This window comes from Harpia harpyja, chromosome 11 (genome assembly GCF_026419915.1).
Source record: "Harpia harpyja isolate bHarHar1 chromosome 11, bHarHar1 primary haplotype, whole genome shotgun sequence".
NCBI classification, from domain to species: Eukaryota; Metazoa; Chordata; class Aves; order Accipitriformes; family Accipitridae; genus Harpia; species Harpia harpyja.
In genome coordinates this window covers 6,554,387-6,676,282 of record NC_068950.1, presented here as the reverse complement: position 1 = coordinate 6,676,282, position 121,896 = coordinate 6,554,387, and the positions used below count along the sequence as shown (strand labels likewise).

Genomic DNA, 121,896 nt, shown 5'->3' with positions numbered 1-121,896 from the left:
CATTTTCATAGTTGCCCAGTCAGCCGAGGTCAGGGACAGGCACATGGCGGATTTCCAGGGCGAACCCTGAGCGAGATGCCCTGGCTGGGGTGGAGCAGGAGGTGGAGGCAGAGCGGAGCCGCACACAGTCCGTGCGTGCCTGTGCTGGAGCAGGTGTAATTGTACAGGCACCGGTGTGGGGTGGCAAAGGTCTGCGTGGGTGTGAGCAAGTCCTGCTACGCAAACTGCAAAAGAGTTGGCGCTGAGGCCCCCACAGCCGCCCCGCCTGTGTTTGCGGGCTTCCCCCTTGTGCCAGCTCTAGTCCAGCTGTGCAGACCCCCACGACGAGCCGTGCCCCAGGTGATCCGGCTGAGGATGGACTGTCACATCCTGGGTGGAAGGCAGGAGGGAAATGTCCGGGGTGGCTGTGGGTACCCTCTCCACTCCAAGGAGTGTTAGGAGTGACTCCGCTGCGGCTGCTGGCTGCAGCACGTCCTCCCCTGAGCGGCCATGGGGAGCCATTAAGTCGGGGCTTTGGCTATGGGACCCCTCAGAGCCAGGCTGGTCCCTGTGTTTGCCATGATTTGCCTCTCAGCAGGCAGCCTCACTTGCTGGGGTTGCACCTACACCGTGCTTGGGTGCCTGGCTGAGGCCGGGAGAAACTTGTGCCGCAGGTGTTACGACCATAGGGAGGCACTGGCTCCGTGATTGCGAGTTAGTGGAGCAATCAAAGAGACCTTACCAGAGCAAACAGAAACACCATGACGCTGTGCAACACCCAAGCTTTAGGTGAACAAGGGGCTGTGTCCCGGTGGGGCAGCGATGGGGCAGAGCCATGCAGGGGGAGGTGGGGACCAGTCCCTGCTCAGGCCCCACATCATGGGCAGCTGCGGGCTCTGGTGTGTGTCTTACTGCTCTGAAGGGGGGTGGAAAAAGTGTCCAAATTTTCCACATAACAAAATTCTGGGTGGGAATTCTATTTGGCCTCATCAAAGCGTCACTGTCACATAAAACCAGAACATTTGCTGTGATTAAAAGATGTTTGGGTTTTTTTAAGCTTACATTAAAGTGAATTCGTTAAGGAACAAAGGCCACTCTTATCCACCAGCCGATAACCACTGTTGAAACTCTGGATATTTTGTCATTAGCCACAGCCTTTAAATCAACAGCAAGACTTCTTGTAAGCACTTTTATTTTTATGAAAGTGACATTTTTCATTGGAAAAAACCTTGCTTGAATGAAGCATTTCTACCTGGCTCTTCTAAATACTGACCTGAAGCCTGATATGTCATTAAGAAGAAACCCTATGGGCTTCCTGAAGCCCCCCCAAACAGCAGCTTGGCCCTTCCAATTTGATTACCTGATCTCACCCCAGAAAAACCACATTTTTCCCCCTCTGTGAGCTTAGAGCGGAGAAAACAAAATCCAGAAGCCGCCGGGGCCGGGGCCAGCTGCGGCGGGACGGACGGCATTGGTTACAGGGCTGGCGGGGGTCCAGCTCCCGGTGCTATATAGGAGGGAGAGGGGGGAGCTGGGCTGCAGACGGAGCCACCGCTGCTTGCGTTAGCCATCGCTCATATTCTTCTTGCGGCCGAGGAGAACGACAGCCTGCCAAGATGTGCAAAGGATTAGCAGCACTACCCCACACGTGCCTGGAGAGGTGAGAGCAGCCAGCCTGGGCATGCCGGGGGGGGACCGGGGGGCAGAGAGGCTCATCCTGAAGCACATCCCCACGATGGACATCTCTTACAGGGACTGGGATCGTCCAGCTCTGGACTGGGAGGGAAGGGAGGCTTGCTGGTGGCGGCTCAGCGGGACGCTGCGAGTGGCTGGGACCCTTGGGGGGGGGGGGGCAAGCTCTGATCCAGTCCCAAACTCTCCCCTCCGGCTTGGGAACCTCTCTGCCCCAAACCCACTCCTCAACCTGAGCTGCTCCCCTCTGCGGGTCTGGAGCAGGAGCGCATTGCCTTCAGATCTTAATACTTGCAAAATGCGGGGACGAAAAAAGCAGGAAAGCTGTTGCCTTTCTGGGGCGAAAACAGCCCTGGCTCCGAAAAGCCTCAAAATCCTCTTTAAATGCCTGTGTCTCCCTCGCACGTGGATTAGCTGGCCCTGGTCCCTCTCACGAGGCTCAGCCCTGTGCAGAGCACCCGCTCTGTCCCGCTCGTGGCACCCATCCTCATCTTCATCCCCCTCTGCCCCAGCGCTTGCCTCAAAACCTGCCCCGGGTAGTGGTGGTGGTGCTTCCCAAGCTTCTCTCACCCTTTGGGAACCCAGGCAGGCTCCCAGCCATTTCCCTGCTGATCGAAACCTGCTTTCCCCTCGGAGCTGGAGGGGCTTTGGAGGGGGTCCGGTGAGAAGCAGAGATGGAAGGGAGGCCACTGCACGAGGCTGGGGTCTCCTTGCAGCAGCAGGGCGCTCGATCCTTCACCTAAGGAGGAAACTTGGTAGAAGACTTTACACGTGAATTACCCAGTGAGGATTTCCTCACAGCTGCAAATGCCTTAGTCCTGGTTTTTAGATGAGGGTGGCATTCACTGACCCAGGAGGAGATCGAGAGAAGCAACCCCTTTGCCAGCTGAAGCTGTGCCACCGGAGGCTGACGCTGCTTGCCTGAAAGCAAGGCAGATTCCCATCACAGGCACAAACAGGAGCGCGGACTTGTGACAATGCCTTGGTCTGAAATGTGCCTTTCGGCCATCCTCGTGCCCCCTCGCCTGGTCTCCTGCAGCCTCCTCCTCACGGGTGGCCGAGCAGCACTCTTCCAGATGTGGGTGATCCACAAGTTTCTGCTCTGCTGTCATATATGTTGTCACTCTTCTGCTACTTTCTAATACTAAATTAGTCTTTTTTTCCACTGCTGCTATGCTTATGCTTTCACTGACCTCCGTTATGCACTCAAATCCTCACTCTTGAAGGCAACTTCGTTTACACTTCTATACACAGAGCTAGGACTGAGTTTGTCCTATGTGCATCATTTCATATTGCTCTACAAGGCATTTCAACAGCTACTTCCCTGCCAGTCTCACGAGACCTTCCTGCAGTTCCTCACAACTGGTCCCAAAGTGCTGTACCCGGGTAGCGCAGTTATCTGCTGCTCGGCCACTGACCCCCTTCTCCCCACGCACGTGATATGTTTAACAGCATGGTCCCAGCCCAGCTTCCCCTAGGACTGTCCCCACCGAGGAAACCACACCATGTCCCCTACGCGTTGTGTACTACCTTTCCCACGCCGTTCCCCATGGTGTCAGCCATGAAATGACCTTCCCCCTTGCAGCTGCCTGGGGTCTGGAGAGCCCATCCAAGATCCCCTGCAGAGCCAAGGGGCTCGTACTCCTGACTCTCCCCAAGGCATGTGCTTGCTGGCCTCTTCAGAGAGGGCCGATAGTTTTGAAGGAATCTCCTCCTACTGCCAGAGCTGCCTCGACTCCTCTCCAATAGACCATATTTGTCCATGTGTCCACCACGGCTCTCGGATACAGCTGCTGCTGACATGCCCGTACAGCATCACACTTGCAGCTTTATGGCTCCTCAAATGCCCCCTGGAGCCTTTTTCCCCTCAAGGGGCATTCCCTCCGGCACCTCCCTGCCCTCGGGCACAGCAGCAGCTTTAGCTTTCAGCTATAGCTTTAACTTCTCTTTGAGCTTCTTTTTTTTGTTTTGTTTTTAAAGCTGGAGTCTCTCCTGGCCCTCCCCAGCAGCCTTCTTGCTCTTGATGTGTTTGACAGAACCCATATTTTCTTTTAATGCTTCTTGGAAGCTGTTTCTCAGACTTTTTCTTGGCTTGCTCCCATATGTTCTCACACTTAACCTTCCACAGTTTACGGTCCTCTTGCTTTTTATCACTCGGACATAGCTGGGGGGTTTTTGAAGGATGCCTCTTCATTTATAACTGCCTTTTTTACCCTGCTGTTTAGCCTTTGCTGAAGCCTTGCTTGAAAGCTTGTAATACATCTGCTGGAGGATGCCAGGATGATGTCTTTAAATAGTGCTTCCCTCCCGCCAGCCTGCAAGCGCTCAGCCCTCTGGCTGTCCTTTCTCGCTGCCTTTCAACAAGCTTCCTTATCTCCGCCGTCTCCCCATATTTCACAAAGGTCCCACAGCCGAGGACTTGCTCGGGGTGTGGGGGGAGGTTCTTGCTGCTGTCCCCACTCCAGGACCTGCGGAGCTCAGCAGGGTGGGCAGCCGCTGATGGTTCATCAACAACGCCATGGGATGGAAAGGAGATGGAGCCATCCAGGGAGCCCCATCGGGAGCAGCAGGCAGCGGGGCTGCGACATAGGTCCAACACCAGTCCAGGAGACCAGGCTGGGGAGAAGCTCACCTACAGCACAGCCCAAAAGAAGGCAGCCCCAGGGCTGAGCTTGAATGGAGTCCGGGGCCGTGGGCAGGGTGTGGGGCTCAGCTGGGGCTGCTCAGGGCCATTACGGCCCATTAGTGCCCGTTGAGCCTGACAGATGTTGGCCGTAAGTCACTGTCAGAGGGTGGGAATTGGAGAGCAAGATTTTGAACCACGTCTAAGCATTATCCAGGAAAGCGCTTGCTGCTGCGTGAAGCCGCCGTCAATTGCGTCCAAACCTTGCGTGTGTGTTGGCCTTGTCCGCAGCAGGGTAGGGGGGTCCCCAGGTGTTGCTCAGACAGCGATACCCACAGTGTCTTCCCACCTCGTGTTAGATTTGGCACTCTCCCAGCACAGCCCATGTTTTCCCCCCTGCCTACTCGGGACCCCCGGCATCCACCGTCCTCGCTTCAGAGGTGGGTGACCCCCTTGCCCCTTGCTCTTCACCCCTGCTCCTGCCAGATGAAACCCCTGCGATCGGGCACACGGTCCGATCGCCTGGGGGGGACCATACCTGGTGCACGGCACCCGGCACCGGCAGCAGGTCGGCCGTGGCAGTGTCCCCAGCTCTGCCCTCCTGAGCTTTGGGTGGTGGCAGGGAGAGGGACCAGGGGGCAGCTGGCATTTCTGCTTAGCCCCTCTTGAAAGATGCTGCCTGAGCCCACGTGTCCCCTTCCCTGCGGAGCGCCATGGCCACAAGCACAGACGTCTGGAAAAGCAGAGCCGAGGGAGAGGCTGTCCTGCCCCGTCAGCTTTCCTGGGGCACCCTCTGCACCCACCCATTGCTTTGGTGCTAAGGGGGCTGCAGCTCCTGCCCCCTTCACCTGCTCTTCCTTGCTGCAGCTGTGCCATCCATGTGGGTCGGGGCCGTGCCACGGGGGTCCCGGCATGGCAGTGCCAGCCTGTGGGGTGCCAAGGGGCACCTGAGGCTCGCAGGAGAGCCAGCCCCAGGCTCTGGGCATCAAGAGCCAGCGCCGGCTCGGAGCATTTATCTGCATTTTATTTATTTATTAGAGGGAGCAAGATGAACGGTGCATGGCAGCATCCCTGTCCCAGAGACACCGCAGTGTGGGAGCGTGGGGACCTCATCACCCTTCACCTAAGGTCCTGGTCCTTCCAGGCAAGATTCAAGTTTTCTCAGAAGCGCAAGCAGTGGAAGCTGTCCCTGTAGCTGCTGACATTTTCCATGAAAACAGTTGGGTTTCTGGGTCTGCTCTGCTCCGTGCTGTACCCCTGCTGCGGGCGGTCCGTGCAGAGCCGGGCTGGGTTGCTCACTCTGGCTGGCCCTGCTAACTGCTCCGACCAGCACCAGCCTTGCCAGCCCCTGCCTGTCCCCTGCAAGGGTGGCTGTCAGAGGCAGGTTGCTGCAGCAGAAGCGGGGGGCAGCCGGCCGGGGAGCAGAGCCCATGCCAGGTCTCAAAAAGTCACCCACGGAGGCTGGCAGGTGGAAAACCAAAACACAGGGGGAGTTTTACGGGGCGGGGAAAAAAAATTGAAGGAATGGAAATGAAATAGGAGACATAGCAAGGGTGCGATCATCCACAGAGGGCTCGTGAAAAATAAACAGCAGAGAGGAGAAGCGCAGTGAGCCCTGAAGCCAGGGAGCTGCTGGTACCGGTTTTGACGGCCACGCCATGGCAAAGGCACGGAGCCCAGCCGGCTCGTGGGGAAGCCGTGTGTCCCCTTGCTCTCATTCACCTTCTGGGCCAGCAAGATGACCTGGAAGCCACCAAATGTTGCTGTGCCAGGGAAAAGTCCTGCCCTGCAAAGATGGGGTTTGAGGGGGTCCATTTTCAGCCCTTTATTTCTTCAGTCTTATGCAGCACACCTGAGTGTTCTCTGCAAAAGCTCGGCTTGCTCTTGCTACCACCACCGAGGTGTGGCAGAGAGGAGCCTCCTCGGTGGCTTTAGATGCTCAGGACCACGTTGCAAATTGTATTGCACAACAGGGAACGTTTTGGGAGACAGCTGGACCTGCTGTCAAGCCCCAGGACCCCTCTTGTCTCTGCATCCTCCAAATGGAGGTCTGGAGTGTGGCCTCGTGGCAGCGGTGCCTGGCACTCAGCCTTTGGCAGTGGGAGTACTTCAACTCCTGAAACCCTTCTTCCCCCTCTGCCCAGGGAAAGCAGCACCCAGCAGGTACCTGTTTGCAGGACCCTTCCCATTGCAGACATAAGGCTTATATATTACTTATACACTACATATATATATATATTAGGGCACCCTGCTCCAAATGCTGTTGGCAGTGGGGGGCTGGCGGGCGCAACGTGGGACGGGGCTCGGAGTGGGGCAGGCACCGCTGTGCAGCCCAGCATGGCACCCCGCACAGCCTCCTCTCCGAAGGCAGCTCCTTCATCTCACCAGCATTTCATCCAGGCTCATCACTATAGAAACTGAGTGCTGCACACACAGCCCCTAATTCATCCTCAGAGCAGCCCGCCAGCTCTGCTGATAAAATTATCCCGGCCACAGATGGGGACAAAGCAAAGAGATCAAGATCGAGCTGCCGCTAATTCTGAGTGCCTGGTTTGAAATGCCTCAGCCAGGCGCCTTTACAGCATTAGGGTCCATTTGTTCACGTGTAATTAATTACACAGCTTTGTACCTCACCAGTGGCTGTGGAGGGGGCCGTGCGGGCACAGGGCAGGGACCATCCCCACTGCCCCGTCCCTCTGCCTGACCTGCCTTTGCTCGTCCCCTCCTGCAGGGCCAAGGAGATCAAGACCAAGCTGGGCACACTGCTCCAGAAGCCCGACTCGGCCATTGACTTCATCATTCCCTACCCGGAGAAGCCGGAGAAGCCGCCCAAGGCCCAGAAGTGAGTACCATGCTGGGGCGGGCTGTGCTGGCACCTGTGCCCGGCCGGAGGGCTGGATGCGAGCCCCTTTTGGGATGTGGAGGAGCTGAAGCCCCTGCTGCGGGTGGGCACAGCTGGCTTTACGTGGCAGGCAGCTCGTGGCACGCTCCTCGTGACCAGCCGGCTAGGTGTGGGCTCCGAGAGTTACGTCAGGGCAGCATGAGACGTGTCAGACAATACAGCTTTATGGAAAACAGATTTCTCGCAGAAACTCGATTTACTTTTGATGAGATTTCACGTTATTCGATAAAGGCTTTGCCAGAGGCATTCGGCACGTGGGCTTCTCTGAGTCACCCGCCTCAGCCCAGAGGTGCCAGCCTTGCACAGCCTGCTGGCTTTGGGGCGGCAGCGTGTCCCCGAGCTGGGTGCACGGCCCCACGGCGCGGTGCCTGCCTCTGGGCAGCTCCGCGACGATGGCACCTTCTCACCTTATTGCCTTCGTCCTGAGCCTCTGCTCTCCAGCACCGAGCTGGTTTAATGACAAAGCAAAGCAGAGGAGAAGCTGGAGGGGCTGATGGGCTGTGCTGCAGCATTAACAGTTCAAAGGAGGCAAAATGAACCTTGAAAAGAAATTTTAGCTTAAATCTAGAAGCAGGATGGCTTCCTGGACGTAGGGTGATGGCCTCACCTGGGGTACCTCCAGCCCAGCCTTGCCAGCTGAGCCAGGTGCCTGAGCTGCTGCCCTGGCCCCTCTGCAGCCACCCCTCAGCCCTGCCACCATCGGATGCGTGCGAGTGTCCCGGAGACACGTGCCCCTGCCCCCGGGAGTTGCTCCCTGCCCTGGAGCTGTGCCCAGACACACACAGTGCTGGAGGACCCAGGTCTGACAGCACCCAGACTATCATCTAACTTGCTGGAGGTAGGAGAGGCTGACTGGCCCAGCCAGCCTTGCTCAGGGCACCAGGAATGAGGGCTCATCTTGAAGGGCTTAAGTGGCCACGTAAAGACAAAAACCAGGAGAGGCACATGCCCACTCTTCACAAGGCCACGTTTCTATTTCCACTTTAAAATCACAACTTTTTCTTTTACATCGGTCCCCCTCCCCACGTTCCCCTTCGGCCCAGGCAATGTTACTCTAAACTGGTAACCCTCCCCCAAGGGATTGCTAAAAACCCCAAACAAACCAAAACAACCCCCAAACCCAACCCCAACATGCAGACAAACATCCTGCTCACCCCGACGAGAGCCTGCAGAGAGCTGCAGGCACTTTGATGGCTGCAGCAGGACAGGCAGAGCGCGACGGACGGTGCGTTTCGCACTCAGTCGCTGCTGTGCCCTGGATGCCTCTGCGAAGGAGACACATTTGTCCCCATTAGCTGTCCCTGCAGAAAGCCTGAGGACATCTTCGCTCCCCACTGGCTGGAGTTGTTTTCTCCCGCACTGCATCGTTGCGCAGCCTCGGCATCACTCACCCGTCAGCATCTCACTCGCAGTTAATATCATCCCTGGGACATTCAGATAATGGAAAAGTGAATTTGGTAGTTTCCAGGAAATCTGGATTATGTTGGCTCGCTGCAGCGATGCTCTCCCTCACCGGGGTGGGGAGACACCTGGCAGAAACACGGGGTCAGGGGGAGCTTTTGATCCTTGACAGCAAGTCCAAATGCAATTCGAGGTCCAGAAAGTGAACGATCGGAGCCCCCATCATGGTCTTTACTGCTGGGTGCCGGTGGTTTGATGACAAGTGAGGGCTGGATACCCAACCTGAGCAAGACTCGCATTTCTGCCGTTCTCCTCTCCCCGCTGGAGCCACCTGGGCCGGACGGCTGGGTAGGAGCACCTGCACTTTCCCCAGACCCACAGCTGAGCACCAAGCCCCCCGGGACCGGCAGGTTGTCCTGCCTGCTGCTCCCTCCCCGGCCCCAGGGATGCTCTGCTCAGCGATGGTCTGCAGCTCAGCGGCGTCTGCTGAGCCCAGCGCTCAGCGGCGTCGAGGGGGCTTCCCTCCCCCTCCAGCACCGGGCATCAGCCCCGGTGGGCAACATGGCAGGAGCCCTGTGTCCCAGGGCAGCTTGGTCAAACTCCTTGGAGCTTAAAAAAAACCTCAAAACAACAAAGCCACAAACAAAAACACCCACAAAGCTCTTTAGTCACAGTACAAGTGCCGCATTTAAAAAAAAAAAAGAAAAAAAAAAAGAGGGAAAAATACGCACATGAAAAACACTGAAGGTTTTCACTGGGGAGGGAGGGAGCCGAGGCCTGTGTCCTGCCCTGCCGCGGGGCGTGGGAATGGGACGGGCGGGCTGTGGGAGTGGAGGGGCACTGACCCCAGCCCCAGCAGCGCAGGGCTGGAATGATCCAGCCCCCCGCAGCAGGGAGCATCCTTCCCCACCCCAGCGGGAAAACAGGGATGCTTCCCAGCTGCCTGCAGAGCCCCTGCTCTGCCTTCCCATGCACAGGCGCTGGGGCAAGGAGGGGACCCAGGGCTGCAGAGGGGACTCGCTTTGCAGTTCAGCCACATCTCTGCTCCAACATGGGGGAATTCGCCCACCCAGCCCCATCCTCACCTTCTCTGGCACTTGGCTCTCCCCAGGAGGAGGGTACTCGTGCTGCGATGCAGCGGCATCCCCATTGCTTGACCATCTCCCCCACTCTGCAAGTCTCCACAGATCGTTACTCCATTCCTCCCCACTTTTAAAGGAATTATTTAAAAACCCGCATGCCAGACCAGGGCTGTGGGGCAAGCACGGACCACCTGGGCTTTCTTTACTCCCTTCAGGCCATCACCGGAGGAGGCTCTGCAGTGGCGCGATTCCCTGGAGAAGCTCCTGCAAAACCCCTGTAAGTTCACATCCCCCTGCGGTCACATCCCCTCATCCCACGTCCCCCCTGGTGCTCAGCAAGGGCTCAGCCCCCCTGGGACCACTGGTGCTCAGCGAGGGCTCGCCCCCCCCCCCCCCCCCAGACGGGCTCGCCAGCTTCCGCAGCTTCCTGCGCTCTGAGTTCAGCGAGGAGAACGCCGAGTTTTGGGTGGCCTGTGAGGACTACAAGAAAACCAAGTCCCCCGTGAAGATGGCAGAGAAGGCCAAGAAGATCTATGAGGAGTTCATCCAGACCGAGGCACCCAAAGAGGTCAGTGGCCACGGGGCAGGAGACAGTACCGGGAGGTCCCAAAGGAGGGTGATGGCTGCAGGGCACCTTGGACCACGGCTGAGGGGCTCAGAGGGCCGTACCCTCGGCAAGGGGCAGCCCCATCCCCACCGTGCTGCACGCCCACCCGTCACAGCCCTGGTGCCCCTGTTTGCGTGCTCAGCCTCTGCTGGGCTGCCTCCTGCCACAGGCACCTCCAGCACATGCCTGGCCCCCGCTCCCCACAGAGGGCTTACGTTAATCATAAGGAATGACAATTTAGAGTAATCCTCCTCCCCGTGTTAGCTTTGCTGCAGGGTAGACCTCATCCTTACAGATTTGCCACCAATAATTCCCCCAGATAAGTGAACCTGCTGCAGTCCCTCCCCGTAACATTTGCGTGGTTGTTGGTGGGACAGAGCAGGCGAGGGGAGATGCCATCACCCACCCCTCACAAAGGCAGGGCCCCCATTCCTCTTACACTCCCACCACAGGTGAACATCGACCACTTCACCAAGGCGGTGACCATGAAGAACCTGGTGGAACCATCACCAACCAGCTTTGACATGGCCCAGAAGAGGATCTTTGCCCTGATGGAGAAAGACTCCCTGCCCAGATTCGTGCGGTCGGAGTTTTATCAGGAGTTAATCAAGTAGCAATGCGGCAGGGCTGTGCGAGGCATTCCCCGCGGGCGGTCCCACTGCTTCTGTCTAAACACCTGCCCCTTCTCCTGCAGCCGCTTTGCTTTCTTGATACCACCCTAGAAGAGCACCCAGGGGTGTTGCTAAACATCTCGCCCCGTGCTTTGGACTGTCAGATGTCCTGATGTTTCCTCTCTTACAGTCTCTTTCCTCTCCCACAAAAGACCAGTTAGCAGAAACCCTTGGTGATCCTCCCTGGGTTTGGGACCCAGAAGGGCGGCGGAGCAGCCCCAGCCCTGCAGTGACCGGCAGCCACTCGGGCAGCCGGCGCGTCCCTGGCACTGTGGGGCTTGGCTTTAGTGGGAGGCTCTGAAGCACCAGCTCGGACTTCTTAGGACATGACAATTTTTCTCCCAGTTTTGCCCATATCGCTGGTTTGGCTCAGGCTCGCTCCCTCTTCCCAGCTTCCCAGGGTGCTGCTGAGGCTGCGCAGGGCACCCTTATGGGTGCTCCCCTCCCCGGCTAAATCCAGCGCACCTGCCGCCCTGGGGTGCAGGGTGGGACATGTCCACTGCACGATCGCCATCACCCTGACTTTGGAAAGCAGCTGATCAGCAAGCACAGCGATGGCTGTATGGCAGTGATGGCTGTATGGCAGGGACGGTGGTGCGGCTGGGACGGTGGCACGGCAGGGATGGCAGCGACGGCTGTACGGCAGAGCCGGGAGCCGCACGGCCAGGCACCGCGGGGTGGACCTGGCTGGCACGAGGGGTGGGCAGAGCGAGCCTGCAGCACCGCTTCCCCAGTGACTCCACTTGGAGTCAGCTGTCAGACAGCCTGTTTGCTTCACACTAAAGACAGTAAAGAGGATAAAAACGAGATCTGTTTGTTCAAAACACTGGGACTGTTTAGCAACCCAGACTTCCCGTTCGCTCCAACCACTTGCATGACGTACTGAGCTCGCAGTCTGCAGCCTGTGCCCGTGTCCCCAGTGCCTACGCACAGCCTTCAGCAGTGCTGGTGGCTGGTGGTGTGCTTGGATTGCAGCTTCGGACGTTGCTGCAGTGGCTTCTTGTTCCAGTTGCTTCTCTCTGCAGTAGGCACGCCAAAGCGATACTTCTGCACAAACCCAGCTGAGGGGCATCGATTAGAGGAGGAAGGAAAATCATGTCGGGGGAAAACAGCTGCAATTGCAACTGTTCAGATCAATGAAAAAAAAAGCAAACCAACCCCCAAAAGCCAAACCCAAACCCAAAACCATCATTGGAAATATGAAAAATAAACCCCTAGCTTCTTGAACAGGTGGCAAACTCTGCTGAGTTTGTGTAGCCTGCATCTCTCTCTCCTGTCTCCTCCTGTCTGCCCAGGACATGTTTCCATAAGGCTGTCTCTTAAAAAGACCAGCTCTTTTCAAATGATTCAAAGCCAGGCCACTGTTCACTACCAGAAGAAATCACATCTGAGGATGTGGCAAGGGCATACGCGAAAGGCGGCTGGGGTCTCATTTCAGCCTTGAGGTGAATGCGATGAACTCCCGCTCCGTGGGGCCTGGACGTCCCTGCGATGGTTTCCTGGTGCAGCATCTGCACGGCCGTGGCTTGCAATGAGCTGCTTCAGCCGGCAACCCAACAGATGCAGGCAAAATAACAAGCGACTGTGCTCCCAGCAGGCATCCCGGACCAGCCACCCCCCCCTCAGGCTGCTCAACCTCAACTGCAAGTCATGAGACTCCATCCAAAATGCAATAACATAAACAACGGGTTTGCCAGCCTCTTCAAGACTTTAAAAATCTGATCAAAACCCCACCAGCCCCAAATATTTGCATGTTGTCACTATGGTGACGAAGAAAAATACATTCCGAGCTGCAGGAAGTGGGCTGCTTTTCCAGGCAGGGATGGGGAGGCAGGGGAAGGATGGAGGCCATCGCAAATGTGACTGGTTTTTTCCTCTGGAGCAAATGGCCTGGGAACGTCGGTGCTGGAGCGGCAAGGGTTGATGCTCACAGGGCATTCCCCTGGGGTGAGCGCGGGGGGCGGTTGGGCAGCCCCAAAGAGCCCAAGGGAGCCCACGAGCGGCAGGAGGGTCCCGTCGAAAGGGCGCAGGATCCCCTGGCAGTGCCCGCCACCCAGAGCTGGTGGGCAGCAAGGGGGAGGCAGGAGCAGGGCTGGGCGCAGGAGCGGGGGCTTGGCCAGCCCTTCTGCCGCACAGTGCTCCCACCGCCTCTGCCCAGGCGCGCTCCCTGCACCCCCCTAACATCTCCACGAACTGGTGTCAAGACAAGCGGGTTCAGCATGTTCAAGCTCCCTATTCACGGTGTGACTCACAGAAATGCGAAAGCAAACAGGCTTCCCTGCAGAAAGACCCAGATCTTTCAGTTTTACTTAATCCTTTGGCAGCTATTTGCAGATACCCTCGCACATTTCACCGTTAAATGCCAACGCTGGGATGCTGCTGGAGGCTGGCTTGCTGCACGCCATCAAAACCTGAGATGTCACTAGCTGCAACAGCAATGTGTGGGGCAGGGAGAAGGTGTCTGGGTATGTACGTGCCGAAAAGAAAGGTGGAGGCTGTATTCAGGAGATGTGAAACAGCTCTATTGGAAATCCCTCCCCAGCTTGATTTCTGCTAAAATATTGGAAGCCTACTTTTGGGGGTGATTGAACAGGTGCCAGTGAGCTACTTGGTGGCCATAAAATGTGTCCCCTGAAGTGTTTTGGAGCTCTTGGGAAGTTGTGTTTGTGTAGAAGGGTCGTTTGGCTAATTACTCGGGCAGGCTTGCCCCAGAAAGGCAGCAATGCCTGTACCCACCCCAAGGCTGAGCTTTCCACAGGCCCAAAGTTATTTACTGTTGGGCTGATACCAACCATTATATTTCTGGTAGGAAATACTTCATGTATTTTATCACTCTTGCTCTCATGAAATTTGGTATATGTATGAGCACTGTACACACGACATTGTACATCTATATCCCTATAGACATATACAAGTATACACACACACATATATACATACTCCTAACGTGGGCATCTAGAACCCAGTGAGTCTGAGAGCCAAAAAGCAGAGTGTCTGGATATCGTGCTTGGGGTCTGTCGCAGAGATGAGCATGCACGGGTTTAGCGCAGTCCCAGACCCCGTTGAGTGAAACCTTGGCCATCCACCCGACAGAAAGTGAAGCTGCATCTTCCAAAACGTCCTCTGAGATCACCCTGTGCCCGTGGCCGCCGAGTGCCCGCAGCCCCAGTGCATCCTGGCGCCCAAGCCGGTGCAGGAGGCAGGTCTCGTGCTCTCCAAGGGACCCCAACCCTTGCCGTGGGGCAAGGCAACCCCACGCTGCAGCCCACGTCCCCAGGCATCAGGCGCTGCCTCCCTGCCTCCCCAGCGCCCACTCCTCACCACGGGGACATGCGGAGGAGGGCTCCCTGCAGCCGCATCCCTCGGATTGACGCTGGGGGATTGTTTCCTCTGTGTTTTCTGGTTAATTCAGTGACCCGGACCCTCGCACCTCACTGGCCATGGTGTGATTCACCCAGCTCTCCCTCTGCCCGCTGAGGCAGGGCTCTGCCGGTGCTGCCCGGTCCTGGCCCTGGGGGCTGCCGAAGGCTGCGAGGCAGCAGCGGGAGCTGCCCGCTGCCCACGGGTGTCCCAGGGCTCGCCCTGTCCTTGGTCACTCCCTGGAGGGTGCCGAGTGCTGCGGCCAAGGGCTGGAGCGAGGTCAGGAGGGAGGATCGGCTCCTCGCAGCCACGAGCAGCAGGTTTTCACTCTGATGTTCTCCAGGTGATTTCCATTAGAGATCTTCACGGGGTAAAGACATGGGGCACTGGTGCGCACCAAGGAACTGGTTGTGTTAACCCATATTCTTGTACCACTCAGTAATCCACACATAAACATGTATTTCTGCTACTATCTCGATGGACTATTCATTTTGTCTCTTTGCACTGAAGGTGCAGCGTTTCCTTACCCTCTACAGGGCAGTCCCAAAACTTGTGCCCAAAAGCCCTGGCAAGACCAAAGGTCTCCGAGAGCTTCTGTTCCAACCGATGCGGTGGTTTCTCAGGAAACTGAAAAGGGAATAAAAGTGTCACCCCAGGAGGCTGATCCAGAGGAAAAACCCCAGCGCCAGCACTGCACGGGCACCCCCAGCCCCGCTGCTCAGGTGCTGCCCAGGGCTTCAGCTCGCAAAGTCGGCTCACGCTCCAGTAGCAGCCACAGTGTCTGCAGGGGCAGGGGCTGGGCAAGAGCCAGCCCTGCTCACCCCCAGCCATGCCACCTTCGGGCGGCAGCTCTGCACTCACAGGGTTTGGGCCCAGGGACAGGTTGAGCTCTGAGCTAAAACGTGTTCCCCTCTGGAGCTCTGGGTGGAAAACATTTGCAGTGAGGACGTGCTCCTTTACATTCCCCCCCTCCAAGGGGGCCTCATGCTTACCCCAGCCCCTCGGCAAGGATGGGTGGTCCCTGTGCTGAGCTCACTGTCAGGCACAGCATGGACCCAAAAAGCCTGGCATCCCCCAGGCTCACGGTGCCGAGGGTATCTGAAGGATATAATGGCTGTTTCATCTTTCTGTAATTTAAAACAACCTCTGAGTGAAGCCATTTGTAAAATGACTTTTTAGAGTAACCTTGGCCAATGAATTGGATCTCCGTGCATTTTCTTTGGTTCACACAATGGCATTTTAGAAGGGACTAATGCAAACATTTTTATTTAGAATGTATTCATCATTATTTAAATATCAATACAGTTTTTGCAATAGTTATCAAGAGTTCCCAGCACCAGGGGAAAACAAAACATAGCTACATGCTTGGCTATGTTTAGAGCTTTAGCAAGCCTCTCCGTCTCTTAGCTGAACATGCAGGGTGATATATGTCAGTACAATCAAATAAATACAAAATAAAGCAAATGTTAAAAGAGATGTTTCTCTGTGGGCCTGGAAGTGCCTACCGGAGAACCACAGCCTCCTCCTGCCACGTCAAAAGCCCGGTATGAGAACTGTTGTCTGGACTGGGATGCAGAGTGAGGAATACATGGTTGTCAGAGCAGCAATATCCAACTAAGGAGAGACCAAGGGCTGGGAGAGAGTGTGATACCTGGTACTGCAGCCCAAGACAGAAAGGCCTGCACCTATTTCTTGTGCCTCCAGCTGCAGGTCAGTGCCAGTCCCGAAGCCCCCAGTGAAGGCCATATCTAACCACAGTGATTAAAAAGTAAGCTGCCTTCCAGCAAAGCCCAGAAGCAGTAATGAGACTGACACACTCCTCCTACCATCTCCAGGAAAAAAGTGAGTCATGCTACTACTGAAATACAAACTCACACAAATAACATCTTAAAAAAAAAAAAAAAGACAGACTTTCTCAAGTACTCCTAAGCAGGTCCTTTCCTCCCCAGCTGTTGTGGTCCTATTCCCTCACAAACTGCTCCATACAAGCCAGGGCAGACAAACCTGAATCCAAATGGCACTCCCAGCGTCAGTAATATACACCCATCAAGTCTGGGAGAGAAGAACACGTTTGTGTTCTGCTCAGCTACAGTATTTAACCTGGGAGCATGAAGGACATAATTAATAATATATGAAATAATTAACCTCCCCCCAAAATAATAGCTCCATACGGCCCTAGGAAAGATCCTTGGCCACTGTAAACTAGACGCCACAGAGGGAGAAGCAGCTGGAGGGGAGAGCTTCCCTGCAATTGTGGCTGTGGTGATTGAGGGAGGCTGTTTGTCTGAAAAGTTTTGGTCTCCCTTCAAGAAAGAGTAGGAGCTCTCCCTATGTCTGATCACTGTAATGCAGCACAGCCCAAGTTCTGAGCAAATACTACTGAAAGCCTAGACATTTGGGAGCTATGTGAACAGCTAAGGACCACAGAAAGTCCTTTCCGTTTAAGCTTTTGCCAATTAGAAAGGGGAGACCACAGTCCCCAACGCTTCCCTTGGCTTCCTCTTTCCCGTGCTCCTTGCTAGGTGTCACACCGCAACGCTGCAAGTCTGGTCCCTCGGTGGGTAGTGCTGGGTCTGAGCCTGTGCTCCCCCACCACCCTCCTGGGCTTGCAGGGCTCGCCAGAAACACAGCGGACATGCAATGATTGCACCCAGCTTTCATGTCAGACACAGACTCCAGGGCTCCTACACCGATGGAGTCAGAGGAGGGTTTGCTACACAAACTGAGCCTGGTTTGGGTTACAAATGCTGGCTGTTGCATGACATGGGATACAACTGGGACATTAGACAGCTATTGGAGACAGCTCTGTTGCTTCATGCCAATGAATGCTTTTGCTGCCGTATATTCTTGCAAGAGCCCAGCCTGCTCCTGCCTTGCTGCAGGTTCAGGCGCACTGAGAGATGATGTTAGAGTTGCAGTCTAAGGTGTGAGTGTGGCTTCTTTTGCAGTTTTCAGGCCCACAGCCAGCACCAGGTGGGCTGACCAAGTCCAGGTAGTAGGGGGACTTGAGGAAACGGCGGTAAGAATCCTTTTCCATGAGGGTGAATATTTTTCTCTGAGCCTCATCAAAGCAGGACAGTGTAGGCTCCAACACATTGTGGCTCGTCTTCTCCCGTGTGCATGAATCCAGGTTCACCTGTGGGCCAAAGGGACAGTGTAAGTAGGATCTGTCCCAGAAGTGGCTAGCATAGGTAAGGGAAAATCCAAGCATCTCTCCACCAAGTGTGCTTCAGCTGTCCTTGGTGGGCAGTTGTCCAAAATGGCTGTTTGACACCCTTGGCATAATCTGTGCAGCTGGATACCAATGCATCTCTGCTGCCAGATGAACCGTCAGGGGAGACTGACACATATCTCTCTGGGATGCAGCCAGCCACGAAACTCAAACAACTGCATGGGAGCAGCTGGAACACCAGGAATCACAGTCTTCTTGGGCTTCTCCCATTTGAGTGTGCACGTGGGATGGCCACATGGTTGTCACTAAACCCAGTTTCTCTCTATCCAAGTTTAATACGAAAGCAATAAAAATGACACCGTTTCCTTGCTGACTAGCAGAGAAGCAGCATCCTGCAACTCTTGTGAAACTACTGATCTCTACTTCCCTGTGCTGCTGGCCTGGTTCAGAATTTAGGGTAATACCTTTGCCCAAGAAATGTTCTGTGCACATACCTCTTTTGTCGCCTGCACCGAGATGAACTCATCATAGATCTTTCTGGCCTTGGGGCTGAGCTTGGCTGGTGACTTGGTTTTCTTGTAGTCCTCACAACTGACCCAGAACTCGATGTTTTCCTCACTGTACTCAGATTTGAGAAAAGCACGGAAAGCAGCCAGTCCTCCTACAGATTGTTTAGAGGAAAACCAAGTCAGGTAAGAGAGTTGGTTCCTGGACAGTCATCCCCATGAACCCCAGCAAACAGCAATTCTGTGTTCTACTTCCCAGAGCTGAATGAGCACCTCCCCTGGAGCTAGCAGTGAGGATGGCTGCCTGCCTCCACGGCAGTCACTCATGCATGCCGAGGGAGGCTGGAACTCAAGACAGGCCCCATGGGGATGTCACATATGGGTCCTCAGCTGCCTGCCCCCCCACTGTGACCTTCGCTGTCTCAGCCAGGAGAACACAAGCAACTCACGCGTTCCCAGGAGGCCCTGAGGAGGCAGCCAACACACGCTGCAGAGTCTCAGGCCATGGGAACAGTGCAAAGGAAACCTCAAGGACATCAATGTAGCCTGGAACCGATGGGAAGACAAAGTCTCCCATGGGCTCAGCTGCAAACAGTTTCTCCACTTTTTGGTTCTTGTTTAACCCACTGTTAACTGTGTGCCGCAGTCTTGCTCTCTCTTTGCACAGGGGCTAAACCAGTTGCCTTCATGAGAGGGACAGCTCAGCAGTAGGTCAAAGCCTCAACCATGATACATTGGCATTGTCCCTTGGATCTGACCAAGAGGACCCTTCACCACCCCTCCCAGAGGCCTATGTGGCCAAAGCAGCTACTGTGTGCTGCTAAGAGACTTGAGATAACGTCCCATACCCCCTCCAGGGACTGCTCGCAGCACACACACTCTGCAGGCAGCAAAAGGGCCCTCTTTACTTACTGTCATGATGGATCAAGTTTTCCAAAGAGTCTGCCCATTTTCTGACTTCCTCTTGGCTAACCCTAAAAGGAGACAAAGGGAGAAACATAGGGAAGATTTAAGGGGAGTACAGAAAGGACAAATCTGGGTTTTTTGCTCAGCACCATTAGAAAATCTCTTTCTCTGATTGTTGTAAGAACATACATGAGACACCAAGAAGGAAGTGTCTGCTTGCTTTACAGAGACCCCTGGGATCCCAGATCTAATCTACAGAAATTCCAGTTTGCAATCTCTGTCACCAGCCATGGGCTGGAAAGGAATTTTCCTGGAAAAATTGTTGGGGATTTTGTGTTTATTTTGTGACTGGCTGCATCTCTTTCTGGGGCACAGACCTGGAGTCACTCTTATGGGTCATATCAGTGAACTCCAAAGGGCTGATTTCTTTAACCTGTCAGGGGAACAGTAGCTATATGGAAGAGAGAGTAACACGGGAACTAGAAAACACATGGGGAACGTGGTAACACATCCTGCACTCATTCCCCCCACTGTACCAGAACATCCTAGGGCTAATCTAGTCCACGAGCATACCTTGGCCTTTGGAGTCCTCCTTGGAAAGGACACCATCTACTTGCACCTCAGTGAGAGCAGTGATACCCTGACAGGCTGCTCTCTCTGTTTTCTGTGCCAATACCTCTGTGCAGCTGTGTGGACCATCGCACAAATCCAACTCAAAGAGACAGCGATGCTGATTCTGCAATGTGTCAAGTCACACTGGGTCTTGTGATGGTGTTATTCCCCTGCGCAGGAGACTGCACAAGTCTTTCCATGTGCCCATGCATATTGAATCACAGAAGTGTTGGCAGAAAGGGACCTCTAGTTCAACCTTCTTCATGGAAAGGGACTATCAATACCTGAGGACTTATATTGCCACACTAGATTTAAACACACAGGTGTTCAGGAGGTACTGGGAAGCAGCAGCAGAAATGCTAATGAAGTTCAGCTCAGCGAAGGAGTAAACAACATGTTGCAGCCAGCCAGAGTTTACGTACATCACAGCATCTGCTCTTACCTCTGGCTTGAAGATACTTTCTCCTTCTTGCCCTGGGAAGAGCTGTAGTCACAGGAGTCTGACTTCTGTAGTAAGAAGCCCAGACGATACTTCATGTCTTTGGCACTGAAAGAAACAATTCAAGAGCAAGATGAATATCGTGTGTTACAACTCCTCCTGCAGCCTTCTCACCTGCAATAAGCTCCTTCAGCATTACTCAGTGACACAAATGCAGGTCACTGCTAGTGACTCCAGTGCTGACTTTCCACTCCTCACATAAGGCACATTTCTGTTACTAGACAAATACAACGAAGTCGAAGAAGTCATTTTTCACGTTCAACAGCACCATTTGCTTGCTGAGAAGGTCATCAGCCTGGAGGCAGGGCTGGCAAAGGGGGAAAAGCTGCTGTTTTCCTACTGTTTGCTTACAGTTAAAATATTGTGATAGAAAGGCATCACCGTGCTGTAAATGTGTCACTTCTCCTCAAGCAGATTTGCCCAGCGACCAGTGTCTGGTTCTTACACCCTTACTAATCCTTTCCTGCAGCCCTTACCATCTCCTCACCTCCTCACCCAGCTACGGGAACAGCATGGCCGTGCCAGGCCACCCCACCAAGCAGCTGCCTGTGACATAGAGGGAAAGAGAAGAAGCAAAGGACTCGGAGCAGGACCATGGGGTGACATCAGGGGATGAATCAGGAGATTCACCACAACCAGCCCACACTGACTACAAGCTACTCCCCTGCTCCACAGCAAGCTCCTACAAGGATGCATGCTTAATTTTGTTCTGCTTTCCAGCATGCTCAGGACAATCATTGCCTGACAGCAACATCATCTAGGTATGCAGCTGCTGCTGGCCTCAGCATCTCTCTGGATTTCCTTCCAGTTTAAGAATGAGGGCGTGGGTAAATCAGTCCTGCTTGCTCAGGGGTGCAAGCCCTGGCCTGCCGCAGGGTGCAACAATAGTGTAAGCAGGAAGTTCTTCTCCTGCTCCTGAGATCAGAGACTGGAAAAAAGCAAGAGGTTGTGCTGCAGGGCTGAGCTCCAGTAGCTGCTCAGGCTCCCAGCACTGCTCTTTGCTCTAGCCATAGCACCCTGTCAGTGGTCCTGGCCATATTGTATCTCACTGCTTGCATGTGCTCATAAATGTTTCCTTAACAACTCCAGCACTATGGTGCGAGTGAAGGAAGCCCACAGCTTCTTTAGAGCTGGGTGCCTGTGACCAGGGCCAACATCCAGGCCCTGCCCAGGCAGACATCAGGTACTCGGCGCTGCCAGACTCGGTCTGCCTCGCTCTCTCATGCTACTTGCCCCCAGAAGGAGACTGCTCAGGTCTGCAGGAAGGCGGCAGCAGGAGGAAACAAGACACTGCTGCTTGCAACTTTCTGGGAGAGACCAACTTTCTTGGGAATCCTGGACAGAGGTGGTTAAAAGATGTGAACATTTTTTTCTTTGCATTTTGTCAAATGTGGGGTTTTTTTTATTTCCCCCATCAAATGTTCTTGCAAATGGGGAGAGGTGTGTGTGTCAATATTTTTTCCTCACATTTTCAGCACTTGTTTTCAAATCCACCATGACCCGGGAGCTTTTTCTCTCAGGTGGGAGCAGGCTGAGTCTCAGTTTGTATTTTCCCAGCCCTCTCCCACTGCACAGCCACCGGGAAGTAGCCTCAGGAGCGCTCCTGAAGGCATGAGCGGCCAGAAAGATAGCGCTGCGCCACCAGACCCCTGCAAGTTTGCATGGGCTGGATGAGCAGCGAGTTTTGTGGGGCCAGTGCCATTCTGGGGAGCTGGGCCACCCTGCTGGGGGTCTCCAGGCCCCACAGCACCTGAAAGGGAGTAACACCCCTCCAGGAGGGCTCGTGGCCCCCTTGCAGGCATAGAGACCCCCCTCACGCTGGGCTGTGGGGCAGGCCGTGACGCCGAGGGCATGTTTGGGGGTGCACAGGCTCCGCTCTGCCAGCATGAGGGGTGCCTGGCTGGTACTGCACACCAGGGCACAGCCAGATCCTGCACCCATGGCAGGGGTACAGCTCAGCCCATCCTGAACGGCACCGCACAACAGGGGTATGGCCAGCCCCACAGCAGCCCCACGGAGCTGTGGACCGGGGGTAGAGCCTGACCCAGCCCCTCACCATCAGTACACACCCAGGGGATACAGGCTGACCCCACACTGGCTGATGCCGCATCCAGATCTGCGGTGCCCTGGGCTGGCCCGCATCCCTGCCCTGCCAGCTGGCAGCCAGGTCTCTGGTCCTGCCAGGCTGGGTTTCTGCATCTGGGATGCATTTTGGGGAACGACCCTCAATCTTTTTGATATCCCGTCTGCCTTGCTTCCCCCTCAAAAAAAATCAAGAAAAGAAAATTCAGCAGCGAAAGTATTGAAAGGAGAAAAGGGGTGCAAAGCTTGCGGCAGAAGCAGATGACAGGAATATCAAAACACAGCAATGCTAAGAGCTGCTTGTTTTGCTGATAGGAAGGATGGGTTTAGAGTTCCCACAGTTCAGTACAAAACCTTTATGCATTCTGCTTCTGACTAACAGAAGAAAAAAAAAGCCTGTAAGCAATCATTTGTACGTAATCTTACACAAGAATCACAGCCGAATCTGCCACTTCTGGTTCACACAAAGTGCAATACATCTCCAGACTAACAAGACCATTAACAGATGCTCAGAAATAAACAGTACCTTTTTAAGCAAGTGGCTGGCAGTGCAGCGAGTCCCTTGCACATCTTGCTCCCGAGGTCGGTTCTGTATTCCAGGAAAAACAACGCAGGAGCCGGCAGAGGCTGCGTGGTCCTTCACTGTCTGCAGAATTCAGTCTCGTCTCTGAGCCAGCTGAGCTGCCTTGGCTCTGTTTTATAGCCTAGCCCAGACAGCCCAGCAGCACTGGGTGACCCAGTGAGGAGTCAGCACAGCAGCAGCACCCGTCCCCTTTTTGCCCACCCAAGAGGAAGAGGGTGACGTATAAGCCAAGACAAAGGAGTGAGTGGGATTCAAAACCTTACCAGAAATTAAGCTTGGTGTCTGGCTGCAGAGGTGGATTCTTTTAAGAGGGCGGAAAAAGCTTCAGGGGCTTTCCTCTATTGCAAAAGGTGGAACGGTTCAGATAAAAGCTGGATGAGATTTTCAAAGGGGCACAGACAGTAAAAAGGGTCAGAGAATCAATTCTGAGAAGTGAGATGAGCTTTGCTCGTTCCTCCAGCAAATCTCTGTTTAATCTCCTCTGTTCATTTTCCCCTTCTATTTAAAGCAACCTGGGGCAAACAAGGGACAATAATTTTGAACACAAAAGGTTACAGTAATCCCAACAAATGGAGAAACCGGAGCTCTAAGGAAAGAATGGAAATTCACCAGGGAACTACCCAGGCAGATGAGACTGTCCTGTTTTATTCTAGAGGCATGTGGATATATGCCTTTGGTGAGGCTGAAAAAAAACCTCTGAGGGGCATATCACTATTGGAATATAAAATGTGTGCGCCCCGGCACACACATATTTGGGGACAGCTCACGTATATGTGTAGGAAAAAGAAAGACAGGAGGCTGACAACACAGCTGCCTTAGGTATATGGGTATCACTGTAATACCTTACTTCTCCATTTGCATTTACCCCTAATTAAAAGCCAGACCCTGGGACTCAGGAGTCCCCAAGTCTCCAAGGGAAGATGATTAATTAAAACAATAGGTATAACTGCCTGCCCAGAGAGGACTTTGTGGCAGTGTTGAGGCTACTCTGTGCTAAAGGATGAACCCATGAAACACCTGGCTGTGGGAATGTTTGGTGGTGACTGCACTGCCTGGCTCTGCTGTAGTCCCAAGGGAGAGCAGAATGACTCCAGCTACACCACTTGTCCTCAGCCCTTGGAGGGTGCAGAAGGCAACTGCCACTCTGGATAGAGAGAATTGGCTGATATTTATTGAGCCGTGGCTCAGCACAGCCTGTACCATCATCAGAAAAGAGGGGAAAGCTTTGGGCAGACAGACATGCATATGGTCTGCTGCACTTCAAGTTTTGCTCCTGCTGGGAAATAAAGAAGCTTCGGTTCAGCAGCAAGCTGTCTGCCCACGCTACCCACTGCTGCACTCCTTCTCCCCAGAAACCTTTAAATGCTTTGCCCACAACCTGCAGAAGTTGCAGGGTGAGCTTTTCCTTCCTGTGTGTCTAGAGTCTACAGCCAGCAGCACAGACAACCCAGATCCCAGACTAGTTTATCTGCCTTGGCATACTGCATCTTCTCAGATCATTAACTGTGCTGAAAGGCAACGCTCTAATTAACTTTAAAATGCTTTTGTACGAATGTGACTGTCCTGTTGCCAAACCTGAGGCAACATGCATGCAAGTCCTGTGCTGCTTGGACTAAAAATCAGCTCCAGCTCAGGGCAGTGTAAAACTTTAACTGAGTGAATCCCCTTGTGTCTTTAGAGTTGGTGAGTTACCAGGACTTGGGTGAATCTGTAGGAAGCAACTGAGCACTGGCAGAGTTGGTGCCAAAGCTCTCTGATGTCTTCTGTTTGGGGAGGAGAGAAGCCAAAGGGCTGAATATAGCCAACGGGAAAAAACTTAACTAATTAATTAATTGCTAAATATTTAATTTAATTAATTTAATTTTAATCTCAAACTTGTGTAATGTTACTGCTGTTTGTGTGCAACTGCAGCACATTCATTCAAGCAATTCAAGAGCTCAGCTGGCTAAACTGACAGCTCTAACCTTGACCCTAACCCTAACCCTGGCAGCCAGAGCCTGACCTCCTGGCTCAGGAAGGTCCCAAGGGTTGCTTGCTAGGGCAGAGAACCTCTGTGCAGAACACAGAAATTTTGCAGTTTCTCTGCAAATTGGCATGTAACCAGATTTAGGAATGTCACACTTCTCTGTGGATTGTAAGCACGTTCACTGTGTGGCTCTAATGACACTCGAATGCTGGTGTTGTCAACATCAAGTTACCTCTGCATTCCCCAACTTCTGTGTGAGGGCGCTGTAATAAGAAGTTTCTAACATGGCCTTCACAACAACCAGGCCAAAGGGCTTTGCAACTAAGACCATCCTCCCTGGACTAGGTATGCAGACTCCTAGAACTGCTGCTATTGAAATTTCCCTTTTTCCAGTTCATTAACACAGACTGGTTCAGTCTGGCCCCCAAGCGAGGAGTTTGGGTTTGCATACTGTTCCTCCTGTAAGCTGTGTTTCCCCGCTGTTGCAGTTTAATATCCTCTTAGCTGCTCCAGCTGGTCCGCAATCCAAAGTACCCCCTTCCATCTCTTACCCTTCGTAGTCAGGCCTCTTCTCACATGGTGCAGTCTGTGCTGTGCTCAACACCAAAATCTCCTCCTCCCTGCCAGTTAGAGAAGTGGCAGCTCACACCACTGGTTATGCCTGTCACGTCACCTCTGGCTCACTTCACCTGTGGCATGAAGAAATCAGCAGTGAGGATGGGCTGGGGTGGGGGCTCCCTGGCCAATACATCTCTTGGCCATGCGGTGCTTTGGAGGCACCCAGGGGCTCATAGGAGACAGCACGATATTAAACATCTGAGGTTCCCACTGTGGCATCCCTCTTCCCCCACCCACTCATCCCTGCTGCATCCCCCGCTCTGCCTCCCCAAGCAGCCGGAGACAAGGCTATGAAACAGAGCTTTCCCTCCCACCATCACTGCAAGGGAAAAACGTCACACACATGTGCTCTCCCCCGTACACAAGTGCGTGTGGGATGTGTCCCTCGGCTCAGCTGCGGCCAAGCAGCAGGCTGCAGGAGGAGGCAGGGAGCACGGGGAACGCTGCTTCGGTGGTCATTGCCCAGAGCCGAGCTACTACAGGCTGTTGCCCTCCTGACAGCGCGGGGCTCTCCTGCCTCAGTCCCTTCCCATCCATCTCAGAGCAGTGTGCCGTGGGATGCATGAGCACACAAGGAAGACGGCTGCTTTACGTCACTGGAAACGGAAAAGGGCATGACATGGGAGCTGTGAGGATGTGCTGCTGGGCCAGAGCCTCTCCTGTCACTGCTGCCTTCCCCAGTCTGCTTTGCAGAGGCTAACAGTAGCCTACTCTTCCTCCTCTTCACGTCTCACAAAACCAGTCAGGCACCTTGGGATCGGGCTGGCAAATCCCCTGGGTGCACAGGGGGACACTGCACAGAGTATTGCCCATCTTTCTCATGGGCATCGCCATCCCAATACATGTCTGGCTCCCGATCTGCTCTGCAGACAGCATTGGTGAGGAACTGGAGCAGCTCCCACACCCCTGAGAAGCACCAGCCAGGGTGGCATTAGTCCCCAAGGCCCCAGGCTGCAGAAGCCCTGCATGGGTAGCTGCCCTGGTGACACTTCTGCCCACGTGAGCAGCCCCAGTGCCAAGCCCTGCCGTGGGGAGGGGGCCTGGAGCTGTGCTGAGCTCCCCAATTTCCTTCTCCCATACCCCAGCCCCAAGCACTCTTTGCACAAAATCTCTTCCAGTACAACAACCCACCATTGGTTTCTTCTCCAGTACACCTGTTAGTGGGTAAGATTTCCTTCCAGTAACAAGGGCTGCATCATCTCCACACACACATGTGCTTTGATGGAATTACAGCTAATGAGCTGGGAGCAGAGCGCCCTGGAAGGACCATTTGGGTCTGAGTTTGGATGAATCAGCTCAGCACGTGCCTGTGCCTGACACTGCATGCAGCCATGTTTCCTGTCCCAGGGCACTGACTATGGCCTGACCTCTCCAAAAGACACATGGAGAGACCACGCTTGTCCCCATAGGGTCCCCCAGACAGCACTGGGATTCCCAGAAACGTTGTCCCACAGCATAGTCTGAGGAAATCGTTCTTTCCCATGTCTCTGCAATTCACTGCCTGACTTCACGTGTGACCACAGCCATGGCCCTCCCAACCAGCCCCCAGAGGCAGCCTTTGAGGAGAGAGCATCTCTTCCTAAATTAACCCTGACAAGAGGGACGACTCACCATTCTGCCACATGGCTAATTTGCTGCTCACACAGAAACCTTCTCAAGTGGATATACCTCCAGGCTGACCCAGTCACCTTTCTGCTTCTCTTGGACGAGGCGAAGATGAACTTTTAAAGGCAAAGCAGCTTTGGTTTGTTGTCGTAGTTTCTTGCTGAGCCTGCTCCTCTCTGAAGCGATGCTCTGTAAACGTTAGCACATTCATTCAGCACGTTCCTTAGCCCCAACTTCATACAACCAAACATACAACTTGTACAATTTTCCCATGCTCTCAGGTGTTTTCTACTTATACATGCACCTACAACATCAGTGGATTTTTGTAATTTCTAAGTGCTTGGAAGTTCCTAATAATTTGGGGTGGTTTGGTTGGGTTTTTCTTTGCTTCAACCCTCAGTTTTTGGGCTGCCTACTTCTGTTACTACCCAGAAAAAATATTTCATCTTGTATCAAAGGAATAATTTTGTTCAGCCCAAATGGACTTTTTTTTTTCTCCTGGTTTGGGTTTCCTGATGAAATAAGTAGGGGTTTTTTTTGTCTGGCTATTGTTCTTGTTTGTGGGCATCAGACAACAGAAAAAGCTGTAATTTGAGTAATTTGCTTTCCAATTTCCCAAATCTCTGCCTCATCATCCATCTTAACAGCCCCTTAAATATTTCCTCTTAATCACTAAGAAAGTTTTGAATAACACTGGACCACAAACCAAGCCAACATATGCCTGTTCACTGATGCTTTCCCAACACTAAAAACACTTTCAAATGTCTCATTTAGCCACTTTTAGTCCATCTAATATGGATTTTATGACATTTTAAGCCAAATATTGATAGCAAGTCATATTCATTTATAAATCTATTTTGCCACCACAACTCCCTCATAAAAGCACTATTAAGCTCATTAGAAAAGGTCTATTTTTCCATTAAATCACATCAGCTGGTATCAATTATATCACCACCTTTTCAAATGAGTCTGCTACCGCCCATACTAATGGTGCTTCTGCACTGATCAAAGGTTAATAGCTCTGTGACTATATAGCTCACCCCCTCTTAGAGCATGGCTTTCTTTCAGTCTCCTTTTATTCTAAAATGTATGAAAAAGCACCACTCTTTGTCCTGAGAACTCTTTAGCCTATTCCTCCAAGAATCTTAGAGCAAGCCAGTTGCACTTGGTTGATGTAAAACTGTGTAGATCATCCCCAGGGCTGCATAGCTCCTAGGCAGGGACACACTCGCTGGTCTTTTGCAAGGGACACTGAGCAGATTTCACTGTGTCCCAGCTCTGCCTGCAGCTTACTGAATGTACTTACTATTTGAAGCTTACAGGGAAATCCCCTGTTGAGACAGGAGCTGTGATGGGCGATGGTGGCACAGCTCAGATTGACCTGTGGGCCCATCACCGCATTAGCTTACAGTCAGTGGTTTGCACACACCTTGCCTGGGAACCTCTCACTCGTGGGCCAGTTGCTTCACCCGAATGTGCCCTAAGGTACAGGGGAGAGGGAGGCATAAAGGGAGGCAGGAGGAGGGTGGATGCGTCAGAAATTAAGATGCCTTTATGTACAGTGTACAGCAAAACCACTCATCATGCATTCTGCACCTTAGCAACCCAGCTGTGCAGTGACTTCTTTTCTACAGCTTTAGAAAGCCCAGCTTTTTAATGTGATTGAGCTATCTTCTGCCTAGACAGTTACTAGAGGATGTGAAGTTAAAGGCTGCAAGGCTAAATCTTTTGTCACTGCAGATCCAGTGAGATCTACTGTCTTAACCTTAGATGGACCTTCCTTCCTTCCTTCCCTCTTATTTTTCCAGTGGCAGCTGAGCAGGATTAGAGCTGCCATACCACAAGGGCCCATGCCAGGGAACAAAGGCCAGAGCTTTATTCAGGAGTGCAAAGCCCAGGGGATGTTTTGTCAAAGGGGTCATGGCTCAGCATCCAAAGCACGTTGCTTACAGCTCTGGTCACAGTTTAGTTGTTTAATTCTCTGAGTCTGCTTACAAAAGGCAGCTTGGAAGCAGCAAGCATCTGTCAATGCCAGTCTCAAGGGTATGCCAGTTATTTAAAAGGTCATGTTTGACAAGTCTGCGGATGGGGTTGCAGAGCATCATGATTGCAGGCTAAAGAAACACAAAACCAAGGACAAGCACCTGCAGCGGAGAAACAGCATTCATTCAAAAGCACTGAGTGATACCAGCCTGCTGCACACAATGGCTGAGTTGACTTGGGGTAGAAGTAAACGCTTTTGATGTGGCCCCAGCCTGAAGGGCAAGTCTAAAAGGTGCCAGGTATTCAACAGATCAGTCAGCCCTGATGTGCAGCTAGCTTAGAAATCACAAAAAGGAAGCAGCAAATGAAACTGCACTGAAAACAGTTGATCCTAGCCTGAAGTTCCTTGATCTGTGTCTTGGAGGCAAATTGGACAGAATGAAACTACAAGTGACAACATCCAATGTAGGAAAAATGTGGAATTGCTACACTGGGAAAACATCACTTGCTGCAGAGGCTGATTGCATAGGAATGCATACAGTATATAATAGACATGCAAAGACTACTGGAAAACAGTCACTGCTCAGTGAGCACTGTTTTGCCAAGACCTCTTGCTATTTAAAATTTATGTTGCAGCCATGCTGAAAAATCCAAGCAGACCTGAGCTTCACTGTGCCACAGAGAAAAAAAAAAAAAGCAGAGAAAGAGCTGTGAGCAAAATCTATGGCACACGGTACATGGCTGTGCCCTGCAGCTGATGCTCACAGCATCATGCTGAGAGTGACAACATTTAATGCTTCATCATTTAGAAATTTCTGCTTTTTCCAAAAAAGAAATAAATGCTCCATGTTGTTACATTTCATCCTTCTGAACTTCTCAGCTGGATGCACGTGGCTGAGATCTCATTGCCTCTTCTGAAACCGTGTTTGCCTGTCTTTCTGGATGCAGGCTGGATGCTAAAGACTGCAATTACTGGCTCAGCAGGTGAGACTCCTGCAAGCTGCTATCCCAAGGCACATTTGTGCTTTCGTGTTTCAGCTAGAAATAAGTTTCAACACAGAAAGAAAAAATATGGGCTTCCACACCTGTTTTGAATCAAGCCTCCAGTATCTGTAACTGGCTCATCTAACACAGGATCACTTGGATCACACAGGAATCTGCCCAAGACCTACTGCAGCAATCCTTGAACTGTCATCCACAGAGGACTTGTGGTCCCAAGGATATAATGCAAAAATCAAAGGAGATGCTGCCTTGGATAATCTCAGAGATGGAGCCACAAAGGTACATTATGGACCTGGACTTTCTCAGGTCAAGTATGTCCAGATCCAGGGTACTGTTTCTGATCACTGGAGAGACAAGCTAGCTCTAAAGACAAGCATGGCTCTGGAAAGAGTTGTACTGTTCAGCATTATCATGGTATAAATTGACTGCCACCATGTACAAAATGCTTTATATTCCATAAGTACAGAGTGTTTATCTTACTTGTGCATCGTAGGAAATTGCAAGCCTCAGGTGAGGGTAGTACTGATAAATTGTTTCTCCATTTTGTGAAATAATGCTGCAGTCCCAGTCAGTCCAGCTTAACTTTACCCACAAACCCCTCACATGAGATTGCCACTCAGCCCAATTTCATGGGCTTGTCCCACCTGGAAAGAATTGCTAGGCACAGACCCTGGCTTGTTACATAGAGCACTAAATGCCTGTAAACACATGCCCAATATCCCGACAGCCAGCAAATCCTCCCTGGGCATTGCTTGTCTCTGTCACTGAGATAGGCTCATGCCATGACCACGCTGCACTCTGCATTCACCTCCACTCTGTGAGACGTGTCCTACCTCTTTGCTGCGAGCAGACCCTAGCTGTATTCCTCCCTTGCCCCGTGAGCACCAGCATCTTGGGAAGATGTGGAGGGAAGGCCAGGCTGAGGAATAGGATGGAGCCACGCTGGCCAAAAATGGGAAAGGCTGGGGTCATGAGAGCTGGAAAGGAGGAAAAGAGTGGTCAGTGATGTATGGAGTGGGCAGGAAGCTATGTGAGAAGAGGGCCCAGAGATGAGCCATGGGAAAGAGGAGGACACATCACATGGCATCTGGACAAGACAATCCTTGGGAACACTGTCCAGCAGCCAAGGGTCTCCAGGGACACTCAGCTGTCTCTGGAGGGAGCATGTGCACGTGCTGAGTGTCCTTGCTGCCCTGCAAGGGAGGTCCCTGAGAGCTGAAACCAGTGCCCCAGTGCTTTGGGACAGTGTGGTAGGATCTTTAGGGGAACTGTGCGAGGCACAGGCCTCCAGCATGACCCTTCTGCTCAGCAACATCCCTAACTGTCTTTATTGTTACCTTGTGCTTGAGATTGATGATGGAGAATCACTTACGTTCTGAGTAAGAGCAGATAAAAATAGTGCTAATATAACAAGGATGCAAGATGAATTTACAAAGTGGAGCAAGAAAGCCCAGAAGCCCCTCACAGTCATTATACGCTCCCACAGCTTTCAGACGTGCTTTCAACAGCAAATGCTCTTGCTGTTTGTTAGGCAAAGAAGGAAATAGCCTAAGACAGTAGCAGATGTCTGGAAGGCTTCATATTGGAGTGATTTCTTTTTTTCCCCTCTCCCTTCAATATACCTCACTGCTATCCACCTTGTAACCCTGCTTCCTTCAACCAAAATATGTGGGGCTTATCTGCCAGCAGGTGTGTAGAGCATCTGGTAAGCCATCACATCAGCCTTTGCACTGGGAAAGAACAGACTGGTCACCTGTCATTTTCTAAGGCACCATCAAGCTTCAATGAGGCATTTCTTCCATGTCAGAGACAGACGCTGCCCAAACCACATATGGCTTTTTTCAGGCTCATCCTCAGTTAGGGTGTTGCCACTTCTGTCCAGTGCAGAGGGTCTGTCCCTCCTGATGTGGGCTGGTACGTCTGCAGCTAAACCTTTGAGTAAGCACTACGGATTTGTAAAATTTTTAAGCACTTGTTGATGAAAGAAAAGCAGAAGGCTCAGGAGGGGAAACAGCCAAGAGCTCAGGCTACCATGATAACTGGATCCCTGGTGCTCACACTCCTTCGGATGGTGTGACAGGTACTCCTGGTTGCACAGTGGTCCGGCTTCAGAAGGATGGGGTTGGGACATAGAAAGAAACCTACTTGCACCACACCAGACTAGCTGCCTAGGCCCGGCTCACGAGCTGCAGGAGCTCTGAGTTTAAGCCTTATCTTAAGAAAAAAGGCCATTTCCACCTCAGAGTTCAGCCCTTTGAATCAACAGGCCAGGGTGACACCCTGCCCTGGTGCTGTCTCTCACCTGTCTCGCACCCATGCTGGCTCTAACTGCGCTCTGCTCCCCACGCAGCCTGAGCAATCCCTGCCCCGCTGTGAGGCTAATGCGGAGGAAGTGGCTAATTTAAACTCTCCGAATCATTCTGGAGGCTTTTGTGGGTGCTTACCTCTCCTATTCTAATAGACAAGGGCTCTAGGGAAGCTACCTTACAGTCTGAGCTGTATTTAGAGTGACAGGCAGCTGATGCAAAACAGGCTCAAAGGCAGTTTGGGAAAGATAAGTTGGGTAGAGAGAGGCCTGGCTCACCCCTCCCCATAGCCATAATAAAGCATTTGATGTGTCCCTTCTCTGCACTTGATCACGTTCCTGCTGCTTCTGTGATTCATATTATGCAACTGATTGACTTTGCAAGATATGAGAACAAAGTGTCTCCTTGCCCTGCTCCCTGATGCGCATTAAGTGTGTTAGACTGGAAGGCTGAAGCAGAAATCAAAACAAGCCCTCAAGCTTGGTTTCTCGGCTAATCACCGGTGCTCATATCCTTGTTACGCTGAGGGACTCTGTGCTACAGTAATCTAAAGGCACCATCCTGGGCATGCTTCCATTGGTCTGCAGAGCTGTTTGGTTGCAGCTTCCCAGTGAGGACTGCGACACTTTCTGTATCAAGCAAAAATTGTGTTCCAACAAGATTTTTCTCTTCGAGCGTTAATGAGCAACTCTTGAAGAAGCCTCTGATCAATGAGATGTGAAGGAAGTAAGCCAGGAGGCACAGAGGCCACCTGTCTTGCCAGCTGCATCCCAATCACAAAAAGTAAAAAAAGTCATGGAGAAAAGAGTGGGACCAAGGGCCATCACCTGCTCAAGCAGTGCCATAACCCCTGAAAGCACGGCTCAAGGTATTTCTCATGAAAGCTCAGACTGCTCCTGCTCACTGAACTCACTGCCCTAGGCCCAGCATATTCCAGTTTAGCATCTTTGGCCTGATGCCACATCCCCAAGGCTGGTCTGTCAAAAGGACTGCACACCATGATGCTCATACTAGGAGGGAACAGGCACTGTCGACAGATGACACCCACATCATGTACTTTCATAGCCAAGGTACATCAACGTGATAGTGCTGAGTTTAGCAGTTACTCCACTATATGAAATCTGGTGTTGACAGGAGAGGTTTTTCCTTCTGTTTTTCTCCATTTTCCTGCATCCAGTTGTGGATGGCCTTTACTTATGGCTCCTGAATAACAGAGGCCGAATCCTGCTGTGCTGTTTTACTGCTTTTTAAATTCTTTAATATATGTGCACTTGGCCCAAAACCCATCAGTCCAGTAGGGGAAGCAGGTTGGACTTTGTCAGCAGCAGAGACCAAAGTGGGCTCAAATTTTAAAGAAATTAGCTCTAAAATTCTCCTTGTCTTTGTTCTGTATGAGTCACAAGGTAATGAGCAGCAGAGGCTGGAAGTGGAATGGGGACAGCTCTAAGAGCAGATGGGTTATTATTTTTTTTCTCTTCAATTTCCCTTTCATATATTGTCTGAAGTTGTTTGGGGGGGGGGAAGATATGCTACCCCCAGCCTGAGATCAACAGAGCCTTACAGCAAATCTTCAGTCTAACAGTATCTGCTTGATATCACAACAAAACAGACCCTGAACCCCAAACTGACCCACAGTACACCCTCAGGTGTTATTATATAGGGACATAGAAGTTATTCCCAGCCAAGAGTCCATCCAATTTTTATCCAGCCCTATTCTGTGTTCTGCAGCTCCTAATGTATTTTCAGGAAACCTGTTTCAGTACTGGTGCAGAAACATGACTATCTCGGCCAACCTCCACTCATGAACTAACTGGCCCAATTACCCAGAGTTTACAATTCAGTGAAGCAAATACTTTGTTTAGCTGCAAGTACATCAGATCAGATCTCCAAGGGGCTTGGGTGGAGACACCCTCCCACTTCCTAATCAGTCCAGAATCTCCAAATAGCCACGGAAGAGCAGCACTGAATCTAGCACATACACGGCTCAGAAGCAGTGTAAGCACAGACTTGGTAATGATGAAAAGCATGGAGAATTGTAACATGAACAATCCTGCACAGGGAATGAAGGGTGGGGAGAGCAGAGTGTGCTCTCCACACAGACAGTCTGCTGAAGGTCAGTGCAGTATGAATGGATGAGATACAGAAGCTTTCAATCAAGTACATGGCTAAGCAGACAAAGTTTTTCCCAGGAGGTAAAAAGCCACCAGCCTGGGATCACTATGCACTGAGAAGCAGGACTAGGACTACACAGCCAAAAGCACAGGACAGCAGGTACCTGTGAATTTAGGACAGCCAGGGAGAAAAACAGTCAGCTTGGATGCAGCAGCAGCATGAAAGGTTTGCAAGACCAACAAGAAAGATGACAGACTACAGGGGAGGAGCAACAGAGACCAAAGAACAAAAGACCTGGAAGTACAGACAGAACAGCAAAGGCTGGGGCAGCCTGGTGTTGCTGGAGAAATGGAAGGGAAAGGTTGCTGAGGGCAGGGCAAGACGCAGGAGGTGCAGAAAGCCAGGCAGCCAGGTTGAAGCTGTATACAATGCCCTTCTTGCTACCAACAGCATGGGCTAAACTTTTCAGATTTCAGAATTACCTGCCTCTCCTAGTCTGGACACGTTTGTTTTCCTGGTTGCCTGTCAGGAGAAGCAATGGTATGTGAATTGCTGCAACCTCAATGCCATTCTCTGGGCAGGATGTGGGGTCTTCTGCTGATAACTTGTCTGTGCTGTGACCTTACCAGAGTGCAGGACTTTTGGTCATGCCATAAACACATTCTTCAGTTTTACAACCAGGAATGGCATCCTAGGAACCTGGTTCTGGGAGCAGTGCTCTACGTTATCAGCACAGGTCATTCTTTCAGTCCTTGTTCTGTTGCTTTCCCCCCATTGTTTACACACACATTTCAATTCAGACTTCACTTCAACCTTACTATTTCTGTTAGAAATCTCTTATACATGTCTATGTGGGATAATCAATATGCTCTGCCTCATTCAGATGTTCAGTAAGAGGTTAGAAGATGGGTATTGCTCTTCAAGATGGCTGCAGACCAACTGGAGAGAGTCCAGATCACAGAACTACAAGGCAAGACGGAAGACGGAGAGTTTGTTCAATCTAGAAGTGAGCAGACCAAAGGGACACCGGGTAATGATACACGAAGTACCTAAATGTCACATCCATAAAAGGCTGCAGTTACAGAGAAGATGATAAACTGTTCAGTGTGTCCATGCTGGTTAAAGACAAGAAATGTTTGTCCTGAATTACAGCAAGTAAGGACTAGATTAGACAGCAGACAAGATTTTTCCAGCTCTAAGATCATGAAGTACTAGACTGGATCACCTGGGGAAGGGCTTGTAACACCACTTAGAAAAGTTCCTGCTACAAATGTAGTTTATTTGCCTCTGCCTTGGACATTGGTGAGGCTCTAGGTGGCCTTCCTGCATTCCCTCAGCAAGGGCTTATTGAGGAGGTAATAAAACAGGAATCTAAAGTTCAGCTCTGATACCCACATGTAAGGTTTTTGGTTAAATGTTGGGTGCACAGCATGTCCTGCTTCTAATGATCCCACCTAGCTGCCTCAGGGACAAACACAGAACTGCTGTTGAATAGCAGGGCCCCACTGGTTCTGTACAACCTGTCTTCAACGTGGGAAATGCAGCTGCCCTTCACAATCCAGACCTTCCCAGTCTTACCAAGCTTTGCTGCCCTTTAACCACTACAGTAAGCCAAGCTAGGCTGCATCATCAAACCTATTCACTTTTTTTTTTTTTTTTTTTTAAATGGATTTCCACCTACTCTGCAGCCCTGGGGAAAAGGAAGCTGATTTTCTGGCTGGAGAAAGCAGCTCACAGTGACCAGTCCCAAGGGAAAAGATGATATCAGTGTTTCTGAGTTTCCAGTTAATTGTGTTTACTGAAGAATGCATAACATTAGAGGGCCTTGAGCATTGGCCAAGTTTGTAAAAGTAAATAAAGACAATCCCAGTCTAATGTTAGAAAACTGACCCTGGGATTATTTCTGAGCTCACTTCTTCCAGCAGCTAGAAAAAACCCTGATGCATATGATGTGAAATAAAGAGCACCGGATTCACACCTTATTATTCAACAAATAAATGTGTGTGACTGCTGTAGCTAGAAGGCATCTCTCCTCCAGAAGACAGGCCACAAGACAGAAGAGCAGCTCCTTCTTCTTAGGGCTTGTCTGGTGGCCACCTTGCAGCTCATCAGACTTCCAGCCATCTTCTCAGGAGGACCCACTGCAGAATATGCCATGTTAGGAAGTAGCAGGAGTGGAGATGCTCCATAAATGGGGACAAGCCAGGAGCTGAGGATGACCCCAGCAGAGGCAGTGCCCACACTGAGGGGCACTGTCCCATAGCACCTGCACAGGGACCAACTAATGGTCCATCCACAGCCCTAGGATGGATTAGGGCAAGGGACATTTAGGGAGCCCTATTAGGAGCAGCATGAGATGAAGTTGGAGGTAGACCTACCTACAACATAGCACAGAAGAGAGCTGGGGCCAAAGGCCTGAGTTTAAATAGAGCTCCTTGTCCATAAGCAGAGGGTATGGGTGGGGGCCCAGGTGAGGCTGGTCAGGGCAACTAAGGCCTATTAGTGCCCTCAGGGCTCTGACACCACATCTGTCCTCTGAGCCTGCTCCTCAGATGGGCAGAGCCATCTTTGCCCTCCCCAGGAAGAGCTGCACAGCACTGCTCATCCCAGAGATGAAGGCAACCATCAGGTGCTGCCCAGTTCTTCTCTGATCCTTTCTAGCCTCGTCCCTCTACCGCCTTGCTTTCTGCATGGCCACGCCGTGTCAGCTGGTCCCTGCTGACTCCTCCTGTGCTTCACGAGCACATCTCGCAAATTGCTCACAGCAATCCTAACAGAGCCATTTCTGCCCAGTAGAGTCCCATTAGCCAGCAACTCTCTCCTCAGTCTCTAATGATTCAAACCACAAAGCCGTTTGTCATGCTACATCTTCTTTCCCAGTGAGTAAAAGTCAATTAGTGTTTTCAACTTTGCTCTGAAATAGCCCTGGCTCCTTCTTGCTTCTTTAAGCTACCAGGAAACCATCTACAATAATGACTTGTTTGGATGTCTAGTGCTGTGTTGCAGCGAATTTCAAGCTCTCTAAACTTTCCTCTCTGCATACCAAACACCTTAAGCGGGAGGCACATTGTGCTGCCAGAAATTCCAAGATGAATTAGGTTTTGAACCTGTCATATGGCCATTTTTAAAATTTTATTTTTATTTTTTATGCTTAAGAAAATAATGATGATTTTTGCTGCCAGACCTTATTTCCTATCTTAAACACCTAAATTTTCAGCACTTTCTCATTTTCTTAATCCTGTCTTAGTAGAGGAATAAACTCTTCAAAAACAAATGCTCCAAAAGGTCTGTGGGATGAGACCTGGTGATCTACACAGTCCAAGCATCTGCGGCATCCATAGGTGGTCCCGTGGCCATCAGTGAGTTCTGATGGCCTGCTGTCCCCTGGGGGCCCTGGCTAGCACCGGCTGCTGTCACACAGCGCTGGCCCAGGCTCCCTGTGAAGTGACTGGCTGCAGCCCTGCCTAGGGCCAGGTTTTCGAGGGGCTTGAAACAAGGGGCTGTTACATTCAGAAGCAAATCAGCTCCAAACACAAGCTGCTGAGAGTCAAGGTGAATTTCTTTTGCATTTGTCAGCGTTAGGATATAATAAGGCATTAAAACTTGACTAGCGCGTAATAACTGTATTAGAGCTGCAAGGGTTTTAAAGTTAAAATAATGTTTCTAAAATGAAAAATGCAAAACTAGTGATTGCTATCCTATTGATATTTTAATTTGAAGGTGTAAGCTGTTACTCAGAGCAAATTCAAATTAAATAAGCTTTTTTATTAAATTATTTAATTGCCTGGCCATTTTTAGTTAAAGAATATTAATTCAATTATTATATAAAATCATATGTGCTTAGGTTCATTCCTACTCAGCAATGAATCTACACATTTGCTTAAATTTCATTTAAGTTATCATATGTATTTTTGAACCATAGCCTGAGAGAAAAGGCTTGAGAAGGACACACTTTTAATGGGTAGACCATGGGTCTCCTCCAGCGATGGCTGTCAGTCATCTGTTGATGAAGGCTTCTATTTCTCAGCAAGAGTCTCAGAGAATGGTCAACTTTTCTCCTGCCAGTATGATACAACACACATTTTGTTTGGTCGTTGCCTTTACACTTGCTCCCAGAAGAAAAAATCCCGTCTTTCCTTGAGGCTTCCAGAACCAGCTCCTGGACAGAGATGCCCAGCCTGCAGCCAGGTGGTACCTCTCCAGTTAGGCAGTGGGAGTAGAGGTGGTCCACATCACACCTCTGCCTCAACCACAGTGAGAAGTGCCTGGTCTGGTAGGTTTGTCATACCACCCTCTCGTAACAGATTCACAGCAGATGAATGGCATCCCTAAGCACTCTGCTTGAAAATGGTGGGTGAGATCTTCTACCCCACCATGGTGTTAGTGTCTTCCCTTCCATGCCGTGTGAATGCCCAGACCCGTGGATATAACAAGTCCTTCCATTTGTAAATACTCCCTCCTGGGCAGTTTGTACTGTATCATCTGCCTCAAAGAACCCATGGAATAATTCCTGGTCTTTGGCTCATCCACAAACAGAGATGTGGGCTGGCCTTTGATTTCCATGGCATCCTTTCTGGCACCTCACGGGTAAGCTGCATGCAATGCCAGGCCCCCAGTGCTCCAGTGAGCATGCTCTCTAGTATCCACATCTCCTGACTGTGTGGCACTTGCCTTGGGAAGCAACACAGGGGGCACAAATAAAAGCCTGAGTCAGTTTTGGGGAGAACAGCCGCTGTTTAGATGTGACTGAACACGTGCGCAGTGAAGTGTTTTGCTCATCTCTGATTCAGCCTGAGAAGCAGATGGCAAAAGTCACCCGGCCTGGCTTCAGGCCCAGCTCACACAATTAGAAAAGTATTAGCTGAACTTAATAGGAAAATCAACATTAAGCAGATAGGAGCTGGTGCAGTTGTTAAAGACAATGTAGTGTTTTTCCCTGGCAGACACCCAGGCTAATGGAGGGCTTCCAGCATCCAGAGCAGCCTCCAAATGAAGGCTTAATTGGCCTCTGAAGCCACTCATATAATTACAAACACTTGTAATGAAGCATGAAAAATACAAGAGCCCAGGACTATGACATGGAGGGAAGAAGTGATCTCATCTATCTCAGAAAATAAATCAAAACTGCTTTACCATCTTCCGTACATTGAACCTTTTTCCCAGCTTCTACCTGGTCTGCAGACTCCACTCAGGTGCTGGTTTCCAGGGCAGTGCTGAGACCAAGGGGAAATCTAGCTTCTAACGCGAGGCAAAACTTCTGCCTTCCCCTGGCTGCTGGGTTGCAGGAGAAGGTTGGACACTGGGTGGACACTACAGTGAACTTTGACTGCCCACTGCTGGTGTGCACAGCAGAGCCCTGCCAGCAGCAAAACATCTGCTTTGTCGAATGCTTTACATTTTGATTCTGCTTTAACTTTAGCTAAATGACCCTCCATGATTTCTGTTCAACAGCTGCTCTCTGAAACATGCATCTCTGCTGATTACTCAGACACAGTAGCAGCAGCTGTAGCACCTGGTCCAGGCAGAGCTGTGTACATTCCCCCTCGTACCAGGGACCTGCAGCCCCTGGAATGCGTGTCCCAGAGCAAACTGGTGGGGAGTCCAAGGTACAACTCCCTCAGTTGCTATGCTGGATTGAGCCAAAGATCAATGGGGTTTGTGCTGTTTGTTACTCTACAATTTTCTAGTTCACTGGGGACAATTAGCTGGCTTGTTTGCGTTGGGGGAGACTCTTGAGTCCTTTGGTTCAGAATCACAGAGTAACTGAGGCTGGAAGGAAGTCAGGACCCATCTGGTCCAATGCTCACGCAAAGCAAGGACAGCTTTGATGTCTTGCATCCTTTCTACAGATCAGGTGGCATCTGGTCCCACCAAAAGGAAATCACAACCAGGCACATTAGGGAGGACCTAGAAATAGTTTAACTTCAATCAAGAAGGCTTCCTCCCTGCATAGACCAGCAAAACAGCTGTACCAGTACCACACCCAGCTTTGTCCAATTAGCCATGCCATCACCCTGGCTAATTAGCCTACTCAGAGCTTTGCAAGGCCACAGCAATATTCCTTATTCTTTCAGTGTCAGTTCAGATAACACTGGACCACTTCACCTTACACTTTTTCAGTGTTGATCACTAAGGCCAGGGACAGGAGCTGTGCGCCATCTGTCACCCACGTCTCTGTTCCCAAAGCTCACAGCTGCTAATGCAGGAAGAGAAAAATTTCAGGAGAAAAATTCCAATGTCTCCTAAGGAAGGAGAAGGCATGGCCAGCATGCCGGAAGGACAGCAAGGAGGCAACAGTCAGCTGGGTGTCTGTCATGGGGTAGACAGACAGCACTAAGCATCACTTTTGTTCAGGTTGGTTTTCACCACACACTTGTGATCTGAAGGCTCACTGCTCTACACACTCCTTGGCCTTCTCTCTTGGACCCTGCGTCCCTCCATCTGGGGAGCTCTGGTGCTCATTTCTCGTGTGTCTACATATGCCCATCACAGTGTCCATACAATGCCACTGAGTCACTCCTACTGGGGACAAGAGATAAGAAATTTCCATCCTCTTCAAAAAACTAACTTTGGCTGGACTTACTCAGCCTCCTGTTATCGCTGTGGCATTCAGCTGCAATTAAACACTGAGAGCTGAACATTGGTCACTGGACAACCTTTTTTTCACGTGACTAATATTGTTTGCCAGGCAACTTCTGGCCTATGCAGGCCAGACTGTGTCAAGAAATACCATAGGATAGTCTCACATCTAGCACTCATGATCTTAGGGTGCATCAGCTGGTCTGCTGAGGCAGGCAATATTCAAGCAAAGGGAGAGCATCCTCTCCCACCCAGGAAGACGGTGATTAACAAACTACAACTTCCCTGGCACAGTCTAGACACAGCCAGCCCCAAAGCCAGGAGTTTTCCCTTGCTTGTACTGGGGTTTGTATCATTTTACAGCTAAAATGCTAAAATCTGATCAAATCACACTTAGCTAGAGCAAGACCTGACGTGAGCTTAACTGCCCTCAAGTGATGACAAGCAGAAAGTGCAGATAAAGAAGTCACCTGAAAAGAAGCACGTTTTGCAGGAGCCCGAGTGGGACTTTAGAGAGGCTCACCTGTGCACAGAAGGCTTTCCCTCACGTGTCATAGGCTCAAGCGTGGGGTTTTACTTTGAAGTGTCTGCTCTGGCTCTGCCCCAAGGGCTTGCTGGAGTTCCCTGTTTTCAGCTCGGCTCAGATAACCATCACAGTCACTCCAGCTAAATGAATACAGCATGGCAAGCAAGAAGGCAAAGCGGTGTCAAATGATTCTTCAGAAGCCGGAAAAGGACCTCAGCTCACAGTCCACCTTTTTTTTTGCAACTGAGATTATGCACGTTCCTGCATGCACTCAGTTACTAGATAATGACCCCAGGTGCAAACATCAAGAGAGCAGTTGTGTCTTTTGCCACGTCTGCACAGCCCTGCCATGAAAGTAGCAGAAACAAAAATAGATGGGGTGTATGCCTTCTTCACAAACAGGGGTTTCTTATTGATGGGGCTGTCATTGGAAGAGGGTCACCAGGAAACCGGTGCATGATTGCCCAACTCTAGATATGGGAGATCCTTTAGAAGCAGCAATGTACAGGTTGACCTGGTAATAAGAACATCCTGGTCATTCTCAGCAGGGACAGAAGGGTTGTCTGATACAGATGATCTTTAAACCGAGGGTTGATGGTCTGAGTTTGCAGAGTCAAGGAGGGCAACTCTTTTGCACCCCAGGCAGCTGACAAGGAAGTTCACATGGTGGCATGTGTCTGGGGTGAGTCGATGTGAGCCAGACAGCAAAACTGAAGGTACCAGAAAGGCCTGCCTCACATATGAGCTCTCCCATAGCTCACAAGGTAGATCATCAGGGAACACCGGCTGTAAGTTTGGACCTGAAGCCAGGGCAAGAGTCAACACAGGGCCTGTGTGCTCATGTAGGCTGCTCGACTGTCCCACCAGGAGAGACAGCACAGGTCTGCTAGGGCTGTATCATGGATACACAGAGCGTATCCCCCTTGGCCCCAGGGCGGCCTGGCTGTATTCAACTCTCGCTAGCTAGTCTTTCTGCTGGCTGCAGGTCTGGCCCTGCTCACAGAGACAGCTCTAAACCTTGGGGAAATCCTGAACAGGTCAGGATGTGATGACATCACCTCCAGAAAAGAAAAGAAATACAGCCTGATAAGGAAAAGGAGATAAGTAAAAGGAATAGGATAAGCAGAGCCAGGAAGCCCAGTTTGCCTTCCCTTGGTCACAGCTAGCCCAACCCAGGGCAACTGTTCAAGCAGCAACAACCGATGTAGCAGGGCTTTCCGTGACCCGCTCACTGCAGGAAACCCAGTAGCCAGAACACGATTTTTATAACTCTGATGCGATCCACGGCCTCGCCGCCCCCCCCCCCCCCCGAGGTGGCGTCTCCGCAGCCCGTGCCCCGCCGCTGCCCGCTGCTCTCTCTGCCCACGTAAGGAAGAGGAGCGCCGGCCCAGCCCAGAGGCAGACCGCTGCCGTGTGCTCAAACACAGGCCGACGGCTTCGCAAGCCGACCCCGGCTGGGGCAGGAGCTGCCTCGGCAGCGACCGCCGCCCCCCGGGCCCCGAGCGGCCTCTCAGGGCGCTTCCGCACTCCCGGGGCGGGCCCGGCAGCTCCGGTCGGCGGGCCCTGCCCGGAGGGGTGCCGGGAGATGTAGTCCCGGCGCCCCTCACGTAGGGCAGAGCCGTCCGGGCCGCCATGTCGTGTCCGCGGCACGCCGGGAGATGGAGCCTCGCTGGCGGCCCTTCCCCGCCCGGCAGCGCTTTCACCGCCGTTCCTGTCAGCAAACATGACCCCATGGCGTGCCGCTAAACGACACCCGGCGGCCGACTGCTGTGGCGGAGGCTAAGGCTCTGCCCCTCCGCGGCGGGCCCCGGCGGCCATCGCCGCGCCTCAGCCTGTGCCCCGCGCTGCAAGCAGGCCTGGCCAGCCCAGGCGCTGTGTTCCCTGGAAAAAAAACCCCAGCAACGAACTCCTTTCACCGGAGAACCTCCTAGGCAAAATATTTGCAAAAGATCAGACTATTTTACTGATTCTTTTTTAGTCCTTAAAAATGTATCGCTGTGTATATTGCTACTTGGAACCGAACCGAACCGAACCAAACCAGCCCCCCCTCAGCTGGACCACGTCAGACAAACCCCAGCGTTAGGTAGGTAGGTAGGAAGGAAGGAGGGAAGGAAGGAAAGGAAGGTGCCAGCAGCCGGGGGATGTGCACAGCTCTGGCGCACAGCTCTTTTGGAATTGACTGGAAGACGCCTGGGATGTTAATTTCCAAGCAGGGCTGTTCATGTCCCCTTTTTTGAAAGAAAGGAGAAAGGACATATCGGAATTTTTCCAATAGAGGGATCACCAGGACAGCCGTGGCCATTGCACTGTCAACCCATCACCTGAGCTGCCTTATTTTGGCGCTGGAAGGCCTGGAAGCCCGTGTGGCTGTTCTCGCTCTCCATCCTTTGGGGAAGATATATCAACACTGTCAGGACTGGGACATAATTTGGTCATCAGAAAGCAAAGATTTTAAACTTGGAGGCCATTCTGGGGGAGGAAAAAAAAAAGTCTTAGTTAGCCTCAGTGACATTCTCTAAAGTTAGACTTTGAAAGGCACTTGTGGATCGAGCAAAGCAGTCTGCAGACCTTCCCTAGGAATTACAAAAAACGACTTGTGGTCACTGTGAATTGGAATGGAAATTATTTCATACATGCCACAAGGACACGTTTCAGACCAGCAGTTTCTATCCTCGGGCAAACTAGGCTGATTGGCAACAGATTAAATGCAGCATTTGTACTAGATTTGGTGACCACAGCGATATCAAAATTATTACAGGTTTTATGTTTATCAAATTGACAGTATAACCTGATAAATGATCACCTGTTTATACTGGAGCAGAGAGACTAGAATAGCTTGCTTCCTCGTGTGCATACTGAAAGTGCAAATACCACATTTCCTCTGTTTTGAGGAAGTATTTTTGGCAACCTTTGCAAAACTTATTTTTGTGATTCCAGTTATTCTAGATGTGACAGAGAAACTCGGATGAGAAAGACAAGAGCAGCAGATTGGACCTGATGAGAATCTGGTTTAGATGCTGGTGTGAAAACCAGAGGTTGCCAAGGTCAACATTTGCAAAAGCTAAGGACTGTGTCAAATCAAAACCGTAATAATGAAGCATGTCATGACTTGGGCTAAAAGCCAGAAAAATTCGAGAAATGGATAGTGCCCAAATGGTCAGGTCTTTTGTCACTAACGTGACAGCAAGGGTGACAGTGAGGAATCCATAAAATCCATACTACTGCCTAGCATTCAGAGTGGGTTCAATTCTTTCTTATGTTGCTGCTCACATCTGCTGCATCCCAAAATGTCTCAGATCATGTAGTCTCCAACACAGCAAATTTCATCGGATAAGATTTCTTGCATGACTGAAATTAAACATACGCATAAGTACTTTACTAGAGCAGAGCTTTACCTCTGCTATGCCTGAAGCTTTTCTGAAGGCTAACTAAGATTCACAGCCCTCAGCATATTACTGTGTTAGGCAAACCAGCAAGCTTTTCTTGAGGGTTCTTGCAAATCTGAAGAAGAAACTGGATGGCAGTTTTGGGAAAGCCAGTGTTACCCTGATGCTTGATAACCGATGACTTTTATTGGAAATTCTGGTGTTAGCTAAGAAGAGGAGAGACTATGACTGGCCAGTGAATGCTGACAATGAGCGTCCCTGCCTTGAAGCCAGCCTCCTCATAAGAGAAGATTTGTAACAGATTGGGAGGAGGAAAAGGAAACTACTACTGCAAAACTTTCATTGTCTAGGAAATAAAACTGCCCCAGCTTGTATTTTAGAATACAACTTTTCTCAATCCTCAAAAAATAGTTGAACCTTCCTGGAAAATTTCTCTGTCATTCTGAAGACGTCATACTCATTCAAATTTGACCCGGAATTATTATTAAGTTATATCTAATTTTAGTGGTGAACTTCTTTGGGTAATTACTGAAGAGAAAAATCAGAGTGACTGGGAGCTTTAAAATCTTAAGACGCTGTCTTCTTTTGACAGACTTAGAAGATAATATATTTATATACATATATATATTTAGTAAGGATTGAGAGACTAATTTTTTAGGTTTTTGGTACCAATTTTTTTACTGCTGTGATGAGCAATCCACCATACTACCTTGTAAAAGCTAGGACTATTTACATCAGCTAAATCAGGACATCAGAACAATGCACTATCAGGAAGAAGTAACAATGAATAAAGTATAATAACATATAAGCTGAAGAAAGTATTATTGCAGAAATTTTAGCTGTGCTTTAAATAGGCAGTATTAGGTCTATCTGTATCAGTGCCTCAGTATTGTACTGAGGGAGCACATGCTGCAACACTGCAGCCATCAAGGGCGGCTTTACAGTAGAACCTAAGGTCTTAGGTCCTGCCTAGTTTCATCCTAAATACCTAGGTGTGACCTTCCAAACCTGTTTTGAGTGCTCTCCCAGCTCTGGCGTAGCCCTATTCACTGCAGAGCTGCCTTTTTAATATGAAATGCTCCTTATGGCTTCCCTAGTTCTGCATTATGGAGGATTGACAATGCCTGCCGTAGTAGTTCAACCTGTGCTGCAGCATCCCTGAGATATTCTGGAATCTGGAAAAGCAGAGTGAGGACATGACTGACATCCAACATGAGGGCTCTGCTGAAACCACACAGTAGCTCAGTGATAGCAGACTCAGTTCTGATGTAAAACAGATTTTATTCCCTTGTCTGCTGCAGGGAGTTTGATCTCATGGCTAATATTCAGTGGACCAGGAGTCACAGCCATCTTGCCTGATAGTCTCTCCATTCTGTTCTCCCACACTTTTCACAGAAGGACCAGAAAACACTCAGCGCAGTACTTGCTGTTTCTTGCACTTAGCATGGATTGCTAAAATCTTCCTCTTCGAAAAAAAGCAGGTTGTCATGTGAGGAATCCCTCTGGGTTTCTGTAAGACTGAAATAAATCCAGTAGGATATTTTGGGCAGGATTTAGAGTACATTCCTGCCTTCAGCATCTCCTGTGAATACCACACTAAAAAACCACATTTTAAAATGTGTGTGAGTGTCCTAGGTGAGCACTTCCGGAAGCTGGTCATTAAAACGCAGTTGTCTCATGAGCACTGATGTCATTGCTGTACACTTGTGGAGAGCTAGTTGTAAACACTGAGTGGTTCAACTGAGAAACCAGCTTCCTGTAGATTAATTGTGACAGTGATGTATGTAATATGTAAATAGAACTAATCAGAGATGCTGGCCATATAACCATGGGGCAGGCAGGAAATGAATACAGCTGAGAACTTTGCAGACTCACTTTCTTATTTTGACCTTTCAAAAGAAAAATAAATAAATTTAGTTTAGCACAGATGTAAACATTTTCCACAGCAGAACTTCTGTTGAAACTACAAAGATTCCCAAGCGTGCACCAAGCCTGAGTTGTCATCACAGATGCCTTACAAAATTCTTTTGAGATCCCTGGCTGACAGGACCTACAGACCCCGAGTGCAAAGTGTTAATGTTCCTGTTGTCAGTGATCCCTATCTGAAACAATGCAATTTTGTTTCCTTCCTTTTAAGCAGCAGCAACAAAAGAGGGTTTTATAATGGGAACTATGTGTAGCTTCTCTTCCACTAACTCTGAAGTATCCCACATAACCAAGTTCCTGCAGAAGGATAAAACTTTTAAGTGCACCACTAAAGAAATTCACTGAATTAGCAGACTGCAAGCTCCTCTACTTGAGATTTACAATAAAACTATTTTCCTTTTGGTATTGCTTCATGAAGCAAAAATGTTTTTTTTGTCTGAAGATAAACAAAACAACCATATGTTGGATCATATCATTATTAAATTGTAGGTCCAATTATGGTTTCCAATAAGGAATAAACAACATAAATATTGAGACGTGATAAATTGTTAAGAAGTTATTGAAGAGCAGAATTATTTATTGAAGCCAAATTCATTCAAAATATGATTTTAATTTTCAACTCCTGAATCCCTTTACAGGAAAAAGAAAGAGAAATATGGAAATACATCTTTTCAGCCCATGCTCTTCAGTGAAGTTTCTTTCCATGTTTATTTTTCACAGGACAGTAAAGAGACTGTGTTGCTTTTTTTTTCTTCCCACAAAGATGAATATCGCTTCCTTTCAGCAGAAACTAAAACAAACAACTCACAAAAGCCATACTGGCAGAGTTGGATTTGAATAAGCAACAATGGTGGAGCTCAGTTGTGGAGGAGCCCGGGCAGTGCTAGAACATGAGCATAGACATAAAGGAGGCAAAGTTTACACTTACCTGGCAAATAACAAAATAGCTTGAAGAGAGGTGCGGCGGGATTACTAACAAAGGAGAACTCCTCATTGTGCTCTAGTTCTTTGTGCTGAGCTGAACCACTCAATCAGGGCTTCACTTCTATTCAGCTGAATTGAAAGTCTGAGTCTTTCAGTGCTTACCTTTAAAAAAGAAATACGACATATTCAGTGTATAATACAATATCCTTATTGCTAATAGTATCAATCAATATTTCTTTCACAGAGGGCAGCTATTGGGTCTACACAAGTCAAGCATGACTTGATCATCAGCTGTGACATCACGTCAAGGAACTTCCTGCACTTTATGATGTATTCATTTTTGCTTTTTTGTCACATAAAGATTGTTTTGCAAATACATATTCTATTCATCTAACTATGAAAGCTCTTGAAAAATGTATTTATTCTTTTCTACAAGTAATAAATCATTAAGAAAATATTGCTCTCACTTTGCAGAGATTATCTTGATTTGAGGGCTTAAAAATCACTAGTCTCCTTCTCAAAAGATTTCTGAATACATTTCAGTGGTTAGAGAAATGGTTGGGAATCAGGACATTTGGTTCTCATCCCAAATTTCTTTAGAGCTTTCTAGGTCTCTAGTCGTGTCATCAACATACTATTCTGGGTCTGCTTTTTCTGGCTTAAAATAACATAGTCATTTTCTATATCATCATCTTGCAGTATACAAATTGGCCCAGAAGCATTTACAGGGTCATTAATACCGTTGCTATAACTACTGTAGCCTGCAGTGCAAAACAGAAATACTTATTAGCACCAGCACCGTCGTTGACAAAACACAGACTGGCTTTGATGCAATTTGGCTACTTCAGGGCCTGGATTTAATATTAGCTTTCTATTAATGGAAAAAAAAAGTAGGGGCGGAAAAAAAGAAGAGATTGTTTGTAATTATTCCCTTCTTCCCGCCCTTCACCCCCCAAAAAAGAAAAAAAAAATTTTTTTTCCAAATGAATTCTCAGGAGATGCACAGCACATTGCTGCATTTGGGACTGATAATATTGTCACAGTATAGTACAGTAATATTTCAAGCATCTAAGACATAACACCCATTGCTTTAGAGTCATTTAAGATTGGACAAGCCATTCAGATGTATGCTGGGGAGACCCCATTGTTGGTGGGTGCTGAAAGAGGTGACATAATGGGTCATTTCCATCTATAAGTTACATGGTATAGTAGCAAGGCAACCATAATTCACTTCTGAGTGGCGTTTCATGCTGCAAATCTTTCTTAAATCAGCTTATATGAACTATTGAGGCTACAATTAACAACATTTTTCAGGAACTGAAATCACCAGGTAATAAAATGATGGCAGATGAACACAGACAGTATTATATACACATAATAGGTGAAAAAAAGAGCTCATGTCACTACCACTGTTGCAGAAAAATGAATAAAATCATGCATTCTATATTTATTTACTTATTGGTAAAAGGCAGAATATATTATTAAAGACAGCTGTGGTTAAAGCCAGTTTAAAATAAGCAGGATGTGATATATGAGCCTACTTTGAAACTGAAAATGCATTTTAAAACCATAACCGTGCTTCTTTAAGGTCCTTGGGTCACAAAAGGCAGTTTTGCACTGAATATTTCCCATTCAGTCCAATTTTAAAATTTGTATCACACATGTAATACAGGTGAGTTTTCTTTCATTTTTTCCCACTTAAAAAAAAATCACAATAGATAACATCTTTTTTGTTACGTTTCAGGAATTTGGAGTCCCAGCAGAGGTTTTTTTTAGTTCTTTTGAATATTAGTACCTTCTGTCCTCCTTAGTTCCACAAGCCACAAAGAAAAGGCCATGGTGGGACTCTCACCAGAACTTACCCATGTTGCAGTAATTGCACAGAACTGGACAAAATTGTGGGAAGGTGATGAGGTCATGTCTTCTCCCCAGGGCTCAGTGTCTTACCTGAATAATCAAAATGAGACATTGGCATTAAAAAAGGAGAGCTATTTAATTCCTAATCAATTAACTATTGCATAATTTTAATCTTTTCCAGCCTTTCATTCAGCTAACATTGAATGGATTTTGTTGGTAGATGTATTTTTCCTATGACATCTCCAATGCAAATTATACTTAAGAACAAGAAACTTAATTGATATCAAGCTTGTATGTGAAGAGGTAATTTGTGATGATCAACCTAAAAACTTAATACATTTTTACATTATGTAAATTGAAATGAGAAATTTTTGGTTATTTACTGTAAAAAAAAAAATCACAAATTTTTGTGCTGACTAAAGACATTTTATCCTGGCTGGGAGATTGTAAAAGAAAATAAAGCCACAGATATAAAAAATAAAGGAGGAGTTTTAAGTGGACAAACTTGACATTAGAAGTAGGTGCTCATCATTTCTGAAAAATGGTGCAAAATTTAAAATCTCCGCTTACAAAATATCTGATCAACACAGCTTCATCTGGCACTTGCAGGAGACTCTGAGAAACCCCGAGTTTCAAGTTAGCATACTGTAGGTAGAACTGATTTTGTTGTGTCCAGCATATGGTACTTGAGGCTGTAGAGGGCAGTTTAAGGTCAGTTAGAAGTTCTTCTAAGAGCTTAAGACAATGTTATACGTTATTTTATGCAAAATTCTTCTCATTAAAGTTCATTTTAGAGAAACTATGTACACTTCTCACAGGTGTTTGGGGAAAAATGATGGCGTCATCCTAAGTCTAGTAAAATACCAAGTTCCACAAGCAGAAACCCAGGAGTTGCTCTCTGTTGATAGCTGTGTTTGTCTGGATTATCAACGGCCATTTTGCAAAGCTGCAATCTCACTTCCCTAAATGACGACTGTAAAACCAGAACCCCACATAAAGTCCGGTGTACTTGCAGCTGCAGTGGCAGTGAAGGTGGAGAACCTCCTTCTTCCCACTACCTGCTCTGGAAACTGCTCAACAGCCAGTTGGGGGCAACCCAGCCCGATACAGCATGTGAGAGCCCTCCCGAGCACATCGGTTACGCCAGATGCAACTGCTGTAAGGAAGTAAAAGAAACATTTTCTGAAACTGTGAAGCTTTTTTAGAGGAAGATGGAGAACCCACTTCTTTTATTCCCCCAACTAAATATTTCTGCTTCAAAGGATAAATCCTATTACAAAGTCATGAAATCAACAATTAAAGAAGAGCCACATAAAGCAAGCAAGCCTGGGTAAGTTTTAAGGTCATGTTGACACTCTGAGTGTTCTGTTTACGTAGAGGATTCTTCTAACATAGCTTGTGGGTAAGAATGTAGGGCACAGATCGTTTTATTTTTGACTTATATATATATGAAAACTCATGAACTGCAATCCCAGGAATTGTATATGTAAGATATTAATTCATCGTGGAAATATTTTTTAAGAAGAAGAAACAAAAGAAACAATAAACTAAGAAAATAGGAAAGGGAGGTTTCAAGAAGTTCTGAGAAATGCTTCTTTAAAGCCTGAATATGATCTGGGAAAGTTTCTTTTTAGAAATTTCAGATGACAGAAAGCAATACTTCCTTTTTCTTTGCAAAACATTAAAAGTAGAAGATGCTGAGCCAACCGTTTATGTTCTCTAATGTGAAATCTCACCCTCCTATCTTTAAAATAAATGAAAAAGATACTGAAAATGAAAAGATTTCCATTTCTCTGTCAGTGCTTCATATGTAAATTTGTGCTAAGCTATAAAGAAAAAAAATCATTAATGTGAATAATATATGTAGAAGTAACATCAACATTACTATAAGTGAACATAGGGGGATCTATGATGCAGAAGCAGATATATTAGTCAAAGGAAATATTTGAGGGTAAACCCCCAACTTTCAACAAGGTTGCTTGAAAAGCTACCCTAAATCTGTTGTAGAGCTAAGCAGAAGAGAAATAGGCTGAGCCTTCTCCTGCAGAAATCTGAATTCCATGAAGGTGATCATCTTGGTAAACCTGGAAGCTTGACAAAAGCAGCAAGGTAAGCATTATAAAAGACTGAGTTGGTGGGGATTCCTTTCAGGAAGTGCCTGTGTGACTCAGAACGTTTCCTGCATTTGTGCGTGTGCATTCAGACTTCGCAGAGGATAACGCTTTCAAGATCTATTTAATTTAATAGTTAGCAATCTAACCCAAGCATACAAACACTATAGAATTATCTGGTGTGCATCAAGGTAATTCACCACTAGTGTTTTCACACTACTAGGTGTAGACTGGTCCCCATACACTTGCAGATAGGTTTAAACCTTTACTCATGCCAACAGCGTTATTAGTCCACTGACTGTATTGAGCAAGCATCAACTCAGAAATGTAGCTGACTAATTACTGCTTACAGGAAAATCACACAGCTCCTTGGAAAGCAGGTTTTCCAAAGAATTCTGTGATGTACACGTCAGATGCATGTCAAATACTGAATGCGTATTTCCTCAATAATTGCAGTAATTGTTTAAACACTCTTGTCTCCAAAATTCAGATACTGTTGTTTAAACACTGTTGTAATACTGTCCCTGTTATACTATTTCTCATAAAGATGCAGGCTAAAATCTTGGTTTTGTTGACTTCAATAAGAGTTTAGTTCCTGACTTCAGTGAGTTACCAAGATCTCACTGATATATTAAGAATTGCATTTGTAGGTCTTGGCTGAAAAGAAGGAATGCGTAAAGTACTGCAACTCCATGCGTAAAAAATTAGCCGCCCCTTTCTTTCCATCACAGATCACTTCAGAACACTTCAGTGCTTCCTGTGCTCTTTTGTCTTGTTAAGCTTGATGAACCTTCTTTAAGCAGTTACTATCTTTGGGACCAAGGTGCCTGCTTTGACCAGAACTCCTTCTACCAGCCCTTACTAATTCTGAACACATGGTAGAAATTGTATAAAGGCCCAAACTCTGTTTCTAGAACCCATGAAAAAGTGGCTGAGAAGTGGGTATCTAAACACTTGCACCTATGCATCTGGATAATTAAGCAGTGTTTGTTGCTCACATGTCCAAATATCATGCCCATCCAAATGACAGGTTGTACTCATGATCTGGAAGACTTTCCAGTCCACGGTCATGGGGGGCTTCATTACTTTCTTTTTTTCTCTCTCTTGTTTTGCTGCTGACAGAAGCCTTAATTCAATGGTTTTACAGTTCACTCAGAAATACAAGACGTTGCAATGATGAACAAAGGTAAAACAGTCCTGAGAACACCCTTTTTCCGTTTCTCGGTTCCAGACATGTAAAACCATGCTAAGATTGCATCTAAAAAGAGAAGGCACAGCTTCCATGCCACCTGTATGCAGACAGTATTGGGTGGCTGATTACCCCTGGGTATTTCATACAAAGTACACAGCCATCAGTGCATTCTCGTAATCTGTGAAAAGGCACTTTCAGAGGCAGATACAATAGTGATAAATAATTCTCTGAAGAATTTTCCCCTTTTAACAGACTACCACTTCTTCACTCAGCCAACTGCTTTTTACCACATTACTGTCAGCCAGGTGCCTGACTAACAGGGATTCTGCTGTTCTTGTGGTATGGAAGGGTAACTGGTAGATTTTTGCTGATCTTTCTCTCTCTCTATATATATACAGAGGTGTAGATTATTTTTGGCAAAAATGGAAAAAAAAAAAGAAAAAGAAAATTACTGTTCTTCAAATAATAAAGTGAGATAATAGTTTGAGATTTATTATTTAAGTGATTTACTTGGTTTTTATGATTTCCATTCTTCGCACAGAGATGCTAACTTAAGTAGAAAGATAATTTAATGAAACACTGCACACAGATAGTGTGGTGATAGTGGAAATGCCTGTAACCTGTTAATTAGTTTCTTCTCATCTTTAGAAAGTGGCAAAGCTGAACAAATCTTGGTTTCTGTCTGTTATTGCAGCAGCTCATTGCTGCACCCAGGTGTTGGGGATCTGTGAGGCTACTGGGTTGATGCAGTTCCTGAAGGAAAACTAGAAATTCACACTAAGAGTTTCCAAACCCAGCAAAGAACCTCTCTGGCATTCCGTGCAGTTGTGGACTGCATATTGTGTCTGAAGTCATCAGGGTTTATCTTTCACTATAACCAAATTAATTTCCGTAGCTATAGGAACCCACTGTTCCCAGATTTACAAGTCCACACAGTTCAGAGAACTGCACTTTTTGTACTTCTCATAACTAAAAAAACTCTGTAAGGAGTGAGGTCTCATGTTCACTGACTCCAGAATCCCCCTACTTTGCGTCCTATGCTCATTTCTTGAATTTCAGTTCTCCAGTATTTGTACCTCTCAAGAACTGTATGTCTGTCCCTAGTTAAAAGTTTCATTCCTATAAAGCAATGACTTCAGCTAGGAGACATGTGACACCTATTAAAAAAAAAAAAAATCCTCCTTTTATTTTTTTGCAAAACCAGGACCATTACTGGCTTAAATTTCTTCCCAAAGTGACTGGAATTTCCTTTCATCTAAACTTCATGTGCCTACAGATTTTGCAAAGGGAACCCAAACTATGTGAATCAGGCAACAGAACGGCAAGCCTCCGTGAGGAAGCGGGAATCATATCCAAAAAGTGTTCAGTCCATAAGAAGTTGTTCTAACCAACTAACCCTGGACAAGTTGCTTACTGATACTTTTAGTGTACTGTGCTTTGCGCTCGAATGAAAATGGTTCTAAATATTAATATTCATAAAGCACCTGATAAAAATGGACTTCACTTTCAGGCTTGGAACTTAAGTCCTAGTCCTAGCATGATACAGTTCATGTCTGGGCTTACTCCAGTTCTGGTCTACTAAAAATCAAAGTACTGTCCAGGTGTGTGTACAGGGTTAATCTGTACAAAACTAAAAAGGGGCTTCTCCAAAATTGTATTTGTGTGAATGAAGTAGGGTATTCTTTTATCCTTTCTGCATTGTTCTCTAGAGCAGAATATTTGAAATCAAAGTAAAATACATGCAACTTGACATATTTGATGAAGAATATGTGGCGTTTTATAAATGGAGCACAGTGTCTCAGAATAACATGACATTTGAAAAATTTTTGTGGTAAACAAACCAGGCTATGTGTGCTATTACCCTATAAGACTATCACCTAAACCATATTGCTACAACTTTGTCTTCAGGCTATAGAATTTCCCGTCTTTCATTAAAAATAGACTGTGGTAACACAGCCTCAGACCGAGTGCATTCAAAACCACATCTCTGCAAGAGTATTTTTAAAGTTTAAATAGGTGACTGACCTGGTTCCCTTACGAATTTTACCATACAGCATGATCTCAATTCCCTTAAAGATTAGTAGCACAACACAAACACTGAAGAGAAAAATCTCTGCTGTGATGTTTTTTTAAACAGGGGGAAGAAGTACAACTCTGCAGGAAAAATGTCAGAAAAAAAATTAAGCCAAATGTTTCTAAAGTCCTTAAGAGAATGAGCTCCTTTAGTGATGTCGTCTAATCAAAGGCTTTGGGAAACAGTCCTGAGCAATAATGTTAACAGATAACACATGTTACAACAGCTTCATAAATACATAATATGCCAATTCTTCAAACCCACTTTGTTTCTTAAGCAGTGTGTCTCCTGAAGAAGCAGTGAAATGGGGAGAATCTTTTGACAAACTGCTTTCTGAGAAAGGTTAGTAGTTTTTTCCTCTCTGTGCTGACTGTTAGGATGGAAAATGATGGAAAATTATAAAATCCAGTTGTGCACTTAAATAGACCTGGCAGTTACCTAAACTAGGTACGATGGGTCATTTATAGCAGTGCGTGTTTCTGCTCCGCTCGCATGCTTAGGCTATAGCATGCTGTCAACTACTGAAAATAGTTGAACATAACTTTTAAGTTTCATATTTTATTGAACAAAGTAATATAACAGGCAGCAAAGAGTTCCTTCACTAAACAGTAGAATTTCATTTGAATATTGCTCAAATATTCCTGACTGCAAGACCAAACCTTAAAAATGAAAACATGTTCGATGTACTTAAGAAAAGACTTTGTCACTTCTGATACAGTTTGTTTCTAAAACAGTGATAGGATCAAAGCTGGCCATCATTTGAAAGGGCCTGTTGCTTACATGATTATCAAATGCACATATGTCCCTCCTTCCATTTTGGAGGGACACACGTGTGATCCAACTACAGTGCTGGATACTATGTGCTTTTCAGATCTGTTCCTTCAGCAATTGACATCAATACGATTGCATTACTTCCACAGATTAAGCATACTTGGGAAAGAAAATATCTTCAGCATAATAACAAGAGGATAAAGCAAATTGTAAAGATGCTAAAAGCCATTCATTTTAAATTGTTACTGGACAACAGTCTACTTATGAGCAAAGATTCAAATAGTGTTTCGGTCAGCCTAGGCTGATATTCAGCCAGAATAAAGTCCGTCACTTTCACATACCTCCACATGTTTTGATTGCTTCTATTTCTAAATTCACGAGATCTTGGTAGTGAATTTTTACAGATGCTGAGAATTCTGTAATGGGAGTTACAGCACTCAGGATCATAATGAAAGAACTGCACTTATTTTAAAACCTTTATGTATTTTAAAATTATTATCTATAACATGATGTAATTTAAAGGGAGCACAACCTATTTTGTGCTGACTGTGTGAAAAGAGTAACTGTCCAATAAGGATATGGTTTTTTAATGCAATTCAACATTCCCTTCTGTAGCGGGATTGGATGCCTTTACAAAGTTTCTGAAAACTGAGTTCAGTGAGGAGAACATCGAGTTCTGGATAGCTTGCGAGGATTACAAGAAAAGCAAAGCTGCACATGAACTTTTGCCAAAAGCTAAGACCATTTATGAAACATTCATACAGAAAGATGCTCCAAAAGAGGTATAGTAAAAACGTTCTTCATTGTACACAGTATTTGACACAACTGCATCTGATGAAATCTGCTTTTAGGAAGTGCACGCCCAGAAGCAGGGGCAACAGTTAATCATGTAGTCACTGACGTAAGAAGGCTGTATCTTAAATGTCAAAGCTCTGGAAGGAAATCTGGAAGCAACTGCATAGATTATTCTCACTGTCCTCCATACTCCTTTCAATACTCTCTCCATGTTACTCTTCTAAGTGTAGAGCATGTGTTTAAATATTATATCATAGGAATCAGAGATTCCTAATGTTCTGTAAAGCCAGGATATATATATATACATATACAGGGTATATTTAAGATAAAATAGTGATGTTAAATGTTAAAGCTGCAATGAGACATACCAGCTAGCATTTGTGAAAAAGTATTATCTGTCTTTATGTAAAGCTACCTCCAGAACAACTGATTTATTCTCCCTTTCTCTTAAACCAGTAATTATCTATTAAATTATTACATAACTGAGATTCAGAAGCTTTTATTTTAAATAAACCACAAGACTAAAAGAGACTAGAAGAAACTATTAAATTAAACATATCCTTTAAAATAATAATGATGTTTTAAACATGGACTTTTCTTGATTGGCCCCTCCCCTCTTTCCACCCCCCAGCACTAATTGCATATTCTTTGTACACGCTGACAGTAACATACCAAAAAACATGTTGATATGTCAATCTTCACCAACACTAAGGCCTTTTTATATTACTATAACAATGCAAAAAGTTTTCATATTTACAATTTCTTCATGTTACTGAAGCCTGTTATAAAGGATTCATAAATGAGCAAAAGCAAAATTTTTTGCCTGCTCTAGGAAGGAGGTGAACAGGTTGGGAGGTGATGAACTCTCACTGAAATCACAATCAGCCTCTTGAATAAGTCTTTTGGACTTAAAATTTCCTATAATTCTATCAAGTTTGAGCAGATCAAATATGTCACTTGCCAATGCTCCTTTTCCCCTGTATTCTTTTATCTGTCACAATAGCAAAAGTTAAACACTAACTGCTACTTCCCTGTAGCAAGGGTGAAAAAGGTGTAATTCTCATTTTAAGAGAAGGATTGCAAAATGGTGCGATTTCCACCTGTAATACCCATAGTTTATATTCAAGATTAAGTTCCACTTTTCCTAGGAAACATTACCTTTCAAAGACATGTCCCTTTTTATTTCTTCCCCTGCTGCATGCCTTTGGGGTGGACCTTACATAAAAAGAAACCCCCTGAGTTGTTTGAGGTAGAACCTGTCATTGCCAATTGATCAATCTATGAGCAGTTATGGTAGGGCATCAAGCGCTGATGCTGTCAACGCTTATGAGATTGACGTAAGCAAAAAGATGAGCAGGAGGAAAGCTAGGGAGGGGACAGGGTGTGGAAGTCGTACTTTGGCTAACACTAATGTAACGATTTCTTTATCTGTCATACTTTTGATTTGGTGCACGTAGTGTGGGTGCTGTTGTTCACCTTAAGCAGTTGGCTTTGGTGAAACTTACTTCCTTGGGTTCAGCTGAGCAGCTGAGACCAGCCAACAGCATCTCATTTCAGACCACGCAGCTCTGGAACTTGCCTCTTCTCTCTGACTAACTTCTTGTCCAGCAGAGCTCTTTTACACACAAATTTCTGAGTGTACAGTTTGATAGGATCATAAAATCTTAGGTTTGATGAGTGGACCATTTTATCGTCCTTATTTGCCCTTCAGTTCTTAGATCTAAACTATTTGTTTTAACTAGCTTTATGGAAATGACAGGTGTATCTCAGTGAGGGGGAAAAAAAGCATATTATAGAAGTCACTTTTTGACTGGATCAACAATTTTTTTATATATTCTATCCTATTTTTCAAAATAGCATGCTTAAATCAGTGCCTGACACTTTAATAAAATTCTTATACTAGTTAAATCTTCCCAGGATGAATGCAACAGCACATGGAATAAATGATCATTTTGATATGCTTTTCCCATCTAAAGCTTCCAGAAACCCATTAAAATAATTTTTATATTTTTACTTATTAGAGTTTTCTCACCTTCCTACTACAAAAACTCTACACAGAAACCAGAAATTTTAAATATTCACTAACATGGTCTAATGAGACACAGTTCTACATGAATCCTAAATGAGAATGGAGGGAGTTCTGTATTAGTCTGTTGTTGCAAAGCCTGACAGCTGCAGCTATACAAAGATCACTATTAGAAAGTTTCTTATAGTCAAACATCAAAGTTTATCTTCTATTTTACTGGTTTTCCATTGTACCAATGACACATCTGTGAAGACTTTCTGACAGCCATTACTGAACATGAACATACTAACTAATTCTGTGGTATTAATATCTCATTGTATCAGGGATTCAAGGTCATCTTATCAGAAAAGACTTTCACCAAAGTACAGTATCATTGCTATGGATAATAACAAAAGAAATGCATGGATGTACATTTAAGAAATATACTTTTCATCATTCTCCAGGTGAATTTGGACTTTCAAACCAAAGAAGTCACAAGTCAGAATATTGAACAGCCCATCATCACCACCTTTGATGCAGCACAAAACACAGTCTACAGGCTGATGGAGCAAGACAGCTACCCACGCTTCCTAAGATCTGATCCTTATTTAAATTTGGTTAAGGGGAGAAATCCCAGTCGTCCTACCCTTAGGAGACGATCACGATCTTTTACTGTCAGTGATTTCCAGGGTGTACAACCAGACTTTACCGTTTGGTAACAGGGAAACTCAACCCTCATAAGTTCTAGCTACTGCAGCAACTCATATGTGTTTTAAAATCCAAATCTTTAGCAGGTGTGAATGAGTGGAAAGCAAAGTTACATGCACTTATACCAGGTCAGAGTTCTGTAGCTGGTGATTAATCTCATTTATTATAGAGATGTAGGCAACATATTGCCATGACACATCATGTAAAGTTTTCATACAGTATTTTTTTTAAACTCAAGCAAGAGCTATAATCGTATTTGGAGGAAAAATTTGAGTTTCCTGCATAAAAATGTTGTATAAAATGCCATTTGATAATATCTACCATGTATCTTGGACCTGTATTATTTAGGACAGAGTTTCATCACAGTTAGAATCTATATACCTAGCCTTTGCACATATTTATGTTTCTGCAGTATTTCCTACACTAAGCATAGAGTATTTGTGGTATTTTCTCATACTGCAAAACACATAGGAACATTATTCAGTATAATGTAAATTACATGGATTTTAACTACAGCCACTGCATAATTAAAATTCAGCTATTGCATATTTTAAGAGGAACATAAGAATACCTATTTAATTTTGGGGGGTAATGCTGTTTTCATATTACATGTGTCTCTTCTCTGTATTTAAGTTACGCTGTACAGATTAGCTTTGCCATCAAATACTTGTATTCTAATTTTCTGCAACCAAATGAGCAGCAACAAAGGGGCAAGAGTGCTATTTTAACACAATACGTGTCATTAAATATCAGGTCATGTGTATGTGTGTATATATATATTAAAAAAAATTCTACTTTTATTTGTAAGTATTAATCGTATACCAACTTTGTTACTAAACTTTGTTCTAAATTTTTTCTGCCTTTTATTTTGAGAAAGAATCTGAAAATTAACAGCTCCTGGACTCAGGTAGAATAACCCTCAGTTCTACCGGTCATTAATATACTCACTATGGTTATAGAGAAGGAAGGAGAGATCTCCCCTTTTATTTCTTTATTATTGAAGTCACGCATATCCTTTTCATAGTCAGTATATGCAGTTATCCTGTCCTTTTCTTTCAGAATTGATGCAGTCATACTTTGAAGCATGGGGCAATTCTTAAAATCTTAAACATTAGTTCAGTTTAGCAAGTGGCTGCAGGATTTAGCTGTAAATATGACTTGTACATTCAGTCGCTTTGCACGGAATTTAAGCTCTCTCCCTTTTCTTCCCCTTTCTGTAAGTCGTCAAAGTGAAGAGGTGCAGTTCGTAAGTATGGGACTTTATATTCTTTACTAATTCAGGGTATATATGAACTGCTTGATCTGAGGGTTTCTGTGTCTGCTTTACTAACTTTCAATAAATCTGATCTACCTAAAAAGTTGTCAGGATTCAGTTTATCACTAGTACATTGATGAGTAAAATGTGAAGACTTCACTTCACTTCACTTATAATTCAATACTAGCTGTAATCATTACCATTTCAATCAAAAGTGTTACTGTGCGCAGAAACCCAAACTCACCAGGAAACGCTGCTGAGCTGCAATGATCTGGGCACCATCTCCAAACTCTTAGCTTTACCTGGGGAATAGACAGGAACCACATTTGTAACTATGAGGAGTATGATCCTTGCTGATTTATTCCATTATCCTTCCATGATCCCAAAACTCCAGGCACATGCTATTTCTAACTGTGTAAGTTGTTAGAACCTGGGCACAGTGATTCAGGAATAAATCAAATCTTTTTAGTAGCACTGATACTGTATTTCAGTCTCTTTATTGATACCAAATGCAGTTTTGGAGCTTGTCAGCCTCCGTTTTTTACAGTCTACACCACTATCGTCATTGTCACAGGTATCACATGAACAAGTGAATGTAGTGAAAGGCAACTTTCTAACCCAATTTCATTGCTGGAGTCAGTATATATATACGTACATATATATATGTCAAGGTCCAGAGGGACCTTGACAGGCTCGAGAGGTGGCCCTGTGCGGACCTCACAAAGTTCAACAAGGCCAACTGCAAAGTCCTGCGCATGGGTCGGAGCAATCCCAAGCATGAATACAGACTGGGCGATGGATTGAGAGCAGTCCTGCAGAGAAGGACTTGGGTGTATTAGTGGATGAAAAACCAAGTATGAGCTAGCAATGTGCGCTCGCAGCCCAGAAAGCCAATCGCATTCTGGGCTGCATCGAAAGAAGTGTGGCTAGCAGGTCGAGGGAGGGGATTCTCCCCCTCTACTCCACTCTCGCAAGACCCCACCTGCAGTACTGTGTTCAACGCTGGGGCTCCCAGCATAAGAAGGACATGGACCTGTTGGAGCAAGTCCAGAGGAGGGCCATGAAGATGATCAGAGAGTGGCTGGAGCACCTCTCCTATGAAGATAGGCTGAGAGAGTTGGGGTTGTTGAGCCTGGAGAAGAGAAGGCTCTGGGGAGACCTTAGAGCAGCCTTCCAGTACCTAAAGGGGGCCTACAAGAAAGCTGGAGAGGGACTTTTTACAAGGGCGTGTAGTGATAGGACAAGGGATAATGGCTTTAAACTGAAAGTGGGTAGATTTACATTAGATGGAAGGAAGAAGTTCTTCATTATGAGGGTGGTGTGGCACTGGAACAGGTTGCCAAGAGAGGTTGTGAATGCCCCATCCTTGGAAGTGTTCAAGGCCAGGTTGGATGGGACTTTGAGCAACCTGGTCTAATGGAAGGTGTCCCTGCCTGTGGCAGGGGGGTTGGAAATAGATGATCTTTAAGGTCCCTTCCAACCTAAAATATTCTATGATTCTATGATTCTGTTTTTCTGGATAGATTATTTACCCTTGCTCTTTGACTGTCTATCCCTTAAACATGAATCAATTCTGCCAGAAACGATCCTGTTTCTGATTAGGGAATCTCTAGTATCACCAACAATGTCTGGATGCCAGAGTTCTCAGATATTTAAAATACACATGTTCCTATGATGTGTATTACTGTGTTAGAGAAAGAGAACAGATTTGAGAACAGACCCACCAGAGCGTTAACAGTGGGTCTGTTGCAACACAGGCATAAGACCTACACATTTGCAGCTGGATTCTCCCCTGGTGTGATTATGTTCCTTCATACCAGCTGAGAATCTGCACCTTTACTCTTGCCATGGATGAAATAAATGAAAAAAAAAAAGTATATTTAATACTGTTCCAAAATCCAAACTAATGACAAATGTAGTACTTTGAGTAAGACTTTTTCTTCTTAGCAAAAAACCAGCTGTTAGTCAAAGGGTCTGTAAATGATAAATACAAGTCAGCAGGCGCCCTTTGTTTCATTTCACAGACACATGGAAAGTTTTCCTTATCTCCAGGGAGGCATTCCTCAAAACTATCAGTCTGTGGTACTGACAGTGCTAGTCCCTCTTATGAGTTTTATAATGAAAACAAAACAAATAAGATATTCCTGGTAGCTATTTATGCATGTATGTTTTTCAAAGATAATTATGAACCGTAGCTGAATTTACAGCAGACTAATGCCATGGGAACTACTGCAAAAAGAAAGCCAAGATAAATTCAGAGAAAGGAAGGCAAAGGGCATAAAGATAAACTAAAATGACATAATTATCTGGCAAAGGGTTTTGTCTAGAAGAGGCTCCCTTTAGTGAGAGAAAATGAGTGCTCTACTATTTAGTGCTCTACTGTAATCCTGGAAGATGTACTAAGCATAGATTTTGTACAAGTCTGTGATGCTGTTCCAGGATTGAGTTAGACAGGATTGATCAGACTAAGGGCTAGCCCTGCACCTTAGAGCAGTGCCAGAGAATGTAGTTGGGCTTCTCTAGTTTTGGCAGAATCAATGCCATAGTTACGTAAATCCTCTTGTTTAGCTGACCTAGTGCAAATAATACATATACAAGGCCTATCAGGCAAGTATTTTTATTGAGGATTATTTTATGTAGCAGCTTTTTAGATTTGTATGTGCCATTCAGTAAGAGCTCTCAAAATACTCCTCTTACCGACACAATAATTTACCCTACATAAACACTTCACTTCTTACTCCTTACATGAAGTCTCCAGACCCAAAGTACAAGGGAAATAATCTGCTGGCTTGTATAGCACAAAGGTTTGTCTCCTCTTTCAATATTTAGGTCTACTTAGATGCTTTAAATTAGCTGAATTATTATCTGCTGTCCTTGTTTAACTTGAGAGAGATGGAAATACACATATACATGTATCTTCTTTGGCTTTGGGGATTTGTTATTTTGAAAAAGACACCTTGATTAATTTTTGAACTGACAAGAAACAAGAGGAATGAAATCTAAGATGAATCTCAAAGAAAAAGATAGATTTCCGTCTTCCACTAAAGTAGGTGATTGGTGATATGGCTTTTACATGCTACAACTTGTAAGTGACTCACAAAAGGCAGATCATTTTTCTCTCCTTTTTGTCCCCAGCTGCTCAGCCTGCCTTAATTAACTACTGCTTTGAATGCAGTTCCCTCTCCTTTCCACACATACTGCCAAAAGACCTCAACTGAGAAAAAAAATTGCATAAAATCATCTTCCTCTCTTCAGTGATTCATATGCTCATAAACTTACGCCTTGCTCAGATGCCTGTCCTACATCCCACTCTGGTTTTTGCGTTTTAGTCAAATGCCTCAATCAAATGCCCTTTAAGCTCCTGTGTGGCTCTGTGCCACAGATAAAAATGTATTTCCCCTATGCACCATGCAGCTCGCTTCCGTTCCTACTTTTTTCTTGCTGATGTCTTGTTGTCATCATCCATTTTTTGTACTCTGATCATTTAGGGCTGGTCTCATAAAAGCTCCCTCTGGTTTTATACCAAAGCTTTTCTCTCTCCTTTCCTAAATGGCATCTGTTTGCGTAACCTCCTCCTAAGGAGATTTAGAAGATTTACCATCTAGCCTCTATTGTTGCCTTGTCTATGAAATGTAACTAAAATTAAGTAGCAGGAAATACAATACGATGGAAGTCAATTTAGAGTTTTCAAACAGGACAGAAGATTAAGCTGAAGCCTAACATAAGGACAAACCTGAGCCGTTGTTTCTTCACCATGCAATTTGCTTGTATTTTAGAAACTCTCATTTCTTCCCAACTTTCCAGACTCATTTTAAATTCCTGCAGTTAACGCTACTCCAGTTTTTCCTTAAGGAAGAGAAGGCTTCTAAGGATTAAATCCTCACGTGGACTGTCCCCCTGCGGGGGACTCAGTAGGAGCTCTCCTACATCATACACACACTTTGCCCAGATTACTTGGAGAAGTCAGAGTCTAGCAGTCATTTACGAAAAGAGGTAACAAAGAACATCAGTATATTGGTTTTCCCTTTCATTCATTCCTAGCACAGCTTGGCTTGGGACAGACCACCCACGAGGCACTACTCAAGAGACAACTGCTACGGAGAACTATGGTTCAAGAGCTTTCTGAGGCATAATGCCTACCTTTCATATTTTCTTGCATTGGTGCAATTTATACCTGTCTCCAAGCACAAGGTCATAATATGATCCTGTATGCTTGTGCTATGTAGGCTGCTTCTATGTAGTTTTGTGAAGTCTGATGCTATGTAAATAACAGCGTACTCATCCAGGACATGAGCTGTGCCAAATAATCTGCTAATTAGTACAAAATGAGAATCTTCAAGGTTGCACATTATCTTGAGAATTGTTTCCAGTTCTCTTCTAATGTAGGTTTGTGTTTGTGTAGTACTTGGAAATCCTGTACATGAGGAGCCCAGAATGCTGTAAAACATTTTGACAGATTGTTTTAAAAATCAAAACATTTTACCTGAAGGGCATACTTTGCTTGGGTGGAAAATAACAGCTCATTTTCTTATGCAAAACAACTCTGTGGCATACTGAAGACACATGGAGTTATTCATATGGAAAAAAAAAAGTTTTGTGAGTTGACCATGCTGTGCAGTGCTATTGGAAGGTAGGCATTTACATAGTGCTGTGATTAAAATGTATTTGCATCCCATATGACAGGCGTTTCCATGTTACTAGGATGCCAGCAGTGCTCAGATCATCTTGGCTTCTCCCAACATAAGAAATGCAGTCAAGTCTCTATCTGCTTGAATTGCATGGACCAGCAGAACATTAACTTTTTTTTCTGCTGACGTTACACTGTGCAAGACAACACTATCCAAGCAAACCTGGGTATAGAATGGATTTAACAGGGGCCAAGTGCTGAAGGGCAATAACATATTGACCCTGATCCAGGGGAAACACCAGCACACCAAAACAGCTATTGGAGAGTGTGACCTTTTCTCACATTGCACTCAGGTGAGTACAAGGCAGCCCTCTAAGGAACATAAATAAATGAAGGTGATTTCTTAGGTTAATACACCAATAGTTTGAACATGAAGAGTTGTTTAATACTGTCTACTGAGATTAGTATCTAGCTCAGATGTGGGTCAGAGGAACAAAAAATGACATGCCTTATTCCCCTAAAGAGCCAATAGCTTTTCATAAAGGAAGATAACTCAGTGAAACTAATGCCTAAAGATAGGTGAAGAATAAAAGATGAGTGTCAGTAAAAAGCCAAGCAGTAAGTCTAAAATTTCAGGGGATTTAAATATTTAATAAATCAGTAGTCCTTAGCAAGTAATATTGGCAAAGGAGGAGAGCAAACATTCAATCAATAGATCACATTCCCTTTCCTACCGTTCTAGCTCTCCTGTGGCCTGTCAAAGGCAGGGAACTCAAAACAAAAATCCATAGCACAGTCCTCAGAATTACAGAAATGTTAAGCCAGAGGCCTCACAGATAAAGTTTTTAAAATACACTGAAATTAGCTGAGCAGATAAGGGCCTGAGCTACTCTGCAAGCCCAGTCCAGGTTATTAGTGAACTGAAGCTGCAAACATCAGCAGTGTCGGCTGGATCCAGATTTCCAAAAAGTTTAGAAATAATTCTATGTGCAATTTCCAGCCCGTCTCTAGTACATATTCATATTTCTTTTTGTTTGCTTGATACTGTTTATGATGAATAGCTAATACATTTGCACAAGCAGCTGATGAATGTTTTAATACTAAGATCGTTTTTTCTCCTTATGAAATTTCAGTAAAATATTAGAGTTTCTTTCCAGAAATTATTAAGTTCCAAACAGAGGAAGTATATGACAATACTACCAGCTACTTTTTATGGGAAGAGGTGATTGTGCCTAACTTTGGTTAGTGTACTTGTGATATTTGTACTGGGATAATAATAATAATAACAACCACCCTATTACCTGCTGTGTACCTGAAATACAATCAACTTACATAGACTAAGCAGTCACTGAACAGCATGTTACACAATGGTGAAAATCCCTCATAGCTTCATGTTTTTGTGAATTGTGATCAGTACCCCATAAAATGCAAGAGCAATTGGAACGTATCCATCTAGTTATTCTGCGTGCTAGTCAGAATACTCGTGGTGTTTAGCATCCTTCTGTGGCTGCTAAGACTGACTTTAAAATATCAGCACTGAAAATCTTCAGGAGATGGTCATGTCTGTATCATTCAGACATCAGGCAATTAGATAAAAATTTTTAAAAATGCATCTGTTATACTGTTTGGAACTTTGTTTTTTTTAAAAAGTGTATCATCAGGTGATTATAAAAAAAATAGGCACCCTCTCTCTCATAAATAGTCTCACATGAGTTCATGGGACTATTATATAACAAGAATGGTATTACCTCTTAAAAAATGTAAAAGAAGTCAATTTATAATCACAGTTCTAAGGTGGGTGAATAGTATAATCATTGGGATTAGACACAGGGCAAACATCGAGAAATGAATGGAATCATCCAAGATTGATGTGTTGCTTAATTTGGTGTCATCTCTGTCCTCATAACCGCACTGACTTTACTGGCATTACACCAAGGAATCTGGAGGAAACTTGCATCAGGCCTTCATCTAGAAAAAATTCAACACCTATTTTGAACTGCTCCTAAGTCTTGGCTACTTTTCAGTGAGAACCTAGGGCGCTTAAAAGCAAAGTCCCTTCCTGAAAATAATAAGACATAGTAATGCATGTAAATGCCTGTACATATGTGCAGAAGAACCTCCTGTTTGCTACATGAGAAAGGTAGCCCAGCAATCACAAAACATAATATTAGAAAAAAAAAAGTACTATTTCAACAATAATTGGCAACGAGACAATCTCACTGTTAGAAAATTCAAGTTGTAGCTATTTACAGTCTGCCAGGCTAGAAACTCTACAAATAAATACTGTTTGGATTTTGTATTATGTTTGTCCTCTTTTACCAAAGCTAAAACCTGGGACTGAATCAGTCACAAAGGATTTACTGTAAATGCGGGTGCTGAAGGTTTTGTCTCCACCTGTAAGATGGTGAATTAGTCTTACCAGCACAATGCGTGGAAGGCTTTTGGTCCTGTCTGGCACAGTGTCACAGTCCACAGTACATACTCTGTGGAAATAAGAGAAAATAACTGATTAAGGAAAATAAGCAGTGCTGCAGAGAATCAGGATGATAATTCATATTGCTCTTCTTCTGTTAGAACTTTCAGAAGCAAGTGGATGTAAAGGTAAGAAATTGTAGAAAGGATTTTATTTTGCTGCCAGGAATCTTTTTTAGTATTATGTAAGACTGAAAGGGGCATCTTGGATCATCATTTCTAGTTTCCTATTACCAAAGGCAACAGTTTAAAATAATCTCTTTCATAAATATATGAAGCTCTATCTTTGAAGTACAGAGGAGTAGAGAGGACAAAAATTCTACTGTGAGGCTGTTAAAAACAACACTTTTTCTGAAGCCGCCTTCTGATTTCCTGCCTAAATTTATTCACTGGCTGTTTATACACATTTTTTCTTTTGCCAATATGATTATTAAGCTAAAATAATTATTTTTTTCTCTCTGGGTTACCCCTCCATATTCAGAGAGCAATCATAGCTCCTCTTTGCTTTCATTTTACAGACAAACTGAAGTCTTTTATTCTTCTCCTGCAAGACAATTCAATTCTCCCAATCATCCAAGTAACCCACCTCTCTGTATCTGTTCCCATCTGCTTTCAACTTTCTGGAGCACTGTTGACCGGATTCACTACTTTTGTCCCATGTGAAGTTCATCAGATAGTTTGGCCTGAAACTTCTTTTACAGATCCACAAAAGGTGAGGATAAGGAATAACCCCTTAACATTGCTAAGGTCAAAATGTGGCATGTAGTGCTTGGGTTTTTCTTTCTTACCTTAGAAGACAGAAATAGCTAAAATAAGAAAGACTGCGTCCTCAGTCAGGCAGAAGGCAGCTTTGTATGTGACTATACCATACAGGAAAATCAAGTGGGACCTAAACTCTTGAGGCTGCTCTACTTGGTGTAAAATATTTTAACTGAGAAGACAAAAATTCCTTATTCTGCAGGTTGGGACAGCTGTATTCCAGTTCCTGAACGACTGGAAGTTTGTTTATATCAAGTGGAGACATTGAGAAGCAGGAAGCTGGGTAGAGTGAGCAAAGGATTAGGCAGCAGGACAAGATTTGGAGGAAGGCAAGAAGCCAATCAGTAAGCCTGCTTGTTCAGGAAAGCGAGGGGCAGCAAGGAATGTACAGAGAAAGAAAAGAGCTGGGGAGGAAAGAATAATTATCAAGAGCAAAAGACAAAATGATATGAAAATGTTTTGGGGGGAGAGTGATGCTGCTAAAAGATGGCACATAGAATGAAATATCAGTAAGAGTAGAAAAAAAATCACTGCATTTAAAGTATCAAATACCGTGTGATCCCATTATTCATAACAGCATCAATGTGCAAATGATGGCCATCCCAACACTCTTTGGTCCCATTGTGATAAGCCTTGTATGTATAAACAAAAGGGACAATGGCTCAGGGGGCCTTGACCTTGAAGACACATAAAGTGATGGGTAAGCTTTACAGATATGAGAGTGCAGAATTATAGTGAAGAATTTTCTAGTCACGTGCAGTGAACCCATTTTCCTTTTTTCTTTTCCACAGTTAGTAAGCCAAGTGGTCAATGAGAAAAATCACAACATGATTTCTCTGTTAAGGTGTTGTTCAGAACATAAATATGTCTTGAGAGATATTTGCATATAAATTGTTTTTAATTAAAATTACTTTGGGTAGATTAAGCTAGAACAGCCACTGTTAAAAAATAAGCCATGTTTCTGAAAGAAATAATTTTAAAGGAAGTGTTAAAAAGAGTTTGTCAATTTGCATTGTACTGTTTGATTATTCACATGCTAATTGTATTGTTCCTGCTGTCACATTACCTTCAGCTTGAAGATCAGTCAGAAAAAGAAATTCTGCCCTACCTGTGACAGTCAGACAGTGGAACAAAAAATGCCAGTGAAGTGAGTTGTTGTTTATGGCTATTTTAATCGTAGCAGATTTATGGGATGGGATGATCAACTTTTGAATAATCTGGACAGCTTTTATTTTCCTTCCCCCTTTAAAGTGTATATGATTATTTTGATTCCTTGTTGCCAGTTCTGCTTGCCATTCCCACTCAACTAAATCCCACGAGGTCAGTGAGATAATTCTCTGAGTGATAAGTAAATATTGAAACAAATGTTATTACACATAAGGAAGAGAAGCAGAATTATGTTCATGCTGTCTGTTTTATCCTGGTCTTTCATTTTGCTTTTTTGTTTGACAAGAAAGCTAGTAAATATTTACTGAACAACCTGAAAAATTGTTACATATTTGATAAAAGTTTGTTACAGTTACTAAAACAAATTCTCTGCTGATTAATTCCATCAGCACATGATGTCTCACAAAGTACTACATAATGCTATGTTTAGTTTTCATTTGTGTGTTCAGTACGGGCTGACTATATTTGCACTCCAGTTTCCCTCATGTATGTGTGCAAACATACGTATAAATATGCATAATGCTATTATTTTTGTTTAAATATAATTTTGTGCAGTCTGGATGTAAGTAAACTGACAGCTGTAAAGAAACCTTGCTTGTTAAAGGTGTCAGTGCCACGATCTATTGTAATAATTATAACTACAGCTACAAAATAGGGTGACACTATCATATAATCTCTTTATAAATTTACAATTAGAAAATACCATTATTGATGATGCTGAGAAATGGCTGTGGACTACAGCTCTCAAAGTAACCTGTATACTTCAGAGCAGGGTTTTGTCCCCTTATGAATATCAAACATTTTTTACAGAATTCTAGGGTGGGTGTTTTTTTTTTTAAATTAAGAAAACCTGTAATATTTTATCCAGAACAAAGAGTTGGGTGCATTTATCAGACTCCAGAGCCTTTTAGCTCCTAAAACACCTATTTTTTAAGTTAGTATATACAGTAGCAGAAAGTCAATAGTCAGCATAAAGGTCTTTCCATAGGTGATTTCAGACACCAGTTGGTCAGACAGACAAAAGCGTAGTGAACTTCACTTCAAAGGTTACTTTAAAATGCTCTCCTGATGGATGGGCATCTTGTCAGCCTTGAGAATACGTGCTCTTATAATGTTAGCCCAGAGGAAAGAGCAGCACAGCATGTACAGGCAGGTGCTGTGTTTTAGCAGAGTCTTTTCCACCGTTTTCCACTCACCCACATTTCCCACCCCTCAGTATTGTGGACAGTGTCTGTGGGTTGTGATGCTTTGCTGAGCCAAGGATGACCTGCTCTACATCCCATGAGTTTGCATGTCTGAAACCAGAAAAACCAAATGAAAAAAACCTTTCAGTACAGAATGACTAACCTCCATGAAAATTAATCTGTAAGGTTTTTTGAACAGAAACAGGGTCTAGTCAGAAAATAAGATTTCTGTTTCCATCAAAAATTTTGGAATTTGTTTTGATTTTACACTGAAACATAACAAAATGTTTCCAAGTTTTCCAATTTCCCCTTTCTTACCACCAAATGAGAGATAAGATGCACACAAATCATTCCAGAGCTGCCAAGATGTCAAATGACTACTATATTCACGTAGAATGTAAATTCAGTTTCAAATCCTCCTGCCTACTGTAACCTATACAAGATACATAACCAGAGAATTAGAAAGTTGGTTTCTTCTCTTTTTGTCTGGTTAATACGTCTCTATTATTTGTATAAAATGTAACAGTTTCAACAAAAGCAACATGAGATACTGACCTATTTAATTATTACCTACCTCTCCGGATATTCTTGCAAGTATTCTAGAGTTGTCCTGTCTCCTTGTCTCCTAATAAAAAAATCTGTATCCAAAATGGGGGTGGGGGGAATCACTTACTCTGATCTGGCCTTGCACTTTGAACTATTTGTTTTATGTCAAGGTCTTTCACAAGTGCAAAATGCTAGTAAAACATTCTTCATTCCCTTTAAACTTTTATGTTTCTTTTTTAAAAAATTAATATGCATTAATATTACTAAAATTTAAAAAAAAGTTGGATAAAACCTTCTACTGAGTCTGTTCTGGGTAGATAATAGAGTATCAGCTCAATGAAATTCTTCCTCTTTTACTGCCTGTCTTTAGAGGTTACAAGAAGAACTGATTAACAGTTGAAATTTCTAGCTCAAAAAGTTTGGCTGAGGACATTTGTAAGATATAAATTTTTTTTTCAAAATTTTCCTTAAAAAAAAACTATTTCAAAAAAATTTCAGTTACAAACCACTGAACCGAGATTTATTGAAGAAGTATGCTCCTTTTTCTAAAACAAAATACAAGCTAGATGGCCAAACAGATTTATTCCTGCTTATCGCTGAACGAGATATGAAACTAACGTTCATCTGGGGATGCCTGAGACTGCAAATTAACTGACCACCAAAAAACTGACAAAATCTAATAGAAAAACTGGCTTGCAGGAAAGCAGGCAGGCACACGCTGACATCTCCACATGTGTGTCTGACGTTTCCACAAAATGTTTCATTTTCAAGAAATCATATTCTTCCAAGGTTTTGTGACAAAAAATGCAAGCAATAACAATAATGCTGGTAAAGGAGTTTCTTTTTCTCTGCCAGATGTTTAAATTAAAACTCATACAATGGCGATTTTAATCAAAACATAATTTTGCAGGAATAAAAGACAGGTTTATTTTATCTATGTACTCGTGGACTAAATTGAATATGACCATCCTTCCCAAGTTACAAGAAAAAAAAAATTCCACACACTTAGCATGCAGTTCCCTTATCTGACATCCTTTTGCCTGTCAGATCATGCGGCTGTCCTCTGTTAGCCTGCACACTAAGCCTTGCTTCTGAACCAGCTTGAACAACTTCAGAGCACCCAGGCTTTGTAAGAACAAGGGTCCATTTAGTTCCGTGTCTCATTTCTAACAGAGGCCTACAGCAAGTTACAAAGGAAGAGACAAACCTGTGAATTTACTCAACTGAGAAACTGAAATAATGCCCATTTATCCTACCACTGTTAGCATGAGAATGTTTTAGATAATTCTACTCATTCCAAGCAAAAAGTGTCCTATAAATTAATGGTTAATCCATTTGAACTCAAGAAGAAATTCAGTACGCACTCTAGAACATTAATAGCCCTCCTATACTTTTACTATAGTTCGACCAATTCCAAGCATTACTACTATCACCTGGATGGATAATCAAGTTGCCAATGTCAAATAACACCGTACTTTATGAGTCTATATTGTTCCCTACACTAAAAAAAAGTGTCACACTTTTTGTCGACTTTATGTTATTCACTGCATAGAGTAACATGAATTACTCACCCTGCTCCCTCAAGGAGATGGACAAATAATAGACTAGCTACCACAGACTGCACACACAAAAGATCACAATGCTATTTTCAAGGATAGATGTTGTTTCCACAGGTCAGACGCTGGGGAAACAATGGCCTGGTCTGAGTCTGTGGATACACTACTAGCTAATAAAGGTAAGAAGTAAGTGAAAAAAAATTTTTTTTTAAAAAGCGTGTCAACCCAGTGCACAAACGTTGCTTGTCAGGTTTTCACACTGCTCTCCAGTTCAACTCTCCACGTGCTTTAAGTGGTGTTCTCCACACCAGCGCTACTGCTGGAGGCATGTGAGCTGCTGGGCTGAAAGGCAGAGGGGGCATGTTTCTCCAAGCTGCAAACACAAGATACCTTCTGGCCAATGCTTAAGGGACATTTAAGAAGGCAGAAGTGCTCTGCAAGAGGTTTGTTTTATGAAGATAACGGTTGTTAAAACTCTCTGTGCGATGGTTCTGTTTTTCCTATTTTTAAAAATAAATAACCCACAAACCTTTTCTTAGGTATTCCTGTTACAAAGAAATATCCATGTTGTGCATTGACTTTCAGTCAAACAAAAAATGATTATTTCTAATATATCCAAAGTCACTTCTCCAAGAGATCCCATTCTGACTGACCTGAAACCCCAAACCACATGTAACTTACAAAATTCCCTTGCCCCTGCCCCATTTTCCTGCAGTAACATTGTGGCCTGGACCCTGGGGTGCCTTCACACGGTTTCTGAATAGTATTAACTTGACTAACACAACTAAGTTTGGGTGCTGTCACCTTTCTTTTCTAAGAGATTGTGATTTGGATTAATTCTAAACCAATTTCTTCCAAACAAACCTTTGTTTCATTTTTTTCTCTTAAAAGTGAAAAAAAATGCCGAACAAAGAAGTAATGAAGAGTCCATCTCTTCATCCAAGTCTTAATCATTAATTGAAAGGAGATGGAAGCGCTATTTAGGCAGGCTAACCTCAGCTCTGAGTGGAGCACACTACCACAATATGACTTAATTTCCTACTTGCTTGTTAGACCAGGGGTCAGCCTCAAATCCCTAATTTCCTAGTCACAACAAATCCTCTTGAAGACCAAAATCTCCAGGATCTGCTTTTGACTAGCGTGTCAGTGCTAGAGACCAAACCACAGCAGGCAGGAATTGGGAACGTTCCTTAATTAGGAACTCTCTGAAAGAATTCTCTTAGTCACCTTATCATTGCTATAGTTTCATCTCCTATTTACTTCTCCCACAACAGCCTCTTAAGACTAACTGCTGGCTGACAGGCAAAACAATATCAGACACATAAGTTACACTATATATACCACATATATATCTATACATACACACACGCACACACACGTGGGTATATACATACATATAAACGGCATTAGTTTTCTTCTGCCCATCATCTTATGCATTTTTCCCCAGATGGTTTGGCAGCTTTTAGGACATTTTTGAAGTCAGAGTTCAGTGACGAGAATGTGGAGTTCTGGCTGGCGTGCGAGGATTTCAAGAAAACCAAATCCTCCACTAAGATCACCTCAAAAGCCCAAAAGATTTATTCTGACTTTATACAAGCCAACGCTCCAAAGGAGGTAAATAGTTTTTTGTATGTACTTTGGGTACTAAGGACGGGAATCAAGTGGAAAGTTCAGATCCAAACTTCCAGGAATGACAGAAAATACAATTCAACATGGCCGTACTTCCATTTTCATGTCAATTATTTAGCAGGTAGAAAACAGTGTGTGGAACTCTATGAAGCAAAGAAAGACCTCTTATGGTTTATACTTTAAATACATTTTTCACACAGGTTTATCTCACCTTCTGAAATTTCTACTTTAAGATTTAAGGAAATTTATGTTAAATATCATTGGTTTTCTCTAACCATTTTTATAATGCAATAACCACCATTTCCTCCATATTTTAGGTACCAGTATATTCAAATATTAATGACTGTTTGTTCTTTTGTACAGGTATTTTTGACATGATGAAAATCAAAATGCAAACTTGCAAAAATTTCCATCACAGCCTTCAATTTTATCATTATTTAAAAAATGCTTACTGTGAAGGAACAAATTGCTAATTAATTATTGTTCACATTCTACTCCCTAAAAAACTTTTACACTGATGTTTTTGCCTTTGATAGTGAGTGTGCTCTGAATGTCCCCATGTCTTACATATGATTGAAATCCATTTCATTATTAATAAAAACAAAAAATCCTTACAAAATATACAGGACTGAAACCTAAAATGATGCTAAGTACCTTCATCTCTAATTTACTCTTTGGTGATTGGTACTTCATAGGATTTAGTTTGGCAAAAAAAGATGCGATAATCAGAAGCAAGTTTTTCCCTTCTTTTTTCAGTGATGCCATCTTTTTAAGAGCCAAATAAAATTAAGAATTCAGTATGTTAGAAAATGAAGGGATGACCTTCCTGCTTATTTGCATCAGCCAGGGTATTTGGGAGGAAATTCAAATGCAAACTGTGGCCTGTACACGAACAGACCTCAGCTTTCCGATCAAACTGACATTGGTTTTATGTCTCCTTTCTTCCTACAGATTAATATTGACTTTCATACCAAAACCCACATCTCTCAGAATATCTCCGAGCCCACCCTCAGCTGCTTTGATGATGCTCAGAGGTCAATCTATAGTCTCATGGCAAAGGACTCTTTTCCCAGGTTTCTAAGGTCAGAAATGTACAAGGAACTAGTAAAGAAGCAACAGCATGGAAATCAGAAGAGATGGCTCCCATTTTTGTGAGAAAATACCTGAGGGATTATGAATTTGTAAATGTCTCCCATTGCAACTCAGTACAAATAATATTTTATTAAAGTGATTGTACAAACCAGATCTAAGAATTGCCTTTGCCAGCTTGTTTTTAAGTACAGTATGCACACGATACTTTCTAATAGCAGTAGAGAAATATTCGAGAAACAGGATGGAATATGCCAAGACAATTGAGCTACCTTTTCAGTAAAGATGTTTGGCATTGATAATTTTTCCAATGCTTGCTTTATTTGTCACAGTGTTTTCACATTTTTAAGCAGAATGTTTTGGTTTTCTGGTTTGCCATTGATTTTTCTTTAGAAGTATGGCCTTAAAAATAAATTCCTTTCAGGGGACTTGAATACAGTTACTCATTCATTCATCATCTTATTTATAATTTGTAAAAAAATTTTAAATCCTCTTTTAAACATGTTTTATACCAATTCAAAACAGAAGAAGTAGAAATATGGTAGATAACACACTATGATAATATTTAATAAATAGGTACCTGCTTTATAACAAATGTTCCTGGCATTCAGAGCAAATAAATATTTCATAGTACAGCTGTCTTCAGGATGACTCTCTTCAATTTTTCTTTGTGTTTATTTCATTTAAATTTTTGTTGAAAAGTCTCATTTATTAATTGTGTAGGCATTTTGGAAAAAACTGAGGAAATATTCCTTTGTACATTTTCAATAAATAATTTATTTTCTTTGCTTTTCCAAATGTATCAGTGATATTGTCCCCATGCACTCATGAAGTAGTAATGTCAATAATTATTACCATTTTTCAATGAAATACAGATACGCAGAACAGTAGGCATCAGAGAAACAGTTTTAGGCAAGTAAGCATGTAAATCAGCATTTAGTCATGGTGTTATTTTTCAAACAAGCAAGATGAGATAGGATTCTAGTGCAATCTTCAGGTGTCTCCAAATGCACACACTGATCTTGTTCATTACTCTTAGAGGGTTGATTGCATATATTTAGGTGAAGGACGGAGCTGTGGCATAATATTGAAAAAAACCTATTTTAAGCCATATGGGGCAGGAAGAATCTTCGTTATGGAAAATAATTCTAAATACAAGAGACAACAATAAGATTTTTCTAAGAAAAGAAAAATCTTTCATTTTTATATGAATTTGATACTTTTGATGCTTTTCCTTTTGAGCTGCTCTAAATCTTCAGGAATCTCTCCCTGTTTGGAACTCTGTTCATGCCTTCTACACACCATCACATCCTCTACGCAAAAGATCCTATTTTATCAAACTACACTAAGGAACTAATTCATTTAGACAATAAAGGGTATTAAGTAGTCTGAAAGCCCCAATACATTGCCTTCGGTTATGTACTTAGGTTAACGTCCTGCCACAGCTTATGTAGGTAGGTAGTTAGGTAGGGTGTAAAATATCTGTTCTTTGATACCCATGATCTATTCTATCACCTAGTTTTTCTTCTTGCCCTCTGCATTTCTTTTTCTTTTCTTTCCTCCCCAGTACTAATGGTTAACAGAGAAATGAACATGATCACTGAGGCTGAGCTACAAGGAGGATGTGGGTTTGTTTTGCAGTCCCACAGCTACCATTCATTTTGCAATGATACTTCAGTGGAAAATTGCAACTTCCGCCTGCAGCGCAGCATTGGCATCCTTTCTGCACCAGGGGATTTCTGCTGGTTAAAGTCACAGTAAAGACAGCAGTCAGGATTGCTGAAATTACATCATTTACTCAAAAATATAACAAGTCATTTTCCCTTCTTACAAATCCAATTCTCATTTTCAGAAGAGGAAATTCCCACATGTAGGAAGAAGTGGGATCACGTCACCTTTCTTAGTGGGGCACGTAGAAAGCCAAAAAGTTCTGCTCTATCAATCGTTTGGGAACTAAGGATAAAAAAGTACCTGGAAAATAGATGTGTGATCATGAAATCTCACAACTCTCCATGCTCCTTTAAAACTTGCACACTTCTGACTACCCCATCACAAACAGAGCTAGAAACTGGTAGAAAGATGGCTGCCAGGGATCTCTAATTCCTGAATGCTTAAAGTCAAGCATAAGAAGTTAAAAATATATATAAAATAGTCAAACTTGATAAAAATAATGCATGTTATTATTCTGGTGACTATATAAAAACATTAGTAGGAAGCATCATATCCACATGGTCTGGCCGATTCTCTATGATCAACAGCATAATTATCGTCAAAAGAGTAGCTCATTCTTAACATTTTAGCATTTGACATTCATTTTAATAATTACACAAAGCGTCATGAATGGTTTTAACACATTTTGAATTAATTTAGAATGTTTTAAGAGAAAGGCACAGTAATTGCACTTTCAGGGGTTATCACAGACTCAAGTGTAAAGTAGCAGTAGTAATCCTTTTATAACCCCCTAATTAAAACTATGCTAGTTTTAATTAACTAGCAAAGCTAATTAAACTTTTGTTGTTGACCAAGCCTTTCAACATTTTTATTAATTAATTTCAGATGCTTAAATGAGATGAAACTGTGCAAAGTTTAAATAAATGGTCACTATAAATTCATATATATCCAACGATAACTGGATGTACATTCACAATTAATTTTTAAATCCTCAGAGCACTATCTGGCTATATCATGTGCAATTAAACAAAAGAATCTACAGCATATTGAAGTGTTTTGGAGTTTAAGAATCAAATTTCTGAAAACTTCTATAATATATCTCATTATTAAAGCGTTATTAAAGGTCCCTTTCGGAAAGTATCTGAAAACACTCAAATGTGAAAGATGGGAGCCAGTAGTCTTTATTTCTCTTTATTTTCTAGGTCTAAAGCTGATGCTTCATACTTCTACAACACCAAAAAAAGGTCACAGCCTAGCATCCAAGCTCTGATAATTTGACATACGAAAAGGCCAGGCACCGAAGTGTGATTTAGAAGATTTAGACTGAACTTTGCCAAAATCCCAGGGCTTTACCAAGGACTTCCAGCAAGAGCTTGGCCCAACTGTATAACCTGTTGTGCAGCAGTTATGAAATTGAGAAGTTACCTCCATCTTCCATCAAAATGTAATATATTTATGCCCTTTAATATTTGGGGAGCATGCAGGCACTCCAGGAAGGCAGGTTCTATGTTCAGGTTTCAGAGTGATCTTTCAGAGCAAAGCCACTTAATATCAGAGTAGTTTCTTCATTGTCAAAGCCACTAAAGTTTGAAAAACCTGGATATAAATTTTGTGGAGAGGGGTCACAACTATTTTCATAACTTTGTACATCACCTACTCCTGTGGAATCTCAAGCGCTAACACATTACCAGAATTATTTATCCCAATAACAGCTCTGGGTTACAATGGGAAAAGAGAAGACTACACTGTTGTTAATACTGAATAATACATTTACAATAATTATCTTACAGAAGTTACGGTGGAATTTTTAGGGAGGTTTTGGTGTGGGTTTTTTTGCTAGCCCATAATAAAAAGAGGAAGAAAATACTGTTGTAGCTAAATAGAAAGCACTTCTAAAAAGTTGAATTAGAAACTACGTTTGCACTCCAAGACTCCCACTTGCTTTCATTGAAAAATAAAAGTGACTATTTGGTCTTTTCCCCCCTCTGTTTACAAGTCCAAGCCAGGCAAAAATCTCAATTCTGAGAAGAATTATTTTTTTTAAAGGATTCAATCTCTTTCAGCACAAAAAAGTAGATGTACAAAAAAATCCTACGAAATAGAAATGGTCAAAATAAATGCAAAGTGAACACCACATTTCTTAAAAAAACCAACCACCCAACCAACCCCACCCCCGCCCCCCAATTTCTGCATGCACTACCAATCCTAAAGCTCCAATAGCATCTAGACTCACAGACCCCATCAGATCCATCATGCTCACATCATGACAGGACTGTCCCAGAATTAAAATTCAAGGGATAATAATACAGTAATAAATAATATATTTATATATTTTTCTAGAATACCTAAATATAAAAATAATAAGCATGTACATAAATATAATATATGCATAATTAGTCCTCAACACAGGACTGATATCAGGATTGTTCTGAAGAACAAGATCCCCAATTATAGGCAGCCAGGTATATTTCCAGTGGCAGACAGGACTCTGTGAGACTCCTACCTATGTCTTGTCAAAGGTTTGTTAAATTCAGCATGCTTCTGTAAATGTTGGAGATGGAGACTCTGTATTTTCTGTTTTGTCAGACTATAGTGTAAAAATGTACTTGAACAGACACACATAATCACAGGCTTTGCACAAGAATCTCCTAGACTTTCATTTGACTCTTCATCCAAACAATAAAGTTCAGAACACAGAATCCCTGAAGCAGTGTCTGCTGGTAAACAAGACAACCATCACGCTAAGAACCTACATAATTTGAGAAGAGTTTTGCACCCATTAATCCATACTGAATAACAGTTTTGCTCATGTACCCAAATACATAAGCCTAATACTCATCTCTGGTTACAGAGCTGTCGAAGTGGATTTTCAATTAGCAGTTTTCAGTGCAGGGCTTTCCTAAGGCATTTTGATTGACATCGGAGCCGAGAGACCTGTCCCCGTGGCACACTGACAACCTGCTTGTCCTCTCCTCCCTGAGCTCTCTCCAGCCACTGGGCCAGCAGTGCCCTTCTTAAACTAGCCTTATTTTGTAGATATAAGATTTCCCTCTTGATGTCTATGGGAGATTCCCGTCTTAACCCAGTTCAGCTGTTTCAGAGGATACAGCTTTGGAAATAAAATTCAACCATGGAAAGAGGCAGTAACAGCTTTAACAATTGCTGCAATTTATCCAAACCTGAACAATACTAGTGTGGGCAAACTATTCCAGCAAGCAGCAGCTAGAAAACATTCAGTTTGACAACTTCCCCACATATGCACATCAGAACTGACTCATTACATTTTTGATTTTTGTCTTCTCTTTACACCACACATCTTTAGCAATGTTCCAGCTTGTGTGGAATCATGTGAATGAAGGCATGTAAGCCAGTGGGAGGGTCCCGGCTCACCTATGTGGGTGTTAGATCAGATGCAAGATAAAACAATCTATCTGAACTAGAAATATAAAATAACCAGAAGTTCTGAAGACTAGAGGCCAAAAATAGCTGTTTTTTTCCAGAAAGACTCCCTGAATTTTGCAGAAGACTACCTGTTACATGTGGACTTTACTGCTATGTCTAAGAAAGGGAAACCTACCATATATAATTTGGCTCTTGCAAAGAATGGGCAGGTAGATCAAATTAATGAAATCAGTATAACATCTTTATTTCTGAAAGACAGTTACACTTTGTATTGCTGGTGGAACTTCAGAGGACAGTATGGATCTGAAAAATGAAGCATACTTTCTGCCTTTGGGTATACTGAAAAACAAGGCTGAAAAAAAACCATGAAAAGAGGCTTGTCACACTTGTTGACACGAGTTAAAGGTCTCATGTAGCTCAAGAAGGAGCCCACGTTTGCTAAGGAAAAATGAAACTGAGTAATGAAAACAAGATCCCCATGCATATTCACCTTCATTCAGTAAATACAGCATGATATGCTGTCTCTGCACTGCCTAAGAACTGTAATTGATTGATACTGTAATTTTGAAAACTTAATTTGAAATACTCATTTAGTAATGGAAAGTATTTTGAAGAAGTGACATGTGACACTAAAATTATCACTAAAAGCTCTACTTTAAGTATTCTTAAGCTGTTCATTTTGAGAGAAAACACCTCCCAGAAAAGTTTCCTTTCCATTTTTTTCCCAGCTTTTCAACTTCTATAACATTAGGCCTTGGAAATTAGACTCAATATATTCTTACACATTTCAGAGGAGGCCCTGGATGCTTCGAACTTTAGTGAGAAAAATGAGACGATACTAGAGCAAATGATTCCCTGCCTTATTTTTTTTATATTGTTGCTATGGTTTCTATCTGCCATGTTATCATTTCTCTGTCCTAAATGAGACATTGCCTTGTATTTTTTTTTTCTACATTGGATGGGTTTAGTTATTTGCATATAAAATGAGTAGAGCTAGATTTGTCTCTCAATCCATATCTGCTTCCATTTAGGTTTGCATGTAGGTTATTTTTAGTTCTATGAATAGTTTCCCTACTATGCATAACAGTCCTGGAAAGGCAAACAAAAGCATGTACTCAGTAAAAACTCTAGGGAAACCAGTTTTTCCTAATACAGTGGTTATAACTTGAAGGCTCATAAACCAGAAGAGAAAGGGGGGGGGAAGCCTTAAATAAGTTATGTTTCTTGAATTATTTCAAATGTACTATGCTGTCTTCTAAATATCATGTTTTAGCAGAGAAAAGAGGGCAGGAAGAGAAGAAATCATGAAGACGTATGATTTAGTATTTTGCATAAAAAGCTTCTTATTCTTATCTGTGTTGGCAGGAACATTTTCATGCCTGCATAGCATGGGGAATATAGCAAGGCAGGATACAGAGAGATTATCCAACTCAGTCTCTCACACTGGTCAATCATCCCTAGGTTGAAGCTTCTTCGGTGAGCTGCACTGTACTCACCTTTCAATTCTTCACCAAATTCCAGTGGCAAAACCCCCTCTTATTAAAAATGTATTACTTTTTTCTCCCTCTGAAATGTAGAATAAGTGTATTATGTTAACTACAGGCTACAGAGTCTCTAAACTACCACCACACATAAATAGTGTTATTAATAGTTCTTCTGATCTAGTTATAGACACTTCTGCCACTAACCTAAGCAAATACCCAACATCCAGGGCTCAGGGGGAGTTTGCTTCTAAACAGATAAAAGCTAAAGAATGCAAAGAAGTATAAATACTGCAAAGTCAAGAAAGCTCATTCTTCACATAATATAACAGGGGAAGCTCCTTTGAAAGGTTGAACTAGTTTGTTATTTAAAACATTATATTCAATAGAGAAGATGCATAGGCAAATTCAGGCTTCAATGGGCTGACAACAGAAAACCTCTGAAATGCTCTTGACATTGTAAAATGACACTACATAAACTAGGAGATACCAGATAAAATGCCATGGACTGACACTGTGACACTGCTGCTTGTATTGCTAATATTTTTCTAAGTTCTGCACTCTGTCTGCGTGGTCTTTTACCCAAGCTCCTCACCATGAAGGCACTTCTCTTGCTTCAAGTCCATTCTAAATTTGTACAGTGCTATCACTTGTCTTGAAGCACTAGCGCCATCAGCAACTATACAATATGAATAGTTTCAAATTGATTTGAATTTAATTTCCAGAACAAATGGACTGGATTTTGATCTAAAAGCAATCATTTTGCCTGTTGTAATGAGGTAAAATGGCAGTAGTGAAAAGCCCTTGTATTTATTGAATTTCTTACCAGAGCTGAGCCTTTTAGGAGAATAAAATGAAAAATGTGGCTTGTTAAATGGCATAAAAGGGGGTTTTGTGACATGGTATCTTTTCATGTCAAATGGTAAGTGCAACATATTCCAGACTAGACAGACTCATTAATACTGACACCTTTTACAGTCTCAAATGTTTTTCGCTGTTGATAGTGAGTCAGTATTGGAAATTCTATATTCTGAGACAGGAATTATTAGAATAAACTGTACTTGGATCATATTTCATATTTTCTGATATTTATGCCATTTTTCAGTTATTCTTACACTTTATGTAGATCTCTTTGCAGTGACAATGACATGCCACATTGGAGCTGAATTCTGTTGCCAGGAATACATTGGTTTTCTCAGCAAAATTGCATTTTTGCCTAAATTTTAAAACAGGAGAATTGGATATTTGAAAAATATGCTTGCTGGTTGCAGTCATTTTTTAATGGTAACTCTCCAAGCCTTTTCTAACATTTTTATTAGGATAAACACTTTTATTTGCCACGCATGACTAGGTAATAAATCTGTATTCTGAACTGAAATTAGAATTGGAGGAACGATAACGAGGGACACAAATGGAGGATTGCAGTTTTTAAAAATGTTCATCTGGTCCCCTAAAAATCTCCACAGGTTTCTGTGAAGTGAATTAATAAAAAAGAATGCTTACCACCATTAGGTACTTTATCTCCTAAAAATGCAGTTTCAGGTCAACTGTATCTATGGATTTAATAATTATGAAAATAAAAACTTTTGTTTCTTAAACAAAGGGGTTTTTTGTTTTGTTTCCTTTTAGAATGGATGGAAATATGAATTAATTCATACTTTACTGTACTCTGTGAGAACAGGTTTTTATGCATTGGTAATTGAAGTCCATCAGACAATTCCTATGAATTGTTGCTTACCAGAGTGCTTATGGAAACATTTCAGTCTATGCCACAAAATTACCTGCTTTTATTTTTTAAGGAAATTGTATCTCACATCTTACTTTTGTAATAAATGTCAATATTATTTTTGTGTTATTATTCATTTTAATGTTAATTATGTATTTAAAATTATCCCAGGAATTGATCTCTTGTTGGCAGTCCATATGAAAAAAGAGAAATGACAAAAGGAATTACAGCCCATTAGAGACCTCCTTTAAGTTCTTCAATTATATAAAAGTGAGGGAAATTCATATGCAAATGAAATCTGCAGACATTAAAAAGGGAGGTAGTACAATGTAATTGCAGAGAAACTGCACAGAGGCAGCAGAATAATGACAGAAAAAAACATAATGAGGTTCAGCTTCATAAATGTTAATCTAATATATTTAAGGGAAGACAGCTTGAAATGCAGCCCATTGGGCAGGTGATATTGTTGAAGGACATTGTGCACCTTAGTATAAGAGCTTGTTATTCAGATGTCTGTATTAACTCCTATCAAAAACCATTTCAAAGATCTGAACTAATAGATAATATTTATACAACATTAGGCTTTGGCTACAATGGAGAGTATAGAAATTGAATTCCAGGGGCGTGGCCTTGCATTAAGGACAACTCGCTCCACTGAGCTTTGCTTCAAGGATTGAAAGCAGTACATAGGGATCTGAATGTACAGGTCCAAATGCAGTCCTAGAATTCAGCACACGTCTTGAACATTACAGTCTGGAACTATTTAGGGCTCATTTCTTTTTCAAAATACTATTAGTATTCACACGGCAGAGAACTGTTCTTCGCCAAAATTCTCATAATTTGGCTTTTTGAAATTGGAGGTACCTCATTTATCTGAAAGATATTAGTGAATTGGCAAGAATGCAGTGACTAGGAAATTAGGGCAACAGATGTTTGATTTATGAAGAAACATTAAAGAGATGAGCATAAATACAGTGTCTCAGTCAAGGAGATGTGAACCATGTGTGTTAAAGCATGTGTGATTCAAGGAACCAGAGTGACGGGATTACAGCTACACAATACAGATTGAGGCTTTATTAGGAATTTTTCAGTGTTTATCCTGAGGGAAAGGACAGAATTCCCGTGAGACGGTATACTCACTGGAATAATAAATAGATAATCGACCAGAGAAGAAAACCTCACTGGCACAGCAGATGGACTTCACCACTAAATAATTCTTTTCTGCCCATAGTTCACCTCAGCCAGACACTGACCCCACCACTACAGCAGACACTGAACACAAAGTTGGTGCTCAATTCCCATACAGCAAAACTGCCCAGGTTTTTTATTGCCTTGACTCCTATGTATCCTGGCATTTTCAGAGAAATGTCTTTATACAATTCAGGCACAACTGTCCTTACCAAAGAACTGGAAAATGTTACAGTGGCTAACATATGGGAGAAGAAAGGGGAAAAATCAAGACAGATATCACGTTTAATTTGCTTATTTAGGCAGTAATTTAGGAAAATATTTAAGCTGCTTAACTTTCAGCACCTAAGCAATCTATCTTGAGTAATTATGGCAGGAAAGCACATTGCAAACGTCAGTGTCCTGTTGAATCAGTGTCGGCAGACCAACAGACACAACTACTAGTGTATTTATAGGAGCAATTCAAAGTTCTGCAGAGAGTACTTCTGCAGCACTAAGGGGCATTATCTTAAAATAAAGGCAAGTTTTGTATCCACATCTATTTTACATTATACCTATATTAAGAAAATAGTTCTTTTGATGTGGTAATTTCAGTATCTTATGAAATACTGTGGTACCACCCTGTGGCAGCTTTTTAGATAGCACTGTTGGCATTAAGACAATGTTTTAAAAATGAAACTAGAACAACTAGTATTTGCTCTGATTAGAGTTTTGAGTTACGTTCAGAACCATCTGCATCCTCCTAGCAATTAGAATACTTTATGGATTTATGGGTCTCATAAAACGTGTTTCAGTGAAAGCTGGATATCAGTGTTCCAACACTATTAGAAAATTACTTTATACATATACATATATATATATAAGAACTCACCTGTTGAATCTTCTGAGCCTGGAGTTACGCACGTACTCAAATACTGTCACAGCTGGGAAGCAAAAAGACACAACAAGGGAATTTCCTGCCTCCATTGAGGCTGACAGATCAGTGACAGTGTCTCCAACTCTGCGCTCCAGAAACAAAACCAAACTTCTTCTGAGGCACAGCGATGGCAGAAGCCACCACGTAGATCTGTCAGGTAGGACTGACAGCTCCTGTGACCGCATCCCTGTCTGTGCAAGCTCTGGAGGCTGCTGAGAGCAGGCTGGCATCAGCAACAGAAGGGGGAACTAACAGACATGGAAGAGCCCAGGTTGTCCCTGTTGTCTCACAGATCTGCAAAGAGAAGGAGATACGGAGAGGTGATGCAGGGAAGACAGCAGCTTCCGCTGTCATGGTGTTAAGATTAGAGGAAGGCATGGAAAACTCCAGAAGGCAGACAGGCATGTAACTGAGCTGCCATGGTAAAGATGAGCTTTTGGAAAGAAAAACACAGAAATCCAGATCCTGCTAAGTGGACTGGAGACATCAGACCGAAAAAGCATTTATTTTAGGTGACCTGGCTGGGCCAGTAGCTAATTAGCACCTCTGTACTCTTCTGGTTTTGAATCTTTTGAGAGACACCAAAGTATAACAAACAATACTGTTTTAAGGACCTTTTAGCCTGCTTCTCCCACAGCCATCTTCATCCTCCTTTCCACATCACTGCAGGAAGTGAGGATTCTGCTCTTAAACAAGACGTACCATCTGTTTAGACTTTGTGCTTTGGTTTCGGTCCATCTCAGGGTATTGAAGTTTAGGTACAAATTTATCTCTTACAGCTTTGACTGATTTGAAAACACAGAGCAGGAAGGAGAACTTCTCTTGTTTGAAAATGGTAGTTAACAGGTTGTTGATTGTGTGTACAAGGAAGCTCTGGGTTTCTTCAAATTAATGCTTCAAATTTGAAGCAGCTTGCCACATTCCAGCCTGAACTCATATGTGCTCCTGTTTTGTTCACTAACTACAAGCACCAGTTTAGTGTAATAAAAATTAAAATCTGGCACAGAAATGAGGCACGAGTGAGCCAATTTGAAGCAAGGGCTTATGGGTCTGAAAGGTCTAGTTCTCCTCCAGCATCCTGCTTTCTAGTTTCCAGCTGAAAAGCATTGGGATTATGTATTATGCCTATTGATTAAGTTTGGCAATGACATATGAAAATGTCAAAAGATCAGATGTTTGGGTCAAGCTGAAGAGAAAGCATAAGGCTAAAATATAAAGCAATAGAAAATGTAAACAAAGGCTCTTACACCCTCTCAAGAACACTCTCTGTTTAGATATCTTCCTATCACACTTTCTAATCTCTCCAAGCAGATGCCTGTGTTACCTCTCTACCTCAGACTCAGATTTAAAAAAATCACAAAAGACTGCCCACCTGGTGATTAGAGGAGTAAGAACACTTTCTCCTGAAGCAGTCTGATGGATACTAGTGTCTGATAGAATAATCAGATAGGTACTTTTTACCATTTTCTTCATTTTTAAAAGCTACCCTTTAAAAGCACACATAACTGTGTTACTGGTGAGTGTCACAGACTGTTACTATAGTAAAACATTTTTCCACTAAGTAGGCACTTAAGTACCTGGGACATTTGTTTTCCAAACTTTCTCATGCATACTCTATAAGGCAATGTTGATTGTAACCTCTCAAATAATCTTTGCAAATATCCATCATTTATGGTAGCTATAAGCCCATGCCTTGATGTTGTATTAAATAAGTTGTAACTCATGACAAGAGAAGAAGCAGAAAGGGAAGATATATCAAGCTAATTAAAGGAAGGTTTCTTAAACAGTTTCTTTAACCTTAACACACTAACCTCCAATTTATCATTTTACGCTGTATGCTTGTAATAGACCACATAACATGTCATCTCCTCAAGAAAGAAGGCCAATTCAGAAAGTATTTAAACACATGCTCACCTCAGCTGGTGAGCAGAAAGTCAAGTGCCTCACTGTGAAGAAGTCTGAGGAGGAGAAGGAACATTATAAGAAAACAGGCATGACTGCCTAATGAGAGCAGCAACATAATGAAGCACAACAGAAACACAGATTTCTTCTGAAACCATCTTAGAAATCAGTTTAGATTTATGCAAGAAGATAGGTGAAAACTCCATTTCCTTCATTTGTGCTCCTGCAGTTAGAGGATTAGTGGTAAGAGTACGATCACAAAGTTGTATGTATTCACTTGTATACACAGAACTGGAATTGAAAACTGTGAAGGCTCAGTGAGAGTCTTCAAACTCTGATACAGCCATTGTATACTTCCTTGTGCTTTTTTAAAAAAAAAAATTTTGCTACAATACAGGCTGACTAATGCCCCAGTAGACTGGATGAGGAAGCTGCAAAGTGCCATACACAAACCATCTGCAAAACAGAGCATAGAAAGGTGGCAGAGACACAAAGCTGGAGGAGGCTTTCATCAGATGCACCTGTAACAGTGAACATTTTTGCTCTCAACTTATTTGTACCTCATTCCTCAGCTTTGTATGCAGGATCCTTTGAAGTTCAGATCTTGTAATCAATATACAAATGAATAGCCTGCAAATCTCTGTTTCTATATGTCAAGTGATTAAATCTGGCCAGGATTTTTCAACAAAAGCTTTCTGATGGGAAAATTCTGAGTGAACCCCCAGACTTTCTAAAGAAATATATATGTTTCAAAAGGGTTGTCAGGAAATTTTCTCAGGACAAGGTTGGAGGGGAAAGAAGAAAAAAAAAATCTATTTTCTTCATCGCCATAACACTTCCTCTCTCTCTCGAAAATAAACAGTGATTTACAAGCTAAGTTGGGAGGTCTGGAGGCACATGCATAGTACAGGACACATATCTCAAGTCTCCCTCACTCCAGATGCTGCTTATCTTGTGACTAAGGGGTGTCTGTCTGACTGGTGTGGGTTCTTCTGTAAAAGCAGGAGTTTCAGTTCTTCCACAGTGAAGTTGTTACAGACTGTTTTTTTTTAAAGCCACACCCTTTGTCACCGCTTTGCATTCCCCCTTTTACCTTTTTTCTTGATTTGGGCTATTTTGGTTTTTGAGGTCCTGATGATATTATCCCCTGCCTCTCTACCCACAGAAGGCTAAATGCTACTCAGCATGGGGGTGGACTTTGTGGCCTTGCGTGCTTTTTTTGGTTTGTCTGACTTGTGGGAAGAGGGTAGAGATAGCACTCTGGCCCACATTTGAGCCTCTTCATCTATATATAGATGTATAGATGTGATATTTCCACAACTGCAGGTTTTAAGAGCTGTCTCAAAAAACAGAAAGAAGGTGGTGACTAGCATAGAAATTATCTGCCAACGTGCCCACCTATTAATGCATGCCTGAGTCAGCCCACTGTATTCTCTTCCTTGCCACTCTGAATTGCCCATCCTGACCAAGTCTGGTACACAATCCCCTTTTCTGCTCAAAGACGTCTCCTTCTTAGGCTGAGAAGGAAAAACCTAGCTATGGCATTTGCAACTGCATCTTTTTAACAAGTTGTGGTGAGAACACTGGAACTAGCAAAGCCTGTTTTCCCTATGGAAACTCGTGTCTTCTACTCTCAATATCACAAAGTCTTGCCCTGCTGTCACCTACCACCTCACCCTGACCTGAGACTCCATTTCTTACACCCACAACCCTTACTTTTCATGCCTTCTCTCTCCCACTGCCTGTAGACCTGTGGCAAAGGCAAGGAACAGCAGGAACAGCAGGCAGTTTGGAGACAATGTGTGCTGTTTGTCAGCAGTGTATCAAACCCAGCCACCTCTACCCAGTCACCAGTTTCATCAAGCCAGAAGGACCATACCTGCGCCCCTCCGTCAAGTTCAGTTACAGTTGGCTGAAAGCTTAAACTGTGCAAGGTAGCCAGGCAGATAGACAACATGATAACTAGGCTTCATTTCCTTGGGAAACAAGTTTGATAATTCATTAATCTCACTCTTTATGAAAAATACATCATCCAGGAATAGAACCTGGTTTCTTACCTGGTTTCAGTCCTGTTTACCCAGTTACATACAGCAGCAGGCACTGGCAGAACCACTGGCTTTGAAGACTCTGCCTCAATGACCCAAATCACTCAAGAACAGGCACAAAAAATAAAACAAACAAACAAACACTTCACCAAGGTTTAAAGGGACAAAAAGAACAGTAGTTTGCAGGAAAGTGGGCTCAGACAAGACTCTCTAAAAGGTGTTTCAAAAAATTAAAGTTTACATTAGTTACCAGCAGGGGACAGCAAGGCGTTAGACATACACAGAGCTTATCTGCTTTTCTGCTCTGATAAAAGAGACTGAAGGCTTCCAAAAAGGAAGAGTCACGAGTGCTTAAATTCAGCCAGAACTGTCGGATAATAATAGTAAAGACCCGGAGCACCAATCTCAAGGCTCAATCTCAGATTAAAAATACAATGACCATCACCCTATTCTACTTACCAAAATATCCAGGGAGAGATTTAAGTTTTTAAATAAAGACATTTAGTACTATTTTACATGCTGAATGGGATCCTACTTGCCCTTAGTTGCTATTTCAGAAGGGCAGAGATCTGCATGTTCAATGTCATAGCTGACAGCCCTATATCTTCAATATTTTAGGGCACCTACAGTGACAGTATACACCTATATTTAGGCAGCTGGCTCACGATCTGTGGTTCTTTGGAAAGGGGAGATGTTTCAAAACGCATATAATAATTTCTGATCATAGCTGTCCTTCCATGATTTCATATTCCACAACACTTGATGACACTTTTATCACCAAGGAATGACAACGTTTATGCAGTCCCCCATCACAAACGAACAAAAGCCTACACTGACTATGTGTCTTAAAAATCAGGACAAGGAATTTCTTATTTAAAGGACTAGTGAAAATTGAGAAGTCTTCTTTTCAACTTTGACATATAAGAAAAAGTGTCCTTTTTAAAAAAATATCAATAAGACTTTTTCAGTTTGTTAAAAATATTTTGAAAAACATGCACTATCCTGTAAAAATCTCCAAATACTGAAAAATGAATGGGACCATCTCCAAATAGCTATCAATGTATGCATGTGCTGTGGATAATTAAACTGCAGTTTCCTTTGAAAAGAAGTCTGCAGAATTAAAAAAAGGAAAACTATTCCTGCTCTTCATGTACAAAACTGCATTCTTTCTAATTCAGGAGCTGTTCACACATCACCCATAGCAAGTGGGTACCAGACCAATAGACCATAAGCTGAAGATCTATATTTTATTAAAACTATATGTTTTATACACACATATGCATATTTTCTGCATTCCAAATGCGATTAGGAAGTTCATTTTTGTATTTTGATTATTCATACAGAGAGGTATTAATGTCCTTGCATACAAAGGGGGTCATAAAATACCATCCCATACCTAATTTTGATTTCCATGTCTAAAAACTACCATTTCCAAATTTAAAGGGCTTATAAAAAGAACCAGGGTTGGAGTCCAGCAACCTCCTTACTAGTAAAAGAACAAAGAAATTCAATCTGTTTAATTTGTCAAGGAACAAATCAACAAATAACTTCATCACAGCCTATAATCGAAATAAAAATACAAAAGCAAGACAAGTCCAAACTAGAGTGAGACACACTTTTTAATGACAACACCACGTTAAGGCATGTTAGATTTATATTAAGACTTTAAATCCAAATGGATAGCATTCTAAAGAATATTTTACTCACACAAGATTCTAAAGCCTTTATTTTGCAGCAGGTCAAACTAGGTCATCAAGGTATTTGGGGGGTTTAAAATCTCTGAATCTATTGTATGAATTTCTTTTGCAAGTATTTTTTAAGCCCTTTATAATCTTACCATTACCTCTGTGATCTGACATCTAGAATTACTGTAGGGCATACTACTAACGTCACGAACCTCATAGCTACTCACGTGGACTTCAGAATCAGTTGTTGTTTTATTGCTATTCATGAGGTACATGAAGTTGTAGGATTGTGCCTGTTACTTGTTTTTCCATCAATAGATCTTTTTTAATGCAAGCGGAGTGTACAAACATTAATCAAATAACGCTCAAAAAGAGAAAACGCAGAACACCCTGGCTGTTGGACATTTATTCTATGATATACACTGGTTGCTATTAACAGCTATAAACAGTCTTAAGCTTCTGGCAGTTGTATTGTTTCATTGTCAACAGGATTTGCAAGAACTTGAAAATCATACCAATGATTAATGAACTTGACTAAGGAGCATTCCTAGAGTTACATTTTTGCAGATCCCAGTGAAGTCAGTTGAAGGTCTGAGGGCTGAACAACTACGGGAACATAACTAAGTCGTATTACCAATGTATTTTATGTGTTAGAGACTTTATCTTTCCCTTATTATCTGAGGTGAGAAATTAAACTATAGGTTTAGTATAAAACCGTGTAAAGATGACCAGGTTATGGTGCATTTAATATGGAAGGGAATGCATATGAATGCATACACATAATTATAAGTTCACCTACAAATGGAGTCATAGTTTATTAACCAGTACAGTCTTGTCCTCATTGTGCCTAATTAAAAAAACCCCACCAATGACGACTGTTTGACATTCTCTTTAAGCCTTTATGTAGTCTCGTCCAAGGCAAAAGTTAGTAAACTTAGAGTCTATAGACATGTTCGTAAGATTAAAACCTGTATCAGTTTAGTATACTGACCATCTTTTGTCTTTTCTTAGCCATTTGTGTTATCAGAGGTTAAGTGCTCATAGGTACTTCTGCAAATCTGCACGTGCAAGTGTACATGTAGGAAATGCTTTATACCCTTCCCTAGGTAGCACAGAGGTTTGGTATGTGGCAAATATTATATTCAGAGAGAAAAGAGAGCAAATCCAAGGCCTTTGTGACCTGGTGAAAAATCTATTTTTTAACCTTTCAATACTTCTGTTGGGAGGGAGATAGGAGAAACTTAGGAAGGAGGCATTAAATTTCAAGTCCAAGAACTGATACTGCAGTGTATTTGGTGTCTCTTTATCTTTTTCTTGAAATTATTGATTTGTATGGAGACTCAAAATATATCTATCAGTCTAAAATCTTTCCTTTTATAGCCTTGTATGAATATTCCCCAAAAGATCTCACCTTTTCCAGAAAAAAGTGTAGATGGAAGCAGACGGGGCTCTGTAGATGGAAGGCTTGATGGGGCACTGGCAAATATTTGCTTCATTTTGTGATGGGAGTATAATCCCCATTATCCGTTTTCTTCAGATTTTCTTTGCTTTTTCATTAACTATTTTTATCAAAATATTTCATTTAAGCAAAACATTTTTCCACATTGAAGTGGTGTTAGGGGGACTTAATGAATTTTTGCAAACTTTAGTCTGGCAAAAAACCAAACCAAAACAAAAAACCCAAACCTCCTCACCCTCTCCATGCTCTAAACAGACACAAGTTACATCTTACTGCACAACTAAATGTCACATACAAATAATTTCAAATTGGAAGTACAGAAGTTTAAAAATTGATCAGTTATGCTTTCTTTTAGATACTACCTTTTGTGTTCAAGAATCACGATTACATGATTGAGCTTGGGCTTATAATAATAAAACCATAATGGATGCATTTTAGAGAAATGCCATTTAAGTATATTGAAAACGTTTCTTTCAATGTCAGGCTTAAAATCTATTTCATCCTTAGATCCAAATGCTAGAATAACTGAGTTAAAAATTCATTTGACCATGTCTTTAATATATGTTAGAGCATTTTTTCTCAGGATTAACTGTTGTAATATTTGTTAAGTCAGTCAGGGAATAGTATTTTCATTAAAAATTGAATTACATATACTGAAATTACATAGTCTAACTGCTTTAATATCTAGCATGAACTACAACCCATCACACTGTAAGTAAACAGAAGAATATCCTTTTCTTTTTAGAAAATGACATATAATGTAGTTGAAAAAAAATAGTACGAAAAGATGTAATGAAGATCTATTAAATATTTTTATTTATTCATATGGGGAGACAGTGCGTAAGACCAGATTTGGGTCTGTCTGGCAAGCGCATGTGGTTATGTGGGACGTATGTCTCGAACGCAGTTTTTCAGACTACTTGTCCCCAGTTTCCTTTTTTGTGTTTGGTCTCCTCTGTAGCGTGGTTCTGGGTGGAAGTCATACGCTTCCGTTTTAAAAGACTGACTAATCAGTCGGGACCTGTGTTACTCATTTCACTCAATATTTGTAATCTCATGGTGAGATTAAAAAAAAAAAGCTGTGTAGGCAGAAAACATTCAGGACCTGTCTGATATTCTATTTTAATTATGGGACATTGTAAGAGTATGGAGGAAGCATAGTTTCCCTACATTCACCTTTTAAGTGAAACAGTAGAGAGTGTAAATAAGGAAAGCAGTAGATGTAGTCGTGTTACATATATGTAAAGCTGTAGAAAAGGAAACAAGGAAGAAAAAAAATACTTTTCTGTTTTTAATTATCGAAGGAGCAATAAAACAAAAAGAGAAAACACTTTTTAAAAGGTGTCCCCCAAAAGAAAGATAAACTAGTCCATTGTTAACTGTGATGCAGTGTCAGTCTGTCTGAAGCTGTCAGAAATCTATGTGCTTTGGCTATTCATACTCTGAGCAAACCACTTAGAAAAATCCAGGCCAAGTACCTTTGACAGCTTCATAAAACTTATCAATTCACTTCAGATCCACATAAGGTTGGACTAGTAACCTTTTGAGTTCAGCTTTCCTGTCGCAGGCTGGTCATCACCTAAACTGAACAAAACTTCCCTGTAAACACTAGCTCTTAGCTCAGGGCTATGTGAAATGCAGAAATCCCAACATTCTGGTAATAAAACTCAGAATTAGTCTTTGCTCACATGAAACTGTGCCAAAAAAACAGGTGTAAGTATTTTCTACTTTTTCATTCACGTATATAAAAGATTACAGGTTCTGCCTTCCTTGCAATGATTTACAAGATCTAGGGCTCTGACTCCATTCCCTCACTATGCCCCAGACTGAAGGTGGGAAGAAAGGCTTCTCAGTAGTTCGCAGAAGAGGCGTTCAATGCTTGTAAAAGGCAGCACTCAGCACTGGAGCCTTCCAGTATCTAAAGCAGATGGAAACAGGACAAAACCTCTCACTGTACTGACCAAGGATGGCAAATAGTGACTCTCTAATTTAGAAAAGAAAGGATTTGTTTTTATGGTACTAAAAAAGCTTAAATTGATAATTATTAAAAAACTTTAAAAAAAAAATCTCCCCTTTAAGTGAATAAAGTGACAGCCCATGTTCACACCCTGCTAGTGTAAATTTAATTTTTCTCAAATATAACATTACTATTCTGTCTGTCAATCCTCTATTAACAATAACAAGGTTGGCAGGTTTTTTCTCTCTGCTATTACTTAAGAGACTGAATTATTTTTGTGAATGCTCAGGAAAAGACTGCTGGAATGTTAAAGTCGCACAGTCTCTTCATATCATGTATAGCCTCTGGAAACCTTATTTTTCAATCACAGTAGGGAAGACAGAAATGAAATGGAGCAAGAAGCAACTACTCCTTCCCTCATTTTACAGGTGTCAAAAAGACAGATGATTCAATTCAGTTGCCCACACACAGTGATATAATACCATCTGACATCCTCTCATGGATCACCTGATCTTCATTCATCACCTCAGAAGACCACAGGGCTCCCACAGGTCCTGTGTCATGCTTGCCAGCGCTGCCTAGACTTTCCAGATCCCCTACTACATCTCATATGGGAGTAGACACCTATGCCTGGGCAACTGATATGAACCCAGAAAGACTAAGTTTTGCTTTAACTCACATAGGAAACCCATGGCAGACACAGAAATTAAACCCAGTTCATTTAAGTGTGATCCCATAACCACAAGACCCCTGATATTGCTGGCAATTAAACTTATTTAAACAGATCACCACTTGTTGGTGGTGGGAAACTGCCTTCTTTTTGTAATCCTTCAACAGCAGAAAAACCCATGCTCTATCTTCCAATCACTCTGACATGACTTCTCAGCTATTTTAGTCCCTAACATTTGATCTACTTCCTTCTCCTGTTCTCTGTTGTGTACTGTTCTCACTGCTGTAGCAATAAATACTGCTGATATGTGACCAACATACAGATTAAGATCCATTGAAGCACTAAGCTGCGTATCTGCCAATCTAATATTCTAGTATCATACATGCAGTGTGCTCTTTGGACGTGAAATTGTGTCTAGCTGACATAATGAAACTTCATCTATAGCACAATAGTTATGAGCCAAATAAAAACAGACAAAATGTATTTGAATACAAAATATACAAGTTCGAATTCCTCTATTTGTTTTGAGGTGGCAAGCTGATCTGCTTTCCTCTTTCATGTCTCCACAGGGCCATGTTTTCACAAATTCCAAATGTATTTAATCTGCTTTGGTATTTAGTCAGGTAGCATGGCTGCATCTAGTGAACTGATAGGAGAGTGAACTCAATGGGTTGTAGAATACTACTGGTTGGTGTCTTCTGTAAGTCAAAGGAGAAGCCACAGGAACAGCAGACAACTCTTTGTGACAAAGCAAAAAAAAAAAAAAAAAAGTAGAATATAAAGGAGGACTAAAAGTCACATGTTAGAGAGCACATTACCAGATTTCAGAGGCTATTCCATGCGGAAAAGTGCCAGTTAGTATCAAAACCTCATCTTACAAAGGGCAAGTAACATCCTTCAACACTTCTGCTCAAAACTGGAACTAGACAAAGTCAGATGTCATGTGATGATGTTTTGCAAAGGTTGGCAAGCATCTATCTGTAGGTTTCTATAAGTAGGGTCATGTCATTTTCCTTTAATTATGTTAATGTTAAAATATTTTCCAAAGAGTCAATAAAGTTTAGGGCTACACAAAGCATTTGACAAAATCTCTTGGAAAACAGTATGGGAACTGAGATGATGTTGCAACCTCACGTGTGACAACGGGACCCACAAAGCCTAGCCAATTTGAGACTACTACTACTATACGTACAATCTATGACCCTGTTTGTGCAAGAATCTCCACTTTTGGATACTTGTTTCTTCACAAAACTTCAAAGATATTATGATTCAGAGAGAAACTTGATCAAAAAGCAACTGAGTTCAACTTCTGCAGGTCCAAGGCCCAAAGAATATAGCATCATCTAGCATTTTGGGGTTTTGTTTTGTTTTTAATCCTGTAGCATTCACACTAGGAGTGTCCCATGTTATCAAGTTAATAGTTGTTCCAGCAATTCACAAGCTACCTTTTTGCATTGCAAATGTAGACCGGTATATGTTGGGACTTAAGATCAAAATGCCCCAGAACATAATGTCCAAACCTCTTTGCTGTGATTCCCTTAATATTTCACCTAAGTTCTACTCAAGAATAAGAAAAGATGTTTTTCCTTTCTCTTTCCGTTATGTAATATATACATCTATATAAATCATTGTCAACAGCTAACCAGAACTCTATGTTGAATAGATTACATGAATTGTTTATGGCTATCCAGAACTTACTGCCCTGTTCTCCAGGTCTCTAGTGTTGAAACTAACTCCTATTATTCCCAGACCTTAAGGACCCAGGACTACCCATGACCAGCACATTGGAATAGAGAATGAGATTGCAAGAGGTTTTTGTACATTCACCTTCACTTACTTATGTGTGTTAACAGCAGTAGCTACCACTGTGCCTGACAGTATGGGATCAAAGCCTGTGTCCCAGGTTTTATGACAATAGAGGCAGCCAAACTGAGCACATTTACCTCTTCTCTCACAGATGTTTGCAACTTCCTCGTGTTCATGCTTTGAGCTAAAACAACATGACCATATCGGTGTAGCAAGGAGCTTAACAAAAAAGCATGTAATCTCTGCACTCACACTGGCTTCTGAAATTCTTTACTGTCTACAAGTCCTTAGTGAACTTACCCTCTGTAATTCAGGAAAGCTTTTTAACGTAGTGGGTCTCAGAGGGTGCCATTCTGCCTTTTCTCTGCAAAAGAGCTTCCAAATACTTTCCCATTCTACTCGAGGACAAACATGATATTATTTGGTGTTCCTTGTAGGGGTATCTGAATGGCCCACCCTGGGCAAATGGTCTGGATAGCATGTTAAAATAAGAATGTTTGCATGGTATTTGCTCAAAATTGATCATGTTAAAGAGAAAAACAACCATCAGCCAGGTTCAACAGTGACTAGGGAATTACAAAGAGACTTCTGAAACAAAGGAGGAGTTGTTCTGAAAAAAAAGCATGAAAATTTGTCACTGGAAGGAAAGAGACCTTTGTGTGTAAACAGCAGCAATCAAAACCTGGTTGACACTGACATCACTCCACTGACACTATGGCCAGGCAGAGCATCCTCCCTGTTGGTGTCACAAGCAGCCTGTGTGCAGCTGTGGCAGTGACAGTGTGGGGTGCAGCAGCAGGGACCCACACCTGGGTGTCTGGATGTGACCTTGGTGTTTTTTTCACCAGCATGCGAGGTGTAGGGAGGAGCAGGGGCACCCACAGCTCCAACAGGAGGTGTGTGCAAACAGGGAAAACCACACCTGAGAAGGGGGATGTGTGCTTGTAATGCACATCTGCATTGTTAAGGGAATTAAAAAAAAAAAATAGAAAAAGGAGACAAGAGAGATTTTCCCAGAACAACTGGTAGGAAACACAGCTAGAAAATTAAAAGAATCAAGCAGAGCAGGGGCATGAGGATGAACCTTGCAGAGGTCTGTGGTGAGCCTGAAGTGAAAGGCCATTGACTGAGCTGGATCTTTAATGATGAACCAGAAAACTTTTCTCAACTTAAAAATGATGTTGAGAGACTTTTCTCATTAATATAGGTGCAATTCTGTGAAGTATTGTTTTTTAATCAGAATTTTCTAATGAAAATCTACACTGAAAAATTCAAGTCTGTCTACTAAGAATGATGAATAAGCTTTGTAACACTACTTTAGCAGCGCCACAGATTTCTTAGAGCACTCGGCCAAGTGACTTCCTTTCATCTGCTTTCAAAATTAAGATCAGTGCTTTTCACTGTCAGGGTGAGCTCTTAACAGTCACTAATTTGTATTTGTAGAGCATCCTACAGTTCTGTGACTGCTGCATAAAACTTCCTCATCTGCCCCTTGCCAAAAATATTCTGCAATAAGCTGGCTGCTCAGCAGAGATCCCAACAAAGGCAATTGGACTCATTTATGTAGAAGGAAGTAGAGAAGGGGAATGTGAATCAGCAAGACATACAGAGGATCTGCATAGCAGAAAGTGACAGATTTCCAATTTTATTCCAAAGAATCATGGCTTTGGGTTTGTCCTAAATCTCAGGTATGCCCTCCCTACCACATCTTGTTGCCTATTATAACAGTGAAAAGGAATCAGTTACCTTTTGAAAAAGGCTGATTAACATTGCATAGACAGCAGAAAACCACTCATTCTGAAGTGGTTTCCTTTTGCCAACCCCTAGGGATAACAGCTGCAGATGCACTGGTGGCCACAACCGCTTCAGGTGTTTTTGAGAGTCAAGCACGGTGCCTCAGATCACATGAAAAAGGAGAGAGGAATGCCTTACAGCTTTGGTATTAACTCCAGAACAAATAGGTTTGTGGAGGCTGGGTTTTCTGTATCACTCCTGGAGCTGATTTATGGTAACAAGTAGATCTCACTACCACCATCAAAAGACTGAGAAGTTTAAAACCAAGTAATTTTTTTCTAAAATCTCTTTACATATCCTTGGCAAGTTTTGCATTTGGGACAGTACTGGCCTTTCTTTGTTATTTTCATGGAAACCTGTGAACAGGAGGAAATTTCAAGCTAAACTCTGCTATCAAGTTTAGAGAGAAAATAAATGTAACAGCTTCTTCCTCATCTCACTGAAGTCTATTGACCTGAGAAAGTACAGGGTTTGGACTCGTTCCACAGCACAGCTGCAGGTTGTATGGGAAAAGTGCCCTCTCACTCTTTTATTCCTTTGTTTTTTCTTTCTTACCAGCTCCTTTGTTTCAGTCACCTATTACCATTACCTCACCCACAGTCCTGCACACTGCCATCTTCTTGAAGTTCACATGCAGTAATAACATGATGGAAATGCTGAGCTAAATAGTCTCTCTAGCACTGACAGAGATGCCTCATAGAAAGAAAAGGATGAAAAGCAGGAGTTGATGATCATAAAGGAAAGAAATCAAGATAAACTACAGGTCCAGGGTGATATATACATAAAAATATTTTTTTTTAGATAATTGTGTTATTTGCTTCTTTGTCTTAGCATAAGCCCTCACTTCATTTCTCAAAAATGCAAGCAGCATATACAGTACTGAGTTAAGTCTTGTGGTTTTCTGTCTTTGGAGAAGAAATCCCTAAAGAGATTCTTTTAGATTGCCAGTGCTCTTACTTCTTTATGAATACAAGGTATAACAGAAGTTAGGCAAAAAGGAAACAGGTGTGAGTATGAGCCAGTGAAAGCAAGAAAGTAAAATTCGCAGAAATAACATTTGCAGAAATAGCAGAATAGTCTGAAAACATGTCTGGTCTTGAATCAAGCCTGTCAACTTATAGATCAGGTAAACAGCATCCTCACTCAATAATACAACCATAAGCTTTGTAAACTATGTATTCCATGTCTTGTAATGTTCTGAGGTCTGTGATAGTCTCTTGGGTTGAGAGATCATATTTTTCCAATTGTTTTGCTCCGTGACTGGAAACCACATGGAGCTTTGGGCTTTGTTATACCGCAGCTCCCTAATATTTGGAATGATCCATAGCAACACACAGTGAGACCAAACCAGATGACAAGTGGTGCTGGTTATTCAATCAACACAAGAGGAATCAAAAAGAAAGAGGTTGGCTTGTAAAAAACAAATCTCACTACAATAGGAGACAAAATCAAGTTAAAAAGAGAACAATATGCAAACAGCATTCTGAACTTCAAATGACGCAAGTAAACGTTGTTAGGTCTCTCTCTTTTATTATGACCTGACTTTATTATGAGGTTGATTTGCATGAAACATGAGAATACAGTAAGGATGTATTAAATATTCATCAAGGTTCATTGTAGCTTTCTGTTTAGTATATTCTGTTTATACCATCCTTGATGGCCAAGTTAGAGTGGCCATGTCAAACAGAATGTCATTTTACACTTTTTTTCCACCCAGCAGTAGTGAGACATTCTTATTTTGTCATTTTCAAAGCAGCAATATTAGTTTATGCAAGGGGGAATCTGCCACATTCAAGGTCTTAAGGAAAATGTAACCAAACAAAATCATTACAATGGGAAAAGTTTTCCCATGGGAAAGAATCCATGAAAAAAATTATTCATAACCAATAATCATCTGAAAAATAAGTGGCATGACATGGCAATTCACTAGAGGAAGACAACCATAAAGTAGGAAAAATCCTGCCATTTTCCAGTGGTAGGAGAAATTTTATCAATAATCTTCCACTATTTATCTGTGTCCTTCTGGTGCAGGTGAAGACTGCTATTTATTATTCAGCTCAGAAGTTAGCTTTCTCATTTGCTGAATTGTTGTCTTTACTTATTTTGGTCCTAGGTCCCAACCTTTATATTAAAAAGTCCAGGACACCTTTATTCCACACGCTTTTGCCTTTTAACAGAGCAAAAAAACCCACCGTAAATTTGTTACTGAGTTTTCTCCTTCTGAATAACAGCAATGAGAGGAAGGAAGTGACAACTAAAAAGAAAGAAAAAGCTTCCAAGCTGAGGGAAGTGTCTCTTACCATTACAATTAAGGGGGAGACTTTGGCATCGATCAGTCTAGCTCCACTGACTTTAATTCTAACTGCATTATTACCTGGCTTGATTGTTTTCATTAAGAGTAAATAGTTGGGGGGGCTATTCTGCAGTTTTCAGAAAAACAAATACAGCAAGCGTTAGCATTTCAAGGGCATTAATTAACATGAAAAAATGAGAAAGTTATACCTGAAAATCTAAGCCACCTTCCATTTCCTTCACTTGCTGTGGATATTCCTACATCAACTGAGTATATGGTAAATCTGAAGGGTATAATCAGATTCTAAACAGTTCTAAGAAAATTACGCCTGTGCTTCTACACAGAATAATATGCTACTATATTACTATTTTATTTTCTATTTGTAACACCAACATTAGTTTTGGTGCTTCTGTCTGTCACTGAACACGGCATGTTCCAACACAATGCTTGAGTGTTAAACATGACACCCAAGGTTTAAATGAAAACCAAGAATAAACTGTGTTTGAGAGGACTTGAAAGTTGCAAAGCTGCTTTTAAGTAACGCTAATAATAAAACACACATAAAGATCTACAAATATTTCCTAACAGCTATGTTTTCATTAGATCTGCTGCAAACATTCTGATGTTATATATCATGTATGGAAAGAAAAGAGCCATTCTATTTAAAGGGATATTAGAGATAGTGTAAAGTTATATATACACATACATATCCACACATGTTTTTACAAATATTGTACGCTTTTAAGACAGAAAAGATTAAAAAAAGGGGGGGTTTTCTTCCTTTCAGCACTTGCCTAGGCAGTGCCAACCAACAGAAAAGCTATCTTTATAAGGGAGGAGTTATCCTGTGCTTTCCAGACCCCGTTTCTTAGGCTGAGGTTAGAAGAACATGTATCAAGCTTTGATGACTGCTTTCAGAGCAACTCAGAGCAGCACAAAAAAGCTCAGCACTTAATAGCAAAACTATTATTGTCATGAAACTCAGCGGGTTCCGTTTCCTGCTGCTCATGAAACCTTCCCTCCAGATTTGGTTATCTTGGTTTGCACACTGAATTTTCTTGTGTTCAAATTCATTTCAGAATTAAAGGGAAATGGTCACATATATTAAAACTCACCTGGTTTACAGTACTGCAGTACTGACACGTATAGCACACAGTCAATGGGGAATTCCAGACCTGCCAGCATATAGCCCACACTGCAGAAACGGCAGTTTTAATTGTCTATGGAAGTCACAGAAACAAGGCTGAAATAATTAGTTTTCACCGCTGGTGGGACATGGTAGTTACTTTGTCTTTTAATAATGACATGTATTAGGAAAATCCATTCTAAGGGTGTGACAACTCCTCTTTTGAACAAAGATTATGTTCAGTACTCATATCAGCCAAGGTCTGTAGACACCCAGAGAGATAATTAGCAAGGAACTGTACAGTGGGTTTTAATGACAAGGGCCTATCTTTCTATGTCCTGTAATTTAGATGCGAATTAGAGTCATTTCCCACACACTTTCGAGAGGAGGCACATACTTATGGACCCGAAGAGTCAGATATGCATTTTAGGAAAACCGTGGGCACCTACCTAAGCTCTGTTCCTAACTCTGCAAGGAGAAGGTATGTGAAGGATTAGGTTGTTCTTAATCAAACTCATGCACCAAAGACTTTGCTAAGCATTCAGACTGGCATCCTGAATGATGCATGCCTGAAAACAGGTGCCAAGCACAGGCACTGCTAACACGGTGTCCTGGTTTCAGCTGGGATAGAGTTAACTGTCTTCCTAGTAGCTGGTACAGTGCTATGTTTTGAGTTCAGTATGTGAAGAATGTTGATAACACTGATGTTTTCAGTTGTTGCTCAGTAGTGTTTAGACTAATGTCAAGGATTTTTCAGCTTCTCATGCCCAGCCAGTGAGAAAGCTGGAGGGGCACAAGAAGTTGGCACAGGACACAGCCAGGGCACCTGACCCAAACTGGCCAACGGTGTATTCCATACCATGTGACGTCCCATCCAGTTTAGGAACGGGGAAGTGGAGGGGGGCAGGGATTCACCGCTCGGGGACTGGCTGGGTGTCGGTCGGCGGGTGGTGAGCAATTGCACTGTGCATCATTTGTACATTCCAATCCTTTCATTATTGCTGTTGTCATTTTATTAGTGTTATCATTATCATTATTAGTTTCTTCTTTTCTGTTCTATTAAACCGTTCTTATCTCAACCCACGGGTTTTGCTTCTTTTCCCGATTTTCTCCCCCATCCCACTGAGTGGGGGGGAGTGAGTGAGCGGCTGCGTGGTGTTTAGTTGCTGGCTGGGGTTAAACCACGACACACGGGTGAATACATTCAGGAATATTTGTCATGTAGAACATAAAACCACTTGTTTGTTACAAATAACTTCTTTTAACTAAGAAGTATATGATCAAAAAGGATCTCAGTTTTCAAAGAAACATAGTAGACTTGCATTGTAATCGTGCCTTTGCCCACATTCTTCCTAGGAATTATATGTTAACTGCTGGTAGCTGGATTTCCCCAAATGCACAGAGGTGCCAGCAGGTCACAAGTAGCAGCCACTCTAGTAAAGACATTTCATAGAATCATAGGATGGTTTGTGTTGGAAGGAACCTTTAAAGGTCATCTAGTCCAACCCTCCTGCAATGAGCAGGGACATCTTCAACTAGGTCGGGTTGCTCAGAGCCTCATCCATCCTGACCTTTAATGTTTCCATGACCTTGACTGTTCCCAGGGATGGGGCATCTACCACCTCTCTGGGCAACCTGTTCCAGTGTTTCACCACTCTCATTGTAGAAAATTTCCTCCTTATATCTAGTCTGAGTCTACCCTCTTTTAGTTTAAAATCATTACCCCTTGTCCTATCACTACAGGCCCTACTAAAAGTCTGTCCCCATCTTTCTTATAAGCCCCCCTTAAGTACTGAAAGGCTGCAACAAGGCCTCCCCAGAGCCTTTTCTTCTCCAGGCTGAACAACCCTAACTCTCCCAGCCTGTCCTCATAGGAGAGGTGCTCCATCCCTCTGATCACTTCTGTGGCCCTCCTCTGGACCTGCTCCAACAGGTCCATGTCTTTCCTGTACCTGGGACCCCAGAGCTGGATACAGTACTCCAGGTGGGGTCTCACCAGAGCAGAGGGGCAGAATCCTCTCCCTCAACCTTGGCCATGCTTCTTTTGATGCAGCCCAGCATATGGTTGGCTTTCTGGGCTGCGAGCACACATTGTCAGCTCATGTCCAGCTTTTCATCCACCACTATGCCCAAGTCCTTCTCTGCAGGGCTGCTCTCAATGCCTTCATGCCCCAGCTTGTACTGATACCAGAGGTTGCCCCAACCCAGACGCAGCACCTTGCACTTGGCCTTGTTGAGCCTCATGAGGCTCACATGGGCCCACTTCTCAAGCTTGTCCAGATCCCTCTGAATGGCATCCTGTCCCTCAGGCACATCAACCACACCACTCAGCTTGGTGTCATCTGCAAACCTGCCGAGGATGCACTCAATCCCACCATCTATGTCATGGATGAAGACAATCTCAACACAGACCCCTGAGGGACACCACTCATCACTGATCTCTATCTGGACATTGAGCCATTGACCACTACTCTCTGGATGTGATTTACTACAGGCTTCTTCCTCATTAAACTAAATTGGCACTAATCACCCTGCTAGCAAGTCAAAACCCTTCCGCAGACTAAATTAGAACTTCCTAGCATTTTCATTGTCCAGGGTTAGCTTCATCTGCCTCAAGCATCTGCAGATTCTCCAAATCCTCAGATCCCTCTCCTCCTCATTTCATCCTCCTCCCTTTCAGTGCTTCCTTTGCAGCTGCTATGCATGCAGCAGCAACTATTTAAATACTAGCAGCATATCAGCTCTTTTGCAGCCAGCCCAAGCTCTTCAGGGATGAGTGTGCAAACTTGTAAGGCACTGCAGCAGCTTTTGTTTCACTGTGCGATCAGCAGCAGCACTGGCTTTGCCTTAGAGGTCAAGTGGATTGAGGGAGGCAGCATGGTTGCCAGGAAACAACCTTCTTGAACATCAGGGAAATCAAAGATTCAGCTGTACTATCACCTTGTACTGCACCTATGTCAGGTGCAAGTCATATGGAAGGAAAGGGAGGTAGACTAATAGGATGGATGGGGTCTGTCCCTGTGGCACATCTTGTAAAGTGCTGAGTTCCCACATAAAAACCCAAGTATGATAAGTACGAGGAAATTCAAGTCTTTCTGTTGCACACATTCTAATACCTGATAATTCAAAGTAGACAGCAGGTAAGATTCAAAGTAAATGACAGGAAATGGAACTAAACTCTCTTCCTTCCCCGGTTCTTCACAAGCAGAGCTGGTTCTAAAGGAACATCACAGAAAACATCTAGCTTTTAAATCTTTATGTATTTAAATTGAGACTACATAGCTATCTTCAATTTTCCCATTTCTCGAAGTAACTTTCTGCTACTTCACCTATATACTAGGCAAGTGTTTTCGGAGGGAGATGGAGGAAATGGTAATTTGAATGATGCACTTTTGGTATGCAGTTCTCATTCAAAAAAGTCAAATTGGAGACCTGTATTAATTTCTACAATTACTGTTGCTTCCTAATCAGGACTCTTCTAACTGAATTAGACTTCTATAGTGTGGCTTTCATTCATTAGTTATAGACAGGATCTCAGGATAAATCAGGTTGGAAAGGAATTGAGGAGGTTTCTAGTCCAACTCCCTGCTCCAAGCAGGATCAGCTATGAGTTTAGACCAGGTTGCTCAGGGCTTTATCCAATCTGGTCTGGAAAATCTTCAAGGACGGAGATGGCCCAGCCCCCTGGGCAGCCTGCTCCACTGCTTGACTGCCTTTAAGGGGGAAAAAGATTTTGTGTATATCCGTGAACTGCTCTTGTGCCAACTTGCACCCATTGTCTCTCATCCTCCTAACACACACTGTTGTGAGAGCCTAGTTTCATCTTCTTGATAACCACCCTATAAGGGTCTTTCCCAACAGCATCCCTATATACCTGGACAACTTTTCTAAATTCCTCCTTTGTAGCCTGTCTATTCTTCCACCCCCCGTATGCTGCTTTTTTGAATCTGAGCTCTGTCGCAAGTTCCCTGCTTAGCCAAGGTAGTCTCCTGACATATCTGCTTGTCTTCCTGAATGTCAGGACAAACCCTTCTTGTGTCTGGAGTGGCTTGCAGTAACAAGGCAATCTTTGGATGAACCCACCCCTGTGAGGATTTTTTTTGGTCAATGTGAAAGCTGTATCTGAGCCTGCACTGATGTGATAATTCAGCTAGGAAATTTTTAACACCAAGTATAAAATAGACTGTAATTCTACAGAAAAGTCTTTATCAGAATAACTCCACTTAATGCTTCGGTAATATTTTTCCTGTTTAAAAGTGTCTAAAAACATTTTCAAAATGGAAACCAAGAGTTTTACCTTTCTGTCTGTGTTCAATAAAATTATTTGTTATTTTAAAAGTGAAGGATACAGAATTTTACCATCTATTAGAGCAGTAAGAGAGAAAAAGCATCTGATTTTTCTCCATTAAGATTCAGGTGAAACTGAAGCCTGCAAATTTCAAAAGCTAAACTGGCATTGTGCGCACATATCACATTTCCATGTTGAGAGTGAAAACACTCAGCAAACTCTGCTTCACACCCCACCACCTCAGTCCCTGTTCTCACATTTTTTTGCTTAATAACTCACAAGAAACAATGCACTGGTTCAGTGCATCAGTGTGCGACTGCATAAAAATGTGAGTAGGTAATCAGAAATGTGTCCGTTTCCCAGATGGTGCATGATGAACACATTTCCTGCGCTACCAAACATCAGACACAGGAAGCATCACCATCAGTACCCAAAAGTCACTGTACTGCATTTTTCTCTCTGTTTTTTTTTTTTTCTAATCCAGGTGTCAGTCAGTATGGCTGAGAATCAAAAGTACCCTGATTTCACAGAAATAAAACAGTTAATTTACTTCAGAGGGAAAGCCCCAGAATGAAAAGGACCTGATTTCTGATAAACTGTATAAGTTTATTACACTCTAATTAAGAAATGGTCAAAAGAAAAAAGAGAGTTACTGGGTATGCGTGTCTTATAGTGAAATGTGCTTCAGTATGATGAGGAAATGTACATGTAATTCCTTGCACTGACTCTATAGTATAAACAGCATTGTTAATGCTAACAGCATTTATCATAAAATATTGTTAATTTTTTTCTGTAAAGATAAATCATAAAAGTTTGCAAAGATGCCATAGAGAAAATAGCAACTGTAAGAACAACTTATATTCAGCAATGTATTTTACTGGAGACTTCCAATAGGTAACAGTGACTCACAAGAACCACACGAAGTAGCCAGAGAAGTTAGTAACATGACTAAAGTCACACAAGCTGGGAGCTCAGTGCTCATGGAAATATTTAGAGGTTGAGACAGACAAAGGAAAAACCTGTCATAATCTCCTTACAGAGCTAGCAGGCATACCAAAATGGATGTGGGGAATGGACTGTATTTTAATCTCCATATGAGCCATAAAAACAGGGAACACTTCACTTGTAGGCTCTCCATAGTCATTTCAAGAGTTCCTGCCAGGTCTCCCCTTCGCTGTAATGGTAAAAAAACTCCACAAGGTCCTCTACAGTAGCTAGGGGAACCCCTAAAAAAAATCCCCTAAAAGTATTCTGCAGATACTTCAGAAGTAGACAGGGCAACTTTGGACACAACTGGCAGTTTGCAGGAGTGTTTCTGTGAAGCCATTTTATACTGAGGAAGTGAAAGAGCTAAAACAGAATTCAGGAAATCTCTGGTCACTTGTCCTCCAGAGTCAAGTGTCTGGCTCTGTCCATGCATGAGCTGAAACATTGAACTAGGTATGTCCTTTACTTGTTTTATGCTGCCCATAGAACAAATGCATCAAGACTTTATCAAGTGGAACATCGTTACCCAAAGTTTAACTTGTGGCAGTCCTTGTTCTAGGTTGCTATTAGACTTCAGATATTTTTCAAATATAAAAGTCCTCTTGTACTTTGACAAGTCTGATGCCATTCAGCCCTGGTTATGCCTTACTGGTTACAAAAAATTGAACTACCTGGTTATGCCTTACTGGTTGCAAAAAATCGAACTACCATTGAATTACTCAGGAATAAAAGCTAACATTGAGAACATCTGAAAGTTCAAACCAAAGTAATACCTCTCTAAAAATCCCCATTCTCAATCAAATGAGTTCAACACCAAGAATGAGACCACTAAAACCAGTAGCAAGATTTTAATCTCACTGGCTTCAGGATTTCATTCCAGAAGACATTTGCTTGTAGCAGAAATTAGATCTAAAAGAAAATTGATAATGGATACCATCACTCCATTACGGACCGACTGCATGATATTAGAGAAAATTCTAGTGTTCCAAAATATTATCCCTGCAGGTCAAAAGTGCCCCCCCCCCCTTTTTTTTTTTAAATGAACACTATTTCCTCTCACATAGAAACTAGTTTCTATTTCCGTTAAATGCCTCTTTTACTTGAGAGATGGATTATCAGTAGTTTACCTCTTTAGGTCATATAAAAGACAGAAGCATTTCAAAGAAATCACTTGTTTTCATAGTTAAGTTAAAGCTCAGCTATGTGACCGGCAAGTGGATATTCTTCAATGGGGCAGCATTGCTTGACTGGCCACTCAAGCTCAGCCCTCCAGCCCAGCACAGATTTGGCCAGCTAACTCTGGAGAAGTGTGTGATGAACAGCAAGAGTGCAGTAAAGCTAAAAAGTGGCCATACATGGAAGCCAACAGCTTGCCTAAGCCAAAACATAACATTCAGAAACAAAACGGGGCTGAAATGGAGAATAAATGAGGGTAAGGCCAGTTAAGAGTGAACAAAAAGAAACCTAAAGCAGAAGTCAGAAGGAGAAGCTTGAAATTGTTTACACCAGCTAGTGGGACTGGGGCTTTTTATCCTCTTTGCTTTAACTAAACTTGTCCAGTGTTGAAATCTTGGAAATTCTCTCACTTTTTTCTCTCTTGCACTCTACCAAGAGGTCACCAGAAAGAATGGAAAACAATGCATGGAAATAGGCTGAATACTAGCAAGTATTTGCAAGTTTCTTCTGTACACATTAAGAAGTTAGATGAATTACTTATCACAAACCTACAAGAGGTCTGGAAAACAGTAAAAACCAGCTGGTGATAGCCAGCTGTGCTACTGTTGCTGCAAAAAATGCTCCCCTGTCCTTTTATTGGACAGAGTCAAATGAGGCGATGCCAACCTTAAGGCAAAGAGGGTTCTGTATCAAATGATGGGGTTATTCTAATAAGCCCTAAAACTGTAAGGCTCAAAATATACTTTTTGCAATTTTCTGTAGTAGTAATAATAGAAGAAAAGAAGACTAATTATTAAACAAGAAAGTATTTCAAGCAGCAATTAGCCATCATGCTCTGCATGAAATAGAGCAAAGTATTATATAGGTAGATTAAGAGGGTGGGAGATGAAAGAGACAGGTCTGTTACCAACCATCTTATGATGAAACTGAAAAAACCACAGCAAATTAGGAGGACAGAAATTATGTGAAAAGCTTTCCACTGGGTCAGGCCTATTCCTCATAGTATCATGTTAAATCCCACCAGAGCCTGGACTACACTTCTGTCTACAAGAAACAAGGCTAGTGAACCTGAATATGGATGAACGCATAAGATTTTGAAGTATTATATTTTTAAAGTTATGTTAAAAATAAGCAGCACTTTTGACACCACAAATGTCAAGTCAGGGTATTCAGAACAATAGAATCATGCAAGCTGGAAGGGACCAACATGTAGGCCATTTGTGGGATCTAGTCCAACTCCTGCTCAAAGCAGGATCCTCTACAATAACCATATTCATAGTTAGCAAAATATTTTTAATTTAGGAAATTCCATACAGGTGTTTTCCTGGTTTCCTGTGGTCTACAGAAGCAGAATGTAACTCAAGTAACAGAAAAATTCTTGTCATCCCTATTAATCTCATAGTTTCTCTTTTTCCTTTAATTCTTTTTCACTTTAATTCTACACATACTTAAGTCTTGCAGACATTTTTCCCATTCTTGAAATCAGGTAACTCGCATTGGGCTCAACAAATAAAATCTTAAAGATGAGTAGGCTTGCATAGAAAGAGTGAATCAGAGTCAGTGAAATATTCCATCAAGAGAAAAAAGGATGCCTTGAAGATCAGTGTTACTCAGAAGAAGAAAGTAATTGTCCACGGTGGAAAAAAAAAAAAAGAAATGTGAATAATAATCAAACTCCCATGTTGAGATACCTGCTCCTGAATGCAGTAGGCTTTGATTTTGCAGAGTTTGAGCAAGGCTTACAGGAGAATGTGAGGATATTGTTGCTTTACATTGTCTTTACACCTCCTACTACCCTAAGCCAGAAGTTCAGGTGCCACACTTCTCCCTAGATACACATTGTTCATCCCTTCTCCAAATCAGATACTCATAACTCCCAGTCTTCTTTCTACTTTTGTCAATCTTACATGAATCTTTACACATGTTGACAAAGACGTGGCTTAGAGTGAACTAGAGAGGCAGCATTGATTTTCTTTGTACAGATATAAAGATCAGCAGTAATAATCCAGAGATTGGGGCTTACTGATTTGGAAGACTGGAGAGGACTCTCAGATGACAGCTTAAAGGGTCAGGACATAAGATTAGTATGTTAAGAGCATTATAAATTCAGAACATGAGAACAGCAGAACATAAGAACATCAGCTAGTGCCAGGTGGTCTGCTTGGTAACCACAACTTTTTCTTCCTTTACAGTACAGTACTCCACCTACTCCTCTTGCCCTTTTGACTACCTTCAAGTCCAGTAGCACCAGGATCCTAAAAGCAAAGGCTACCACCGACCCCAGAGCCCAGTGGTGTAATATCTTCCAAGGGGCTACATACAGTCTTTCCACTAGTAGGCATTTTTCTTGAATGTACTTTACCTCCCACCTATTCCAAACTTCCTCCAACCCGTAGCAAATGAAGCCAGAAAAAAATCTCCTGCATTTATTTCTGTTGGCATCTGTTAACATCAAAATATTCTTGAGTGCATTCAGTGCAACAGTATCAAGAAAAGTAATAGCATCTCCTATTGATCTTCCAACAAAAACGTCAAGAGTAGAATAGGCTGTACCGAGATGAAGCTGGAAAGGACTTCAGACTCACAGAAGTTTGTCAGATATAAGCCAAGGTAATTCACGCAATGTGCCAGAAACAAGCTTTTGGCCTCTGCAGAGGCCTCATTTCAGAATCCTTCAAGAGAGCAAGGCCAAAGCTCACAGTGAAATGAATATATTTCACCCTCCAAACTACACTGTTATCTAATACTAACGTAACTGATCTCCTCTACCAAATAAAGTACCTGGAAAACAATTCAAATACTGTGTGACAGCAGCATTACCTTGATGTAAGTGACAAGAACACTATTCTTCATTTACTCAGGAGAATATTTATTGCAAGAAGGTGAAGTACAAAGTCTATGCAGTACCACCTGATAAGCCCTTTCTAGAGGAAGGTCTGAAGCAACACCTGTAACATGCATTGACATGTTTAACAAAGCACAAAGGTAAAGATAGTAACTTCATTTTAAATGGAGAACAGATATTCCTTGTCTGGTAAATGAACTGTCAACAGTCCTGCATTGATAATAGCCACAAACAAGCAAACTGTCTTATTCTTCAGGGGAGCAACTCCGTCTAGTCCCTCTTAGACTCACAGAACCTAACTTGTGGCCTACTTATAATAAGTTCAAGACATTGCCCCCCTCTTAGCCTGAGGCTACAAAGTACAGAGATGTGGTAGGGAATAGGGATTTTCCCTTGATGTAACCTTTGTCTGTTGCCTTTTGCCCTCTTATTGTACCCTTCTGAGAAGGGTTTGGATACAGCATCTCTATAACTCTCCCAGCAATACACTGAGGACAGCTACTAACTGAAGAAACTCAATGAGACACTGAGGGAGCTGAATGTCAAAAACCAGCACACTAGGTATGAAAACAAATATGGTACTGATAACATCTCTTCCTTTTTAGCCTTTTTCAGGGGGGTTAAGAGCAATTAGTAAATACCTCTGCCTTACAAAGGTCAGTGTTTACCTGATAGCGTGGAGATAAATGTTTCCTGCAGTACAACCTATGCAGACACGTTGATGTCACTGCTAATATTCAGAGGATCAGTAGTCTCCTGTGGTTAAAACCACGCTGATGCAGACCATCTGTCCTTGCATGCACACCTGTCTGCAGGCAACTTTCAATCTGATTCCTTTGTATCACAGTCCGCTACAAAACTGTAGATATGTGAGCAAGTTCTCAGTTACCATGATCATATGCAGCCCTGTACAAATCACTCATGAGCTATTTATAAGTCATGCAAAGTTGTATGCATTATTCAATAAAACAAAATCTTTGAAACTTCCCAGAAAAAAACCCCAACAAACAAGCAGAAATTGGGATGCCCAGGGACTAGATTAAGTACTTAAACCTCTAAATCATCAACCCAGACAGACAAATAGAGGGTAACAATTAATTCCTCATCTTGCTTTGTATCCATGGTTTCTTCTTTGCAGTGGAACTCAAGTATGTACAAAGAACACACACCTCCCTCAAACACGTTGTAATGTTCACATTGTCTTTACAAAAAACCAGCTCTTTAGCTTTAATCAATCTTTATACATGCCAAATCACTTAAAATTATGGTGGCACTCCTGAAATATGGCAATGTGCTTCCAAATAATCTGACTTGGAAAAATTAAACCAAGTTAAATAAGTTCTTGCTGCTTCAAAACCCTTTCCTATGAAAATCACTTTTAAATATTTTCACAGCACATGTGTCTAGACAAATCAGATACCTCTACCTAACATAGATAGTATGTATAGATAGTATCTAACATAGATAGTATTCTAGTTTGAAGAGCAACTGGTGCCTTGTAAATAGCTTGTTGCATATGGAAGCTTAATACTGGCATATCTTAAAGTACTTTTTACTAATATTCCATTGAGCCCATCTGATCAATTGTAAAGTATGAAATTTCAGAACACGGGCATGTAGCAGGTGAATTCTGTCAAGACAAAACTGCAGTGTTTGCAGCCCATTTGATAAAACTAAGAAGTACTTCTAATTTGAAAGTACCAATCAGAAAGGGACAAGAATTCAAAGTTCTAGAGGGGATTTTTTTTTTTTTTTTTTTTTTTTTGTAACACAGATCTACACAGACACACAAAACAAACCCAAAGTAATTCAGTCTCATCCGGTTTAACCTCAACCACGAGACACCGCTGTCTGTTTTCTTTCTCAAATGACTCACGTCACTGCGCACTGAAAAAAGGGAACTTCCACAGTTTGTGGTGTGAATACACGATAAACAGATCTGTTCACACCAACTAGCAGGGCTGCCTGCGTCAATAAAAGGCGGTAGCAGAGTCAGTGAACTGACATTTGGTGCTTGGAGGATTATCGTTGCAGAAGTCACTTCACATTAAAGTTAAGTAAAATGCCAGGATTTTTTTTCTCCCACAACAACATGACTGAATTAAACGGAAAAGAAGACTGTAAGCTTGCAGAAGGCAGAATCTATAAAAAGAAGCAAAAGCCTTTGTAAGTATATACATCTTAGTATAAACTCTAATGTATTAGAAGTGAAAATAATGCTAGAATCTTGGAGATTAAGAACTACCACTGTGTTTCGGGCTAAATGACTGCAAAGCCTGCTCAAAGCCCAGGACTATGGCATCATTAAAAATGGCTTGAGCTGATGCATACCAATGAATTGATTCCCTTAAGTAATCAGGAGTAGATTTGGATACACTGGGAGCCTCTTAGTCTTTTAAAAAAAACTACTTGGACATGTAACTTCCCAGACTTCAGTCATAGGATGGAGCCATACGCCTCTGTTTAAAATTTTAAGAGATTTAAGTAGAATTGAAATGCAACCACAATTTTAATGGATTACAAAAATGTTTGTTCATTGGTTTCAGTGGTGCAGATCTCAAAAATTATTTGAAGTGCATGGTACCACATATCGAATCAGGGATCAAGACTTCTAACTCCAGAAACGTCAGGTAAGTACTGTGATACACTAAGTTATAACAAAATATAACTATAGCTAGATTACTATATAGTAAACTATTATATTAATTTCTAAACTACTTCTAGAACAAAATTAGAATAATGCCTAGAATTTCCAAAATACAAAAGAGGTGAACGATAGGAAGTAGAAGCTATTCATGGAGTTAAGGATTTTTTCTTAGTGATGTGATATGTTTGCATCAAACAGTGAGGGAGAAGACACCTCCGTTAAATTTATTTTCTTCAGAGGGACATTGTATCCTTTCTCTAAAGATTTACAAGAAATGATGCTACACACTTAAGAGCAGGGGTATTACCATTCTTATTTCAGAAATATGGAAACAGAAGTATAGATACAAAATCATTTGGTCATAGTTACAGTAAAAGCTTATCTTTTGGGGAACAGAATTTGGGATAACATCACAGTTCCTTGTTTTTCCATCTCTCTGATTATTTTTCTCAATGTGGGCTTGCCTCCAGGGTCTCAGATTATGAGAAAGCCATATGTTTAATAAATATCTGGTACATATTCCTAGAATAGAATTGTAAATTATAAAATTTGTTTCCTTTAAACATTCAAACAAACCCATATGGTTTCTTGCCTAAAGTCCTTTCTTTCTCTTGTCATCTTAGGCTTTCTGCAGAGGAAGTAATACAGTGGTCCCAGTCTTTGGAAAAGCTCTTGGCCAGCCAAAGTAAGTCTATTACTTCAGTATGACTTCAATCTTATTCTGAAGACAAAATTTTATCTAATCTTGCCAAATAGGCAAAGCTGTAGCATTCTGCAAACACTGACAGAGAATGGCCAGTTGCATTTCAGTTATTTACAGCTCCAGTGTAACATGGCTACTGTTACAGCTTTGCTTCCAACTTTGTTTTTTTCCCTTCCATTTCCTACTCCCAGTATAGCAAATAAACCCCAAATAACTCAATTCAGTGCTTTTTGATCAGTCTTCTGTCCTTACATAACACATCAGTTTGATTTGGAATTTTCTCTCCACTTGTACCCTAAGACAATCCAGTTCGGAAGGACTAGAATACATGGATGTATTTTGGTACCCAGCGCCTAGATCTAAAAACACTGAACATAATTAGGAAGACTCCTAATGAGTCATAATGAGGAAGACTCACCCTTAATATTAGAGTATCTGTAGCATGTTGAAGAAGGGAAGAACAGTGTATTTTGGCAAGATTTTATAACAGATACTTGAATACAACTCCTGCTATTTATTTTATCCTCCCTGGTCACAAATATTGTGCTATAAATGATGATGTATTTGTGTTGGCTTTAGGTGGTCAAGGTGTCTTTCGGGAGTTCCTGAAGTCAGAGTTCAGCGAGGAAAACATCGAGTTCTGGTTGGCTTGTGAGGATTACAAGAAAACCAAGTCTGATCACTTACATGGCAAAGCAGAGAGGATTTATGAGGAGTTTGTTCAGTCAGATGCTATTAAACAGGTATGTACAAAGTTAATCTCCGTAGTGTTACAGTACAAGGATTCTGAAAAATCAGAAGATAGAAGTGTAGCTTCATTGAGATGCTCATACATTCATTCAGTTACATAGGATGAAGACACAGACATGTTTTTACGAGTGTACTTGCATAAGCAGGGTCACACGATACAGGCCAGTACTTGGGAGCACCACTAGCAGAAGCTCAGCAGAGGCACCAGCAGCTCAGCACATGATGCTGTTTGAGTCAGGCCAGTTTGAATTGCTTCTGGTGTTTGGAGTTATATACTTAGAGAGAGCTTTGCTAGTAGGAGAGCCATGGAATATTTCTTGTCTTTTAAAATATGTGGACATTTTGGAGAATTAAAAGTTACGTATGTTGATCATATTTCAAACTGGAGAATCTCATTCTACACAAGATTTCTCCTGTTGTTTTAATAGGTTTAATTGGAGGTTGTTTCTCTACTTACTCCATTGTTGAGTTGTATTACTTTTGACTCCATAAGAAACTGCATTTCTATAACGAGTAGCAATCTTTGTGCATAACGGAGACATAAGCATTAAAATTCCCTCATTTTGCTGTTCTGATATTGAACTATCACACTGAGTTCTAAGGTTGTGGATTTGTTTATTGACAAAAAAGTGATAGATATAGAAAGAGAGTACATTTTTAAGATGCCAATGGCATTTGTTTTTCACTTTCCAGATCAATATTGACTATCAGATGAGGGAAGCAACAGCCAAAAGGGCTCAAGACCCCACTCACACAAGTTTTGATGAAGCCCAGAAAGCTGTGTACATCCTTATGGAAAGGGATTCATATCCCAGATTTTTGAAATCCAAAGCCTACCTGAACCTTTTGAACCAGCTGCAAACCAACACTTCAAAATGAAGTGTTTGAGGCAGTGAAGAGCCAAGTAGAGTTTGCGTCAAATATACTGTGGAGAGATCCTTCCAGGGTGGTTGGATCTCAGCAAGGAGAACCCCCGCCTTGGGAGCAGAGGTATGCGGGAGATGCAAACAGCTCCACGGCCAAGAGAACGCATGATGAAAGCTGGCAAGACTATTACAAGGATGAGAGCAGCACAGAGGGGAGAAAATCCTCTCCTCCCATATGCCATGGAGTCAAGACAGGATATGGGTACTATTTATTGTTTGAACTACGCTGTGAACACTGAACCAAGTCCTACATCCCAAAGAACTGCTAATTATTAGAAAGTGCAAGACTAGCAAGCTGAGTGTTGGGAAAAGATTATCAAGTTCAGAAGAAAAATAAGGATGACTGACAATTTTGTGCATAACAAGAAAATGCCCAGACAAGACTGATTAATGGCTGGTTTTTAATCTGTGAAGTGTTAATAAGTGTGAGTGCAGCTCCATGATGCTATTGTGCTATGTAAATATTTTATAAGTTGACATGTCTTAAAATTGATATATTTTAAATTATGTAAGAATTATATAAGCTGTACTTTTACTAAGTTAGTATTCAACAGGGAGGTATGTAGCATCTTTTCTGTTTAATTTATTACAAAATAATAAGCAACTCATCAATTGAATCTACTTAAAAATAAAGTTTTGTGGTCATTTTACTTATTATTTTAAGTGATCTTTCCATCATAATTACTGAACTATTGAAACACATGGGTCCCTTCTGTCCCACTATGCCACTACTTCCCATCTCCTTATCCAAATATTAGTTTTCCCCACACCACCTTTTCTCTTTTTTTACCCATTTTACACAACCATAATCTTAGTTATCTGGAGTAGGTGATCCTGACCTACATAGACCCATCCTCATGACTCCCAGAGAAAACAAAACAAAACAAAACAAAACAAAACAAAACAAAACAGGGAGAGAAGCAGGTCTTAACTTCCTTCCTCTTTTTCGTACTTCCCCAGCTACCAGCACCCAAGTCAAATCTCAAATATAGAAAACATTTAATCACTGACCCCACAGTTCAATCTGTTTCAATACTGCTGTGCTCAACACATCATCAGATCACCCACACTTGCTTATGTAGAGAGGCAGTAACTGGTGAGACTCACTAGCAGTCACATTCCTTGTGATATTAGTACTACTGAACCTAATCTTGGCAAGATCCAGGCTCGAATTTACAGTACCAACACTAGCATCAAACGTAATTTAATTTCACTGCAAATGTTGTATTAAAATTACTCTAAAATATGCAATGTTACAAGTAGCCTATGCCACAGTGGGTAGTGATGAGAACTAAAGTAAAAAAAGAAAAGTTGCAATTAAGCTTGAACTATGTAACTACTAACACGGGCACTACCAAATCTGAAGTGTTTAAGACCTTGTGACATTAGAGTTCATAATGAAAATAAATCAAAATGTGCCCTGGTCTTAATGAGTTACCATCATAAGACGCAGCTATCACATGGGTGGGAATACAAGATTTTCTCTCACCCTTGCCTATTTTCCATTTTCCAAAATAACGTGAGCTTAGTCAGGCACACTCTGTTATTCCGTACCAAATGGAGAAGCTGTAAACCCACAGACATCACCTCATGGGGAGAGCACACCGTGTTCATACTGCCACCCTTTGGGGATCTCCAAGGGAGGACAAAATCTTCAGCGTTACAAGCAAAACTCTGCTGGAAGGAACACAGCGAAGTGGCAGTTGCTGCCAACTTCCACCATCACCTACCGTTGTGGCTGGAAGCCACTGCAAATCACATCTTCCTACTTTCGAGGCCAGTAAATGCAGAAAAAAAGAATCTGGTCTTGCAGTATTATTTTCCTTTTGTTAAATATGTATATACCTGAGGGAGTCTTTGACTGTAAAACCGGAATGCCTCTGAAATAATGTAAACCAGTCTCCAGTTGTCTCTCTCTTATATGAATTAATCTTCCAGGATCAGTAGGAATAAATCTAATTCCTGTGAAGTAGGAATAACAACTGTGCCTCCCACACAAGGGGCATCCTCATGTTTGTTCTGACACAGTTAACATGGACCAAATGTCACTGTTTGCATAGCTTTAACCTCACAGAAGACAAGAGAACTATGAAATATCAGCTACCCTCTAAAAAGACACTGTCTTCAAGTAACATTATTCTTTAGACTGTAAATCCCTTAAATTAGCATGGGCCCAGTCTTCATTTACTCCCCCTGCAGTTTCACAATTTTGCCATGATTTAGCCAAACACCTGTATGTATGTATGAAATTTCTGACTAAAATCATATTTCATAGTATGGCTAGTTAGGATTTTTTTTTTTTTTTAATGGCTTGTTGCTGCCAGAGAAGACTGTTCGTCAGAAACATTTCGTCTACAGCTGGGGAGACTGCTGGGTGGGGTAATGAGTGGATACATGTTTCCAACTCAACATAGGTCTCAGAGGCAGGTATAATGAAAAGGAGAAGGTAGACTCTGGAATCGTGCCATGGTTTTGGGTGCTGCAGCAGCCACTGCTCACTTCAAGAGATGGCCAACATTGCTGCCTGTGCCCACTGCCCTATGAATTTGCATCAGGCAGCGCAAATCTTTTCACTAAAGACTGAGTGCAACTACTACAGCTGCTCAGGTATTCACAGATGCTGCCTGGCACCCTGACCTCCTGCAAAGAGTCACTGGGTCTGCCCTAACAGGAAAGGGTGAGAAAGTGACAGTGTAACATGCTGGTTAGAGCCCTCTAAAAATAAGCTGAACCTATCCATAGAAGAGACTAACTTAGGTCTCAGGGAACACACCAACCACTTGTATTACCCAGAGTTAGTATAGACCAGAATATTTCAGGAGGGAAGAAGGGACTCTTCACTCTTTTTCCACAAGCATCTCTCCCTGGTTCATGATTTGGTCCAGTGTGAGAACAGAAAGTTTGTTGGTTGTTTTTTTTTTTTTTCCCCAAAAAGAAACTATTCCGCTCTTTACAGCCCAACCTTGGTACATTTCTAAGTCTTCCGCCTTATTTACAGTAGGAACCTGAAAACAACTACAAAGGTCAATCACCCAGGTTGTTAATTCCAGAGATATTCCAGCCCACTCCAGTGCCCCTGGCAACATGACTGTTTCACCAAGCAATAAACAGCGTAGCAGAAATTCAGAGCTGTCTCTAGGATGCTGTCGTAAACCTAGTATTATACATCTGTTGCTATAGCAGGGCTATACAAAGCTGATTGTTTAAACAAGGTCCAAGAGATCTGGAACTATTTTATGGTAATTTATAGTGCCATCCATACTAATCTACTTTATAAAAGGAAGAAGCTATAAGTAACAGTTCAATGGTACAACTGAAACAATTTTTACAGTATTTTAAGACACTTCACAATATGTATATGCTTTAAAATAGTCCAGAGATAGGTATTTTTATTTCTTCAAAATATCTTTTTCAAAATGCTGTACACAATGCTTATATTGCAGTGAATTCTTTTTTTGAAATATCACCTAAATGGAGGTTCTTTGGACTCAGAAAAACAGTGGAACATACAGATCAAAGAGATTAAGGACTCAATATTTTCTGTGACCCTTGGTTCATTTACAAGGTGCAAGCACCACATCAAGTTCATTTGCGATTTCCTTCTCATCTCCTTCCCCCACCCATGCACACAGCCTCAGTACTGCAGAGTGGTTTCACAGCTGTGGGTTGTGCCCTGCCCAGCATGGCAGACTCTTCCAAAACGGGACATGTTACACATCAAATATGGAAAGCATGCCTCCCTGGAAACTTCCCATACTCAAAGAAGAAACTTGTGAACACAAGCTCTATTTACTATCTTGTAAATAAGTTAGTAGGCAACTGGGGGAAACAGTCCTTTTTCAACATATGCTAGACTGAGTTAACTACCAGTTAGCTGTTAAAACTTTCCAGAATAATCAGGCTCTGACTGTGATCCAACACTTATTAAAATATTAAATGTGTATGTCAAACAGCTTATTTGATTTTTTTACTAGATTTGGCTTTCCCTTTTTGGAAAAAATATACTGTAAGAGAATGGAAATTTGCTGTTCCATTCATGGTCTCTAAGAAAAACGGTTCAATCAGATTGGCCATCAGCTATGGATCAGCATAGGAAAACAGGATGCAGTACATGGAGAAGCTTTAAGATTTGACGGTAGTGACTCAGACCTTTCTTTAAGTGTTCTACCTTATCCCTGAAGGAAACATTTCATTGTTTGTCAGTGTTTCAGTATAAAAATCAATCATTGTACCATCTTTGGGTATACTTTTGAAGTGAATTAACTTGTCCCTGCTGCAGAGAGTTTTCTTTATAGGAGGCCTCAAGAGTCCAACAGACCCTGAATGTGAATTTGGAAGACTAACTTTAACCTCTCAAATTTGGAAAACCTTCTCTAAATGTATTCCATGAAATAGGCATTTTTAATATTATCTCAAATATAACTAAAAATATGGTACAACACAGTATCATTCTCTCCAATATATTGAAAAGGCCATCCATGGAAGCCTGTTAGTAGAGACATCCTATCGTGATGCGCAGTGAAGCAGGAAGGAAATTAAAGCCAAGATGGTGATGAATAGTACAAATTCATCACCTTAGACTCTTAAGTGCCACTCATCCCTGCCCACACTATGAAGTAACAGGCTTTCCGGATGTCATCTCCTTTATCGTTGTGAAATGAGTTTGAAAAGCAAAAATAGATGACAATAGGTGGAAAAATTAGATATTCTCATCTTTCATTCAGAGGCATGGGTTGATTGTATCACAGACTGTAATGTCTACACATGAAGCTTTTTAAAATTAAATTTTTAGTCATTAAACACAGGCAGAAATTGCAAAACAAGTTCTTGCTTAATATTCATTAGACAATTTAAATTTGTCTTGGATGCTCAGAAACAAAGTCAGAGAGGAGTTAGGATTATCCCCTGGCTTTGCTTGGATAAATACAGCCTCAAAGGTTTTAGTCACAAAAAGGAGACTTACATCAATCAAGAACTGATGTGCTTATTTTGAAAATAAACTCATTCCCCCTCATTTCTCAAAACAGCCCCAGAAAGTACTCTCTT

General features: G+C 42.9%; 5 protein-coding genes and 1 long non-coding RNA gene across 10 annotated transcripts; 4 read left to right on the top strand and 2 right to left on the bottom strand.

Moving 5' to 3' along the window:
- Positions 1-1,489: 1,489 nt before the first annotated feature.
- On the top strand, positions 1,490-14,791 carry RGS5 (regulator of G protein signaling 5). The gene is made up of 5 exons (XM_052802469.1): positions 1,490-1,639; positions 7,026-7,136; positions 9,895-9,956; positions 10,081-10,247; positions 10,739-14,791. Exons 1-5 carry the CDS (start codon positions 1,596-1,598, stop codon positions 10,898-10,900), a joined length of 546 nt encoding a protein of 181 aa, XP_052658429.1. The 5' UTR covers positions 1,490-1,595; the 3' UTR covers positions 10,901-14,791.
- A 776-nt stretch (positions 14,792-15,567) lies between these two features.
- On the bottom strand, positions 15,568-27,055 carry RGS4 (regulator of G protein signaling 4). Its single transcript, XM_052802468.1, has 6 exons — positions 26,873-27,055; positions 22,621-25,332; positions 19,956-20,060; positions 18,908-18,969; positions 17,984-18,150; positions 15,568-17,453 (listed from the first exon to the last, which is right to left on the bottom strand). The coding sequence occupies exons 2-6, from the start codon at positions 22,662-22,664 to the stop codon at positions 17,202-17,204; spliced, it is 630 nt and encodes a 209-aa protein (XP_052658428.1). The 5' UTR covers positions 22,665-25,332; positions 26,873-27,055; the 3' UTR covers positions 15,568-17,201.
- A 17,488-nt stretch (positions 27,056-44,543) lies between these two features.
- On the bottom strand, positions 44,544-50,319 carry LOC128148552 (uncharacterized). Its single transcript, XR_008237315.1, has 3 exons — positions 50,038-50,319; positions 47,615-47,772; positions 44,544-46,278 (listed from the first exon to the last, which is right to left on the bottom strand). It is a non-coding gene; the product is annotated as an uncharacterized LOC128148552 (long non-coding RNA).
- A 154-nt stretch (positions 50,320-50,473) lies between these two features.
- RGS18 (regulator of G protein signaling 18) lies at positions 50,474-59,973 on the top strand. 2 transcript variants are annotated; one of them, XM_052802466.1, is made up of 5 exons: positions 50,474-50,797; positions 51,475-51,576; positions 55,125-55,186; positions 56,231-56,397; positions 58,880-59,973. In XM_052802466.1, the coding sequence occupies exons 1-5, from the start codon at positions 50,679-50,681 to the stop codon at positions 59,132-59,134; spliced, it is 705 nt and encodes a 234-aa protein (XP_052658426.1). In that variant the 5' UTR covers positions 50,474-50,678; the 3' UTR covers positions 59,135-59,973. The 2 variants fall into 2 exon arrangements, with proteins under 2 accessions (XP_052658426.1, XP_052658425.1); XM_052802465.1 differs by having other exon boundaries at positions 55,122-55,186.
- Positions 59,974-63,860: 3,887 nt separating this feature from the next.
- RGS21 (regulator of G protein signaling 21) lies at positions 63,861-76,042 on the top strand. Of its 4 annotated transcripts, none has more exons than XM_052802233.1 (6): positions 63,861-65,358; positions 67,996-68,189; positions 69,309-69,383; positions 72,807-72,868; positions 74,137-74,303; positions 75,270-76,042. In XM_052802233.1, exons 3-6 carry the CDS (start codon positions 69,373-69,375, stop codon positions 75,471-75,473), a joined length of 444 nt encoding a protein of 147 aa, XP_052658193.1. In that variant the 5' UTR covers positions 63,861-65,358; positions 67,996-68,189; positions 69,309-69,372; the 3' UTR covers positions 75,474-76,042. The 4 variants fall into 4 exon arrangements, with proteins under 4 accessions (XP_052658193.1, XP_052658191.1, XP_052658194.1 ...); XM_052802231.1 differs by having other exon boundaries at positions 72,792-72,868; XM_052802234.1 differs by lacking the exon at positions 69,309-69,383 and having other exon boundaries at positions 72,792-72,868.
- A 37,766-nt stretch (positions 76,043-113,808) lies between these two features.
- On the top strand, positions 113,809-117,500 carry RGS1 (regulator of G protein signaling 1). The gene is made up of 5 exons (XM_052802281.1): positions 113,809-113,990; positions 114,371-114,454; positions 115,095-115,156; positions 115,754-115,917; positions 116,618-117,500. Exons 1-5 carry the CDS (start codon positions 113,887-113,889, stop codon positions 116,801-116,803), a joined length of 600 nt encoding a protein of 199 aa, XP_052658241.1. The 5' UTR covers positions 113,809-113,886; the 3' UTR covers positions 116,804-117,500.
- The last annotated feature ends 4,396 nt before the right edge of the window (positions 117,501-121,896 follow it).

Coding starts and splice junctions, on each gene's coding strand:
- RGS5 (XM_052802469.1), top strand. CDS start 1,596: ATGTGCAAAGGATTAGCAGCACTACCCCACACGTGCCTGGAGAG. Junction 1,640..7,025: donor CCCCACACGTGCCTGGAGAG/GTGAGAGCAGCC, acceptor CCCCTCCTGCAG/GGCCAAGGAGATCAAGACCA. Junction 7,137..9,894: donor AAGCCGCCCAAGGCCCAGAA/GTGAGTACCATG, acceptor TACTCCCTTCAG/GCCATCACCGGAGGAGGCTC.
- RGS4 (XM_052802468.1), bottom strand. CDS start 22,664: ATGTGCAAGGGACTCGCTGCACTGCCAGCCACTTGCTTAAAAAG. Junction 18,151..18,907: donor AAACTTGATCCATCATGACA/GTAAGTAAAGAG, acceptor AACAATCTGTAG/GAGGACTGGCTGCTTTCCGT. Junction 17,454..17,983: donor CGGTGCAGGCGACAAAAGAG/GTATGTGCACAG, acceptor TTTGGCCCACAG/GTGAACCTGGATTCATGCAC.
- RGS18 (XM_052802465.1), top strand. CDS start 50,679: ATGGAGAACCCACTTCTTTTATTCCCCCAACTAAATATTTCTGCTTCA. Junction 55,187..56,230: donor CAAACTGCTTTCTGAGAAAG/GTTAGTAGTTTT, acceptor TCCCTTCTGTAG/CGGGATTGGATGCCTTTACA. Junction 56,398..58,879: donor AGAAAGATGCTCCAAAAGAG/GTATAGTAAAAA, acceptor ATCATTCTCCAG/GTGAATTTGGACTTTCAAAC.
- RGS21 (XM_052802231.1), top strand. Junction 72,869..74,136: donor TACACTACTAGCTAATAAAG/GTAAGAAGTAAG, acceptor ATTTTTCCCCAG/ATGGTTTGGCAGCTTTTAGG. Junction 74,304..75,269: donor AAGCCAACGCTCCAAAGGAG/GTAAATAGTTTT, acceptor TTCTTCCTACAG/ATTAATATTGACTTTCATAC.
- RGS1 (XM_052802281.1), top strand. CDS start 113,887: ATGCCAGGATTTTTTTTCTCCCACAACAACATGACTGAATTAAACGGA. Junction 115,157..115,753: donor AAAGCTCTTGGCCAGCCAAA/GTAAGTCTATTA, acceptor TGTTGGCTTTAG/GTGGTCAAGGTGTCTTTCGG. Junction 115,918..116,617: donor AGTCAGATGCTATTAAACAG/GTATGTACAAAG, acceptor TTCACTTTCCAG/ATCAATATTGACTATCAGAT.